This window comes from Myotis daubentonii, chromosome 15 (genome assembly GCF_963259705.1).
Source record: "Myotis daubentonii chromosome 15, mMyoDau2.1, whole genome shotgun sequence".
NCBI classification, from domain to species: Eukaryota; Metazoa; Chordata; class Mammalia; order Chiroptera; family Vespertilionidae; genus Myotis; species Myotis daubentonii.
Genome location: NC_081854.1, coordinates 33,119,331 through 33,259,822, shown reverse-complemented (window position 1 = coordinate 33,259,822; position 140,492 = coordinate 33,119,331). Strand labels below are relative to the sequence as shown.

At 51.6% G+C, this 140,492-nt stretch overlaps 3 protein-coding genes across 11 annotated transcripts; 2 read left to right on the top strand and 1 right to left on the bottom strand.

The window, feature by feature from the left end:
- Positions 1 to 11,088: 11,088 nt before the first annotated feature.
- Positions 11,089 to 33,926, top strand: WFDC1 (WAP four-disulfide core domain 1). 5 transcript variants are annotated; one of them, XM_059667198.1, is made up of 7 exons: positions 11,099 to 11,374; positions 20,609 to 20,792; positions 24,434 to 24,517; positions 25,501 to 25,638; positions 29,853 to 29,891; positions 31,074 to 31,144; positions 33,507 to 33,926. In XM_059667198.1, the coding sequence occupies exons 1-6, from the start codon at positions 11,123 to 11,125 to the stop codon at positions 31,130 to 31,132; spliced, it is 756 nt and encodes a 251-aa protein (XP_059523181.1). In that variant the 5' UTR covers positions 11,099 to 11,122; the 3' UTR covers positions 31,133 to 31,144; positions 33,507 to 33,926. The 5 variants fall into 5 exon arrangements, with proteins under 5 accessions (XP_059523182.1, XP_059523178.1, XP_059523177.1 ...); XM_059667197.1 differs by having other exon boundaries at positions 11,101 to 11,374; positions 29,850 to 29,891; XM_059667195.1 differs by lacking the exons at positions 29,853 to 29,891; positions 31,074 to 31,144; positions 33,507 to 33,926 and adding an exon at positions 29,590 to 29,804 and having other exon boundaries at positions 11,093 to 11,374.
- A 21,616-nt stretch (positions 33,927 to 55,542) lies between these two features.
- ATP2C2 (ATPase secretory pathway Ca2+ transporting 2) lies at positions 55,543 to 110,803 on the top strand. Of its 3 annotated transcripts, XM_059667191.1 has the most exons (27): positions 55,544 to 55,776; positions 70,540 to 70,650; positions 72,730 to 72,846; positions 75,608 to 75,697; positions 77,306 to 77,341; positions 77,444 to 77,505; positions 80,489 to 80,597; positions 85,886 to 86,035; positions 86,124 to 86,192; positions 86,536 to 86,611; positions 90,168 to 90,234; positions 94,388 to 94,512; positions 94,659 to 94,756; positions 95,600 to 95,701; positions 95,840 to 95,929; positions 98,497 to 98,598; positions 101,237 to 101,393; positions 102,494 to 102,664; positions 103,418 to 103,515; positions 103,610 to 103,660; positions 104,527 to 104,693; positions 105,806 to 105,874; positions 105,967 to 106,083; positions 107,399 to 107,546; positions 108,740 to 108,838; positions 108,976 to 109,117; positions 110,433 to 110,803. In XM_059667191.1, exons 1-27 carry the CDS (start codon positions 55,678 to 55,680, stop codon positions 110,549 to 110,551), a joined length of 2,841 nt encoding a protein of 946 aa, XP_059523174.1. In that variant the 5' UTR covers positions 55,544 to 55,677; the 3' UTR covers positions 110,552 to 110,803. The 3 variants fall into 3 exon arrangements, 2 of the variants coding, with proteins under 2 accessions (XP_059523174.1, XP_059523175.1); XR_009448860.1 differs by lacking the exon at positions 110,433 to 110,803 and having other exon boundaries at positions 55,543 to 55,776; positions 108,621 to 108,838; positions 108,976 to 109,113; XM_059667192.1 differs by lacking the exon at positions 75,608 to 75,697.
- A 10,086-nt stretch (positions 110,804 to 120,889) lies between these two features.
- Positions 120,890 to 140,032, bottom strand: MEAK7 (MTOR associated protein, eak-7 homolog). Of its 3 annotated transcripts, none has more exons than XM_059667186.1 (8): positions 139,883 to 140,032; positions 132,571 to 132,745; positions 130,602 to 130,832; positions 130,131 to 130,275; positions 129,223 to 129,648; positions 124,551 to 124,669; positions 122,899 to 123,150; positions 120,890 to 122,413 (listed from the first exon to the last, which is right to left on the bottom strand). In XM_059667186.1, the coding sequence occupies exons 2-8, from the start codon at positions 132,718 to 132,720 to the stop codon at positions 122,300 to 122,302; spliced, it is 1,437 nt and encodes a 478-aa protein (XP_059523169.1). In that variant the 5' UTR covers positions 132,721 to 132,745; positions 139,883 to 140,032; the 3' UTR covers positions 120,890 to 122,299. The 3 variants fall into 3 exon arrangements, with proteins under 3 accessions (XP_059523169.1, XP_059523171.1, XP_059523170.1); XM_059667188.1 differs by having other exon boundaries at positions 122,899 to 123,078; positions 139,883 to 140,031; XM_059667187.1 differs by having other exon boundaries at positions 139,850 to 139,968.
- Positions 140,033 to 140,492: the final 460 nt, after the last annotated feature.

Below are 140,492 nucleotides of genomic sequence, written 5' to 3'. Positions count from 1 at the left end.
TTAGAGGAGGGAAAGAGGAGGAAGGGAAGGGAGAACATGTAGAAGTTACGTTGCTCATGTGTGTGTTGGGGGGTTGAGGTAGGGGGTTGGGGAGAAGGTTGAGTTGTTTTGCAATGACTACCTGTCTGGTCCTGGGCCTGTCTGCCCCTAGATCACCTCCTCTCCCATTCTGCAAGACATTACCAAGAGACTGACTCCCACAGACAGCACATTCCCAGCTCTTGGTGACCCCGGATCCTGAACCTGAAAAACAGCAGCCTCTCTCTGTGTCCCCACCACCTTGGGGCTGGGGCAGCTGCTTCTTGCTATTATGAACCTCTGGGTCATCTCATGGTCCCTTGCCTGGTTTCGCAGCCTTTCTGTAGCCTGTATCAACACTCCCCTGCTTGAATCCCCTCTGTTTTAAACATCCATCATTGTTTCCACGGTCCCTTCCGATACAAATCCTGTGCCTTTGTAATAAGAAACATAAATAAATGTTAGAGGAGTGTTTGGGGGCTGATGCCTGAGGGATAGATGAAGAGGAGAGTAGGCCAGGGGCCTGGGCGGCGGGCTGTCGCCCTCCTGACCCGCCCACCAGGGCTGTGGCGCTGCGTGCCCAGCAGACAGAGATCCCTCTCTGCCGTTGTGTGCCCGCACCCTGTGATTTACGGCGGGACAGCTTGTGTTTGCCAAGTGGCGGGTTTCTGTGCACCGCGCACTGCACAGTCAGGCCAAGGACTCTTTCTCTCCCTCTTTTCTCAACTCTTGCCAAGGGAACGTGTTCTTGGAGGACCTGCCGGGAAGGGCAGCCGGGAGCTCAGAGTGCCCTGCTGTCCCCGTGGACCACTCTCGCGCAGTGGCTGCTGGCTTTGCTGTCCGCCAGGAAGGAAGAGGGAAGGGCTCCAGTGGGATTATCCTTCGGGTTGGCAAGGCTTTCCCCACTTTCAGTGGAACCCAGGCAGGCTCCCGTCTCTCTGGCCCTGGGGGGCTGCCTGCTCTTAGGCGATGACGGATGTTTGCAGAGAATGGTGGCTCAGCTCAGCTGAGGCAATTCCCCTGCCAGGCAGCACCATCATACCCTACCCCCCGCCCCCCCCCCCCCCCTCCCACGCGCCGGGAAGCAGGCCGGCCAAGTGCCGCCGCAGACCTGGGTTCACATCCCGGTCCGGCCAATTGGGATCAGGCCAGTGTCTTCACCTCTCGGCCTCGGTTTGCTCTTCTGTTAGTGGAGTCATTGCAGTAGCTGCCTCAAAGGCTGGTCTGAGGGTTCAGGAGAGACCTCTGTAAAATGCCTGTGCAGAGTGTGGGTCTGGCGGGCGCTCCGGAAATGTGAGTCTCCCCACCAGCTTTCCCCTTTGGCCTCTGGTTTCATAGACGTTCGCCTGCCAGGCTGGACGGACTTGTGGTGTGCAGGCAGGATGTGGTTGGAGGTCAGTAACAAAACGCTCCAGCCTGTGACTTAACCCGAAGGGAGATGCGCTGTCCTTTGTATCAAGAAGCCCGGAGATCGCATGGCTCTCACTCAGCAATGTCACAAGGACTCGGGTTTTATTTTCCACGCTGCCATTTCACTGGTGGCCTCACTCCCCCGCTGACTCTCTTCATGGTGGCGAATGGCTGCTGCCGACCCTGGCACCCCATCCTCATGCTCAGAGGAACCATCACTTCCCAGCCTGTCTCTCAGGAGCGAGGACCCCTTTCCCAGAAGCACCTCACCTGACCTCCCCTCACACTTCACTGGTTCAGATCAGGTGACAGACCCATTTTTGAACCAATCGCCAGTGAGGAGGGGGCGGGATACATGATTAGCTTGTCAATCACTGGGTGGCTAGAGCTGTGGGGGAATCAGCCACCCTCATCACTCTGATGGCTCTTTGAAATCCTGCTCCCACCACCCTTTGCTCCAGTCCTCCTCTCTCCTCTGGATGCAGCCAGAGCCTTCTTTCTCCCCCTCCAGACTCGAGTCCAGCAGGGATTGGGGGCAGTCAGTGGCCCTGCCCAGAAAGTTCTGCCCTCCCCCCCTCCCCCTGCCTTGATGGGCTGCTTCTCATCTCTGAGATTAGTTGTCACCCACTGGTCACACTCTCCCTAAAACGGGTTCTCTTCCAACATGAATAAAAAAAGAAAAGAAAAGAAAATGAAAGAAGGGGAAGAACTCAGACACACGTGAAATGCCAGGATGGGCAAACCCATAGAGACAAAAAGTAGAGGCGAGGTGTTGGGGGCACAAGGGGAGAAGGGAATGGAGAGGGATTGACAGTGAGTATGGGGTTTCCCTTGGGGATGATGAAAATGTTCTGGAACTAGACAGAGGTGGTGCCCGCCAGCACTGTGAATGTAGTAAATGCCACTGAACTGGACATTTTCAAATGGTTAATTTTATGTGAATTTTAGCTCAATAAAAACAAAGTAGAAAAAAATTAAAGGTGAGGAGAAACAGACTTGAATTTTGACCGCCATGACTCCTGCTTAGCTGCTTCTTTTGGCAGATTGCTGGGCCCTCAGACCTCTCCGTCATTCCTCCCTGCCTCTGAGGTCCAGACGGTGCCTCGCAGTCAACCTCACAGGGGTCAATGTCAGGCAATCGAGGGAGATGCTGACGAGGGCTCCACAAAGCCTCACAGGGAAGACCACCCAAGACGTCATTTGCCTAGAATGTCATTTAAAAACACACAAACAGCCCGGCTGACATGACTCAGTGGTTGAGCGTCGACCGATGAACCAGGAGGTCACGGTTGGATTCCCAGTCAGGGTACATGCCCGGGTTGCGGGCTCGATCCCCAGTGGGGAATGTGCAGGAGGCAGCTGATCAATGATTCTCTCTCATCATTGATGTTTCTCTTTCTCCCTCTTCCTTCCTCTCTGAAATCAATAAAAATATATTTTAAAAACAAGTAAATAAATAAAAATAAAAAGCACACATACAAAAACAAACCTCTGACTCCAGAAAAGTTGGGTGTGAGAACATCCCCCTCCGCTGATGTCTGCCTGGGAGGTGAGCTGGGGGTTTCACAATCTTTCCCCAGAGGGATGTCTTCACGTCGCAGGGGAGTAAGCATTTCCCACACTCCTCGTCGCGTGTTTTCCTGGAACACCGGGATCACAGAAGGCCCTGTGATGGGGGGTGGGGGTGACGGGGGTCCTGGGCCTGGCACAGGTTCCATACACAGTGGGACCTGGACAACGTGGGAGAGAGATCCCCTCTGTCACAAAGGGGATGGTTGGGGGCTGGGGGCGGGGCAGGGGTAGACAGACCAAAAGAAAAAAAGAAAGGTAAATTGTGCTAAATGCTGTCACCGAAGTCTGAGAACATGATTATGTTTTTGAGGTTCATCTGTGCTGTGGCGTGAAGTACTTTTCATTCCCTTTTATAGCTAATTCTATGACACGGCTCTAAGAACCTGCTGCTTCATTTTTCCACATCCTCGCAATTAAAATGGTTAATTTTATGTTCTGTTTCTTCATTTTCTTTCTTTTTAAAAATTCTAGCCATATGAGCATGTGGAAGGTGCGCTCTCACTGTGGTTTTAATCTGCATTTCCCTAACAACCATGATGTGGCGCGTCGTCTCACATTATTGGCTTCTGTATGTCGTCCTGGGAGAAATGCCTACTCAAGCCCTTTGCTCATTTTTAAAATGGGTTCTTTGTCTTTCTGCTATTGAGGTGCAGGAATTCTCTATATTCTCTGCTCTTTACTTTTCATGCCTCTGTGTCAGTGGTCCTCAACCTTCTGGCCCTTCAAATACAGGTCCTCATGTTGGGACCCAACCATAAAATTATTTTCGTTGCTACTTCAGAACTGTCATGTTGCTACTGTTATGAATCGTCATGTGAATATCTGATATGCAGGATGGTCTTAGGCGACCCCTGTGAAAGGGTCGTTTGACCGCCAAAGGGGTCGTGACCCACAGGTTGCGAACCGCTGCTCTGTGTTGATATAATGCAAACTGAAAATGCGGCAAGAAACTTTGAGCTGCTCTGTACCCAAGTCCCCCTGCGGTTACATTTGCCCCATCTGCGTATCGCCTGCTCTGTTTGAACGACAGTGTCTCCAATGACAACACGTGCAGCGCTGGGTTGTTCGGGTGATGTTGGCGACACTGAGGATAAGTCACACTTGCCCAGTGCGAGCGCAGTAACCCCGCGAGCAAGGGGCTGCTGTGGCCTCCGCTTTGCCGAGGGGCAGCAGGGGCCGTGGGAAGACAGCGTAAGGGGGAATGGACCTGGGACTCCCGAGCCCCTGACCTCGGGTTCACGCTTCCTGGCGGAGTTTATTACAGTCTGGTGTGTTTTTTGTGACGTTAAACTTTCAGAAAAGGGCATGGGACAGATATGGACAGTTTAACAATAACTGTCAGCCAACATCCCGACTCCTCCCTGTTTTACTGTGGGAGCCCAGCTTCCTGACCTCAGTGCAGGACTCTCAAGGGCAGGGGGCGGTTTTGCCCCCTCACGAGCGGACATTTGGAAATGTCTGGCATTTTTGGTCATCACACTGGTGAGGTAGGAGTGTGGGATAATACTTCAGGCATCTATTGGGTACCAGGGGTCCTCAAACTACGGCCCGCGGGCCACATGCAAATACAAATATTGTATTTGTTCCCGTTTTGTTTTTTTACTTCAAAATAAGATATGTGCAGTGTGCATAGTAATTTGTCCATAGTTTTTTTTTTAAAACTATAGTCCGGCCCTCCAACGGTCTGAGGGACAGTGAACTGGCCCCCTGTTTAAAAAGTTTGAGGACCCCTGGTAGACACTACGGATGTTGCTAAACAATACCGTTCACAGGGCAGCCCCATGACAGAGGGTGATCCAGCCCCAGATATCCAGGGGCCAGAGGGAAGACTTGGGTACAGCGTGCTGGCAGAAAGGAGGCCGGGGGGGGGGGGGTTCCCCAGCGCCTAGGATGCTGTCTAGCACAGGTGTGGCCGTGGGATGACAACACCGCAGGGGCAGGTGCTGCTGCAGGTGCTCCCATGGGTTCACCCAGGTCAGGGGACTTGGAGCCCAGCAGCGGGTGACTCGGGGATCACTGGCTGGCATTAGGAAGGTCTAGCAGAGTCATCTGGGCAGGAGCTGTGGTGGGGGTGCGGGAGCAGCCAGTTAGCCACACAACAAACGTCCCTGAGCTCCTGCTATGGTCCAGGTGCCTGGTGGGCGAGAAAGAAAAAACAGAATCAACAGACACATCCTGCCCTTAGAATGCTTCCCTTCATCGGGAGAGTCAGGCACTGTAAGAAAGGAGTGTCGCTCCCACCGTAGGTTGCAGGTTGCGTGTGTCCTATAAGCGGAGTCCCTGGGGCCACGAAGGCCTGACCTCAGGGCACGGAGTTGGTCTGGAGGACAGGGAACACTCCTGGGAGGGAGAGGCTGCTATGCAAAGTGCTGAGGTCCCAGAAAACCTCAGTGTATTGTTCTTGGATTCCCAAAGAAATAACCCACAGGACTGGCCGTGAACGCCATGGGTTTTTAGGATTTACACGCGCACCGGTGGGGGCCAACCGGTGAAGTTGAATCGCTAAGTCCCATCCGGCCTGCGGACGGCCGCACCAAGGCGGCTGGCTGGTGCCATTGTTGCGCTGCCACCCAGACGTTCCAAACACAAGGTTTTATAGAGAACAGAAAACAGATAGACAGGGCGTGCAGGGGGAGGGGGACGTGAGGAAGCTCTGTGAGGCCAAAATGCTGGTTTCTTGACTGAGGAGCTGGCCAGCCTCCCAAGGCCTCACGGTCCGCTTGGTGATGGCTGTCAGTATATTTCCCACAGGGTGGGAGGCGGGGTGGGAGCGTGGGAAGGGGCCCATGTTCTCATTTACCACACAGGGGCTGACTGTTCTGCTGAGAGTTAAGATGTGAGGAAGCCTTAACAGGTTCACTCAGAAAACAGGGAAGAGTGTCTGGGAGAGGGAACAGCATATGCAAAGGCCCCATGGAGGAGGGTGCATGGTGAGTATGTACACGGGCAGGCGGGTCCAGCATGCTGCCCCAGGGAGAGCGAGAGGGAGCTGGAGGGACCTGAGGCCAGGAGAGGGGCTGTGGGGGAAGGGGTCAGGAGAGAGGCCAAATTTGTCAGAGCTCGTTAGAATCAGCTGGGGAACTTTGGCACCAACCACAGGGTAACGTCATTGATCTGACTTCTGATTCATTTCATCTGAGCCTCGGTCCTGGCACAGGTGTTGCTCACAGTCCTGCAGGCAGTGCTAACAGTGCAGCCCAGTTGACTAGTGCTGGGCTGACCTGCAAGGTCTGTAGGTTGCACATTTTCACCTTTGTCTCAACAGGCCCAAGTAAGGTTATCAGCTTCGGAGGTGGAACAGGGAGGATTTCACAATCAGATTTGCTGTGGGAGGAAAAACAAAAATGAGTGGCCTAGTTGCAAGCCCTACTTTGGAGGTGGGTCCGAATCCTGGAGAGAAAAAAACAAGAGAAGCCCATTCAAGTCCTGGCCCAGCTGCTGTCTGCTGACAGGGTGGGGCCTCAGCTGGGAGAAGAGCCACGTAACCTTCAAACCTGACCTTTCCACCCTGGAGGTCAGTCACTTGGTCAGAGCTGAGACGTCAGTTTCCCAGGCATTTGGCCTGGGCTGGTCAGGGCAGGAGCAGGCCTGCAGTCTCACTGGGCTTGTAACTGGGAATCAGAGAGAGAAGCTGGGAGTCCCCTGGCTGGGAGGACATCAACTATGAATTAAGGGAGAGCCGGACACTGTGTGGAGGGAGGTCAGTGATTGGATGACGGGGTGAACTGAGGTCAGAGTCTGGCTTTCCAAGAACAAGGCGACCCGGAGACATCTGTTTTCATTCACCGCCTGGAGCAGAGCTGGGCTGCGGTTCTGAAGGCTGATTGTGCAACGCGAGGGCCTTTCCCACCAGCCTTTCCTGCTCCTCCAGAGGACACAGGGAGGAGGGAACTGCAGAGAACGGCACCTCCCGTGTGCCCAGAAGGCTCATCTGTCCATTTAGTCAATACCTCCCGCCCAGCTTCTTGGCTCAGAGAGTGCAAAGGCTTGCCTAAAGTCACACAGCAGTGCTGGACCCAGAGCTGTCTTCTCCCACAGGCACAGCAGGCACAGTGCCCAAGACTTTTAGGGGCTCCGGAAAGTGTTTTTATTTCTCTTAAAATAAGAAGAAAAAACATAATTCAGCTTGTTTTATCACCAGAAAGGAGGCTTGGCCCTTAGCGGGTCTGCCTAGGGCCTGTGGTGGTGTGTGGGTTCTTCATGCAGGAACAATTTTCACAATGCAAGTCCAGGTTATTTGAGAGTCCGATTATTAGAGCGTAACAAGGAAGTGGACAGTGGAACAAGGAAGGGCTTAGGATAGAACAGTGGTCGGCAAACGGCGGCTCGCGAGCCACATGCGGCTCTTTGGCCCCTTGAGTGTGGCTCTTCCACAAAATACCAACTTCTGCGCATGGGCCACGAAGTTTCAATCACACTGTACGTGCGCGCCCGCACGTGGTATTTTGTGGAAGAGCCACACTCAAGGGGCCAAAGAGCCGCATGTGGCTCGCGAGCCGCCGTTTGCCGACCACTGGGAAGCAACAGGAGAGAGCCTGGGCAGGGCTGCTTGGGCTCACTGAGAAATAAAAGTACAGTAACAGAAGTGAGCCAAGGAGGAGGAAAGTCAGAGAAAAGTGGGCCTTGGAGACAGGGTCAGGGCTGAGCCTGCTGCCCAGCGCTCCCCTGGTTGCCAGTCTTGTGGGGCCCTCGGAGTTTAGGAGATGCATGCCTGTGGGGGCAGAGAGGGGGCGGGAACGGCTCAGGCTGCTCCCTGGAGGGAGATGGAGCACAGGTCCTTTGTTGCCTTTTGGTGAGGGGTTTTAAAGGCTGGGAACTTGGGGGAAATTTCAATAGAATATTCCTCAGGTGTCCCGGGCGTGTCCTTTCAGGGTCCTGGGCTCCACTGACTGTCAGTGCCAGGCAGGAGGTCCTGCTAGTAAGTTGCCATTTGGTTTTGCTGCTTTTCTGAGCCTGGAGCTGAAATACAACTGAGGCCTCGATGACATGTCTGGGAGGAAAGTCAGGAGGTCCAAGTCTCTCGAGCAGCGATATGCTGGAGGGGGCGGGGGAGGCCACCCCGCGGGGCAGGGCACCGGGGCTTCCCGCCCTGCAGACCCTCTGTCTGTGGCTGTAAATTGTTCAGCCGTCTGTCTCAGTTTCCTCATTCCACTTGCCGACGAATTTTCCTGGCTTCTTACTATTCTGCCTCAGTCTTACTTTTTAAAAAAATTGATTTCAGAGAGGAAGGGAGAGGGAGAGAGAGAAGCATCAATGATGAGAAAGAATTGTTGATTGGCTGCCTCCTGCACGCCCCCTGTTAGGGATCGAGCCCACAACCGGGGCATGTGCCCTGACCAGGAATCGAACCGTGACCTCCTGGTTCAGCAGTAGACGCTCAACCACTGAACCACACTGGCCAGGCTTAATTTTGTCTTTTTATCGATGAACTATAATCGATCCTTTAAAAATATTGTGTAATATTTTGTAATGGAGGAAGGAGTCCAGGCCGGAGGGCCTGTAAAAAGAAGTGGCTCAGTTTGGATGGCGGTGCTACCGAGCCACTTGAGTAAGACCCATACCTAGGGTTAGTGGGCCTGCCTCCCTCACACTCCCCCACAGTGGGGTGTTCCACCCTGGTCTGTTGGCCCTCCTGACTAGGTCCACTCCCCCTTCTATGTCCTTGTTGGAACTCAGCTGCCCTGTGGACTCATGGTGTGATGACTTTGAGCACAGGTTCTGAAAACGGAGGTCTGGGTTTGAATCCCAGCTCTGCCAATTATCAGCTATGCAGTTGGGCAGGTGTTCATCGCTCTGACCCTCAGTTTCCCTGTCTGTGAAATAGGGTAATAAGAGTATCTACCTAACAGAGTTGTGATAGGTTAGATAAGTGAATATTTTTAAAGCACTCAAAACTGTGCCTGGCACCGAAAAACTGCCATCTAAATATTTATTAAACATGTTTGAAGCCCCATCAGTGCAGAGGCTGGGCCTGCTTTTGCTCTCTGGTATCTCCAGGCCTTGCACATAGTAGGCATTCAAATGTTGGAATGAACGAATAAATGAGTGTACTCTGGTCCTCCTTCTTTTGTCTGTATGTTTCTTTCTGCTGGAAGTCATTCACACCTTAGTGTGAAGTATGAATCGATGCCACCCTGCCCCTTTCCTAGAGCACCATGGGAGAAAATGATTCGCCTTCCTGGGGAAGGAGCATAAAACCTTAGCGACCAGGTGGGGAGTTTTATCAGGAGTGGAGGGCCAGGCTTTATTCTCAGGACCTGTAACTGAGCCATGTCCTCTGCTCCATGGAGTGAAGCCCTAAGCATTGTGCCCTTTACGTTTTTCAAGGAGACGTTTCCTCCCCTTTCAGAGGGCGAGACCCTTGGGCAGGCAGCAGCTGTCAGACCCCAGCAGGCAGGCCTCACCAGCAGGCCCCCAGGGCGGAGGAGATGAAAGGCCTCGCCAGCCCCAGGCTTTCCCAGAGGAAACCTCGCCCACAGGTCTGCAGGAAGCCACATTCACGGGAGGACAGCTTGGGATCAAGCCCAGGTCACCAGAGCTCAGATAAAAGGGACCTCTGCTCCTGGGAACATGTGGTTCTGAGGCCTGGCAGGAACCTGGGAGGAGCTGCTGGCCCTGAAGCTTGGCCCTGAAATCGTGCTGGGCCCCAGGCCGGGGCTGCCCATTTGGCCCCTGCTGGGAACCCAGGCTGGCTGGCTGACCCGATCCCACTGGTCCCTGATCAGAGGAAAGTGGCTGCGTTCCCCGGTAAATTGGTAAATTTGTTCAGGGGCGTCCTGGGGTGTTCATGTCTCCTCTCAGAGCTTTCTCATTTTCCACATCAAACCTGTAGTGCTGCCGTGTTCCTGGAGAAGTCACCCTTGCTGTCCTCAGAACTTGGAAGGCTCATTTTTATAAGTTAATGTTTGCAAGAAATTAACTGATGGGTCACTGCTTGGCACCTGGGTCCGTGTGGTCCAACTACTGCTGCAGAACTGACATCTCAATTGAAGAACATTTATTGGGCACCTACTGTATTCCACGCCCTGTGCCATGCCATGCACCGAGGAAAGCCAGTGCATCTAGTCAGTGATTACTGAGTGCTGATGCGGGCCAGGCCCTGTGGAAGGCGCAGGGGTGCAGGCGATAAGGCACAGATACTTGACCTTGTAGAGCCAACCCCCCACTCCGGGGTGCATGAGCTTCCTACTGCCCGTCACACATGACCACACACTAGTGCCCAGTGAAAGAACTGAGAGGCAGCGGCCGAAGAGGATGTCCCAGCATCGCAGACAGAAGCTGAGCGGGACCTGGCCCAGGTGCATCTAAGTCTGGAGCTTGGGTCCCTTCCACTTCCCCGGGTGGTGTGTCGTGGTGGTCAGACGGGGCTGGGGGTGAGCCCCAGCTCTGCTATCTGCCTGACCTCGGGCAAGTATTAGACAGCTGCCTCCCATCTGTGACTTGGGAATCAAAACAGTACCTGTCTTGGGGTTGCTGTGAACAGGGGACGGAATATAAGGCTTGTGAAATATTGATCCCTGTATAGAACACATACGCGCTGACATGACGGCGCACTGGGGATGTATGTGGAACGCTTCACACGCAGTTTCACTGAATTCTCCCAAGAAACACACGGTCACTGCTCACATGCCCACATCGGAGAGGAGGACCCCCAGGTTCAAGGGCATGAGTCATCAGCCAGCCCCGATTCTGCAATGTCTTCCAAAGAAGCTTCTCTGGGCAGACAGAGTTTGTCAGCCCAGCTCAACGTTTGGATGAGGTAGCAGCTGGAATCCCCACCCATCCTACTGGGCTGCTTTCTCTGTGTGCCCGCCCCCACCCGCCCCAGCCCTCTCTCCTCTGAGCCAGCATACCACCTCTGGGAGAGACCGCCCCAGACGTCAAGGAAGTGCTCATATTCCAGAGTGACAGCACCACTCCCAGCCACGTCTCCAAGCCAGTCAGTGGGGGGAGGGGGGGGAGTGTGCCTCCTCCTGCTGCTGGCTAGCTGACCACTGCCATCTGAACTGCCTGGTTGGAGTCTCTGGGGCCAGATGTTATAGGGCAAGCTAAAAATAACCAGGCGGCGGGCCACCCCTGGGGGGTGGGGCTGGGGGTGGAGGCATGTGCTGGGCGTGGACAAATGATCGGAGGGGGAGCTAAGAGAGTCTGGCAGACCATGCACACTCCTGCTCCCCATTTAACGGGCCCACCTGGCAAGGGGGCCCTCTTCTCTGAACATCTGGAAAGAAACCCCTCCACCAGCTGCAGGATGGGCAGCAGCAGAAGGAAGGTCATCTGGGCCCTGTGCTCGTTGCTGCTGCTCCTTGAAGCCAGCTCTGCCAAGAACGTTTGGAAACGGGCATTGCATGCGAGGCTGGCTGAGAAACCCCACGTAAGTGCCTGGATGGGGAGACCGGGAGGAGATGGGCCCTCCCCAGACGCTGTTGGTTCTGTCAGCGCTCCCCCAAACACAGGCAGGGCAGGTGTCTTTCTTCATCAAAGTCGGGCGGTGGGCAGATGGAACTCACGTCTTCAAAAGGCTCCTTGCCTGGCAGCAAAGACGCAAAGAGAACATCAAAAGTGCGCAAGGGGCCTGTGATGTGCTTTTGCCTAATGAGTATACTTTCTCCTGACAAGCAGCCCCGGGGTCCAAGGACTTAAAGCTGTCTCTCAGCCAGCAATAACCAAAGTTGTATGCAATGTACGCATGCGTTCATGCAGGTATTTACTCATTCAGTAAACGTTTACTGGAAACTGCTCTGGGCCAGGCACTGTGGGGGGTCCAGTGGGTACAAGACGGCAATACCAGCTCCCACCCGTCAGGGCAGCATAGGCAAGTGGGGGAGGCAGTCAGGTGACAGGTGATGGCAGAACAAAGGGATGGCATGGCATAACAAGTGACAAGAAGCATGTGCCCTGGAGCCAGGTGTCTGGGTTTGAACTCGGGCTCTGCTGTGCACCAGCTGTGTGACGTCAGGCAGATTGTTTGGCCTCTCTGAGCACCAATGATCTCATCGGCTCATTTAAAAAAGACAGAATGATATGTTTCTTTCAACAAACCTGTTTGCTCACCACTGTTTACCAGGCACTGTCCTTGGCTGTGGGGATCCAGACATCAGATCCCTGTCTTCAGGAATCCATGTTAGAGTAGAAGAGGCACAAATGAGTGAGAAATAAAAGGAAAACATAGTGAGTTTGGTGACAAGTGCTGAGGGGAAATAGAAAGCAGGAAGGAGAGAGGGTGGGATGGGGAGGAAGGTGCATTTTTAGATCCTCCCCACCCCGAAGCACAGAAGCATAGAAGCGTCAAGGAGATAACACCAGCACCCAGCATATGTGTGAGCATCAAATGACTCAATATGCATAAAGTGCTTACGGAGCACATAGCAAGTGGTCAGTGCATGTGGGTGACATTTAATTAAATAATGGTGAAATCAGTTGATGCTTGCCTCCCCAGGTGGGATATAGGTTCCTTAGGGTACAGTCTAATTCTCTCTCATTTAGTATAGTTCCTGATGCCTTGCCAGGTGGCTGTCATTAAGTTGGTGCCCAATACATTCTTGTGGGAAATTATGGGCAAATACAACGGAAGCACAGGAGAACTTATGCAGCTCTGCCTCAGGAGAGTCAGGGAGAATTTTCCAGGGTTGAGGGCATTCAATCTGGGGCTTTGAAGGATGAATAGGAGTTTGCCAGGTAGAGACATGGGAGAAAGGCTGTTTAATGAACCTAGGTACTATGGGGTGTACTAAACTATATTGAGGCTGATCTCAGCCTCCAGGGCTTACATTCTATAGGCCATGCAGGAGGTCACTGGGAGTGGAAAAAAAGTAGTAGTGGCTGAAATGATGGTAGGTGTTTGGAAGAAGAAAAGCTCATGTGAGATGGTATAGTCACAGAAGGCTTCCTGGAGGAGGTGAGACCCTGGCCAGATCTTGAAGAGTTATTAAGAATTTGGAGAGCTTGGCTGGTGTGGCTCAGCGGTTGAGCATCGACCTATGAACCAGAAGGTCATGATTCGATTCCTGGTCAGGGCACGTGCCCAAGTTGCAAGCTCAATTCCCAATGTGGAGCATGCAGGAGGCAGCCAATCAATGATTCTCTCTCATCATTGATGTTTCTATCTCTCCCTTTCTCCCTTCCTCTCTGAAATCAATAAAAATATATATTTTTTAAAAAAGAATTTGGAGAAAGGAAAAACAAAAAAGTTGAGAAAGGCCATTCCTGGAAGAAGAGTCAATGTGGGCTGAGGGTTGGGGGCAGAACTGGTGTCTCAGAGCCCTGAGGGGGGTCCTTCCTATAGGAGAGGGCTGTGTGTGGAAGGAGGGAGAGGGACCCTCTCGGGTCTTACTGATCCGCGCTTTTTGCTGGCCTAAAGGATGATTGCATCGTCCTAGGTATTAGCACTTGGTACCACGGAAAGATTTCTGATGCTTCACCTGGTCTTATCTCCACCTAGTTGTGGGGTGTCCAAGGAGCAGACATCTCACGGGGAGGAATGGCAGGTCTGGGGGTGTTGAGGATGATGTACTCAGGGGATGGGGTAGTCTCTTTAAAAACACAGGCCTGGCCCTGGCCAGCTGGTTCAGTTGGCTGGAGCATCATCCTGTACACCAAAAGGTTGCGGGTTCGATTCAGGGCACCTAGGCTGCGGGTTTGATCCCTGGTTGGGGTGTATACGAGAGGCAACCAATTGATGTTTCTCTCTTACATCGATTCCCCGCCCCCCTTTCTATCTCTCTAAAAATCAGTTTTAAAAAACCCCACACAGGCCTGGGTGGGCCTCAGAAACTGAGTCGGTTGCTTCTAGTCATCATTTGTCAGGAGCAAGCACTGAAGTGTGCCCCTCGCTGGGCTGGAAGGCTCCCTGGTGAGCACCAGCACCAGCACCAGCACCAGCACCAGCACCCTCCCCGGCGCCCAGTGCTGAGGCAGGAGAGGTTCGCACAAGAACTGCCTCAGAGCAAGCCCCTGGGGAACGACAGCCTGTTGGCTTGTGGCTCAGAGGATAGGGAGGCTGGAAAGGGTCCTGGCCCAGGAATTCAGCTCAGCAGAGTCTCTAACAGGCTGTGCAGCCTTGGGCTACTCACTGCCCCTCTCTGAGCCTCAGGCCGTTGCCCGGGAAATGAAGGCAGAGGACCAAATGGCTTCCAGGCCCCTTTTCATTCTGATTCTAACTCCCAAGCAAATGTTCAGTAAGGAAGTTAAAGGTCCTAGGAAGCAGACCCCACACACTCAGAGACAGGACTTTCCCATGTGGCCCCGCTGCTCCCACCCCAAGCTCAGTCAGACCTTCAGCCCTGAGGGCAAGTCAAGGTGGGGCGAGGCCAGGGTCCAGCAGCACGCTGAAGCCAGGTTGGACCCACTTGGAGAGTTAAACAGGGCCCTTACTAAAGAGTAAATCATGTGATTTAAATTGTAAAAAGGAAGGAAGCCCTCATTAGAAATGGATCACTCCCTACGTATTCCACCACCTCTCACTACTCCCTCTGCTCTCAAGATTGCTTATGTCGATGGTATCCGTATGGGGGAAACAGTAGATATTGAGGAACTATTGCTTCTCCGCATTCCGCACCCTCCGTAGGTGGCTAGAAGCCTGCCTCGCTGGGAGTCTCAGCCCACGGACACCAGCAAAGGCTGCACTTGAGAGCTGGCTGTTGACGCTGACCAACTGTTGGCCGTCTGCCCCCTGCCGCAGGCGCCCTCTCTCACCTTCTCAAAGCCTGTCCCTTGGCAGAGTGGGCAACGGGCCCAAGGAGTTTCCTGAACACTGTGTACGTTACGGCCCGGGGCTCAGTGCCAGAAGGGACGGCGTGCCTTCTATTCCCACAGGACCCCTAGGGAGGCCTGTGAGGAGGAGGCTTCTCCCCCCTGGGCCTCAGTTTCCTCCCCGGCGGCACTGGAGCGCCTGCTGTGCGGTCCAAGGAGAAGACGACGGAGAGCCTTGAGCTCCGTGCCTGGCAAAGAGCCACCCTCTCCACGTCTGCACTATTCAAAATAAAACAAAACACAACGCAGAACCAAATGTTTATGAGGCAAGATAAGACAGAGTGGAATGTTTGTAAGTAGCCTAGTGGCCTTTTCCGGGAGCTCAGGGTCAGTCGTGGGGAGCTGGTGTTTGGGGCTTCTTTCCTGGCATTTAATGAACCTCATAAGAACAGTTCTTTCCTGACCATTTCCTGTGCGTCAGGCCAAGCGCTGGCCATGCATTAACTTGCAGGATTCTCTCAATGCATCTACGAGGTGGGGCCCGTTGCCACTGCCATGTCAGCCCGCGGACCGGCTGGCCCGGTGATCCCAGCATGTGGCTGTGCTGTGGGTCTGTTTTGTCCCTAAGCTCCCATCCAGGGCAGCGGCAAGTAGCTGTGCAGTCTGCACCCTGCCCAGTGGAGGGGATCGTGAGGGGCTGCAGCAGCCAGGAGCAAGGGAGACCCCTTTGTCATGCATCCTGCTCCCGGGGAGCCCTTTGCGCTTGTCCATCCGGAGCTGCAAAGCGGTTTAGGGTGGGTGGTCACGTCCTAGGCGGGCGTCTTCCCTGAACTGGGGCTGTCTATTGCCTTTTTGCATCCATGATAACAGCCTTTGGTGACGAGCACAAAAGCCCTGCAGGACCTGGCAGCCCGTGCGCATCCCTCAGGCTTCCCGAGCTGGTCCTTCTCTCCCTTGTGGCTCGGTTTAGTTTTCATGCGCCGCTTTGGCAGATGACCAAGAAAAGCAGTCAGTTCGCTTCATCGGTGGTGTTTTGCTTGGTGTTTGACACTTGTCCTGGAGCCGAGGCACATGAAGGCAAGAACAGCATCATCGGGTTCAGCTCAGCTCTCCCTGTTCCCAGCCCCGTGCCTGGCACGTCGTTGGCCTGGGAACTATGACGTTACCATGAAAGGAATCAATAAATTACATGAAATCCTTCCAGAACAGGATAGAAGGGATGGAAAGTTCTAAAAGACATCCAGGTGCATGCACAGCAGGGCTCAGCGGGCACCAAAGGGATTGGTCGAGTGTGCAGCCTTGCTCGCAGCTGCATGAGCTGGGCTGGTCCCCGGTGTGAGGCCCTAGTTTTGGGGCACCTCTCCCAGGAAGTCCCTGTCGCCGTGCACCAGACCCTGCTCTCAGAGCCCAGTGCTGAGGTCCCAGGGCATCCGGAAATGGCATTCGCCAGTGCACACGGAACCCTATGTCCTCTGTTCTAGGGAGAGACATATTTTTAGATCTTTGACGTCCAAATTCCTAAGGAAGAGTGAATAATGCTTAGAGGAACATTGGCCTTCTTCCTGTACCACACAAACGAGTCCTGGGGTGCACTTTTATTGGCCCGGACCGTTAAGTTGCCGGAACATTCCAAAGAAAGGGAAAGCTCTTGCGAATGGAGTGGATGGGGTGGGGACTCGGGTAAGCTGGGAGGGGTCTGGAGATTGGATTCTTTCTCCTTAAATGGAAATGGCTTCAAATTTTTTCCTGATTACAAAAATGATGTTTATTGTAAAGAAATACAGACAGACTGTCCTAAATAAGTAAAAATAACTTAAACTCTCCCTCTGACATAAGCTCTGTTGACATTTTAGGGTGTGTTGGCCTAGACTTTAATGACGCCGTGATACTCCACACACACACTTTTTTTCTTAATAGGATTTTACTCGTATTGTGTTTTAGAGATTTTCATTAGGATAAGATTCACATAACCATTTTAAAATGAATAATTCACTGGCATTGAGGACAGTCACTACCTCTGTCTAGTTCCAAGACATTTCCATCACCCCAAAAGGAGATCCCAGGCCCGTTAAGCAGTCACTCCCCACTCTCCTGGCAACCACCCATCTGCTTTCTGTCTCTCTGCATTTGTCTGTCTGAGACATTTCGTATAAAGGGAATCATGTGGTGCATGGAATTGTGTCTGGCTTATTCGTGCTGTTTTGTACCTTGTGTTTGTCATTGAACATAGATGGTGCGTGTGTTAATATGGTAGATCTGGGTCCCCTTTTCCAAGGCTTCTACGGTGTTCCGAGGTCCAGACGTGCCATTATCTATTTATCCAGCCTCCTTTGGCTGTGTATCCGGGAATCAGACTTAGACTAGCAGAACTGGGCTTCCCACCAACGCAGCCAGAACTGACATTTCCCGAACCTGCTTGCCTAATAGCAGCAGAATGGCTTCGCACATCTACAGAGGCCTCCAAGCCCCTCTCCCCAGGGAGGGGAAAGTGGCCACCAGGCCACTGACCTTACGAGAGTCATTCATATCCGAGGAAGGCAGCACTGGAAGCGCCCGCTGGAAATGTGTGCCGCAGCTGCTGGATAATAGACCTGCTGTGCAGCCCCTTAGCGGGAACGGAAATAACAGATCAAGATCCCAGGTTCCTCTGGGGTTTTCATGAAGGATGTTGTCAGCTATTTGACCGGAGGGGTTTGACCTGCCATTATTTTATTCAGACTCAGTGGCAGTGGAGGGGTGGGCGGGCTGGGGCTGCAGAGAGTGTAGGTACCTGGGACACAGGTGGGAACAAAACGAAGTCCTGTGTAAGGGGAGAAAAACAAGAAACTGATGCGTCTGTCAAACACAGTGCTCCCATGGTGACCAGGGGTTTGGAGCTGCTTAAAGGCCAGGGCCAGGCGGGCATCTTGGGTGAGAGGCCCGGCCCAGGCAAAGCCCCAGCTGTGGCCTGGGCTTATCGTGTGCCAGGGGCCTCACGGAGGCCAGGCCACTGGACAGGAATGAGCAAGGGCAGAGTGGTGGGAGGGAGGACAGAGACGTGGAAGGGTTGGGGGCAGCTCAGGTCTGATCTTTATCCCAAGGACTTTGGCCTTTAGCCCTTTGACACCCGCCCTCCCCTGTGGGCTGGGAAGCCATTGAAGGGTGATCTATTTATTTCTTTGATAAAAGTCCATTCTTTCTCAGAACTCCAGGGGACATCCTTTGTTTAGGACCATCTTTGAGTATCACCTTGCAGAACATGAAATATTTTCCCAAGCATTTCATCCTTTAATCTGGGCCCTTGGGGAAATCAGTCCTTTATCGCCCACCGCCATCTGTTGTCTCCAAGGCACCATCTAAATAACTCGGGGAGATTTGACTTCTAAGGCGCTTATCTCTTTTGTTCTCTCCAAATTCCGTGAAACGTTTGAACTTTCCTCTGAGAGCAGCGGCACATCTAAAATTGATCTCTCCACACCCCTTCTGTTGGGGGTGCCATTAGGGGAGTACTTGCCTGGCAGGTGTCGAAAGTGGGTGAAAAGTATTTCATTTCTTATTTCCAATTTCCGTTAAGTTTCGTAAACGAGGCTTGATATAAAAACAGGCTACGTGGAAAAACCCACCGGCTCCTCCAGACCAGGCATGGGCACTCCCGTCACCCTCGGAAGGAGGCCGGGGCAGTTGTCACATTTGATTAGGATTTAAAAGGCGGGAACCCAACATGAGTCCAATGTCGTTAATTCTGAAGAAAATGAATCAAGAGCGAATGGTGCAGGATTATGCCTGCTGCTTGCAGCTTGGGAATTATTCGCAATGACACTGGGAATCCGGGGGCCTGGGCTGAGCAGGGCACAGGGAAAAGGCTGAACCAGGAGACAGCAGTTCCATGCTCCCATCTTCCCTTTGTTTTGGGGAAGAACCACCAATCTCCTGAAGCCTTCCATTCCTTACCTGCACATGTTGGCTTTGTGCTCTTTTTTACTTTTCACAAAGTTGATAACCTATATTAGGAAGAAAAGATGAATTCTCTGGGTGAAGCTGGGGTGGGGACCAGAGACCCACCCTGTCCAGGCTCTTTGGAGAGTGGAAGGAGGTGGAGGGGGGCGGGGGTGGGGGTGGGGGTGGCGGTGAGGGGTCCTGGGAAGAAGTTTGAAAAACACTAGACCTTGTAATTACACCCATTCCAAAATGAGCCTGCTGGGGACCTATTCTCGGTGGCCTGACGCCCTCTACAGGACATTAGGAGTAGCGCATGGAGTTTGCCGCCACCGCAATAGCTGGGTGGGAAGGATGTTTCCGTATCCTTGACCTTCTGTCTTTGTAGTTGAGATCAGAAGGCATATGCCATTTTGTGTCTTGTCTGCTCTCTCCTTTTCTTTTTCACTAACATATCATAAGTGTTTTTCCTGTCATTAAAAATTCTTCGTATGCACTTCTAAATGTTTAATTGTCTTCTTTAAATTGAAAAATATAACGGGCATGGCAAAACTCTTTTGCACTAGCTATATACATAATAAAATAGCGAGCAATGAGGAGAAATCTCTCCTGGCTTCAGAACCTAATTCTTTTCTCCAAAGGCAATCCTTGCTAACAGTTTCTTGTGTATTCTTGTATATCCTTCCAAAAAAATATTCCAGGCCTATCTATATATATAAAAGGCTAATATGCAAAGTGTCCCCTCAGGAGTTCAACCGGGAGACCGGGAGTTTGATTGCTCTCTATGATGTGTGCTGACCACCAGGGGGCGGCACGGAACCAAGGAAGGCCTTGGCCAGCAGCCAGAAGGCACCGATCGACCCTGATCACCGGCCAGGCCTAGGGACCCTACCTGTGCACAAATTTTGTGCAACAGGCCTCTAGTACAAATATATACATATTGCATGTGTGCATATGTATATTTGAAAACAGTTAGGGTGCATAGCAAACAAACTGTTCTTTACCTTAATTTCTTCACGAACCGTAATGTCTTGTTGATCGTTCATAAGCAGGTTAGACGTAGGTTTTGACGGCTACATACTACTCCAGTCTGCAGACAGGCATTATTGACTTGGACAGCACAGGGGGTGGGATTTTGAAATATGTGTGCAGGGGAACGAGTGGATTTATAAATAGGAATTGAGATGACAGGAGCAGTTTTGGATAGGCCAGTGGGCAGGGCAAGCCAGCATGTTTCTTCTCAATGAACCTGTTCTATATCTAACTGTGTGTGTGTGTGTGTGTGTGTGTGTGTGTGTGTAGGGATGTATAAGATCTGCCCTCCACACACCCCACTTTCAAATCCAGAAGCAGGACAGTGTTCCTGGTATGGATGGGGTCAGAGAGGCCCAGGGTGAATTGCCTGGTGTGACAAACTCCCCCAACCTCCCCTCTAGCATGCTTCTTTTATTAGTCACGTGCCTGCATGTCCTATATGTTGGGTACTGTGTCTCATTGACTTACTGAAACATAATACCAAAAGGCCAAAGAATCGTGCGGCCAACTCCACAAATCACCACCAAGTGAACCAGCAAGAAGCAAGGGCCAGCCTCCAGGGACCCCCGTGCTCTCCCAGTTACCAACCACAAAGTGGCCACTGTCCTAACTTCCGGAAGGACGTTGGTAAGGTCGTTCGGCTGTCCGGTCTAATTAGCATATTACGCTTCTATTGTTATAGATGTATAAAGTGTATGTGATGTATATGTGTATATATATTAGGATCGATGCCTAACATACAAACTGCTCACATTCGTTTATCCTTTCTGCTGCTGATGGGCTTGCCCTCCTCTCCGTTGGGGGCAATTACAAAGAGAAACATCTGTTAATCCTCAGAGCAAACCGCCCAGGCTGCTTCTGCTGTGTTTACAAGAAGACTCAGAAACTCAGAGAGGCCCAGCGACTTGCCCACTGCGCACAGTTCCAAGCAGCCCTGGGCACCATTGACACTGCCCTCTCCCCGCAGGCCGCGGAAGCGGACAGCCCCCGGCAGCCCCGCGCGGACCGCTGCCCGCCGCCCCCGCGCTCGCTGCCCCCTGGAGCCTGCGAGGCGGAGCCCTGCCAAGCCGACTCCCAGTGCCGGCAGCGCCAGCGCTGCTGCTACAACGGCTGCGCCTACGCCTGCCTGGAGGCCATGCCGCCCCCTCCCGGTAGGCGCTCCGGGGCTGGGGAAATGGGGAGGCGGCGGGTGGGCAAGGGAGGGGGCGGGGGACCCAGGTGAACTGCCCCGCCACACCCTGCGCAGAGGTCTGGGCTGGGAGGGACGCAGGGGGGCGGGCCCATCTGTGAAACGGGAAGATTGCGGCTCAGGGAGCCAGCTCCAAGCTGCCCTCGGGGAGCTCCAGCCCAGGAAACGCGCGCTCCAGGGGAAATGACCCCTCCTGAGGATGGGGGAGATTTCTCATTAGGGCCTCATGTGCCCATAGGTGGCTAGGGGGCCTCCAGTTCTCCACGGACCCTCCAGGTCCTTTCACTCACGATGCCTGGCCCTGGGGGCATTTGAGACGGAGATCTGGGACTTCAGCCGTCCACGTGGGGTGTGCCCACAGAGGCAGGGGATGCAGACTCCCGGGTTCAAATTCACGGGTTAGCTGGGGGCCTCCTTAGACCCTCCCCGCCCCCGCCCACCCCCCACCCCCAAACACACATAGAACGAGACTGAAATGAGAAAGGGCAGCTTATGGCACAAGCCTGATCGATCATTCGGAAGCGCTCGGGCCCCAGCAGGGCTAGGAGCAGGTCAGCCATAACATGTGTAATCTTAAGGAGAATCCCGTTGGGAGAAACAGTTCCCAGAGATTCATCATTGAAAGGAAGGAGTTTCAGATTCCTTCTGGAGAGAAGGTTTAGGACAGGATGGGAGGGAGCCCGTGGGGAACACTGAGGGGGGGGGGGGTGAGGGATGGACAGCTACCTCCCTCTGGATGGAGAAAAAGGGTCCCTAATTGGTTATGGAGGCAGTAAAGTCTCCACTCTCAGTTCTGCTTGGACTGCACCTGAGGGTGCCATGGGCTTTAATAACTGAAAGTGGCTCAGAGTTAGCCCCAACCTCTCCTCCCAAGGCCAAGGCAAGAGCGACCACGGCTTTTTTTTTTTTTTTTTTTTCCTTTGGAGTGAGATCACAGCCCTTAAAGATGCTCATAATTACAGACTCCGGAGCGTCTGAGCACTGCCTCTTGTTCAGAGACTGGGCAGGCACTCAGGACCAGGAGGCTCCTACAAGGCCCTTTATAAGAAAGACGACATGGCGCCCCCTCCTGGTAGGAGAAGCACATAAGGTGCTTCCCTCCAGGTGTGCAAGTGAAAAAAGGTGCCCCTTCCCTTGGATGGCGACAGGGCACAGGGATTCCAGCCTCACTGCCGCCCAGGCCAGCTGCTGCTAGCAGTGCACCAGCCGTACAGCTGTCCCTCACATTCCTGGCGGCCTTCACATCCATCATCTCGTTGTATGCTCACACAGTCCCAGGAGGTGCAGAGACTGTTGTCAGCCCTATTTCACAGCCGAAGACACTGAAGCTCAGAGCAGCCGAGCCACCTGCAGAGGTCATACAGCGGACAGAGCTAGAGTTTCAGCCCGTCTTCTGTGAGGTGCCCACTGCCTTAGGCCCCGAGGGCAGGGTTGTGGGGCCCCTGCTTCAGTACCTGGGCCCATATACAGGGCCCCTCACTGCCTGAAACATCCCAACCCCAGACACCCACACGGCTCACTCCCTCCTCTCCTTCAGATCCTTGTCCAGAGGTGGCCACTTTCTCGGGGAAGATTCCCCTCTCTGCATGGCAATCCCTCCTCCAGCCTCCCCTTACCCTCTTTACCCGCTTCAGTTTTCTTTATAGTCCACCCCGAATATTGTGTTTTGTTTGTGTGTTCATTGCCTGTTTCCCCCACTTGAAGATCAGCCCCACAAGGAGAATTTGGTCTATTTTATTCACTGTTATATCCCTACCATCTGGGCCTCGAAAAGTTATTCAATGAATCAATGATTCATAAAATAATAAAATGACTAGTTTTCACTGGCCAGCAGAAAGAGACATTAGTTAGTCATAATAACAGTGGGAATGCTATTTAACACAAGGTTTCTCACCCTTGGCACTCCTGGGGGGTTAGATAATTCTACTCGAAGTTGTGTTGGGGGGCTGACCTGGGCATTGTAGGATATTGAGCAGCATTCCTGGCCTCTATCCATTAGAGGCCAGTACTACCCCCACTCCACATTGTGACAACCAAAAATATCTCCAGACTTTGCTAAACGTTCCGTGGAGAACAAAATTGCTTCGAACTGAGAACCATGATCTAACAGGAGCAGATGACTTGCAGTGCACCAGGCCCTATTCTAAGCAGCTTACACACTTCCTTGCATTCCCCGGGGGTGGGAGAGACTATTTTCAAAAGCGAATCTTGAGATAAGGGCTGGGGTACAGGGAGTTTATGTAGCAGGTGACCCCAGGAAGTTCCCGTGAAGGAGCAGAGAGGTGAGCCTGTGGGCCTCCAGGCCTTTAGGAGTCTGCAAATGGAGGGCAGGCCTTAACCAAGTTTAGTTTTCCAAAAAGTATAGCAAAATGTGTACACTTCCCTGCTGCTCAGAAACCTTTGACCAATGCAGAGGAGCATACAAATAGTAAGTATTGATATATTTCCTATTGGTAAAAGATGGCATCGAAAACATTTTCTAGTGTGTGGTGGGAAGCAGGAGGGAAAAACCAGAGGATTAGAAATAGTGGCTGTGGAACGCCGTCATGCCACCCCTCTAGTTTGGAAATTGCAAATTATTGGTTTGTTCCCCCTGCTGTTTCCATTTCCACGCTGTGAGGTGATCCAGCATTTTTACCAATACCCATCTATGTACTTTCAAAGGCGCTAGACAGCACATGAACCTCTTTAATTTTGTCATATTTCTGACCCAGAGTAAAGCAGAGGTCAAAAGCAAGTGTAATCTCAGACCAATTTCATTTGATCTCCAAAGTGTTTTAAAATTTTTTAATTACTAGTTGCCAAACATTTAAAACCCGGAAGATTTATATTAGTTAGATTTACAGCTTAAAACAAAAATCAGCTCCGGAAACACTGGGAATGGCTGGCCGAAGCTGACCAACAGCTGACCCACTGAGGCAGAAACACTCTCAGGTTTGCCATATCTGTTTGTCTGACCGAGCCTGATTTTCTCCTTTGTATCATCTATCTGCCTCCGGGAGGTATTTGGGCTTTCAACCCCTGCTTTAGATTTTTGAAGGCCTTCCAGTCTACTAAGTGGGTCACTCTTCTGGTTAAAAATGTACCGGTACAAGCTGTGCTGCTGTAACAAAAAGACCCATAAACTCAGGGCCCAACCTATGAGGCGTTTACTTCTCCCTCAGTTAATAGGCCAGAGGTAGACAGATGGTTCATGGCAGCCAGGTGGCTCTGATCCAGTCATCCAAGGACCCAGGTTCCCTCCATCTTTTTGCTCCACAAGATCAAAGTGGCTCCCAGCCTGTGGGGAGAGGGAGAGGGAGACAAAGGGGAGAAAACAGGCGTTGATGCAAGAGCAAGACCAGAAATTACTAGAACATCATCACTTCTGCTCACATTCCATTGGCCAGAACTCAGTCACACGGCCACACCTAGTTGCAAGAGAGGCTGGGAAATGTAGTCTCCAGCTTGGCCACACAGTAGCCAGCCAAAACTCAAAGTTCTATCATTCAAAGGAAAGGGCAAGTGTATGCTGGAGAACCACCATTGTTTCTCCCCCAGAGGCGGGGGCATTTCTCAGCTGCCTGAGGAGGGCCTCAGTTTAACCATGTATTACTTTGTTAGTTGTAGATTGGCTGGTAGAGCCGAAACCTCGATGGCTTGGTGGCAACGGCTGGCTCCTGGATGGCCCTGAGGAGGTGTTACAAGGTACCGACAGGATCAAGCCCAGACCTGACGTCATAGCCAGGATCCCCCTTCTCAAATCACCAGAATACTGATAACAGAGGCTGCCTGCCCCCAAATACTCAGACCTCTTGGAGCCTCCCCGACCCCAACACAGAGGGGGCGGGTGGGGCTTGGCCAGGCTCTCACATCCCCAGGACAGTATAGAGTTTGACTCTCCCTGGGAATGGGACCTCCTTCCTGGTGGAGAATTGAGAGGGAGGGTGCTTGGGGCAGGTTTACAGATCCCTAAAACCCCAATAAGGGGCTTGCTGCCTCCTGATGATGGGTGGAGAGCAGTTTCCAAAAAGAACCACGTGCAGGCCCAGGGCCTAGAGAACTGTAGGGTTCAAGGGTGTACCTTCATGGATGTCATGTGCGTGTGATTCTGCACACTTCTGTGTGTGTCACTGTGTCCATGAGAGTACACAGCTGTGAAAGAAACTGGGTGTGTATGTCTGAATATTTGTGTGTCTGTGTTCATGTAAATGTGTGTAACTATACATGTGAATGTGTGTGTGTGCAGGATTTGTGTGCATGTGAACATGTGTGTGGGTGGCTGTATGTGTAGTGTATATATGTGTGTTGGGACTTGTGGGGGTGGTGAAAATGTGTGTGTGATGTGTGAGTGTGTGTGTATGTTTCAGGATTTTTGTGTGTGAATATGTGTGTACACATGTGACTATAAGCATGAGCATATGTTTTTCAGAGTGTGTGAGTGAACATATGTTTGCACAGCACTATGCATCTGAGGGCATGGTTGGGATCACGTGACTTTGAACTGCTCCCTGTGTGTGTATGTGTGCATGTGTTCATATGTTCATATGACACTGTGAGTGAGACCCAAGGCTCAGCCTGGAACCTGGGGGCACAGTTGAGAGGTGGCCCCTCTGGATAACATGTTCACTGTGCTCACTGCCTCCGTGGAGGGGCCGCCCCTGAGACCCTGGCATGTGTCCTTCCCACAGCAGAGACCTGCAGCACCACAGAGGACGGGGCGGAGCCACTCCTCTGTCCCTCGGGCTACGAGTGTCACATCCTGAGCCCGGGTGACATGGCCAAGGGCATCCCCAACCGCGGGCAGTGCATCAAGCAGGGCCCAGCAGGTGAGTGTGGGTGCCCAAGCCCCGCCCCCACCTCACCCTCCTATAACCCCCACTTGTTGGAGCCTGGCTAAGGGCTCTTTCTGTCCTACCACTCTGTTCCTCCTTTCAAATCTTCCATCCTTTGCCCCGAGCCAGCCCTGCCGCCTCCTCGCTGGGTGACCTTGGGGTCAAGTGCTTCAGTCTCTGAGCCTCGGGCTCCTTGTCTGTAAAATGGGGCCACTTCATGCTATCATGAGGGTTCATTTAAGTCCTACATAAAAGCCTCAGTAAACGTCGGATATTTTATATCCGCCTGTGTGTCTATGTTTTGAATGATCTGAGAACCCTTAATTTCTGCTAGGACCATTCAATGTGGCTTAATTAGTCTGTTTTGGGGGAGGAAGGCAGTAAATAAAGTGGTGAGGAGTATGAATAGCATCACTTTAGTTTGCATAATTTTCCCAAGAGTGGAAGGACTGGATGGTGGTACCTAAAACCCACGGGGGCCTCACGCAAGACGTAAGGTTGAGAGGTTTGGTGTGGATTTGCAAGAAATGTGTGGCAAGCGAAGAATCTGGAACTTCAGGGAGATGTAGGGCAGCTTATCAAAGGAGAGCTCATTGGAGCTTCAAGTCCACGTACTCCAGGCCCACGTCCCCGCTTCTGCCCTCTGAGTCAAGATCAAGGATAACTACAATGACCCTACTGGCCAAAAAAACACATCAGAGTGCATGGTCAGCCAAAGCTTTCCCCCCTGCCATTTGAGAAATTTATTTCTCTCAAGTGTTTCAAGAAAGACATACACATTCAATCAATTGCACATTTAGCATCATTATAATTGCAAATAAGAAAATTATGAGACATTAGAACTGTTCTGAGAATCCTGATCACTGGAATTCTGAGCTTTGAAACAAATTGAACCGATGAGGCATAATTGTGATTTCTCCAACATTCCACTTGCTTTTTGGGTTACTGGCAGGTTCTGCAGCTAGACAGCCTGGGATTCCAGTGGCCACCGGCCCCTCACTGCTGTGTGTCCCAAATAGTAGAACCTTCCCAGGCCCCATTTTCCCTATCTGTAAAATGGGCTTTAAGAGTTAAGCGGCCATGCCTCTTGCTTCAAAGCACAGAACAGCATCTGTAGGCGCCAAAATCAAACCTTAGGAAGATGAGGCATGTGGCCCACCAAACGCAAAACCCCGAGAGCAGGCCAGCTGCAGGAACACGCTGGAGTACGAGAGAAGCAGCCTTTGTCAAGAGGAGCTGCGGGGTGGGTCAGGAGTCCTTTGGACTGTAATGTCATTTTTCATAACTGGAAAGGCCTGGAACTACTCCCCCTCTATCATCCCCTGATCTTGCTCATTCAGTTACATGAAAGCCACTTCAAGGCCACAGATAAGCAGAGAGACCGATGAAATGATGCCTGCTGTTGATGGAGTGCCTCAGAGACACTGCCTTTACGCTTTATCGCAAGCCTGCAGGAGGAGTATAACCAGAAGGCAGGGTCAGGTATGCTTAGAGTGCCGGCTCAGAGCCACTGAAATGGGTTCGAACCCTACAGCTTTCTTCCCTGGTGACCTTGGGCAGGAACCTAACATTTCCTAGCCTCAGTTTTTCCATCTGTGAAAGGAGCTAGTGATGGTCATGACGGTAATTGCTTCATGGGGTAGTGACAGGCTAGAACGAGAGAGCACCTGAAAGGCCCTTAGAGCAGCGCCTGACACATAGTAGGTCTTCAAGGAACGTATGCCGCTATCGCTCCGTCTTACGGAAAAGGGAGGACAAGTTCAAGACCTTGCCCAGACAGTGCATACAGCTAACAAGGAGCAGAGAGGGACTGTGGAGCCTGTTCACCTGCTCCAAAGCCCGTGGTGTGTGTGTGCGTGTGTGTGTGTGTGCGTGCGTGTGTGTGTGTGTGTGTGTGTGTGTGTCCTCCCCTCCACAGGAAGATCTGAGCCTTGCAGGTAGGAATGCAAATGAAATTTCTACCGTTGGCCCCAGGGGATTGTCACTTAACCAGAATTCTTGGGAGTTTGAAACCACCCTGAATTCCAACAACTTTCCTTGGAGCAAAGGTCTCAGAGGGGAGAGGGGCGCTGTTGAAGCAGACGGATCAAGGAAGAAGCCTTTTATTTTATTTTTTTAAAACTACATATTTTAGACTAACAGAAAGTGAGAAAAATAGTACCGTGGACCCCCTGACAGTGGCTGGCCGACTGTGCCAGGAGCAGGCATGACCAGCCAGAACTCATCCCAAGGAGAGGGAGGAGCAGGAATGTTTCAGAGCGCCTCGGGCCTGGAAAAGGTCCTAGGCCCTGGCTGATTGCAGATAAGCTCTGCACCCCAGCATGCGGGTTGCCCCCCTTGGCCCCTGTTGCCTGTACAATAGCTGTCAGTGCTGGTCCCAAACACCCAGATGGTGACCATAGCACAAAAGGAAACAAAATGTCCAGCTAGGCATAAGGTGATTTTTTAATTGAGATAAAATCTATATATATATATAAAGAGCCAGGGGCAGTCTCATCCGAAACAACTGAATGGACGACCAAACAAGCTGAGTGGGGTGACAAGGCCAGCAAGGGGGTTAGTGAGGGATGACCAAACAACTGAGCACCAGGCTGCGTGAGGCCACCAGGCCTGCAGGGGGGTTAGTGAGGGATGACCAAATGACTGAGCAGCAGGCTGCATAGGGCGACCAGGCTGGCAGGGAGGATAGTGAGGGATGACCAAACAACTGAGCACTAGGCTGTGTGGTGCGACCAGGCCAGCAGGGGGGCATTTGGGGGTGACTAGGCCTGCAGGGGGCCAGTGAGGGGCGACCAGGCTGGCATGGGGGCAGTTGGGGGCAACCAGGCCAGCGGACGGGGGCCAGTAAGGGGTGACCATGCTGGCAGGGGCGGCAGTTAGGGGCAACCAGGCTGGTGGGGGGCAGTTTGGGGTGACCAGGTTGGCAGGGGGGGGGGGCAGTTGGAGGTGACCAGGCAGGCAGGCAGGTGAGCAGTTAGGAGCCAGTAGTCCTGGATTGTGAGAGGGATGTCTGACTGCCAGTTTAGGCCCAGGCCTAAACCAGCAGTTGGATATTTCCTGAGGGGTCCCGGATTGGAGAGAGTGCAGGCTGGGCTGAGGGTCCCCCCCGCCCCCCCCCCCCCCCCGCACAAATTTCATGCACTGGGCCTCTAGTTAGCATATAACATGGTATGAATTTCAGGTGCATAAATGTGATCTGTTAGTGTTGCAGCTGTCAGACATGGCTGAGCTGCTGCAGGGGAGACGTGAGCTGCCCAATATTGGCATTGGCATGTGAAATATTGTATTCTGACCAGGTGTCCACTCTCCCCCAAATGTTTTCCTGCTGTGGGGACTGAGGGAAGAGGTGGGGTTAATGGCACTCAACAGGGAGAAGCCATTTGAGACATAGGAACTTGCCAAAAGTTGACAACTTTTTAACACACAAAAATGGCAATTTCCTATGGTTCCTCCTAATATTTGCATATATGTGTTGTAAATGAAATTATTTCTTTTTATCCTCACAACAACTGAAGAGGTAGTGATTTTATGCCCTTTTCCAGGTGAGAAAACTGAGGCTCAGAGAGGATTGGTGAAGCAGTTAAGTGAAGATTCATTCTCGAGTTACTTTGTCATTTGCAGCAATGCCATTTGAAACTCTTTTGAAAGGACTAAAACAATACCATTTACTCCCCATGTGAACATATTTTGTAAGGACACTTGCTAAACAATATGCTGAAATTTTGCTTCCAGATCATCATTGGGATCAGGACCCCTTTATACTGAAAACATAATGAGGATTCCCCAGAGCACTTCTCTGTGTGACTGTGATATTTCCCATATTAGAAACTAAAGCTGGGACACTAAAAACATTTATGTATTAATTCATTAAAATAACAATGATAAATTCATTATGTAGTAAACAGAAGTAACATTTTTTTAAAAAATTAACATTTTTTTCAACAGAAAAAAACACCAGTGAGAGGAATGGTATGGTTCTACATTTTTACAGTTCTGTATATGAAGTAAGAAGGCTGGATTCTCACATCTGCTTCTGCATTGGATCAGCTGCAATACCAAAGCCATGTAGCCTCTGGCTAAGTCTACTGCGCACTCTCGATAGAATGAGAATGAACAACACAAGCAATTCTTTAGAATTCACATGAAAGTAGTTTGGGCCGGATAAAATTCCTGAAAGGCGTTTAATCCTCTCACTTGTTTTCCAGAAGAGCCACTCAGAAGACAGACAGTTCACAAAAAATATCCAGGTAAGAGAAGAAACCATTTTTGCTTTACAGAGTCCTAAAAAGGACAATGATCATTCTTGGGTGGAGAAGAAAAATAAAGGCCCAGGGACTCTCAGGAGAACTATAGTCTGAAGCTGCTGAGAAGGGAAGTGGCCATACCCTCCCCAGGTGCTCTTATGCCATCAGATGACACTCTGGGGTTGAGGGGGTGGGATGCCAAGATATGTCTGTTCTGAAAGTCTCTCCAACCTGGGCAGTCCTCCAGGTGGCATCGGACATGGACAGGAGCCATTTCAGGCTGCAGGCTGGAGGGTGGAGAAGCCGCTAGACTGGTGACTGAGAGGGACTGGGGCAGCAGCTCAGGGATGTCTCATAGAAGACAAAATAGAAGCTAGGATTGGCAAACAACTTAAAAGACCTGTTGTCTGATGGGGGAGGGGGCGCGGAGGAGGTATGAGTTGAGAGGCATTCATAGCAAATGTGGTTTCATGGTAAACATCAAACATCAGAACCTGGGATTGGAGAGACCTTCATTCACAGAATTGGACAATGTGGCTGACACCATCATTCCATTCAATTATCCCTTGCTCCATCCATCCAATAATTCAATCATCTATCCATTCATCATCCATTTAATAATTTATTCAATCATGCATCCATCTATCTTTATCCATCCACCCATCTTTTCATCCAATAATTGATTTAATCATTCCACGCATCTATCATATCATGATTAAGCATTTATCAAGCATTCTCTGCTTATTCATTCTTTATTCTATTCTTCATTTTGTGCTGGAAGTTGGGTTACATCTGTGAACATGACAGGCCAGCCAGTCCCTGCCATCATGCAGCTAATGTCAAACAGGAAAGTCAAACAATAAGCCAAGTGGGTTTTTAGTAACAACAGGTGTGAAAATCTTGAGGTTGGAAGCAACTAAGCCATCAGTGCAGCTGGAGTGCCTAAGTGAGGGGGAGAGTGGCAGCAGATGAGGCCAGAATTGCGGGCGGGGCCAGGACACACAGGTGGTGGGGCCTGGCGAGGGAAGGGGAGAGACTGTGGGGGGGGGGGGCCTGTGTACCTCGTTTGTGGGAAAAGGGGAGACAGGGCCAGGCGGATGTATTTGGACTTCACTTAGCAGTGAGTGGTGAGCCTTTGAGCGGGAATCGACATGCCTGTTCCGACAGAGCCCTGTTCTTTTGCAGAGGGTGACACCAAGAACGTGGCGGAACATGGGAAAGGACAGCAGAGGCATGTTCAATAAAGCAGTGGCGGGGTGAGTGGGAGTCGATGGCAGGAAGGGGGTGGGGGGTTGTGTATCCGAGGTGGCTTCCACCACAGAGTGGACTGGTGGGAGGGTGAGAGTGGGGCTTCACCTGCGGGTAGAATTGTAAACCCCCTTATAATTTCAAAGCGAACAGATGAGAACTTTTCGTGTTGTTAGAGTGGGCGTTTCTATACCCTCTAGTGCAGTGGTTCTCAACCTGTGGGTCGCGACCCCTTTGGGGGTCGAACGACCCTTTCACAGGGGTCGCCTAAGACCATCGGAAAACATATATATAATTACATATTGTTTTTGTGATTAATCACTATGCTTTAATTATGTTCAATTGGTAACAATGAAAATACATCCTGCATATCAGATATTTACATGACAATTCATAACAGTAGCAAAATGACAGTTGTGAAGTAGCAACGAAAATAATTTTATGGTTGGGGATCACCAAAACATGAGGAACTGTATTAAAGGGTCGCGGCATCAGGAAGGTTGAGAACCACTGCTCTAGACCTACATCCAAAGACTCAACTAGGTTGTAACTTGCCTTTCCATCCCCTTTCCAGTCCTTTGCCTTAATGCATCCATGAACAGGCAGACAAATCCTCCATTGTCCCATGACATCTGTCCCTCCCTCTGTCACACGATTCTTTCGAGGGCCAGCTCTCTGATAGGCAGGTACCAGGCACTCAGGTGCTCAACAGTCACGCACGGCACCTGCAGTGGGCTGGGAGCTGTGGGGGTGACGCAGTGAAGAGAGCAGAGTTCCTGCTGTCATGGGGTGTACATCTCCTACGTCCTTTAGTAGGAGACTAAACGAGTCAACAAGCAAGTCAGCAGGAAAGTGACAGGCTGCAATGAGTAGTGTGAAGGAAGCGGACAGGCGACGTGGTGCAGAATAGCCGAGCCTGGGCTGGGAGCTGCTTCAGACGGGGTCAGGGGTTACGGAAAGCTGGGGGTGGAGCTGACATCTGAGCCAACATGAGGAGGTGCTGCCATAGGAAGACCTGGAGAAGGGGCACCCAGGCAAACAGACCCGGAAGAAGAAACGTCCTGATGTAGGAAAGACCTTGGCTTAGAGCAGCGATTTACAACCTTTTTCACCTCAGGGCACACATCCACTCATCACTAAAATTCCGCGGCACACCAAAAATAGATTATGTTTTTGCCGATCTGACAAAGAAAAACACACACCAGGTGTAATTTTGATTCATTCACACCTGATGGTTATTGTTGTGTTGGCTGTAATCATTTAAAAATATATATACGTTTTATTGATTTTTAGAGAGAAAGGAAAGGAGAGGGAGAGATAGAAGCATTGATGAAAGGGAATCATTGATCGGCTGCCTCCTGCACAGCCCCCACTGGGGATCGAGCCCACAACCCGGGCATGTGCCCTGATCAGGAATCGAACTGGCGACCTCTTGGTTCATAGGTCAGTGCTCAACCGCTGAGCCACACCGGCTGGGCTGTAGTCATTTTTCATTTGACAATCTAAGGGAAAAGTGGTCAGGGCCTGGGCCTAAACAGTTAGGTATTGTATGTTTTAAAAATTCTTCTGGCCCCCAGAGCGCCACAGCACAGTGGTTAGAAATCCCTGGCTTAGAGGAGCCACAGGGAAGCACAGGTGGGAACAGAATGGTGCTGGGGAGGCCGGCCCCGGAGGAGGTTATGGTTAGGCACAGGCTCTGCTCTCAGGCACAGGTGAACAAGGGTGATGGGATCCCAGCAGCTGGAGGGGTCTTAGCGGGTAAAACCTAAATACCCTCCATCCCCTGTGAAAGCTCAATGTCGACACATGGCCAACCAAAGCCCTTGGAAGCCGGCGGTTCCCCAGGATGTCCTTGAACGGCATCAGGTTTCAGATTCCAGAACGTTCAGGTGTGAGACCTCCTGGGACATCTCGAGCCAGTGGGGACTGACACAGCAGGTCTATTACCTGCTGATGACAGGAACAGTCCTTGCAGCGGGTCTGACCCACCGCGGACTGTGAGCCTTAAACGTGCACGTGCCAGGGGTCCGGGGGGAAGAACAGACCGTGAGAGGCAGCTTGGATGGCTTTTAGGAGCCAACAGACGTGGCTTTACGTTCTTGCTCTGCTACCACATGACCTAGGCAATGACTCCAACTCTCCAGCCTCAGTTTCCTCATCTATAAAATGGGAATGATGGGAGGGAGGTGTTAGGAACTAAGTAAGGTGGTACCTGCAGGGACATCACAGTGAGTTAAGAATTTAGTCTCAGTAGAGACTGGCGCCCTCCTGGTGTCCGGTGGGGAAGGAGGAAGAGGATGACACAGATTTGTGACCCACGTATTGCCGAAGCAATGGCTCATATTCCTTTCTTCTTTGCTTCCCTTTCAGCTAATTTGAAAGAACATTCCTCACTTCCTGCTAAGCTTTGGACACAGTGGTATAAGAATGCTTTGACCCTCAGAGGTCATGCCCAGCTCAGCAGAGCACAGCCCCAGAGATACCAAGAGACAGGACACCCAGCTCTCATCCCCAGTGCCCTCCCTGGCTTGGTGACGGTGGGAGCCTCTGACCAGCGCCGGGTCCTGTTCTGTCATCTTGGAAATACAGCTCCACAGATGCTACCGGGGAAGCAGGCACTGCCTTGTGAGCACGTGCGAAGCTCCTTCTAAGTCAGAGTTCCGTGTCGTGTAATTTACAGCCTTAGCCCAGGCCTGACTCTGGTGGGCACGCACCCAGCCCCCCCAGAGTCTCAGAATATAGCCCCGTTCTCCAAGTACATTTGCTCATCATAAAATGAAGGTGAACTTACCTATTCATGCCTGATTCATAGCTTACCCACCGGATGGTCTTAAATCGGACCAGGGCTGAAGCCACTGGTTCTGGGGGTGAGGGGGAGGGTGGGTGTTGCTGGGGAGTCAGCTCAGCCCTGCTTTCCGGCCACAAGTGGGCTGTTTTAGTTAAGATCCCTCTGAATTGGATCCTGGGAGGAGGATTTGGTGAAAGTGACATATTATGGAAGTTTCTGGGCAAAACAGGCGGCAGGTGGAGAAGTGGGAAAGGAGGAAAGAAGGTCAGATGAAGTGAGGTGTCAAGGTGCTGCAGAGGGTAACTCTGGTGCCAACCCCGGGGGTCCTAGCGGCAGCCTGAGCCCCACCAGGCCAGCTCCGGGGCAGGAACCCGTGTGGTCACGCAGAGGCCCTGCGCTTGGTATAACGAATTCTTAGCGATTGTTGAGCCAGAGGCCTACATGTTCATTCTGCAAGCGAGCCGTGGAATCTGCCCCTGGGGAAAGGGGTGCCGAGTATGTATCAGGCTCCCAGCACCTCCATGATGGGGAAGGGCTGTCAATTCCAGGGGCAGCCCCCCTCCTGTGCACACAGGGGCCCACAGGGGCATGGGCAGAGCCCGGAGGGCATCTGTTACACAATTCAAATCTCGACGGTGTCTGCACAAAAAAATGGACACATATGCTCATAGCTTTGTGGGGGAACTGATTCAATTCAGCCCAAAACCTGCTTCAAAAACAGATTGTGGAGATTGGTATTAATGAATTGTTTGGCAGGCTTCAACTTTTTAATTCCAAATGTGGAGGCAACACCTGAGTACCCATATTTTAAAAACAAGCCACTGTCCTGTCCCCTGTCCCCCTGCACGTCCCCACCCATGCACACAATACACATTATCTGAGAAAACAGTCCCAGTCCCACTTAAAGTGGAGATTGATGGCCTTGTGTGTCATTTCTGAGCATCAGTGCATTTAAAGAATTCTTACTGTTTTCGCGTGTGGAACATGAGGGAGAAACAGCCGAGTGACTCGTGTCAATGGTGCATGAAGTGGGCATCCGTCACACGGCCTGGGGAGGCCTGGACCTTCACGTTGATGGAAAAGAAGGACAACTTTGCCCAAGAGTGTCCAGTCAGGAGACATTTCAGAGAACGAGGTTATGTCTGTTCGCTCCGGGCACAAGCCTCAGAGTGGAACGTATTTACACACTTCCTGGGGGTAAGCCAGGGGCCACCACTCAGGTGACCCATGAAATGCCCAGTCTCCCACATGACCTGAGGGGGGATCTCAGTGGTCTGGAAGGGACCTGGGGCGGGGGTGGCTGTAGCTCCTGGCAGAGAGAGGGGTCTACAGGAGCAGGGCTCACCAGGGCTGAGGACCGTGGGGCTAAGGGACTGTCCGGTCAGGGCTGGCCACACACGGTGGAAGCAAACAATTACAGCCAGCAGAGACCTGAGTGTCAGAAATCTGAAAGGACTCGCCCCAAGTCACACAGCCAGTAAGGGCCGGGGCCTGGAATCCGGGCCTGTCCTACCCACAGCTCAGACTCCGGAGGCCCAGCTGCTCTGCTAGTTCTGGCCTATCGAGCGCATCCCTCCAGCCCCCGAGGCCCAGAGGGGGGCTGCTCGTGTGCGGTCCCACACAGGGCGCTGGGGACAGGGCTGAGCTCATCCCCACTTAGGGGCTGCCCGTCAGATGGGGCGGAGCGAGCACAGACGGGTCAGTCTGGGTTCCAGTCCTGAGCCAGCTGCTTACCTTCTCTGACCCTCGGTTTCCTCCTCTGTGAAATAGGTGTGTTAAGAGTGGCTGCCTTTCAGAGTTGCTGGGGAGGATTGTGTGAGATGATGGATGGGTGGTAAGTGCTCGATGGGCATGGTGGTCATTCCTTATTATTATTATCTTGGCGCAAATTACAGGAAGAAAAAACACTTTTTGGGGGAGCCATTAATTGTCAAAGTCAGATGATGTCTCATACTCGGATCATCCACCTGTATTCTTTTCTTTTTAAAAACTGATTTTAAAAAACATTTCATTTGAAACAATGGAACATTGATGAGACAGGCGAGGAAACGAACAGGGAGTCCATCCCCCAAGGTGACACCTTGCGCAACCACAGGACAGTATCACACCCGGAAGCTGGCACCGGTCCCGTCCCAGCGCGTGCTCGCTTTCCTCGGTCCCGCAGAGGGAGCTGAGGGGTGAAGCGATTCTCCGAGGCCACCAGCGTGGAGCTGGCAGAGCAGGCCACTGGCACGCCAGGGCCCCATCTCCCATTGTCTCATGAACTGCAGGAGGCGGGTCCCACTGCTCCCAATCCCCAGTCTGGAGTTGTCTTTCTTGCCACACGAGACCTCCCATATTGAAGAGACAGAAGAAGCCGCGGCCACCACCTCTGAGGCCGTCTGAGGACTGTGTCCCAGCCGTAGTGGGCGGGGGCCCAGCCTTTGAGAGGGCGCAGTCCCCCCTAACAGGGCCCAGGAGCAGGGACACCAGGAAGAGGGGAAATAGTGGACAGGCCCCTGGGCTGCTTTGGCCCTGCCTCGGAGACAAAGGGCTTCTCTGAGGCCACTGAAAAGTGACTGGCCCCCCAGGCACTTGGCTAAAGGCAGGGCCTGCCTGGGGCCTCCCCCACGGAAGCAGCTTTTCTATAGGAAGGAGCAATGACACAGCCTCTCTGTTCCTTGGGTAAAGGGACAATTACAGTCTTTCCTGGGGCCATTTTCATCTGAGCTGCCAGGATGAACTAACTGCCTGATCCCAAGTCTTTTTCTAGAACATTCCCACACAGGTCAGCAAGGTAGTCTAAAGGGAAAGGGCGAAGATGAAAGTGCAGGATAAATCCTATCTTTTAACCCCAGGGAAGGTCCCTTGCTTCCACCCGGGAGGAGGTGAATAGGCCCTGGGTGGGAGGTGCCCAGCCCCCAAACAGACTCCTCCCTGCAGGCATCTGTCTGCCTGAAGTTCCACCCTCCTGTGTCAGCTGGGCTGAGTGTTGAGGCTGCTGGACTGTGGCCTCCTTTCCCCTGGAAGCACTGCTGTCGTCTAAGCCACTGGAGACAAAGATACCTGCTTTCCAGAGGAGACACACGGTGTGTGGGCCATCACAGGCACCCTGGGAAGTGCTAGGGTAAAGCCATTCGTGGGCCCTGGGCACCTAGTCAGGGTGAGAAGTCAGGGAGGGCTTCTCAGGGGAGGCGCTGTCTGAGCTAAATTTCTGAGCGTGAGTTTCCCAGTGGCTGCCATACAAATGACCATAACCTGGGTGGTTTAAAACAACAGGAACGAACTTACTCTCCCACAGCTCTGGAGGCCAGAGGTCCGAAATCAAGGTGTCACCAGGGTTAGCTCCTTCCGAGGGCTCTGGGGGAGAATCTGTCCATGCCTCTGTCCCAGCTCCCGGGTGGCCACCAGCAACCCATGGCATTGCTTGGTTTGTAGATGCATCACTCCAATTTCCACCACCATCTTCCCACGGCCTTTCCCTCTGTGTCTGTGTTCCAAATTCCCCTCTCCTTGCTTCTTTAGGGATACTTATAGTTGGATTTAGGGCCCATCCTAAATCCAGGATGATCTCACCTCAAGTTCCTTAACTGAGACACAGCTGCAAAGACCCAACTTCCAAATAAGGTCACACTCACAGGTTCTGGGCTCTGAGATTTAGGATGTGGACATACCCTTTGGGAGACACAAATCAATCCACAACAGGGAGCCAGTTAGCTAAGTTAGATGGTGTGAGAAGAGGAAGGGCATCCCAGGCAGAGGGCACAGTATGTGCAAAGGCACAGACCAGAGAAGTTCAAGGAACTACATGCAAATAGTTGAGCATGGCTGGACAAAGGGGCCACTCTGGGAGTAGGGACATAAAGGGTGGAAAGTTAAGCAGGTGCCAGCCAACTCACATCTTGAGTTTGAACTTGACCCTAAAACCAATATGGAAACACTGAAGAGTTTACTTGGGTTGTTATCTGGTCCTCCCCACATCCCCGAGAGCCCAGTATTGTGATCCAGATCAAGACTCTCAGGCTCAGAGAGGTAACTCTTTGCCCAAGAGCAGACCATTAGGAAAATGGCAGAGGCAGGATGTGAACCACGGCCACTTCTAACTTCTTAGTGGACAGATGAATGCAGCAGGGTTTTGTGTGCCTGAGGAAGATAGGAAATGGTATCTCTAGGAAGGAGGGAGGGGACATTCTTGGAATCTTGCTGAGACCATGTGCCAGCTCACTGCCCCATCTGAGTATGGCTCCCTAATGCTGGGCCTGGGAGTCCCAGGTGGTGCTCTGAGAACCACCTCCAAAGTTGATTGGTCCAGAAACAGGCACCTGCCTCAAGCTAGGCCAATCAGAATCCCCGCTCCCCCAGGAATGTGCTAGAAACTAACGTGATAGGGGACTAGGACACCCTTCAAATCCTGCTCCGACTCTTATTTCAAACGTGTGGTTTCAGGCAGTTTCTTGAAACCTCAGTGCTTCGGTTTCCTTCTCTGGAACTTGGAATGATGAAAACAGCTACCGTAGCCACCGTGGGGCGACGTGAAATCCTGGTGGTGAAGCCTTGTGCCTAAGCTGCAAGGGCGGGGAGCGTTCGGCCGGAGGGCCGTATAAGGCCGAAAAATCATTTGGTCTGGGGTGAGTTAATTAAACGTTTGACCAAATATAGCAGGCTAATTTTTAAACTGGTAATTTTGTATGGCCTGTGAATGATGTTATAAACATCCAAATGGTCCCTGGCAGGAAAACGGCCCCCCCCCCTCCCCCAACTAAGACCTGGCACACAGGAAGTGCTGGGCAGACATTAGCAGGCTCTGCTGGCTGAATGAACAGAAGTGATGGACTCAAACTGTGTGGAGGCTACTTCCTGCTGTGTATATGAAGAAGGAGGAGGAGGAGGGAAAGGAGGAGGAGGAGCGGAGGAGAAAGAGTGAGAGGAAGAGAGAAAGAGAGAGGGGGGAAGAGAGAGAGAGAGAGAGAGAGAGAGAGAGAGAGAGAGAGAGAGAGAGAGAGAAGCCATTGGGGCTCTTGACAGCCTTCCAGGACTTCTAATTGATAAGAGACTTGGCTGACCTCCTTATACTGAAGTTCAAGGAAACAACTTCACGGTCCCCAGTCGCCAGCGCCCCTGACTTCGGCTTAGGCAAACATAAACGAGTTTCTGTTAGCTGTAATCAAAACCAAGCAAAAAAAACCTTGATCGGGACAGTTTGGCAACCACCTTTGAACTGGATGCCAGGGTTCCTGGCCCAGACTTGATTACCAGGTAAACAGATGCCCAACAGGCCCAAGCCACAGTGCTTGGCGTCCAGCGGAGCTCCTCAGCCGCCATCCTGCCCATGACTGCCCGCAGGCCTCACGCTCAGGGCACACACATGACCTATCTGCTCCACATTCCTCACCAACCCTCCTGCTGCCAGACAGGCAGGCTCCTGGCTTGTTCCACTCTCAACCCAGGAACCCGTTGAGCAGGTGCCTTGAGATGAGTGAGTCGCCTGCCCATTAGGCGCTGCCCTGGCCAGGCCTGGGCTGGAGAATGCGGAGAGCGGAATAAATGGCAGCAATGACAAGTTCATGAGTTACGTGCCAGGGTGGGTGCTACAGGTCTAACACCACTGCCCCCTCAACAATGGAAAGATGCCATCATCTGCTCAATAGCAGAAAGAACTGAGGCTCAAATAGTGCAACTTCTGGCTCATGCTCATGTAGTTACGAGGTGAGGGAGCCAGAGCTTTCTTATCTGCACAAAATAAACAAGGTTGATTATTAACACTTGCACATATAAACTAGGTATAGGAAGTGGTATAACCTTTTTGGACTCAATAGCCAGCGACCATTGTTTCATTTATACCCTCATATTTTAAAGTAAGTCCCAGACATGACATACATCACCTGTGATTGCTTCAGAATGCATCTCTGCCAGAGGAGGATTAATATTTTTTTAACGCGATGGTAAGTTATCGCAGGACCACCTGGATGAGAAGAATCACGTTGGAACCGCCACACTGTGTCCTGGGAGGGCGCCAAGAGCCAAGTCCTATTCTTCCAGGGTGGACAGTGGTTCCCAAAGTGGGGTCCCCGGGCCACCGGCATCAGTATCAGCACCACTGTTAACACTTATTAGAAATGCCGGTTCCCTGGCCCACCCCAGCTCTACTGAATCAGAAACTCTGAGGTTGGGCCCAGCGATCTGTGTTTTAACACCCCTCACCCCCAGGGATTCTGCTGCTCGCTCAAGCTCAGGGCTTACTGTCCTAGAGAAAGACAGCCGGCCTAGGAGTGGTTCCACTCCCTACGTGAAGTCGATTTATTTATGCAGGTTCTGGCTCCTTCCCCAAAGGACGCGGAGGACTGGTCTTAAGTGGTACAGACATTAGCAGGCTCTCCTGGCTAGAAGCGCCTAGTCTGGAGCCCCACGGTCAGTGGGTGGGAACTGGCTCCTTCTCTCATGTCCTAGGTGACCCTGAACCAAAGGCGCCTCACCCATGACATGTGCAGCTGATAGCACCTGCCTCCGACGCTGGCCTTAAGGTGGAAACTGGTTAAGGTATACAAAGCGCTTAGAATGCTTCCTGGTACATATCAGGTGTTAGGAAAGAACCAGCTCTTCTTACCAAAGCAGGGATGGCAGGGCCAAGCTAGTGGCTTAATCCGCAGGACTCTGAGAGTGAGCTCCAGGACGTCACCAGGGGCCTGATTCTGAGGGGTGGGCCTCCTGAGGGAGAGAGGGAAGGAGGTTTGGGGGCTGCTGGGAAGAGCAGGGAGCCCCCCACCCAGACCAGGTGGGGAGGCTGCAAGGCAGTGACCTGGCAAGAGATGGTGAGGGAGGAGGTTGTGGTAGCCCAGGGCTCCCCAAGTCCCAGAAAGGGGACAAGGGGGCCTCTGAGCTGCCAGAGCTGTGGTGCCTCAGGGAGCCTCAAGAAAGTTTTTGCCCAGCCGGCGTGGCTCAGTGGTTGAGCGTTGACCTATGAACCAGGAGGTCACAGTTCAATTCCCGGTCAGGGCACCTGCCCGGGTTGCAGGCGCGATCCCCAGTGTGGGGCATGCAGGAGGCAGCCGATCAATTATTCTCACTCATCGTGGATGTTTCTATCTCTCTCTCTCCCTCTCCCTTCCTCTCTGAAGTCAATAAAAACATATTAAAAATAAAAAAAGGAAGTCCTTGTTCCCTGGGGCCCACAGGGAGAGCAGGGGGTGGAGGAGCTGGACACTGGAAGGCCAGGAGGCTGGGGCTGGGCTCTGAGCTAACATCGATGAGACTTGCCCCAGGTTTGCTTGTCGCCAAGGCTGGGGAAACAGGAGCACTCTAACAGGGAGATGGAAATCTTGTTTCATTTACCTCCGAGCATGTGAGAGAAGCTCATAGGATTTACACCTTTGAAAGGACAGAGATGCCAATCAAATAGCAGATCAGGAGCAAGCTTTGAAGTGGATGACCAGCCATCCACGTGTAGACATTGTGGAGGTTTGTGGTGTGAACTCACCATGAATTTCATTTAAAAAAACCACTCATATTAGCTAGTGCTACCCCCTATAAAGGCCTAGACCAGTGGTTCTCAACCTTCTGGCCCTTTAAATACAGGTTCTCATGTTGTGACCCAACCATAAAATTATTTTTGTTTCTATTTCATAACTGTGATGTTGCTACTGTTATGAATCGTAATGTAAATATCTGATAGGCAGGATGGTCTTAGGCGACCCCTGTGAAAGGGTCGTTCGACCGCCAAAGGGGTCGCGACCCACAGGTTGAGAGCCGCTGGCCTAGACAAAGAGGATACTTTTGGAGCTTAATACACAGGTGTGGTCTTAAAATGCCATTTCCCCTTTTTAAAAATTTAAAAGCAGGGTTTCTCGGAGAAATAGCTGATTCTGATACCGTTGTAATTAACTAGTTATTAATAACAGGAAAGAAGCAAAGGGAAGGCCAGACATTATAGGCATGTTCCCTGCAAATCAGGGGGGAGAGGGGGAGGGAGCCACATAGGAAAGACAGACGCCTGCCCAGTAAAGCTGGGGTGACATAGGGAAGACACTTGCCTGTCAATCACACCCAGGGACAGAGATGGTTGGCCAGAATGGGCGTGGCCACTGCAAGGGCGCAAAACTCCCAAAACAGAGAAGTTCACTCTCTTGCTCTTGTGTTCTTGGGACTCTTGGGACTGTTGGGCGGGGCATGCTCCTTGGTTCTCTTGCACTCACCCCTATGGCCCACGGCCAAGCAGACCCCTTACACGATGGACTGATAGACTCAACGAGCCAGGTGCTGGCTGGACCCTGCTCCAACATGGCACGGAAGCTCTGGGCACTGACTCTGCTTTTCGCTCTCCTGAAACCCCAGCTACATTCTCCTCTGAGTGGACAAAGGCAGATGAGACTTTGGAAACCCAGGGGTGTAATTCCATGGAAATAAAGCTTTCGACTACATCTCGTCCTTCCTTGGGGGTCTCCCGTGAGGCACGCTCCCCTCCGTTCACAATTCCAGGACGGGACCTGTACCAGATGAGGCCGGAATATTTTATTTTCCTTAATGGCCAGGGCGCTGCCTAAGGAAGACTCCTAGTATGTTGTCCAAAGGGCTCAGAGCAGCTGGAGGAGACTCCACTGGCCAAAGACGTGACAGCAGAGCGTCGGTAAGGATGGCGTTGTGAGAAATTGAAACCCATGTATGTTTAAATTCATGAGTTCACAAAAATGGTTTTAAAGCAGTGGGTCTCTTTCAGAGGATGGTAAGGAAGCAGTTTTCTTGAAAACTGGTAAAGGGAAGGATCGAGCAGCGATTCCGCCTTTCCTGGACCAACTGGTAACAAATTGTAGATGAGGAAAAGCCATCTCTGTATTCCAACTAATAAGTGAAAAGGAAATGATAGAATTAGAAATGGCAATTTGCCATCCCTAGTGAATCAGTGGCTCTGGACACTGAGTGGCCACGGGCATTATCATCACAAAGAGAGACCAGCAGACATTAGCAGCCTCTGACAGAAGGACACAGGGTTGCGGGGTGGAAATGGGCCTGAGCCCCACCCAGCCTCGGGGCCCAGGAGAAACATGCAGAAGTGCACTTGGCACCTGAATCAGCAAAATCCAGGCCGCAGGGAACGCTGCAGGTAAGGGGGGCGGGGTTTCTCAACAGATAAACTGTAAGGGAGGAAATAGATGGGTGGTGTGGTCAGCAGAAGAATGGCCCCCAAACTATCCATGTCCCAATCCCCGGAATCTGTGACTGTGTGCCCTGACATGGCAAAAGGGACTTGGTAGATATGACTGAGGTAAGGACGTTGAGGTGGGAGATGATCCTGGATTATCCTGGTGAGTCCAATGTCATCACAAGGCCCTTATAGGAGGGAGACAGGTGGGCTGGAGGCAGGTGGGTTTTGAAGATGGAGGAAGTGTCCTGACCCCAGGAAAGCGGGCGGCTTCTAAGAGCTGGAAAAGAGAGGGGAATGGGTTCTCCCTGGAGCCTCCGAAGGATGCAGCCCTGCGGACACCTTGGCTTGAGTCCAGTAAGACTGTTTCAGACATCTGGCCCCCAGAATTGTAAGAGAATCATGTGGGTTTTTTAATTTTTTGAAAAAAAGTATTGATTTTAGAGAGAGAGGGGGAGGAAGAGAGGCATCAATTTATTTATGAATTCATTGGTTGATTCTTACATGTGTCCTGACCGGGGATCGAACCTGAAACCTGGGTGTATGGGGACGAAGCTCCAACCAACTGAGCTGCCCGGCCGGGGCCACTCTAAAGCGAGCAAGTTTATGGTCATCTGTTACAGCGGCCCTAGGGAAATAATACAGATGGGAAACCTCTAGTCTAGAGGACTTTAAGGACACATCAAGTTAACAAGGCAGGCAAGGCAGGACTGGAGCGGCCCGTGAGCTAGCGATGAGCATAGGATCATAAACCTCAGGAGAAGGGGCGCATTGGAGGGAGGGGGAGGGGGGTGCCAGGGGAAGGTGGCCGTTCCATCTTCGTTCCAGCTGGTGGTTTCAAGGGGTTCACACCTGATAACGGTTCACTAAGCTGTACTTTGTTTTGTGTGGTTCTCTGAGGCTGATTTATTTTGCATTTAGCAAGGTGAGAGTAATAACAATTGCAAGGACAGTTCGTGGTGTAGAACAGGGCCTCATTCCTGGCAGCTGTAGAAGATGGAACATTTTCCTCCTGATCTTGCTGAGGTGTGTTTCGCCAGCAGCACAGGAAATGGCACAGGGAGGACAGAAAGACAGGTCTGCAGAGCTCCTAACGTATGCAAAGGAGCGGGCAGAGCAGACTTACCAACAACCGGAATATGGATGTGAAAGTGCAACATCAACCTCAGTGTGATAAACGCTTGGTGTCCCGGCCTCTGACCTCAGCCTTCTCTCCTGCAAAAAGCTGCTTCCTGAGACCACCTGGCCCCCTGCCGGAGCATCTTTCTGGAGGCAGGAGCCTGCCCAGCCCAGACAGGGTGGGCCAAGTGGAAGCGCTGCAGAGCTGACGCCTGGAGAGGGATGGAGGCTGGTGGGTCAACATTCCAGCTGCCTCTCTCCTCAGCAAGACTGAGCTCTGGGTGTTCATCCTGGTAACAGGCCCCATGCCCCTTTATGGGTTCCCTCCCTTCCTGGCTTCATTCCCCTGCCCCCCACCCGCTGCCAGTTTCCTGTAGTCACCCATGAAAACCACTTGCATTCAGATCTTTTCAGAGTTTGCTTCTGGGGGACCCCTAAGCAAGACACTAAGAAAATGTGTAATGAGGCGGGAGGCAATGGTTCGTCTAAACATGGGTTGGAGAGAGTACCTGTGCTAGTTTACCTGCAGCTCCTACCACTCCCCTCACCCACCCCCCAGCTCCTCACATAATCTCTGGCACATAAAAGGCACTTGATAATGGTGTTGTATGGATAGGTGGGTGGCCGGGGACCATGTCCCACCTCCCCTGAGGGAAGCTGAGAAGGACAGATCTTCTCCCTCCCTCCCCTGGCTTAGTCTTGGCAAACCTGATGTCCTGCTGAGGCAGGACAGTAAGAAGCTAGGGAAATTCCTTGACAAGTGGGATGGGGAAACTGAGGCAGATCGCTGAACGAACTGGCCAAGTAATTTAGCTTCACCTCATTTAATCTCGTGTCAGTCCATCCTTAACAGCCTGGAGGTGGCCATTCTTCTTCTGTTCTCGCTTATGAGAAGAGAGGCTCCGACAGCGGGGCGGTTTGTGGAGGACGCCCGGAGGTCAGTGGTAGAGTGAGATGTCCCAGAGTGGATTCCCGCCCAGAGTCTATGCCAGTCCTGTCTACTGAAATCCTTCCCAGTGTCCCCAGGTCCTCTTCGCTGCCTGGCTTGGCCCAAAGACCCATGGAAGCCGGTGAAGCTCCAGGCTCCGACGAACAGTGCTCAGGTCTGGGGCTCAAAGACCACCAAAGACCACCTCCCCCGCCTCAGCAGGTCTCAGCAATGACAGTCCCCATAGGCAGCACAGCTGCCAGTCCATCTGCAGGCTTTGTAGGGTTTCCAAAAGGGCGCCCATCCTCTGCCATGAGCACCTGCAGGTATGTGATTGGTGCCCCCAGACCCCTGCCCAAGCCCACCTAGCAGCCCTGTGGGCTCCATCCAGGGCTCCATCAGGGCAAGGTCATCCTCAGGTAACCTTCGTGACCACCTGCCAGCTGTGTGTAAGTGTTCCCCTTACAGAGAGATAAGAGAGGCCCAGGCTGCGGGGGTGCGATACGTGGTTCAAGGTCCCAAAGAAGTGGAGCCTGGGTGCCTGGGCCACATGAGGGCGTGATGCCTGGGCCACCTCTGGGTGTTTCCTCCAGAGCCCAGGCGACAGCACACATCCTCCTTTCAGCCCAGCCAAGGGCCTCAGATGTTATGCAACTGCTCCTCTCCTAGTGCGCCTCCGCCCGTCTCCCCGCCGCTCTCTCTGTTCTGTTTAGATCCCGATGTGTATCATTCCCTGCAGACTGACATGTGCTTTGTTGCGCCCCCGCCGGGTCCTGCAGGCAGAAACATTGCGACACTCGCCACGTGTTTGCTCCTTCTCCACTGGACCTAGAGTTCTTGCAGGGCAGGGACCACGTCCAAGTCCTTTCCCTCTCACATCTAGCGTGGTGTAGGCACATAGTAGGTCCCCGACACTGGATGATTGAAGTGGTGAATGACCAAATGGATGGGGTTGAGTCGGCCTTCCTAAAGAGGCCGAGAGCTTCTGCACGGGGCCTGAGAATCCCCTTGGCCCATGGGCTCTGAGCCTGGCAGCTGGTGGTCACAACAGGACGGTGAGTGAATGAATGCGTCCCTCTGGGGAGGCAGTGCAGCCTGGTGGGTAGGGGTGCAGGTTCTGGAATCTGACTCCAGGGACACAACTTCTGGCTCTCCCTCTTCTCTTAGCTGTGTGGCTGTGGTCCAGTTACTCAACCACTCTCTGCCTCCAATTCTGTCCTGGGCCGGGTTCCCCAGAAGCAGACCCTGAGATAAGACTCAAGGGCAAGGATGTCTTTCGTTAAGGACGTCCTTCCAGCAGCAACTAGAAGGAAGCGAAGGGAATAGGAGAGGCAAGGGTATGGTTTCGGGTCAGGTGCCAGCTCGGCCTGGCCAGCAGGGAGCTCTGGAGGGTGAGCTTGACCTGCGTTGTCCCTCCTGGGGGCCAGAAGCTGGGCTTCTGCCTTGGGCTTGCCAGTCATGGTCAAGGGAAGTCCTGGGGATGAGAACATGTCCAGGCACTTTGGTCTTGGGCACTGCCAGATCTGGCCTCCAGAGACCCACAGGTGTTGGATTTTAGAAGGGGGAGACCCCCCCCCCACAAGAAGAGGTCCCAGGGGACCCGGGCGGAGGACCACATACATTCCCGCTTCAGTGAAACGGGGGCACTGACCGTGAACATGGCACGTGGCTGAAGTGAGGGCAGAAATCTAGTTATGTAAGGAAGGTAGCGCTCGCCGCCAAGTCAGCAGTATTGTGTGCTAGTATTGTTATCACCTGTGGCAAGCAACCTCTCTCCTCTCTGCCGGCTCTCAATAAATATTTGTTGAATGAATAGACCAGCTTTCCTACTGGTTTAACTGGGTTCGCGGTTCCCACCCAAGCTGGTTATCAGATGTCTCTTTGTTTCCAGGCTACACAGTACAAATGGCAGGAGACCCGCAGCCAGGAGGAAGCTATTACAGCGGCAGCATCTAGTCCTGCCCCCCCCCTCCCCCGCCAGGCCCCCATCTTCCCAGAGGAGCCTGATGTACTTTAAGATGGCCGTTGCCCTGGGCGTGCCTCCCTTCAGTTTCACTGTGGCCAAGACACTCAGTTGCCTCTAGCTATGGCTCTCTTATTCGTTTATCAATTTGCCTGCTATGTGCCAGGCACTCTTCTAGGTGTTGGGGATAAACCAGGAAAGGGGGGTGGGGCGGGGGCAGTCCAGTAGGGGGCTCTGACGGTATCCATAAACACATGGGTGAAGTCAGTGAATAAAAGCTAAGGAGAAAAATTAATCAGGGTAGGGGAATGTAAGGTGGCAGAGAAACACTGTTTCTTTTACTTTTTAAGCTTTTTACTTTGAATAGTTAATAGATTCACAGAAAGCAGCACAGAAGGTACAGAGAGGCCCTGTGCAGCCTTTGCTCAGGTTCCCCCATGGTTCCGTCTTGCGTTTCTCGGTGCCTTATCAAAGCCGGGGGGACTGATGGGCACAGTGCGGGTGTGGTTTCTGGCATGTGGGTGCTTGTAGAGATTCATGCAAGCACCACCTCCACCAAGATACAGAACTGCCCCATCACCCATAGATAGCTCTCCTCACTGCCTTCACAGCACAGCCGCCCTCCTCCCCACACCACCCCTAACCTCTGCCGAGCGAGAGTCTGCTCTCCGGCTCTATACTGTTGTCACGTCAAGAACGTCAGACAGTGGAATCATACAACGTGTGACCTTTTCAGATTTGCTTGTGTTCTTCATCAGATTCTCAAAGTCCCCGCACAGGTGTACACTCTCTCTCCTCCCCTCCCTTTCTTACTCCCCAAAACTTTAGGGTGTGCTTTCAAAAAGGGACATTCCCTTACATAACTAGAGTCCCATGATCAAAACCAGAGAATTCATAGTAATACACGGTGGGACAAAAGTAGGTTTATAGTTGGGAGTCTGCAAAACAGTTTATTCTTGTACTAGAGGCCCGGTGCACAAAATTCATGCACAGGTAGGTCCCTAGGCCTGGCTGGCAATCAGGACCGATAGGGGCCTTTCTTCCTTCCCCCAGCTGTCGGCCAGGACCTTCCTTCATTCTGCACCGCCCCCTGGTGGTCAGTGCACGTCATAGCGAGCAGTCAAACTCCCGATTGGTCGAACTCCCAAGGGGACAATTTGCATATTAGCCTTTTATTATATAGGAGGATTATTGATTAGTTATTGTATTATTTTCCATACAAACAACTGTAAACCAACTTTTGCCCACCCCTGTATAATACTATTATCTACAGACCTTACCCAAACTCACCAGTTGTCCCACTAATGTTCTTTAGGGCAAAAGATAAAGATATTTTTTCTGGGCCCAGGATCACAGGTTGCATTTCATTGGTATGACTCTTTAGTCTCTTTTAATCTGGAACATTCCTTGATTTCCCTAATGATGACATTTTTGAAGCGCACAGCCTGTTTAGTTCTCAGAAGCCCCCAGGGTGGATGTGCTGCTTCCTGGTGATGAGATCTGTAAGCCCTTTGCCAGGAACACCCAGCAGTGACACTGTTCTTGGCCCATCTCTCTGAGCCACACGGGCTCATTCGCCGCTTCACTGGTCACGGAAGGGCCTCCTTGGTTAATGTGGGGCCTGCCACGCTTCTCCACTGGGAAGCGACCGTGTTCCCTTTGTAATTAATAAGTTCGTGGGACACACGACTAGGTTCATAAACTTTCATCTGCTTTATAAAAAGAAATTTAACAGACTTTTTTGTTGAAGCAAAACTTGCCTACAGAAAAGTACACCCAGTACAAGTTCCACTCGGTGAACTAGTACAGAGTGTGCGCCCAGCAGGGCGGCACACGGCTGTGCTTTAATCCGTGGGAGGGGAGGGCTTCCCTGGGAAGGGACACTGATGTCCAGGCCTGGAGGGATGGGGGTTGGCCCTGCCCCTTGCTGGGGGGAGAACAGTCTGGTGGAGCGGCCGGGGGCTGGACCGAGCTCAGTTGTTTGACAAACAGCCAAGAGACTGGTGGGGTGGGGCTGGGGCGGGAGGAGTGGAGTTGACAGATGGGGCCAGATAACAGGGGACCGTGTGGGCCAGTATGAGGAGTCTCGCTTTATGAAACGGGCTCCCAGTTCCCAGGGTGCAATCCTAGGAAACAAAAGTAGCAGAGGGGGGAAGTGAGACAGGTGAAATAAAGGGTGTGTTCTCCCAGTGATCACCTCTGTGGGCGACTGGGTCCTGATCCTTTGGGAGGGTGCTGGGACACAGTGTAGACAGTGCCTCGGGCTATTAACTCCATGTCTGGCCCCTGGCGCCAAAATAAAACCCTTCAAGCAAAAAGCCACAGGAGGCACCCTTCCCTTCGAGGTGAGTGTGGACGGATGGGATGTGTCCAGTGGGTCTGCTGTGGGGAGCACAGAGGGCTATGAGCTTGCTCATGCTCCATGGAGGATTGACGGCAGGGGGAGCCAGGAGGGTGGGGGAGACCCCCACCTCTGTCTTCCTCGGCTTGAAGGGATTCCAAGCCCCTTCAGAAGACCTCAGCCCCAGAGAGAGGAGTCTGGAAATGGCTTCACCAAACCCGGGAACAGAAAGTCACGCCCCATCCATCAGCTCCCTCCCCAGAACTAACCCGCCCCTTCAGGCACAAGCCAACCTGGGAGCCTTTGGGCTCCAGCGGCTTTCAGAGAGGGTAACTAGGAACTTTAATGTTTATTATATTAAAAAGCCAGCAGAAATCGTACATTCAGCTTCCTGGTTCACTGAAGTAGTAACTCATTCATTCTCCATTCAACAAATCTGTATTCAGTGCCTCCTTTTAAAGTATATCTCTGCTGAGATAAAATTTACTATGTTTGACCATTTTTGAAGAGTGCAACTCAGAGGGTTTTACTATATTCACGAGGTCCTGCCACCATCCCCTCTAATTCCAGAACATTGTCATTACCTCCCCCCTCTCCCCCACCCCCCAAAAAATCCATACCTCCAAGTTCCTCCCTTCCCCGGGCCCTGGCAACCACTAAGCTGCTTTCTGTCTTTATGGATGTGTCTAGTCTGGACATTTCATATGCATGGAATCATACAAGATGTGGCCTTTTGTATCTAGTGTCTTTACTTAGCATGATGCTTCCATGTTGCAGCACGATCAGCACTTCAGTTTTATTCCACCACGTGGATGGGCCACGCCCTGTTTATTCACTGCTGATAGCCATCTGAGCTGTTTGTCTCCAGCACCTTTGTTTAAACTTGTGAATGTAATTAAGGGCTAAGACTTTGTGGAAACCACAGGGATGGTGGGGATCCCTTTGCAGGACATCTCACTCGGTCCAAGGATCAGGAGGGGCCTCTCAGGAGAAGGGACAATTCAGATAAAACCTGACGAGCGAGCAGGACTTATGAGGGAAAAGAGTTTGGGTGAGGGGACCCTATGGAGGAATGCAGGCAGAGGGGACAGCTCAAGCAAAGGGGGAGGGGAGAGCGTTTGCATGGAGGGGGGGCCTTTGGGAAGAGAAGGGGTTTGGCATGGCTGGAGTGGGCATCTGGGGAGGGAGCCGGGGCCAGGGCTTGGGGGCTCTGGCTTGTTCGGGTCTGGACTTTCTTCATAGCACTGTTCACTCTACTAGTGTCCTGGGGCTGGGGCAGCAGTGACCACACTGGTTGGCTTAAATCTATTCTCTCCCAGTTCTGGAGGCCAAAAGTCTGAAATTAAGGTGTCGGCAGGGCCACCCTCCCTCTGAAGACTCTAGGGGAGGATCCTTCCTTACCTCTCCCAGGTCCTGGTGGCCTCAGGGGTCCTTGGCTTGTGGCCTCATCACTCCAATTTCTGCCTCCATCTTCACATGGCCTTCTCCCTATGTGGGTGTGTCTCCTCTTCCGACTCTTATAAGGACACCAGTCATTGCACATAGGGCCCAACCAGTTAATCTAAGATGATCATCTCAAGATCCTTAATGTAATTATATCTTCAAAGATTGTCCTTCCAAATAAAGTTGCATTCCAGTTTCTGAGGATGAGAACGTGAGCATGTGCTTTTGGGGGGCCATTGCTCAAACCACTACATTCACTGCCCGGCATTGCACTACACATTGACTTGTTTGCAGCCTGTGGCAGCCACTAGGAAATAAGACACAAGAGTGCAGAATAAAGTCTGTTGTGTTCAGGGGTCTGTCTCCAATGCCACAGGGCAGGTGCTTAAGAATATTTGCTGAGTGAACGCAAGGGGCTTACCTCCTTAAACTGCAAATTTTTATCTATGAAATCATTATATTATTCCCTGTGTGCCAATTAAAAACAAACAGAGCCCGGCTGGTGTAGCTCAGTGGTTGAGTGTCAACTTATGAACCAGGAGGTCATAGTTTAATTCCTGGTCAGGGCACATTCCTGGGTTAAGGAGTCTGATCCCCAGTGTGGGGCATGCAGAAGGCAGTCAATCAATGATTCTCTCTCATCATTGATGTTTCTATCTCTCTCTCCCTTCCCCTCTGAAATCAATAAAAAATATATTAAAAAATAAAAAAACAAACAGAATTGAGGGTTTATGTAAAAAGACATAACTTCATACTAAGTCCTAAAATTAAAAACATATATGCATGCAAAATATGCCCTTTGGATTATTCCCCTTCTTAAAAGGATGCCTTCAAATGCCAACCTTATAATTTGTGAGGTTTATTATAAATTTCAGGTGTGTCGGGATTGCATCAGGGCTTCCCAACAGGTGTACTTTGGGAGATGATTTATGGGAAGGGAAATGACACCATTTTCCTGTAGAGAGTGAATGGGAGCTGGAGAGCATGACCTCATTGCTCAAGGTGCCCAGAGCAGATAATCAAGAAAGACTGCTTTTGGCTGAGTCCTGCCCTTGACTCATCGCTGGCCAAGACATCAGGATCCCTCTGAGCTGCAAACCTCAGGAAGTTTCCCAGAAAACTCTCTTGTTTGAGTTGATTCATTCAGCATAGACTCTACAGTTCTGCAGTTTGAAGACAGGAAAAAAACTCTTGGAGGAAAAATATCTTGAAGTCAGTGGTGATGACCACAGGACTTAAAGTGACAGAGTTCAAAAGGGATGTTGAAAACAAATATAAATAGCAGGTGTAATTCCGGGGGGAAAGTGGAGAACACGCAACAAAAAGACTAACAAATAATAATAATTTGGGGTAGTGACATCAAATTACTAAAAATAGAAAAAGAAACACAAGTTAGAAAAAGAAGAAAATCACAAACAAAATTCCTTTAAATCTGTAAGAGGAAATCAAAAGAGATGCTATAAATATTTGCCTCCATTTCTGAAATGCTTTCAGATAGTTCCTGGTAAAAATTTTCAATGGAATGCTTATCCTGAAATCAAAGTAAAAGATGACAGTAAATTGCATCATATGCCTTAAAAAGCATAGGAATAAAATGTAAGTGAGGATGATAGAAGTCAATTTAATGATACAACTATAGCAAGGTAGACACAATACATATCTCTTTCATAAGCAAATGATCTCAAATTAAAAACAAATTTCAGTAATCTGCTGTTTATGAGAGATATGGTCAATAAACATTTTTGTCTACCATGCCAGACACCGAGTGGACACACAGTGAGGAAGAGTCCCTGCTCTCACAGAGCTTACAGTCTGGTGAAAAATGAAATGAGACAGCCAAAAAAAGATCAAGTATAGATCACACAAATTTAAGCCACAGGGAAGAAACAGTGGCAATTTTAACTCTATGAAGTAGAATTGAAGGAATATATTTTAATGGGTTGCAGGTGATATTAAACAGTTACCAGAGTGATAACAAACAGGTAAATCATATGCACTAACTAACAAAGAAGCACAATAAAAGAAGCAAAAATTCAGGCAGACAAAAGAAAAAATGGACAGGAAAGCAATTAGGCTGGGAAGTGTTAAACTCTTCATTATCTTCCTGTGTCAGATCGAATAGTCCAAAAACAAAAAAAGGACATACAATATAACTAAAAAGTAAGAATGAATAGCTACAGAACTAACTTATACAAGAGTGCAGCTTACCAATACGCTTACGAAGAATATACCAACTTTTCTCGTGCCATTGAATACTTATAAAATAGTGCATACAAACCAGACACAAAGTCTCAATAAATTAAGAAAATTTAGTAGACATGTGTGCAGGCTACCTTTTCTGATCACAATGCAATAAGAACAAAAAATGTAAATAAACTTAAGCCTAAGGGTACCCATTCAGCTGCTTCCAGTCACATAGCGAATCTCTTTACATGTTTTCTCTGTGGTCTACTCCAGCGGTCGCCAACCTTTCCGACCTCACGGACCACCAGTGGTCTGTGGACCACCGGTTGGCGACCGCTGGTCTATTCCGTATTTTTCTCCATTCCAACAGGTCCAGGTGTCTCACAATATCCACTACCCGGAGTTTTCCTCCTGAAAACCCTGGGCATTATCCAACTTGATCCATGAATTCCCGCCTGACATCTCTGAGTGGGAGCAGAGGCCATGGTGATGGGATCCAAGAGGCCGGGCTTTCAGGAGAAAAGCGTTTGACCAACATGGCACTCCCTGGAGGTGTGGCACCACCTGAAGAAAGGATACCTGATAGCTCTCTTGGGGAAGCATGACGTTCTATGCCAACAAGACATTTTTCTTCCCTGGATCCAACACTATCTTGGTATAATCGAATTCAGTTGGAAAGAACCTGAAGAATAACTAAGCCACGTTCCCATGAATCTTTTATATTAATAATGGAATTTCCCGAGGACCTACTAATGTCAGACCCAAATAGCTACTCTACCTATGCGAACGCTGGCTCAGACCCGTAAACACAGGGCTGTGGAGGAGGTTCCGATATCCCCCCTCGGCTCCTGCAGACCCACTCCTCACTCTCCTCCCTTTTTCTTTGGGTTTTTTGGTCCAGGAGGCTGCATCCCTGGCTTCCTTTCAGAGTCATTTCCCTCTACTACGTTCTCAGCTCCACACAGATACCTCCTCCAAGTAACTGCTTTCTCCTCTTTCCTTCCAGGCCGTGGATGGTAGCAGTTTTTCACGGCTGCTAACCTTGGGAAATTGCAGAATCCCTCTGGATTCTCTACGCCCTGCCCACACCTTTGTTAATATCCTGTTTATCAAACTCTCCCCAGAACACTCAGTTTGAGGGTGCCATCTGTTTCTCTTGGGATCGTGACCAGGTAGGTAGTATCATCCCCATTTTGTGGATGAGTAAACTGAGGTGGAGAGAGGTGAAGAAACTTGCTTAAGGTCACACACCTTAAAGGAACAGGCCTCGGATTCAAATCTGGATGGACTCACACCAGAGTTTGCTTTTTCCATTATCCTTGGGCCTATGTTGAAATTGGTGGAGCCAGACAGTACAGTCCTGGCAGGCTCTTTTATTTCTGTAAAGGGGGATGAGTCAGGATAAACACGAAGGGCCACCAGAACTTCCCAGCTGGTTGAATGGGCTGAGGTGGCCACTCCTTGCAGTTGAGGTAGGTGGCAAATATTTGCTCAAAAGGGGCAGCCCAATGTAATGGACAAATACACATGCCATGTCCTACATTCCTTAAGTAATCCCACTCTATACAACAGAAAACTGAGGCCCAGAAGAATGGCACAGCCTTCCCCAAAGCCACCTCCCTAAGTGGTGGGTCTTGTTATGGATTCTGTCCCATAGGAAGCCAAAGCCCTTACACTTTTTAATACACCCCTTTGGAGGCTGGGCACCGCCTACCCTACACATTCACTCACATACTTTGGGAGGCATTTGAGCCCAGCAGCTTCCCTGGTGATGAGGAGACCACTAGCATACCCTGTGCCAAGCCCTGCCCTTGTCCTGAGCCCTCCCTATGCAACACTGTCCAGGAAATCCTCTCCATTTTACTATGAAGGAGGCACTGTCATGGTGACCATTTTACAGATCAGTAAACTAAGGCTCTGAAATTTTAAGAAAACTGCCTGAGATCCCTCCATCGGCAAGTGCAGAAACCCATTCTGCAGATGAGACTAAAGGCTCAGAGATCCCCCAAGATCACACAGAGCACAGAGGCTGTGGGGGCCTCAAGGCCCTCCGTCGAGGTGAGGTCTTGGCCTTTTTCCACTCCAGACCAGGGAGCCTCTGCTCAGAGAGACCCCGAGGCTGGTCCAGGGGTCACAGCAGCGGTAGGAGTCTCACTGGGCTCCTGTCCACGTGCTCTCGGCACCTTGGGGTTAATCACTGCCTCTAGGCGAGTCACCTGCGCTTGTTAAAGTCCGGCTGCGGGCGCTCCAGACCCAAGGACTCGGGGTCAGAGAACCCGTATTTTAAACAAGCGTTTGCTCGCCCTCTGGCTCCCCGTCCCCCGCTCCAGGTGGCTCTCATCTCTGGCAAGTTTGGGAAGCAGCCCGGGTGCTGAGGCGCAGCTGCAGCTCCGGGCCTCGCCGGCCACTTCGCTCCTGAAAGTCCCGGGAGCTCGCGGGGCGGGGTCGGGCCAGGTGCGCCCCGCGCCGCCCGGTGCGCAGCTCCGCCCCGGGGCGGGGCCTCACCTGCGGCCGCAGGTAGGCGGCTCCCTGGTAACCGGGCCCTGGCCCCGGAGGCTTGGGCGCGCGCAGCCAGCCGCGGCCTCACCAGGGATCCAGACACGCTCACGGGGGCCGCCGGCGGCGGGACAGGAGGCTGGGCGAGGGGCCTCCGGCCGCTCACCATGGTCAAGACACGCTGCTCCAAGTTCCTGCAGAAACTCGGCTTCTCCGGCGCGGGCCATCAGTACGAGCGGCTGGAGAGGGGCGAGTTGGAAACCTTGGTGAGTTTGGACGACGGGGCGCGGAGCGTGGGACCTGACCCTCCACCCTCCGCACCCCACGCCCCGAGCCCGTCCGCGTGGTGCGCTCCTCCAGCCCGCCCTCCACCGCCCGGTTCTGGAGAAAAGCGTCTTCAGAGCCACGCCAGCTCGCGTTTCTGCTCCGGCCCAGCGCTCTTGCCTCAACCCCATTTGCCGGATGCGAAACTGAGCACGAGGCAGTTAAAGACGTCCCTCCAAGGGCTAGAAAACGACCTCGCTAGGAACTTAACCCAGGTTTCTCCGACCCCCGACTCCGGAGAAATGAAATTCCCGGGTCTCCACAGCTAGGCTGCTATATGGATTTTCAAAAGCTACTTGAATTGGGGGGCGGGGGGAGGAGTGATGTAAAACCAGCAGCAACAGAAAACTGCGCGCATGTTTTAGCAATCATAGAAATAATGGTGAAAGTCAAGGTAACAGTAGCCAGGCCTCCCAGCTTCGCTTCCCATGTCTCCAGTGCCCTTTTAAAAAACCACTCAGCTTTGTATATTGACTTCGCAACCTTCAGGTGACTCTTTAGAATAAACCAACAGGATTCGCAGGGAGGGGAGTGCTTACTAGCTGACACACCTGTCCCCAAAAAGCCCTGCCACTTGGAGGAGCCAGAGGTGACAGTGGTGACCGGTGACTTTACTACTTTCTCCTTAGCTTGTCATCAGAACTCACAGCAGGATACCAGAGCAGAGGGCCCCGGATATCCAAGCTTAACCAGTCATTGAAAAGTAAAATCCTGAAATAGTCCCCGGGGGGCGCTCACCTGCCTTTCGACTGGTGAAGGGAAACTTCAAAGTTTACTTTTTGAACAGATCAGCTGGAAATAACTTGATTTAAAATATTTAATTTCCTCCCAAAGAATGACAATAGTCAAACAGTTTGGTTGTAGGATTCCTAAATATTGGTGCATTTTCAAGTGGCATTTTATAAATGGACTAGAGGCCCAGTGCTCAAATTCATGCATGGGTGGGGTCGGCTGCCCCCATCAGGGTGATCAGACTGCTGGTGGGGTGGGGAAGAGAAGGGGGTGCAGGCAGTTGGCTGGCCAGCCCGCTCCCAATTAGGGGGGGGGCGGGCTGGGGCGTGATCAGGGGCAGGTGACTGCAGGCGGTTTGCTGCCAGGCCACCCGCCCTGGAACTCCCGGTTGAACTCCCAGTTCAGGGGACAATTTGCATATTAGGATATTAGCAGGTGAATTCTGGCACTAGGGTGGTGGACCACAGGGCTGTGTAACTAGCAGTTCTCAAATTTATTTTTCTGAAGCACTGTGTGTTAAACATGGATTGGGTAAAGAGTTCCATTATTTTGCCAAAATCCATTTCTCTCCTGAGATGCCATGCGATGTGTTTTGTTAAAGAAGTTTGAAGTTAGTTTGCTAACATGGTTGCCCTTTCTATGTTGTTTTTCTTTCCACTGTTTGGTTTTTGCATTGCGCTTGGTATTTTTCAAACACTCCTGCTGTGTATGTACTTTGTTATGATCAGATTTTATGAGCTGTCCAGGTGCCCCGGGTATCATCCAGGTGTGCCAGGCATGGGGATGAAATAGCATGAGTAGAGCTGCTGGGGTGAGCTCGATCTCTGCACCGAAGTGGACTTCATTCCCCCCCAAATTTTTAAAGGGGCCTCAAGAGGGTGGGACAGGGCTTCAGCCTGTCTGTAGGTGTGGAGAGCAGTGGCTCCCCCCTGGGCTGTGGACCTGTGCTCTTCGCTGCACCCTGAAGGGGGTGTGGGATGATTGTCAGTGTAGCGTGACCCAGGCAGCCAGCATCAAAGGCAGGCGGAGAAACACAGTGTAAAGGCAAATGGGGAGTGTGATGAGGGAGGGAGGCCAGCCCACCCCAGGGAGGCGACCTGCTTACTGCCAGCTCAGCTCAGAGCCCAAACACCTCATTTGCTCTCACTTTTATGCCCTCCAATTGGAACTCTTTTTCCTCTCAAGAAATTTGAAAAAAGAAGCAGAGTTTGCTACAGTGATTGTTTCCACAATAGTCCTCACTCTTTTATGAGCACATGTTGTACGCAGCGCGCTGGGCAGTCTCAACCTCCCAACCACTTTGCCCCGTCACCCAGTTATAATAGTGGTTACTGTTGAGAACTTGCTGCGTTTCCTCCTGGGTCTCTTCAGTTCAAGAGAAGTGTTATTGTAACCATGAGAGATGGGGATGTCAAGGCTCACAGCGGGGCCAGGCACTAACAGTACTTCTCTATAAAACAGAGTTCATGGGGGAGGCTGACAGCCAACAGAGAAACCAAGAGATGTTTAACATGCAGAGGTCCCAGATGTGATGGAGAATAAAGAACAGAGTGACTGGGTGGGGGACAGGTGGTTGAGACGGGACTAGTATGGAGCCAGAGTTAGAAGCATCAGAGGCAGGAACTAAGCACAGTTCTCATGGCTCCTAGGACATCTCACTCTGGCTGTATTTCCATTGTAATGAAAAGAAAAGTGTAAGAGAAACCCCCTTTATTACTGGGAAGAAAGCTTCTCTCTGCTGACCTGATGGTTGGGTAAGGAGAATGCTGGACCAGAAATACCTGCTTCCAGGATGACTTGGTGAAAGTTGTCTTGGACCCTCAGGGCTCCCACCTTTTAACTGAGACTGCCTGGCTCCACCTGCACCGCCTTCCTGGTTGGTGAGCGGATTCATCCTCCTGGAACTCTGCAGGGGGAAGGCTGGGTTCCAGCAGACTCGTGTAATGGCAGGGGGGAGGATCGGCTCCCATGCTTACTCCCGTGGTTGCTTGTGGGTCTCTGAGCCTGGCTAGATACTCCTCTCCCCAGGGCTGCCTCAAGGATGCTTCCCCAAGGATGAATGGCCTAGCCTCCTCTCAAGGGGGCAGGATTACTAGGGTGTGAATTCGGGGAGGCTGGGGTGATTGGGGGGTGTCGTAGAGGCTGCCGTGGTAGAAAGAAAGCTACCCAACCATCAGGACAGCAGAGAGAAGCTTTCTTCTCAGTGGTAGGAAGAAATCGTTTCTTAAACGAGATCATTCACATAAAAACCGTGTGCATGGTGTGATCCAGAGTTAGCGAGTTTTGATAGTGTTTTTATTAGTCTTAAGTTCTATTTATTTAGACTCTTTTAAGTTGGATTTTGATAATGCTCAGGCTGGGAATGTCTACTTACATGTACAAAATGGCATTTAAGTGTCTCAAAACTGTGTTTGCTGGTTTAGTTTGGGACCAGCAGCCTGTGAACGCCCACTTGGAAGGCTGTCAGTGGGTAACTGTAGAACTGGCTGGGTCACTGGGAGAGGAGGTGAGCGGCGGGCATTGTGGAAAGAATATTTCTTCACTTGGGCTCGATGACCATCTTGCTGCTCATCGACTGTGGCAGGCAGCTGTGTACAAAGACTGAATTCACACCAAGCCCCACTGGCAATGGAACGGCACCTCTCAGTGGTGCGACATTTGAGGGTTAACTCATGGGTGCCTCATGCACCTGCTGCACGATGATGCCACTGGTTTTCTCTCTGAGCCACAGAGAAACTCTCACCCCTTCAGCATGTCATGATTATTGTCCCCCATGCAATTGTGACTGTTCCCCCCAATACCAGCATATTGACATTTGAGTGACAGTTTTGCCTTCATTGAATTATGCTCCTATTAGATTTTTTAAATCTATTTTTTATGAACCAGGAACTATATATATATATTTTTTTTTCTCCCTTTCTTTTTCCTTCCTAAATGTGTCATGGTTATTTTCATAAACCGCAAGGAAAACTTGCACAATGTGAAATTCTCCTTCACTCCCCGTACTTCGCTCCCACTTTCCTCCTTGGTGTGTTTTGAGGTTGTGGGTACTGTTTGCATCTAATCAGTCTACAGTAATCAGATGGCTGTTTGCTTGGGCGGTCCTGGCCTCTTTCCTTGCAGTTCCTGAAAGGCTGTGGTAGCAGCACTAGAGCCTGTGATCCCAGCTACCTAGATGCGCATTCTGGTTCTGCCCCTTTCCAGCAGTGAGACCTTGAGCACATTCCTCAGTCTGCCATGCCTTGGTTTTCCTTCTGTAAGTGAGGTCATGACTGCACACACGGCAGAGATCTGCTGTGGAGTGGAATGGTCACGGGAAGCTTTTAGGGCAGCACCTGACCACAGTATTTATTATTCACACCCAACTCTATGCTTTTTTTTTTTTTTTAATTCTCACCCAAGGATATTTTCACCATTGATATTTAGAGAGAGTGAAAGGGAGAGAGGAGGGAGGGAGGGAGACACAGAGAGAGAGAGAGTGAGAGAAACATTGATGTGAGAGAGACACATTGACTGATTGCCTTCTGCATACATCCTGACCAGGTCCGGGGATCAAACTTGCAACCGAAGAACATGCCCTTGACCAGGCCGATGCTCTAACCACTTAGCTAACCTATTTTTTTTTTAAACCTATGTTTTTAAAAATATACATAGGGTAATTCTGTGCACCTGCACCCTCCCCATTTCTGCAGTATATACTAGTATAGTTCAGGAGCAGTTTCTTGCTGTGTAGGCGTTTTTATTTAACCCATGGATGGGCATTCAGATGGTTTCCTGTTTTAATTATTAGAACAATGTTCCAATGGACATCTGTGGAGGCTCCACATTATTTTGAATCCTTACAAACGTCTGCGCAGAAATCTGAGGCTTCGAGGGTGCAGTGGCCTGTCCAGGCTTGGAACCCAGGGCTACCTGGATTCTGTGCTAGAGTTTTCTCTCTCCTGGCCTGGTTTCTCTCTATAAGTTGCTGTTTTCCCCACTGTCATTAATAAGTATTTTATGGAGAGCCATGTTGAGGTTGTCGGTAGCCTGTTTCTCAGACCTTCAGTTTTAGCATCCATTGATGATCTTTGTTCGAATCAATTACTCTTACAGTGTCTGCGAATTCCTCCCTCCTTGGTTACTTGGCATTTTGGTATGAGGAAGAGCTTCCCCTTTACGTATTTGGTCATTTATTTCCTCATTCAGGTATCATTGTCAGGTCATGGATTCCTATTTTATTAAGGGTGTAAAATTTTGTTAGCATCCCTCATTTTGATGTTCAGATTGTCCCAGATTTGGCCAATGGGAGTCTCTCCATGGTGACATCTTGAATCTTGGACATTTTTCTTTCATTCTTTGAGCACATTCCTACTTTCTGGCACAGTAAGAAATTCCAGCCTCATTTGGTACCTTCCCTGCCCCAGCCCTAGGTCAGCCAATTCTCCTAGGATTCTCGGCTCTTTTTACTGGAAGAGTGGCGTGGAGAACCAGATCTGGGGCGAGGTGTGCGCATGCTGGTGGGTGTCACTGCTTCTAGGCCCTCTCAGAGGAGGGTGTGTGTGTGTGTGTGTGTGTGTGTGTGTGTGTGTGTGTGAAACCATAGATTTCAATCAATCAATTCCGCAGGGTCAGTGCCAGCTCTCTGTATGTGTAACTCCCTTCACCAACAGTGAGAAGGGCAGCTCCCATTATCCTCAGCATATTTACTTATTGCACAACCTCCCTGTATATAAGAAGTCTCCTCACCTTGCCAACCAATTGTTGGCTCGGGGTCGAACTGGCCACCACCTTGCTTGGCCACCTCCTCACTTGGGCCTTGACTGCACTGACTGCCTGTAAACAAGATATATATTCTGGATGTCACATTTCATCCTATTGTAGCTCTTTGCTGCTGGGGCCACACCACCATTACACACACACACACACACACACACACACACACACACACACACAGTACCTAGATATAATTTCAAGGACTGGGAAACACCTCCGAACCCATCTTGACTGGAGCTGAAGAAGCCCTGCCTCAGCAATCCTCCTTATGGATCACCTTATTCCCATTTGACAGAGGAGAAAACTGAGGCTCATAGTGTTGCAGAAGACCGGAGAAAACCAAGCAATGCTTAGAGAACTGGAGTTACACTTTATGATTATGGTTATGATTATGATTATGATTATTAAGTGCAGGCCCAGAGAAAAATGCCTTTCAAATGCTGGGCAAACAACATGGAGGAAGCTTTCCCTATTTATACTTTTTTCCAGTTCTTTGTCTCCCAAATAAGGGTTTTTCCTGTCCCTTTTGCAAGTTCTTAAAGAGCCCTGTGTGCTAGGGCTTTGAGACCTCAACCAAAGGCCTGGCCTGGCGCCAGCACTGATAACTCCATCGGGGGATGGTTTATGGCCTCTCTGGAATGGGCGTAGTCTTATTTTCCTTATCATTTAAGCTAGCAAGCATTTACAGAAGCCAAAATAGCAGGTTAAAATTTCAAACTGCAGTTTTTATAGAAGATGGATGCTTCAATAGAAGTTCCGGGACTTGCTGAGGGTCACACAGCTGGTAGCCGGGGGAACTAGAATTAAAGCCGAGATTAGTGAGATGTGGGCCTAGTGCTGCTCCCTCCCCCTGGCTTGCTACATTTAGGGGCTCCCCCTGACATTGAAAGGTGTTGGGCAGGTCCTCTTGAGTCCATTTGTGATGCTCTTGCCCAAGGATCCCGCCTCCTGTTTCCTGTGCTCCACAGAGAGCCGGCCTCCTCGTGGCTCCTCTGTGCACCACTTTGCCCACACTGTGGGGCCCTTCTTCCCCCACCTTCCTGAGTTAATCTGCTCACCTGCTCTGTCTTTCCTTTTCTGAGCATCCCTGTACTAGGAAGCCCCCTCCTGCACGGGCTCTGCCCCCACGCTTGGTCAGGACTGGGTTTTCCCTCTTTGAATCATCAATTCTGACTGTGGTGCAGGATTCAGAAAGGTACCAAAGGGTGTCCAGCAGGAGCCTCTCACTGCCTCTGTCTTCCAGCCTGGTGTGAGGTGTGCCTTATAAACAAGCAAGTACGCACTCTCCTTTTTGTGTTACATCGGCTAATGTGGTACAGTATTGTACATCTTTTTCTTCCCAATCTATTGCTACTGGTACCACTCCTGGGAAAACTGGTTGGCAGTGTCTACTATAACCCAAGGGGTGGATACCTGTGGCCCAGCGGTTCCACTTCTGGGGATGTGCCCAGGAGAAATGAGGGCTTATATCTGCTCAAAGACTGTTTGTAGCAGTGTCGTGTATGATAGGCCAGACTAGACTAAGTGCCCAATCACATGCAAATCTATAATAATAAAAGCGTAATATGCTAATTAGACCTGACATCCGTCCAGACAACCTTCCAGATGAAGCTGAGGCTGTGAGGGAAGCCCTGGTCCCAGGTGCCTGCCAGTGGCCAGAGGGAAGTCGGTGCCGGCAGCCGGGGGGAAGGAAGGCCTACTCTTGCACGAATTGCGTGCATCGGGCCTCTGGTAGTAAAATAAATTATGGCACATCCATGCCGTGGGATACCTGAAATACTACACAGCAACGAAAGAGAATGAATCCCAGCTGTGCAACCACGTTCATGGAACAACACAGATGAATGTCAGTAAATGACATTGATTGAGAGTAGCCAGACATAAGAGTACCTGATGTGATGTTATGTGTGTGGGGTCCCAAAACAGGCAGAACACATCCATGTTGATAGAAGTCCAAACGTTGGTCAGCTTTCGCAGGGTGAAAAGGGCACGGGGGAAACTTCTGGGAGCTGGAGAGGTGCCAGGCTGCATCCTGGTGGGGTTACTCAGGTGCACACATGCAGAACGGCACCCAGGTACACACCTCAGATTGGCTGTTTTGTCCTGTCATCCTCATGGCCTGTTAGCTGTAACCTGTTAGTTGGACATGCCTGTATTGTCTAGCTCCTTCCCTTGACGGTCCAACTTCTAGAAAGACTTGGAGGCACCTGCTTGGACTCCCACGGCTCTCCAGGGCCCAGGCACTTCCCACCTGGTGTTTGGCCTGCGAGCCATGGGCTTTTTTGCCCTCCAACGTGGTGGCCTCTTAAGAACAGGACCCTATGGGGTTGGTCTTTAAATGCATCTCCAGCCAGGTATCCTCAGCGTAGCTCTGGCTGCATATTAGAATCACCTGGGCTTTTAGGAATCCTGAAAAGCAGGCCCCACTCTGTTGACCTAGCCATCAGGCTAGGCCGTGACAGGTATATTTTTACAAGATCCCAGAGGTTCCCCAACTTTGGAGTCACTGCTGTTATAACCCCCACTTTCAGGAGGGGAAACTAAGGCAGCCAATGGGTGGATTTGGACAAATACGTTGAAGAAATAAGTGCTTGCATCAGTCATTGAACAGGGAAGCAATCCTTGGGGTCTAAGCCAGTCAGTGCTTGAAATGAAGTGACTCTGAGCCCGGAGGAAGGGCAGAGAGAGCTCAGTTCTGGCACAGGAGGCTGGCCCGCCCCCAGGTGCCACGTGCTCGCTCTCTCAGCCAGCTCGTCTCTCAGCAATGTCCTGTTTGCCCTGTGCGGTTCCCTCCGGAAGCCTCCGCTCGGTTAAATATTGGCGCTGAGCTGTCAGCTTGGGGAAAACACTCTAAGACATCCTCGTTCCGGACTATTTCCTCGGGGCTCAGGGAGGCCCCACTCACCATCGCCTGCCCTGGGATGCCAGCGTGGGTCTGTTTGCTGTGGGCAAACAATACTTTGGGGGTCACAAAGCAGGCACAAAAGGTCACGTACTGTGTGATTCCATTTGTACGAAATATGCAGAGTAGGTCGGTCCATAGAGACAGGCAGCAGATGGGTGGTTGCCAGGAGCTGGGGGCCGGGGGTGGGGAGGGGGGAGAGGATGGGGAGTGACTGATAATGGGATGCGGTCTCCTTTTGGGGTGATGGAAATGTCTCAGAACTAGATAGAGGTGGTGGTTGGACAACATTGGGAATGTGCTAATGTCACTGAACTCTCTAAAATGGTTAATTTTATGCTATGTGGCTCTCACCTTAATAAAAAAGAACTTTTAAAAAAAAGGAGACACAAAGGAGAGGGGGGGGCTCCCCCTGACGCAGGTTTGACAGGAAGCGAGAGTCAGGGGTGCCCCACAGGGCGCCTGGCCTCCATCAAGACGTGCCACTCTCGTTACCAATGGAACATGTCATGACACAAGCTGGACAGACGCCTACAAAGTGTGTGCCCTAAGGGAGCGAGAAGGCCACACGTGAGCACCCTGTGCAGAAGTCACCCCCATGCGGGCAGGGGCCCGAGGCCACGTGCTCAGTCCCAGGCCCAAGGACTCTGCTCCCTGGGAACGAGGTGGAGTGAGCCTTCGCGGGTGGTGTTTCGGGTCCGGACCACATCCTAGCAGCCTCGGACCCCATCCTAGCAGCCTCGGGCCACATCCTAGCAGCCTCGGGCCACAGGAGGGACCTGGGAGACCCCTCAAATGGGTTGAGAAGGGGATGGGAAGTGAACAATTGGAGACAGCGAGTGTGGACGACTTTGTTACCGAGCTTGATTGTGGCAAATGAGAGAAGGAAGTGTGGACGTCTCCATTGTGAGCCCAGGCACGAGGCTCTGGTTCAGGTGGAAAACCTGAAAGAATATTGAAATGCTTCTGGGGAGAGAGTGGGGACAGAGGAGATGAAAGGCAGAGGGGGTGGCAGGGGAGGGCGAGGGGGTGGCAGGGCGGGGCGGAGGTCTGAGACCTCCAGGGGTTCAAGATAGTATAGGGAGTTCCTATCTGTGACCTATAAGGGCTTCATCTTTATTTTATTGAGGTGAAATTCACATAATGTAAAATTAACCATTTTAAAGTGAACAATTCAGTGGCATCTAGGACATTCACAGCACGGTGAGACCACTACTTCTAGTGGAACCCCGAAAGAGGGTTCCAGAACATTTGTGTCACCCCTAAAGGAAACCTCACCCCATTAGCAATCACTCCCACCCCCTCCCCTGGGGTCAGGACTTCACAATGTGTTTTTGTTTTTTTAAAAATATATTTTATTGATTTTTTACAGAGAGGAAGGGAGAGAGATAGAGAGTTAGAAACATCGATGAGAGAGAAACATCGATTAGCTGCCTCTTGCACATCTCCTACTGGGGATGTGCCTGCAGCCCAGGTACATGCCCTTGACCGGAATCGAACCTGGGACCTTCCAGTCTGCAGGCAGATGCTCTATCCACTGAGCCAAACCGGTTTCAGCCACAATATGTTTTTTTGAGGGGAAACAATTCAACCCATAGCATAGCAGGTATCAGCACCCCAGTCCTTTTCGTGGCTGAATAATGTTCCGCTGTGTGGCTGGAGCACATGGTGTTTGCCCACCACTCATGGTTGGGCACTAGCTGTGTGGATGGTGCTGCTGGGATCACCCATGAACATGCATTTATGTGAGTCCCTGCTTTCAGTTCTTGTGGTCACATACCTGGGAGTGTGTAGATGGCTTTTACTTTGGAGGCCAGGGGCCCTCCCACTTGGTTTCAGACTCTGCCCGCATGGTAGGCAGGTGTTTCCTCAGCCAGACCTCCCCTCCAGGCTGCCTGTCCCTGTCCCTTCCCCCCTAACCCCACAGGCCTCTTCCAGCCACTTGGCTGGCTCCCAGAGCTTGGGCAGCCCTGCCCTGCCCACCAATTCCTGAGAAAGGGTGTGTACTCCTGCTAGCCTTTTTGTTAGTCCTCACCCAAGTATAATTTTCCCATTGATTTTTAGAGAGAATGGAAGGGAGGGCTGGAGGGGGAGAGAGGAAGGAAGGAAGGGAGGGAGGGAGCAGAGAGAGAGAGAAACTTGGATGCCAGAGTTGGTTGCCTCCCCCATGCACTCCTTGGGGCGGGACATCAAACCTGCAACCCAGGTACATACCCTTGACCAGAAATCAAACCTGAGCCCCTTGGTTTGCAGGCCAATGCTCCAATCATTGAGCAGCACCGGCTAGGGTGACTCCTGCTAACCTTGACCCACAAAGGCAGGGGAGTTGTTTTGTTGATTTTCTGGATATTTTTTATTATGGTAAAATATATATAACATTTACTATCTTAACCATTTAGAAATATAGCTATTTTTAAAATATTGATTTCAGAGAGGAAAAGAGAGGGAGAGAGAAATAGAACATCAATGATGAGAAAGCATCATTGATTAGTCTCCTCCTGCACGCCCCACACTGGGGATCGAGCCCACAACCCAGGTATGTGCCCCGGCCAGGAATTGAACCCTGACCTCCTGGTTCCTAGGTCAACACTCAACCACACCGAGCCATGCCGGCTGGGCTTAACCATTTTTAAATGTACAGTTCAGCAGCATTAAGTACATTCACATTGTTGCGCAACTATCACCACTGTTGGCATCCAGAACGTTTTCATTGTCCCGACTGAAACTCTGTCCCCATTAAATATTCACTGCCCTACCCCTCCCCAGCCCCTGGCAGCCACCATTCTCCTTCCTGTCTCTATGAATTGGTTTCATCCCTACCAGGCCGGTCAGTGACAGAGCAGGATTTGAACCTGGCCTGTGCCATTCCAACCTCTGTGTTCCTTTTGTTGCACTCTGCTCCTTCCTGTTCTTGAGTTTCCTAAACGTAGCTGAGCCACCCAAGCATGTCACCATCACCGTGTTCCCAGCCAAGTGCTGAGGCCTGGTCCCCACAGGGGGTCCTGGGCTGGCATTTACTAGGAGCTCCCAGTGGGTCTGGGCTGCATTAAGCCATCAGTACTCATGCACTTGCTTGATTCTGCGAAAGCATGACCAGGAAGACATCATTGACTCCATTTGGCAGATGAGGAAATGACAGTTGGGTAAACTGAGGCTTGTGGCTGAGAGCCTGTATTCGTTCCACATGGCCAGCAGAAATAACTGCATGCACATTTCCAGGGGTGTCCTGAGCTCTGATTGACAAATGCTTGGGGAGCAGCCTGGGGTACCAGACATTGGTTCCGCCTTCTGGAGTGGCTGCAATGTGAGCGGATAAAGGCGTTTAATGACGACCACTCGCTGGTGACTGTCGGTGGCATCACAAAGAAGTCAGGATCTGAGGGTAGAGCAGGTTGACTGATCTGATCTGGGAAGATGTCAAGACAGAATAATCCATCTATTTCCAAGCAGTGTCTCACCCTCAGTACTGCTGACCTTTTTGTTCCAGATCATTGTGGGGGAGGGAGGGGTCCTGTGCTTTGGGGGGTGCTTGGAAGCATGTGTGCCTCTACCCACCAGACGCAGCAGCACCCTCGCCCCCCAGTTATGATAACCAGACGTACCTCCAGATGTTGCCCAAGTCTCCTGGGGGCAAACCGCCCCTGGCTGAGAATCCTGCCTTAGAGTCTGGTGTGGCGGCCACGGAATGTGCATGGGACTCCTTAGGGCCACTAGCAAGGCCCCTTCCTGGGGGGCACAGGGCTCCTCCATGGACAGCATGTGTCTCATGGGCCATGGAAGCAGGCTGTGAGCTGGTGCGCTGCTGCCCAAACGTACCAGGCTTGTGGGCGAACATGGGGGGTGGGCATGTGGGGCCTGCTGAAGCCCACTGAAGGCTGCTGGGTTTTCCTCCTCAGAGCAGCTGGAATCTCCCCACGTGTTTCAGGCATGGTGTGTGTGTATGAGAGAGGAGGGCAGAGAGGTGGGGGGAGGGAGAGAGAGGCCTGGATTTACATTTCCAGGGTCACGCGGGATGCTGAACAAGAAGTGGATCGGGTATGGTCATGTCACAAAGAAATGGCAAGACCGAGCCCAGCCGGGGGAGCAGGTCCTTTAGGGGAGCACGCCTCTGTCTGTGGTGTGAGTGAGAATGGAACCCTTTACCTGGTACTTGGAACCAGCTCCTGAGGACAAAAGCAGCATTCTGTGTCATGTTGTGAGGCACAGTTTTCTTAGCGAGTCTCGTACAGAGACCGTGACGGTGGCCTAAGGAAAGCTCACGCCGGGCGAGGAGCCTGCTGAGTGGCCGGTGCCATCCCTGCATGCTTCCTGGCCCCTGCCTAAGCGGGCAGCACCCCGGGGACAGAGGTGGTTAGTAGAACATTTCTAAGCGAGCCAGGCATGTGGGAGCTGTCGGGGGGCCGGCGAGAAGGAAGAGAGGAATTTGCGACCTCTGCTCTGGCTGCAGGAAGAGGGAAGAGGTGAACCCTTCCTCCTGCCCGGGCCCAACAACCTGGTGGAAAAGGAACAGATGGTTATCGTGTCCTGGGCATAGGAATTCTCAGAATAATTCTGCAAAAGCACTGCATGTTTTCTGGATTCTGAGGTGTTTTCTGTGTTATGTCCTCCCATGCCCTCCAGGTGCTCCCTATGCTTCTTCCCAGGCCGGTCAGACACCCAGAGCTCAGTGGGCTCCCCCTTTCTTGGGCTAGTTCAGAGGCTGCGAGACCCCTGTCTCCATCAGGGACACTCCACAACATGCTGCAAGCTGATGGAGAATCCCAGGAGTTCAAGGTTCAGGGCTCTAACCATGTAAACTGTTGCCCTGCTCTGTCAGCCTTGTGCGTTCCGATTCTATTAAATAAGGTTGCTTTAAAAACAGATGTGTCAGTATTAGCCAACAACCGGAAACAACCCGAATGTCCAACAACAGCAGAACAGATAAATACATCGTGGTGTACAGTGGTCCCCCTAATCTGCTGGGCATATGTTCCAAGACCCCCAGTGGATGCCTGAAACCTCAGATAAGTACTGAGCCCTACATATACTATGGGGTTTTGTTCTGTACATATATACCATTTCACTTAAAGAAAGCGCTTTATGACTCTTTTTTAAAAAATATATTTTTACTGATTTCAGAGTGGAAGGGAGATGGAGAGAGAAATAGAGACATCAATGATGAGAGAATCACTGATCGGCTGCCTCCTGCACGCCCCACACTGGGGATCGAGCCCACAACCTGGGCATATGTCCCGACCGGGAATTGAACCGTGACCTCCTAGTTCATAGGTTGATGCTCAACCGCTGAGCCACGCCGGCCTGACTTTTTATTTTTATTTTAATTTTTATTGCATACCTGAGTTGCCAGCATCACGACTCCTGTGCATTGGGGCCATTCCCAAGTAAATAAAGGTTGCTTGAAGACAGCCCTGCCGTACAGTGACAGTGCATCAGATAACCAAGACAGCTGTGACTGAGAGTGAGGAGCGTACACAGCGTGGGTACACGGACAAAGGGATGATTCACACCTCAGGCAGGAGGGAGTAGGTGGGGGCAGGATTTCATCACACTACTCGGAACAGAGAGCAGTTTGAAGCTTGTACATTTTTTATTTCTGGACTCCCTTGGTTAGTGTTTTCGGACCACAGTTGGCTGTGGGTAACTGAAACCATGGATGAGGAGGGGGGCTGCTATGGTTATTCAGTGGAATGTTATACAGCCATGAGACTTAGCAAACCATTGCTGCATGCGACGGCCTTGGTGACTCTCACTAACAACACTGAATAGAAGGGAACCGGATGGGAGAGAGTATGTGTTACACGTAACCATTTATATCAGCTTCAAACCCCAGGAACACTAATCTACGTTGGCGAGACCATGACGGCCATTCCCCTCCAGGGGGTCAGGTCGCCTGCAGGAGCTCCTGGGGCCGGCTTGTCCGTTTCGTGGTTAGGAGGCTGGTTATACGGCTCAGTCTGTGACACTTTGATCTGTGCAGTGAAGATGCGCCCACTTTCTAATTGTATGTCATACTTTAAAAGGATGCATCCGGCCCTAGCGGGTTTGACTCCATGGGTAGAGCATCGGCCTGCGGACCAAAAGGTCCGAGGTTCGATTCCGGTCAAGGGCACGTACCTCGGTTGCAGAGCGCATGCAGGAGGCAACCACTCAATCTGTTTCTCTCACATCGATGTTTCTCCCTGTCTTTCTCTCTCTCTTCCACTCTCTCTAAAAGTCCATGGAAAATATCCTCGGGTGAGGATTAACAAAAACACAAACAAAAGATGCATAAGCACAAAACCTCAACTTGCTTAACAGCAATCTGCTTTGTTCACAGGTTGATGAACAATGTGAGCTGAAAGCCATCGAGAAGGAGAAGACGGTGGCAGCCCTGCCACCCAAGGAGGCGAGCAAATGCCGCAGAGAGGATTTGGCCGAAGCACTTTACGTAAGAATTGGATTTGCACTTGATGCCAGTTGTGGGAAAGGGTTTCAGATGAAGCAGAAAGGAACACAGTGTCCTGAAAGCTGCTTTAGAATTCTGTGCTGACACTTTTGTTATCATTGTTTAAAGAATGCTGTTGCCCTGGCCGGGTGGCTCAGCTGCTTGGAGCGTCATCTCGTGCACCGCAGGGTTTCGGGTTCAGTTCCTGGTCGGCACATACCTAGGTTTCTGGTTCGATTCCCAGTTAGTGCACATGTGGGAGAAACCCATCGATGTTTCTCTCTTACATCTATGTTTCTCTTTCCCTCCCTCCCTCTCCTTCTCCCTCCCTCCCTCTAAGTTGAACTGTTCTGATTTCCTGTGAGGCCCTTACCAGAGGACTGGCACCCCCCTCTCCCAGATGCTCAATTACTTGTTTCTCTGGATCAGACATAGAGAAGTCATAACACACACAGCTATACAGTAGCGCAGCCAGTGGTGAATCCACGTGTTTTGACATCAAAGTTCAAATTCTTTTAAAACAATATTTATTAATTTCAGAGAGGAAGGGAGGGATAGAAACATCAATGATAAGAGAGAATCTGCAGGCCCTCTACTGGGAATCGAGCCCACAACCCGGGCATATGCCCTTGACCAGAATCGAACCCAGGACCCTTCAGTCCACAGGCCGATGCTCTATCTGCTGAGCCAAATCGGCTGGGGCCAAAGCTCAAATTCTTAACCCCCTCCTCTTCTCACCCTTCATCTTTCATCATCTATGATGTTGTCAATTCCTGAAACCAAATTCTTGCATTCTGGGCAGTGCAAAATGAAAAGGAAAGGAGAGGAGAGGAGAGGAGAGGGGAGGGAACACCCCACTCTATAAAACTCTTCCCTGAGGCTGAAGGACGTTGCTTGCTTCACGGGTTTAATTTTCTTTACCTAGAAAACTGAGCAAACATAACGTTGTGTTTGAGTGTTCACTCATGGCCCACTTGGTAAAAACAACAACAAAAACACATTACTAATAAAGGACACTGGCCACAATTTCAGGGAAGTTGGATGATCATGCTTTATGCCAGGCTTTCCTGGAGAAGAATTCAAAAATCTGTTTAAATTCAAGTCCTGCTGGTTAGTATTTGGAGAGAGGGAGGAAATATGTTTTCCTTGCCTAGACTTTTTACACCACCTAGAAAGTGAGCTTGATTTTCTTTACTGAAAGGAATCCAGAAATCAATTCAGCGTTCCCTGCCACCTCTACCACCTGGGAGAACTGTCTTGTCAACTTTTTAAAAACAGGGGTAGCTTTGCTTCAACCAGACAGTGCCATTTCCTTACGCAATTACCAACTCAAATGAACTATTTTAATGTTAGTTTGTGTAAAGAGCTTGAAGCTGTGCCTGGCACAATGCGTGCACGGTACAGTAATTTTAGTTAGTATTGTGTCTAGGGACAGGCCTTCTTTCTGTCATTTTACTTTATTTTTAACGGTGGTGAGAGCACAACATAAACCTTCCCCTCATAAGAATTTGCAAGTGTCCAGCTCAGTGGTGATGAGCACATTCACATTGCTGTGCAACCAATCTCCACAGCTCATTCATGCACACTCTGCACCCACTGGACAGCCTCCCCGTTTCTGCTGCTTCCGCCTTTTGGCTATTGACAACAATGCTGCTATGAACACACGTCACAAATCTCTCTTCAGGATCCTCTTCCAACTCTTTTGGTATATCCACGCCCAGAAGTGAAATTGCTGGATCGTGTGGTATTCTATTTTGATATTTTGAGGAAGCTCCATATTGTTTTGTTACAGTGGCTGTACCATTTTCCAAGGACTTTTTTTCCCCCCAAAAGAAAATGTGTGTCTGCATTTCCCTGTGACAGATTTAGGCCGAGAGTTGTTGTTTTCCGCTGTAATTGTAGGGCAGGAGTGACATCTGATTGAAAAAGAATCGGGCTGTGGGTTTCCCTCTCTCTCTGGCCTTATGTGCTTACAGTCTTTGGTGGTGCAAGTGGCTGGGTGCAGAGTGGGGACTCTGTGCCTTGGGCTCCTCGGCACTTACTGGCCCACCGGTGAGCGTGGGCTTGACCGTCTCCCTCCAGGTGGACTTACAGAACGGGCTGTCAGAGTTCGCGGTGACCCAGCGCAGGCTGGTCCACGGCTGGAACGAGTTTGTCGCTGACAACACTGAACCCGTGTGGAAGAAATATCTCGATCAGGTAGGACCGTAGGTGTCATTCCCTGCATGTCTAATGGGGAGGGCGGGCAGTTTTTCTTTTTTAAAAAAATATTTTAAAATAGTTTTTTTTATTGATTTTAGAGAAAGAGGAAGGGGGAGGGATGGAGAGAAAGAAACATTGATGAGAGAGACATCTATTAGCTGCCTCCTGCATGCCTCCCACTGGGGATTGAGCCCGAAACCCGGTCATGTGCTGGTTCATAGGTCGATGCTCAACCACTGAGCCATACTGGCTGGACAATCTTTCTTTAAATATTCAGTGAGGGTGTCCTTGGATCAGTCCTAGGGCGTGGGGCATCTGTACGACAAAAATAAAGAAAGCTCTCCTGCACTCAGGCTGCTCTCAGCCAGCAGGAGGGACAGCCACGAGGCTTCACTAACTCCCTAGGCAGCCATGATCAGGAACAGCAGTTGCTACATTCACAGAGGGTTTTCCACCTGCCGGGCACCATGCTAGCTGAGTAAGTAAACATTAACTTACTTTATCTTCCTCCTAATCTCCATTTTGAGACGAGGAGGGTGAATACAAAGAAATGGAGATATCTCCAGACTGCGTAAGGGTGCCAGATTTAGCAAATAGAGACAGAATGTCCTGTTAAATTTGAATTTTAGACAGAGGAACAAAAAACAATATTTTAGTATAAGTAGATCCCAAATGGTGCATGGGACCTACATCTACAAAAAAAAAAAAAAGGTTTTTTTTTTGTTTATCTGAAATTCCGATCTTACTGGGCGCCCTATTGTGTATCTGGCAACTGGAGCCTAAAGTCAGTCAGCAGCAAGTGCGATGCTGGGCTGTGAGCCAGGCACCTAGCTGCAGGGCCCCCACCCCCGTTGGTGCAGGCAGGGTGCTGAATGGAGGGCGCACAAATCAAATGCCTGGAAACCACTGGGAAGAGGAAAGAAAAACTGGAAATGGACATGGCTGCAAGTTCCAGTTTAGAAGTTAAGACCCCCATCGCCCACCCGGTACCAGCTCAGAAAGCCCCAGTTAGCAGGCAGATTTTCCCAGATACCTAAAGGCATTCAGGCTGCCTTGGTTTCTTCTCCCTGGCCTTTTGCACCCCTTCTCCCAGCCCTGACACCTGCCTCTCCTAACCCCAACCCCCGCCCCAACCCCATCCAGGCTTCAGCTGTTGTTCTATTGGCTCAGCATTTAAAGCTTTCTTGATTGGTTGGTTCAGGGACCAATCAGAGCACTCTTTGCAGCATCCTCACACTCTCCTCCAGTCCCCACCCTGCTCATTGGTTGGTTCTCAGGGCACTGGGATGCCATTCACTGATGCATGTTGGCAGCAAAATGGTCTTCTGCACGCAGGTGGCTCTGGCTGCCCAGAAGCTTCTGGAACTCCGGTGTTGGAAGGAGGTAGTGGAGGTTCCTGGAAGTTGGGGTTCAGGGAAGGAGGCGGACACACTGGCTGTGGGGCACATTTTCCTCCTACAGTCGGGCCTCCTCAGTTCTGCCCTGCCTGCCCCTTCCACTAGGATACCCCACCCCACCCCCCGTAGTTCCCCAGCCATCCTCCTTTCTGTCTCTGCTCTGTCAACCTCATACCAAAGGTTCTCCTCCAGCCTCCAGCCAGGGCCTTTCCAGAAATAAAATCTCTTCACTTTCTAAGAGTGGGAATGTTTATTCATCTCAACCTTGTCTGTCCCTGGTCCATCGGTGGGAATCCTGGAAGGCAGTTCCTTTTGCACCCCTTCTCCCATCCCTGACACCTGCCTCTCCTAACCCCAATCCCCACCTGAGGCCCTGTTCCAGCCCCACCCCCTTGCTGAGTACAGAAAGCCCATCTGCACTCACTGAGTAACTCTTTACACTCGCTGAGCACCTGCCGTGTGCCAGACGTTGTGCATCTCCTGTCCGTCTCCTCCAGTAACGGGGAACTCACCGCTTCACAAGGCAGCCCTGCTGCTCCAACTCAGGAGACTCGCCGTTAGGAATTCCACCTGAGCACCACCCAAGATATGCCGCCCTGGAAGCATGAGGTGAAGGTGTACTAGAGTCAGGCTCTCAGGGCTCCAATCCCGCTTTCCAGCCTTGTGACTTTAAGCAAGTTCTTGGCCTTCCTTGAGCCTCAATTTTCCCCATCTCGAAAATGGGACTAATAAACACTGTTCCGAGTTTTCCATAAGAAGAAGCTTAGCACGTACTGAGTTGCTCAATAAAGGTTGTCCTGTATCTATAAGTTGGCCCTGATTGGGGCGTAGCAGTTAAGCGCACAGGTTAAGGAGTCAGTCTGACCTAAATGGATCTTGGGGAAATTCAGTTTCTCTCAGAGCCTCTGGTTGCTCCCTTATCAAGCAGGAGTCATAACAGGTACGTGTGCCCAGTAAATGGTGGTGGTTTTTATTGTTGCTGCTTGTCCAGTGTATCACCAGCTCCCCTCACAGGGAGGTTCCAACAAGCCCCTCGCTGCCTCTCCCTGACCGCGTGGGCTTAGAAGGGGCTCCAGGAGCCAGGCAGAGTCTGATCATCCGCGGCCAGGGCAGCACTGGTGGCGTGTGGGCCGTGCTTCCCGTTGGCTCTCCCGCCTGTTTGCTGTGTGACCCCCGGAAGCCGATGTCAATGAAAGTGCAGTGGGGGCATTACAGGAGGGGGACCGTTGGATGGCGGGGGTCTCTCTCCCCCAGCCCTGGGTCACTGTAGCTGTTGGCTTGGAAGCCTGGCTCTGGGTGAGGACCCGGGTCGCACGCTGCTGCCCAGTGAGAAGCCCACCCGCCCTGCTTTCATCTTTCAGTTTAAGAACCCGCTGATCCTGCTGCTGCTGGCCTCGGCCTTGGTGAGCATCCTCACGAAGAACTATGAGGACGCCATCAGTATCACCGCGGTGAGTGCACGGCGCCCGGGCAGCACCAGCCCCAGACCCGCTCGCTGCCCAGGGGCTTGCCAGGGTTTGCTTACTTACTGTGCAAGGAAAACAGAGTTCGGCGGTAGAGAAAAAAAGAGAATGCGGCAGAAAGAAAGAGAAGCAAATCCCTCTCCTTCTCTGCCCCGTGGGGGTGTCGGGCTTTATGTGGCCATCGCTCTGTTGGTGGGTGCCCGGGTGCTTCTGTTCTTGGCGTTTGGAACACGGTGGCAAGGAGTTCCTCTCCCATGGCCCGGATGGAATTGCTCCATCCTGGCTGCGTGTGCAGCCGTAGCCAGTCTGGCTCAGTGGAAAGAGCATCGGCCTGAGGACTGAAGGGTCCTGGGTTTGATTCCGGTCAAGGGCACATGCCCAGCTTGTGGGCTCGATCCCCAGTAAGGAGTGTGCAGGAGGCAGCCAATCAATGATTCTCTCTCATCGTTGATGTTTCTATCTCTCCCTCCCTCTCCCTCCCTCTTTGAAGTCAATAAATAAATATATATATTCAAATATATATATATTTGAAGTCAATAAATATATTTTTTAAAATATATATTTAAAAAGAGTAATTGTTTGTAATCTGTTACCTAGAGAGAACCACTGAGCGCCTTAAAACATTTTTTTTTTAAATTTAGGTGAAAAGTCACATAATAAAAAAATCAACCATCTTAAAGTGAACAATGCAGTACATGTAGTACATGCACAATGTTGTATGACCACCATCTCTATCTAGTTCTAAAACATTTTCATTGCCCTCAAAGGGAACCCCATGCCCATTATAGTCGCCCCCATCCCCCTTCCTCAGCCCCTGGCAACCACCAGTCTGCTTTCTGTCTCTGTGGAGTCCCCAGTCCTGGATATTTTATGCGAATGTAACCACGCAATATGTGACCTCATGTCTGGCTCCTGCCGAACCCCTTTTGATGGACGTCATGCCGGCTTTCTCTGTCTGTCAAGCACTCCCAAAATACAAACACGGACTCATCCCACACCATGAAATCATTTGCTGCTTCGGTTTAAAAGGCTGGGGTTAGAGCAGCCGTGGGCAAACTACGGCCCGCGGGCCGGATCCGGCCGTTTGAAATGAATAAAACTAAAAACAAAAAAAAGACCGTACCCTTTTATGTAATGATGTTTACTTTGAATTTATATTAGTTCACACAAACACTCCATCCATGCTTTTGTTCCGGCCCTCCGGTCCAGTTTAAGAACCCATTGTGGCCCTCGAGTCAAAAAGTTTGCCCACCCCTGGGTTAGAGCCACACCTTCTGATGTGGAATGGTGTTTACAGGATGCTGTTGAGTGAAAAGGCAGTTTGTAAAAGAATATGTCTACACTATGGGACCCTGTGTGATAAGTGTGTCTATGCAGAAAAATCTAAAGGGGTACCCCACAACGTGAACCTCTCATGGTAGGACTTGGGGTGATTTTGCTGCTCTTTTCTGGCTTATCTCTTTTCTAAGGTTCTGCACAGTACACTTATTTTGCAAACAAAAAAGAAATATATTTTGAAAGACAATGACCTCCCCTCACTCCCTGGACTCATGCGCTGTGCAGCCGGTGTTAACGCCCCTCCCGTTTGCTCCTTAGGCCGTGCTGATCGTGGTCACTGTCGCCTTCATCCAGGTGTGTATTTATTCCCCGAGGCCCCGTTGGGGTGACCGGGCGTGGCGGGAGCTCTGTGGAATCCCCACCTTTGAAAAGCATGTTTGATGTGCTTCCTGCCAGGAGTACAGGTCGGAGAAATCTCTGGAAGAGCTGACCAAGCTGGTACCTCCCGAGTGTAACTGGTAAGTCAGAGACCCCTGGGACTTTTTGGTTCATCAGGGGAGCCAGTGGGCTGGTGAGTTTGGCACACTTTGTATCCCTTGTAGGGTGACATGGGGAACCATGTTGTGCTGGGGTTCTGGGCCGGTCATCCTGCCAGTGGGTTACCTGAGTCCTTGGGCTTGTCATTCAACTTCTCTGGCCTTCCAGTCTGTCATTAGCATCCAGTCAGGGTGCCTGGCCTGGGGGCCACCGATGGAAATGGCCTCAGGAAGAGGGTGCCCCTGAAACCCGTCGTACACTGTGCAAAACTGCGTTTTCCCAAAAGAGAGCGCTCAGAGGTTTCATTGGATTCTCAAAGGGCGGACTCAAGAGGCTGAGATGCGGGGCTTTCACACGCCGAGGCATCAGGACATGGGTTGAAGGGTGGGACGACATGGGAATGAATTCCAGGGAGTTGGTTAGCAGCCCACCAGCCTCTCTCCTGTCCAGGCATTTCCACGTTGCTGCTTGTGATCGCGCAGCCCTTACCAACGATATTTAAAAAGGAAAAGACAAAAATATCTGGCAATACCTCGTGGGCATTTCTGCTTAGCACAGTGTTGTGCAGTAGAACTTTCTGGAATGTTCTGTAATCTGTGCTGTCTAGTACATGTCCAGTTAAATATGGTTACTGAGGATTTACAATGTGTCAGAGGCAGGTATTACATGACCTGAGGTATTTTGGAAGGACTTCAGCATACAGTACCTATTTTCTGAAGGATTATTCTGGGGAAAGAACCTTAGCATATATTGAGTGTATATGGCACCATTGAGCCACAGGGCTGGTGGATAGCAAGATCTTGTGAAATAGAGTTCCACCTCTCAAGGAATCAGGAGTGAGTGTGTGTGTGTGTGTGTGTGTGTGTGTGTGTGTGTGTGTGTAACATAGGCAGAGAATAATGAATAACGAAATAGAGACAAAAAGGATATGTGGAGGCACGAGGGAGGATGAGTCAATGCAGGAAGGGTCACTGGGGACAGTAAAGATGTCTGGGCTTAATGAGGGGATGGATAAGGCTGTCGGAAATCCAGGTGTGTGATGTGTGGCCTCGTCCCGTGAGCAAAGGGAAGCGTAAATGATTGATGTGGTTTGATGTGATATTAAGTTTAAATATCAAGTCTTGACCTTTTAGGTGAATAGATACATGATTGATGTCCTCAGAAGTTTTGCTCCTAAAAGACATTTTATTCTCAGGAGCAGCGGTGGCAGGCAGCCTGGCAGAGTTGAAAGAGCATCGCAGATATGCAGCCTCACTCTCTGGGTCTCCAAGGCCTGTTTTACAAATTAGGAGAGACACCTGCCATGCAGACCCTTCCTGCATTACCTCCACCCTTTGTGCAGCCATTAAATATTTATTGAGCATCTACTGCGTGCTGGGAAAAATAGTGCTGGGTTATAGCGGTGAACATGATTAGGTGTGTTAGAGCCAACAAGACCCCTCAACACCCAAAGCCCCACAAAAACCAAAACAAACAAACAGAAATCCCTACAGAGGTACAGTGGTGGCTGGTGGAGGAGTGGGGACAACTTCAAGTAGCTGGAGGCCAGGCCCCCCGACCCGACATTTGAGGCCCGAGAAAGATAAGGAGCCAGCCCCGGGAAGAGCTGAGAGAACAGCCGCGTGTATCTGATAGGTGCTCTTGGCTACAAGGAACAGAAAACTCAACTGCACAAAACACATGAGAAACTGTGTTGTCTCATAGCAAGGGGCCTGGGGGGGCGGGCAGTGGGGTTAATTAATTGAAGATATTGGCACCAAGGACCTGGTCCTTTTAATATCTTTACTCTGCCATCCTCAGCTTGTTGACTGTTCTCTGGCTGGTTCCCCTCATGGTCCTAGAGGCTGCAACAGCTCCAGCATCACAGCCAGACACGAAGGATCAAACAGGAGACGAGGGTGTGTGTGTGTGTGTGTGTGTGTGTGTGTGTGTGTGTGTGTGTGTGTGTGTGAGTGAACAGGTGCATGAGCCCCATCAGAATGTCCACTCATGTCTCAAAGGCCAGTCTTACAAAACATGCCTGTGCCTAAGCCAATCGTGGGCAGGGGGTGGGATCACTCCGCTGATCTCAGCCAGTCAGGACTCATCCCTGGGGCACACAGTTGTGGGGGGAAGGGTAGACACCGGAACAAGGTTGAATTCTGTTATCAAGGAGGAGGGGAATGCCTGCTCCAGCATTCAAGGTCACCAATGACCTTGAGACTAGAAAGAGCTGGGTGTGTTCAGGGGCTGGCCGGTGTGAGGAGGAGACGAGTCTGGATCGAGAGGGCCTTAGCAGGGCTTTGGGGTTTGATGGCAAGGTCATCAGAGAGCCACTGGAGGGTTTGATTTTTGTGCTCAAAGAGCTCTCTGCTGTGTGCGGGATGAGTTGAGGAAGCCAGAGGGGAGGCAGGAGTCCATCTGGGAGGCCACTGGAGGAGGGCGGTGTGTGGTGGGATTGCAGTTGCAACCTGTGCACAGAAGCACGTCCATTGTCTAGAGGTGGATGGCCCTGAGCAATGGCCCTGGCCCTGTGGGAGGGTGGGCCTGGGCCACTCGGACACTGCAGATGCTCCTCCGGGCTCTGACAAGGCTCTGCCATCCCTGAGTTCTCAAGACGGGCTCTGCACACCCGGGTGATGTCTCCTCTGAGGACGCAAGCTACTGCTTCCATTGAGGAAGCTTTAGCACCGCTGACCTAGAGCTGCAGGCGCTGGAGGCCATGTGGCCCAGCCTCGTGTCCAGGCAGGTAAACAGGGGAAGCTCCACACTTCAGACAAGGACCAGGGTCTCCCAGAAGCCACACACGCTCCCCAAACATCTCCTAGGATTCATGAGTTAAAAAAAAAAAACAGCAACACTGCAAAGGTTTGTCCATGCCTGAAAGGGAAAGTGTGCTTCCATCATCTTTGCTCACATTTATCAAAGTGCATAAAACTGGGATGTTAACATGCGTGCTTCGGCTTTTTACTGTTTCAAATGCAGCATAAGAGAAGGAAAGCTCCAGCACCTGCTGGCGCGAGACCTGGTTCCCGGGGACATCGTGTCTCTCTCCATCGGAGACCGGATCCCTGCAGACATCCGTCTCACTGAGGTGAGGGTCCCAGGCCCTGGTCGGTGGGATGTGCAGACGCTTAGCTTCTCGGAGGCGGGCATTCTCCCTCACACACACCCGTGCGCACACACGTGCACGCACACACGCGCACACATGCACCACACAAGCCAGGGAGTTAGCAAACAAGCTAATTTTAAGCACAAAGCTCCTCAAATTGTATTTCATAAAACAAGTACTCTCGTTTTAGCTGTAAGCCTAACACGTTGTGGTGGCGTGACTCTAGTTCATACAGACTGCAGCAGCAAATTGAACCAGGGTGGGGTTGAGGAATGAGGCAAGAGTTCCTTCTAGAAACAGCCGCACTGATGTCAGAAAGAGTGATAGCAACTGCTGAGGAACGAGAAGGGAACCAGACCGATGCAGAGATAGAAAGTAGCACAAGCTTTTTACAGTTGCTCCGTTTGGGGACATGGGGTGTAGGCAAGCTATTTCCCTAACCTCTGTGGGTGCCAGGGTGCCACAGCTTCACAGAACAATACCCGAGGCTCCGAGAGCAAAGGTTAAATCCAGTTCAGAGGGTCTGTTGATGGGAGTAATCTATTTTATGACTCTTTCCAATAAAGCCTAAGAATTGTTCAAAGCGTTTAGTGATAGAGGATTAAGCACAGGTTATCTGCCCGACTTATTTATTTTCTCAGGAATTGGAGGGTTAATAGCATGCTGTTAAAAGGTGGTGTGAAGGGCGGGGGACGGAGATAGGTGAGGAGGCCAGGAGCCAACTCCTGGGCCCTGCGTTTACAACGTTTACAACGTGCTGGCCAGGCTTTGAAGTCGAGGCAGGGCCAGAGGGCCACTCAGCCTTCTCTGCCTCTCTGCCCTGACTTTCAGATCTCCGGGCAGGGCAGGGACCAGGCGGGTGTGTGTGTGTGTGTGTGTGTGTGTGTGTGTGGTGGTGGTGGTGCCGGTGGTGGTGGTGGTGGTGGTGGTGGTGGTGGTGGTGTGTGTGTGTGTGTGTGTGTGTGTGTGGTGTGTGTGGTGTGTGGTGTGGTGGTGTGTGTGTGTGTGTGTGTGTGTGTGTGTGTGGTGTGTGTGTGTGTGGTGGTGGTGCCAGTGGTGGTGGTGGTGGTGTGTGTGTGTGTGTGTGTGTAGGCATTCTCTCTCAACCTCATGCTGGTGCCCCTTCCTACACCAGAATGGATTCCTCGCCCTCCACTCCTCCCTGTGCTGGCATTCAGCATGCAGGTCTGGGGCACTGGGATCCCATTAGAGAAACCATTGTCCCCCGGAAAGCCTGGGAAGCCAGTCTGACATTGTCCACTTCCCTACCAAGAGGGGGCACTGCCTCCCAACTTGGGGATTCCAAGGGAACAGGGTTGGTCCTGATACTGGGCATCTCCACCACAGGTGCTATGGAGAGGCAGTGCTCCTAAGTGGTTAGTGTGCAGAGGCTGAGTGTTAGCCTGAGTTTGAACCTGATGCCCATCATTCACAAGCTGTGTGACCTGCAGCAAGTTACTTAACCTCTCTGAGCCTCAGTTTCCTTATCTGTAAAATGAGGGCGGTGATAATGCTCCAAAAGGTGCTTGTAAGGATCAAGTGACTTCATAGATGCAAAGTGCTCAGAATGGTGTCTGGCGCCGGTGAGTGATGGGCACGTGTTGGATGTCAGGGGGCCCTGGGTTTCAAAACCCCACCCAGCACCTGCCAGCATGTGACTCTGAGGGAGGGACTGGCCTCTCTGAGCCTCAGTTTTCTCATCTATCAAAGGGGACAATGTTCATTCCCACCTTGCAGGGTTATCAGGAAGAAGAAACAAGCTAACACCTGCAGCCTACTTGGCACAATGCCTGATGTGGGTTAGCAATCACCGAGAATTAGCTGCTGGTTTTGTTGTTTATCATTGCCTGTCTCCACAATAGTTCTTTAAAAGTTTTTTAAAACCCCAAATAACATCTTTACAATTTTACTGGATTCTCCCTGCCCTGTTTCTATAAATCAAATTGTCCCTGGTTATTGACACCGTAAGGGTTTAACCCAGCTGCCACCTGTGAACACTCTACAGATTTCCTTGTTGGTATGTTGCAACCCCGTTGGACAACATACCAACAGAGTTGCAACACAGTTAATAGTTCTATCAGCTCGTAAGCTCTGAGATCCAGGAGAGTTTATATACATTTTGAAGCCACTTAGGGCCAGGAAACAGCAGGTTCAAGAAAGTTCTTCAGCCCGGCCAGTGTGGCTCAGTAGTTGAGTGTTGACCCATGAACCAGGAGGTGACTGTTCGATTCCTCCTGAGGGCACATGCCTGGGTTGCAGCCTCAATCCTCATCATTGGTGTTTCTATCTCTCACTCCCTCTCCCTTCCTCTCTCTAAAAATCAATGAGAGAGAAACATCAATCGGCTGCCTCCTGCAAGCCCCCTCCCGGAGATCGAGCCTGAAACCCAGGCATGTGCCCTGACCAGGAATCAAACCGGTGACCTCTTGGTGCATAGGACCATGCTCAACCAACTGAGCCACATTGGCTGGGCAGCATCCAAATTTCTTAATCAATGCCAAATGCAATTGGGTCCCAACCACACTTTTCACAAATGCTCTGCTCTAGTCAAACTAGTCCCCATACGTGTCCCCACGTGGACCAAACTTCCCGCCTTTGCCCTCTCATCTTGGTAGAGCCCTATCTTCCATTCAGTGCTCCCTGAGGGCAGGGGCAGCTCTCCTCCCTGCTGTGGCTTCAGCACCGGGACAGCGTCCCCCTCTGCCCACTCCCAAGAACCTGTACCCCAAAGGGTGGACTGGTGCCAATGCTCCTGGCTCCTGTCCTTTCAGTGCTGAAGCGTGCTGGGAGAAGTCTTTTCTTTGTCTCCCCCATCTCAGTTGCTTTGATCAAGTGTGTGATTACCATGTTCTCCCACCATCAATTGCCCAAATTTCCTTGTTTTCCCTCCCTGGAGAGCCTGCCCGATTCACTCACCAAAAGCCTGCTCATCCTGCAAGGTCTGATCCAATCCCAGAACCCCCGGGAAGCCCTTCTCTCCCAGCTCATCCCCCCCACATCCCACACCAGCCCCTCCACCCTCCACTTCCCACCCCAACCTTCAGCTGCAGATTAGATTGATTAGATCAGTGGTTGGCAAACTCATAAGTCCACAGAGCCAAATATCAACAGTACAACGATTGAAATTTCTTTTGAGAGCCAAACTTTTTAAACTTACACTATATAAACTTTAAACTTAAACATTGTTATTAACTTAATTAGGGTACTCCTAGGGCTTAGGAAGAGCCACACTCAAGGGGCCAAAGAGCCGCATGTGGCTCTCGAGCCGCCGTTTGCCGACCACGGGATTAGAACATCAGATGGTTCCAGTTACATCTCTCACAGCCGGTGGCGGGGTTCCCTTCCCAGTGTTGACTTGTTTTTATTACAGTGTTACTTAAATGTGAACAAGTATATAAGTTTGACGTACAAATTCCATGTGCTTCAAACTTATATACAACTGTGAACCTAAGCCAAGTTTTCAAATCAAGTACAACTTATCCAAATTATTGTCAGTTCCCACTAGACAGTGTTTGGGAATGAGATCTCTGAGTGCCACTGGGATGTGGTGCCAGTGTCTGCTGCCCAGGCCTCTGGGTTAGCAGCCCGTGGTGCTGGTTGGCTCAGTTCTCCCATTTTTTCTTTCATTGTGGGCCAGGAGCTGCCCCATGAGATTCTTTGGCTTTCCCTTGATGCCCTGGGGATTGAAAGACACAGATGCAAACTCTAGATCAGTTGGTGGCTGTGTTTGACTTGAAATCAGGGGACAAAAATCAGAACATGCCCTGAGATGAAGATAAATATATATATTGGCTCCAAAGGGCCATTTATTTCTCTCTCACATCACGGAGTGTCCGGAAGTGGAGTGTCCGTGGAATGAAGGACCTGGGCTCCCCAGTCTCCACTCTGCCTTCCCTGGAGTGGCCATCCCCTTGATGCATGTAAGGTGGCTTCTGGAACTCCAGGATAGCGACACTAGGCAGGGAATGAGGAAGGTAAGAAGGGCAAAAGGGGCCCATCAGCTCCGCCACCTTCAAAGATCTTCCCCAGTACTATGGTGACTTCTTAGGTCTTGTTGTCTCATTCTGGAGACACTGAGCTAGCTGCAAGGGAGGCTGGGAAGTAGGATTGTGTGGTGGAGCACATCACCGCTTCCAACACCCTGGGAGCTCTGTTACAGAGGACCGGGAGATGGGCATTTCATAGCCAGTGGTAGCCCCTGCCTTCTTGGGGACTGGGATCCCATGGCATTGGGAGTATTTTTAAAAGATTGTTATTGAATTTTAAAATTTTGAAATCGGAGGACTCTCCGGCTCCTATTTGAGAATTGGTGACCTAACGGTTCTCTTGTGAGTTTGCAGGAAGATGGCTCCTCTCTCTAAGTGGGTCTTACATGCTCAGATAACAGGGTCCTGAGGGGTCAGGCCATCCTAGGCCCCTAATGTCCTCAAAAGTGCCTGTTAACAGTTCTGGCCACAGCAGACTCACCTCTTGAGCGATGCCTACTGGGTCTGTGGTCAGTTTGGAAGATGGTTGGGAGGGCAGTTTTTGGAAGCAGAGCCTTGGCTCCACCTCTGCTCTGCCGCTGAGTAGCTGTCTAACCTTGAGCACATTATCACTGTGCCTCAGTTTCCCCATAGGAAAAACGGAGGAAATGATAGCATCTTTCATGGTGGGTGTGAGGATTAGAGATAAGCTGTGTGACATGCTCAGTGCAGGGCTTGGTACACAGTAGATGTTAAAGAAATGCTGGCACCTTCCAGAGAGAGAGAGAGAGAGAGAGAGAGAGAGAGAGAGAGAGAGAGAGAGAGAGAGAGAGATATGAGTGTGTCAGTGTCCATGTTTCTGGTGTTGATATGACCTTGGGCTGTCACTGAATAACCTGACTCAGTGATGCTCAAACCTCACCGATTTCATGGCCTCCTTCAAGGGGGGGGTGGGGGGTGGCGGGGGGACAGCATGTGGAATGTTAGGTGAAAGGCATGGGTGCTTTGAAAGGTATATTCTAAATTAGCCATCGTCTATGTGTTGTTTAGATGTTATGTTAAAACTTAAAATAATGTAAAAGAAGATACAAGACTTTCCAGTTTTTTGAGAGGAGCCACACGTTCAAAGCTTTCTTTTTCTTGAGGCCTCTCGGGTCACGTTCTGGTTGTTGTCCCCTGATTTCGAGGAATTCTATGTTGTCTGTTGGCGATGGACACGGAGGTGTTAGACATCGTCCTGTGCCGTGAAAACCAGTGCACAGGGCGAGCGGGCAGGTTCCACAGCCTTTCCCTTTGCTCCCCCAGGTCACAGACCTCCTGGTAGACGAGTCCAGTTTCACGGGAGAAGCGGAGCCATGCAGCAAGACGGACACCCCGTTGACCGGCGAGGGGGACCTCACCGCCCTGAGAAACATCGTCTTCATGGGGACCCTGGTTCAGTACGGGAAGGGGCAGGTGAGCCCTGAGGCGCGCTGGGGGCCATGGCTTCTGTCACCAGCAGGCTTCCAGCCTCAGACCTTACACTTCTCTCTCCTGAACCCAGGGAGTCGTGATCGGAACAGGGGAGAGGTCTCAGTTCGGAGAAGTGTTTAAGATGATGCGGGCTGAAGAGGTAAGGGTGCATGGGGGCTTTGGTTTTCTTGCGAGCTGGGGTTTGAGATCTTCTTGGCTAGTGATGCCAGTCCTGCCGGCCTGTTAGGAATGAGGATCGTGTGGTTAATGTGAGTATAATTTTTAAAAATTGATTTTTATTTTAAGACATGTGTTAGGATTTTTGTCAAGATATAACTTACAGACAGTCAGGTGCACAGACATTACATGTAGAGGTCAGTGAGTTTTTACATATGTGTACCCCTGTGGAATTGTCACTCAGCTCAGGATAGAAACGAGCCAGGCAGAAACCGTGGGATACTGCTGGGATGTCATCTAAGAAACCCTCTGTTCCCATCCTGCAGACACCTAAAACTCCTCTACAAAGAAGCATGGACAAGCTGGGGAAACAACTGACACTTTTCTCGTTCTTCATAATTGGTGAGTGAAGCTTTTGCACTCGGTCCTGGGGACTGGGGAGGGCGCCCCAAATAGCCCAGCTGTTGCTCAAATAGCTTACTGCCCACCTGGGTGAAGATGGGGGTTTGGGGTCAGAGACTCTGACAATGACAGGCTTCTGTATTAGTCAGACGAGGTAACAAGCAGCCCCTGCCTTGTAGTGACTTAACATGGCCGAAGTTTATTTCCTGCCCATATCATAGTCCACGGGCATGTTCTTGGTCTAGTGCAGCTGTCACCAACTGGTGGTCCACGGACCACTGCTGGTCCGTGAGGTCCGAAAGGTTGGCCACCACTGGTTTAAGGAAACCTTTGGAGCAGCGGTCGCCAAACAGTGGTCTGCAAGACCACTGGTGGTCCGTGAGGTCTGAAAGGGTGGCGACCGCTTGGCTTTTCTGGACAGCTCACCTTCAAATGCCAGCTCAGGGGCCCAGGCCCCCACTGTATCTTTGCTCTCCCTTCCTCTGGGTCCTTGGAGCTGGTCATAATTCTGTTTAGCCAGAGAGCACAGAGGCTTGTGTGGGAAAACTTTAAGGCATGGACCAGGAAGTGAAGTCATCACTTTTGTTCATGTTCAGTTGGTCAGATGGAGTCGCACAGCCTGCCTAGCTGCAAGGGAGACTGGAAGATGTGGTTTAGGGGAGGGCCCCAGGCAAATAGGGCAGAGATGCCTGAACAAATATGAAATGTGAATGTAGCCGTTAATCTGGTGTGGAAGGGTTGGGAAGACTCCAAGGAGGAGGTGACATTAAACCAGGTCTTGCAGGATGAGTAGGAGTTTGCCAGGTGACAAAAGAGGAGATTGGGCATTCCAGGCATGGGAAAAAATAAGTTCAGAAGTACGGAAGGTATCCCCAGTCCTTTACCACCTGTAGGAGGTGGTGAACTTAGCAAAGTGGTTAAGAGGATGCGCCCTGGCTGTCTCCTTCCCTCCCTGGCCACCCCTCCCCAACATTTCAGTCTAGTCTTCTTTCCAAATTCACGCTTTGGTTTAACGGCTCAGAGTTTTCTGACTCACTGGTTTACTGTTTTTAAGTAGCTCTATGCCCTCTTCCCTCCTCTCTGCCCTCCTTTGTCCTGGAGCTGTGATGAAAAATGGGTTTTAATCTGCCAGGTCTGATGAAAGCCAGTGGGGCTGTGCTGTGAGGGGACTGTGGGACTGTGGTGGCCAAGAGGACTGGGAGGATGAGTGACACAAGGGAAAGTGGCTGTGAGCGCCACTTATTGGCCATCCTTGGGGTTGCATGCTGCCCAGGCTTCAGGGCAGACTAGAATGCCCAGAGGCATTTCACATGCCAAAGCAGGGATTGGAATCTGTGGCTCTTGGGCCAAACTGGATTCGCCACCTAGTGTTGTAATGGCCCACAAGCAATGAATACCTTTTACATTTTTAAGTGATTGAAAAAATCAAAAGAAGAATAATCCTATACAATAAAGAGCTAATATGCTAATTAGACCAAACAGCAGAAAGACCTTCCGGACGACCCTAGGGACGAAGCTGGGGCTGTGAGGAGCTGCGAGGGCCAAGCCCCTTACAGAATTTCGTGCATTGGGTCTCTGGTATTCATAACATGAGAAGTATATGAAATTCAAGTTTCAGTTCAAATTCAGATTTCGGTGTTTATACATAACATTTAATTAGAACATAGCCACACCCATTCACCTGCTATCTACAGTGGCCAAGCTGAGTTGCAGCAGAGACGATGTGGCCCATGAAGCCGAAACTATTTACCCTCTGGCTGGTTCCAAAAGAAGTTTTCTGACACGTGCTCTGGGCGATTGCAGTGACCTGCAGGACATAGTGCTGTAGTGGGCGCTGCTCCTTCTACCCCAGTAGCCTCGAGAACAAATAGCAAGTAGATGTGCTTTAAGTTGTCAAATAGGTAGTATTCACAGGACTTTCCCCAAGATGAAGTTGTTTATAAAAAATAAAAAATTCCAAGTCAGGGGTCCTACAAGGCCATTGCCTTACATTAAGCCACTATTCCTCAAGTTAAATTAAAGCTTAGTTAAATTGGCACGTGTGTGACCAGCCCACACTACCACTCAGACCTTTTACTTCATAATAAATATTTCAAGAATTGTTCTAGATGAGCTGGAGTTTTGAAACTGGGTTCCATGGATCGCTAAGGACCCAAGTGGGAGATGCAGGGCAGCAGTGGTGCCCTGATACATGTTTAACAACTTTCCAGGGCAGAGTAGCGTTTGCCAATTTCTGTGGTGTCAATACACTCCGCATGGCCAGTTTCAAGCGGCCAATCTGAAGTTATTGAACATGACTTGTCAGATGTGCACATAGGCTTGTGTGAGCCCCTGTCAGCAAGCTGCAGCCTTCTGCAGGGAGGCCTGATGGGGCGAGGGTGGGCGGGTTCTGATCCTAATGGATAGGGCTCCAGACTCACTGCCCCACCCCTATTTCTAACAGCTTCTGCCCTCCAACCTTTTGCATCAGGATTTATTTGGATTCCTGCTAAGATTTCATTTGACTACTGAGTTCTGTAGCTAATTATAGTATGAATGAAACAGCAACCACATAACAAATCAGAACTTGTGATCACAAACACACACACACACACACACACACACACACACACACACACACACACTAGTACCACCACCACCACCACCACCATCACACAGCTCATAACTTGCCCTGCTCCCTGTTCCTGCGAAACAGAGCTGATGATCTTCAGCAAATCCCCCAGTGTCAACAGGAAGGCCACTCACCTTCCCACTCACCTTCCCAGCACTTCCCATACAGCTGCAGCAACAGTTAATGACTGGGCATTCGCTGTGGGCCAGGGGCTGAGCTAAGCACTTCAGATGTGTTGTCATCTCTTAAATCCTGAAACAACTCCTTGAGGAAGGCATGGTCATTATCCCCACTTTATAGATGAGTAAACTGAAGCCACCCCAGAGGCCCCAGGACTTTTCCCCATTGCCAGACCTCTTGTGAACGTTCACGGGTCCCAGCATGGCTCATGCCACCTCTCGCCCTCAAGAGTCCACCCCTGACAGTCTCCATGTATCCTGAGCCTAACACAGGGCCTGGTGGTTAGTAAATATTGGGTAAATGATTGATGAAGGAGAACATGGAAAAGGGAATGTATTTAATCATGAACATGGCAAGATAAAAACACTCAGGAAACTGTGGCCCATCTGCCCACCACGGAAGAGGCATCGCCTGCCACCTCAGCCACCTCAGGGAGTCCTGGAGCCTCACAGCACATGGGGGTTGTTGGAATAATCTGTAGCTGTCTACAACCGCCCAGAGCAATCCAGTTGTTTCTTTCTTGACTTGAACTGGCTGGATCTTTTCCAGAGCAAGGAAAACACTCTTCTTTGTAGATACAAGGGTTTCTTAAAGAGGAAAAAGTGGTTACAAGTCCTTGAGGTTATTAATCACTGCCCTGTGTCTCTTCTCCTGTAAACACTTGAAATGCTGTCATGCCTTTAGGTGTTGGAGTGTGTGTGTGTGTGTGTGTGTGTGTGTGTGTGTGTACACACATGTTTTGTCTTGTTTTGGTCTCTTCTCCAGGCGTCATCATTCTCACTGGCTGGCTGCAAGGGAAGCACCTTCTCAGCATGTTCACGATTGGGGTCAGGTAAGGGCTCCGAGCCCTCCCTCCCTCGTCAGTGCAGCAAGACAAGGCAGGAAGATTGGGACGCGGGAACAGTGTGGGGAAGATGCGCCCTCCTCACCCCAAGCGCAGCCCCCAAGAATACATTATCTGGCAGGTGGGGGTGCCCAGGGAAAGCTTGCGAAACAAATGAAAGCGTATGATTTGGACCCCCTGTTCCCATTACTTTTTTGCCCGTGGGTTTGGATCTTTCTGGCTAGCGGTGTGGACTCCAGAGCCTGCCTGCCTGCCTAGGGTTACATTCTGGCTTTACCACTGCTAGCTGTGTGACCTTAGGCAGACTTTTACACTCTTTGTGCCTCAGTTTTCTCCTCTGTAAAATGGGAGTGATGCGATAGCCCCTCCTGCGGTCATGGCGAGGATGAGATGAGAGCCCGTGAAGGTTCCTGCAACAATCCTAGCGCACAGTGTGTGTTTGCTCCTAGTATCCCTTTGAAGTACCGTCTAGGTCTTTCTTTTATGGAGGAATCTACAGGAGATGATAAAGGTCATGTCACTGAGGCCACACAGCTGATGGCAGGGCTGGGAACCAGGGCCCTTGGCTTTAAGCCCGAGGAAGCTGCCTTCCCTCCACATGGTGACTCTAACAAGCAACAGTCACACCCCCGGGCCCGGTGGACGATGCAGAGATGAGCGGGAGCAGGCTCAGTGGCTGACGTTGCCCCAGCTTTCCCCCGGCTGCTCGCCACGGCCAGGGAGGCAGAGTGCCAGGGACGGTCTCTAACTGGATATGTCCCAGCAGAAGGGCAGCTGGGGAGCCTTCTGGGGCACACAAAAGCCAACACGTTTCTGGGCTCATGTTAAGCCCCGTGGCTTCCGGAGTGTGGCCCCCCTGCTGTTGGTGTCTGCAAACTGCTTTAGGTGATTCATGGGAGATTCTTTTAATGTCTGTGAGCAAACATAGACACTTAGGACACCAAACCCATGGTGTAAACAAGCTTAGATGCCCATCAGCTAATGAACGGATAAAGATCATCCCTGGAATATTATTCACCCACAAAAAGGAAAAAAGCACCGACGCCCGCCACGTGGGTGGCCCTAGAAAACACGATGCTAGTGAAGGAAACCAGACACAGAGGCCACATACTGTGTAACGTCGTTATGTGAAATGTCCGAATTAGGCAACGCCATAGAGGCGGGAGCCAGACGCGTGGCCCCCAGGCCGGGCCGAGGAGTGACTGCTAACAGTTGCAGGGATTCTCTCGGGGGTGCCAAGAATGTTCTGAACTTGATTTGGGTGGTGGTTGCACGACTCTGACTCTACTGGAAACCACTGAGCTACATACTTTAAAAGGGTGAATTTTAGGGCATGTGAATTGTATCTCAAAAAAGACAACAAAGGAGAGCATGGAGCAGACCATTAGGAATGCGGTTATTCATCGGGTCCCCGAGCCTCTCTGGTTCACATATAACAAGTCAAGTGTTGGCAGACACCTGTGTGCAGCTGTCGTTATAGTAAGTTGCAGTAACGCACCTCGCAGTGACCGGAGGCCATAGGTGCTGCCCCCCAGGGCTGAGCGGTGGGCAGGAGAGCCTTGCTGTAGGGCTGGGTGGCTCTGGTACATGCTCAAGATTATCTGTGTGTGAATGAAGGGACACGGTTACCTGACCATTAGCGACAGGATGGGTGCTGATGCTCCCAGTTCGGGAAGCACTCGGAGCAGCGAGGCAGTGACAAGGAGCTGCCCCAGGCAGGGTCCGGCACGAAGCAGGGGAAGAAGTCAGCCCCTGGAGGGAGTGCTCAGGTGACTACGCCGTCAGAGGCGGGTGATGGCAGAGGGACTGGGACGCCTGAGCTCCCAGATGCCATGGTGCCAAAGACCTCCCCGAAATAATGAAGCTTTCCATTCCCATCTTATAGACCATGGGAAGTCCTGTGAGCCAAAGACAGTTAACTCTTTCCAGGAAAATAACAAAAAAGCCTTCCATGTCCATCCCACCCTATCTCCTCAAGGTCACTCCTGATTTCCTGTCTTAACATTCCCTTTCCTCTCATTCATTTTACTGCATCGGGGGTAACTTACTGTTAAGAGAAAACTGTTCATTTCACTTGTGACTCTGAAAGGAGTTTTTTAGCAGAATTGAAGTCACGCGGAACCACCACGTTAGAATGTAGAAATGGCAGGATAGCCAGTGAGAAAGAGACTCTTCAAAATACATAAATGGGAGGCATTCTTTTAAACACTTTATCCTGTTCCCTCTGCCTCGAGAGACACTCAAGATGACCCATGGTATACTTGCTTTTCCATCCTTATCTTTATCAGTTTGTGGACTCGTTTTTTGTTATTATGAAAGCTTCCTGGTACAAAACCACCCTCCCCACGCCACACCGGGGAAAGTCCCCCTCATAACCCTCGCAGGTGTTTGCTCAGTTAGCCTTGGCAGCCTGTGCCATAAAACCAAGCAGGCCCGCTGCCATCCCCATGGAAACCAGGCACAGTCCCTCGACCAACGTCAGTCATCTTGGTTTCTATAGCTGAATGCTCCACTGTCTCCGGGTAAAAGGCCACCTTCATTACCGTATTTCTTCAATTCTAAGATGCACATCCTTTTTCACACCTTAACTTCTCTGAAGTCAGACTTGCGATAAAGCACCGTGTTGCTGATGAATTGGCGGTATTTTTTCTTAGTTTACCCAAGATAATGGTGTTTTCCACAAGCAGCCTTGTCTTAAAACTGGGTGAAACACGTTAGCTGTGTGTGACTTTGTGAATGGGCCTCCTCAGCTGGGCTTTCTGATGATTAACCAGCCACGCAGAACGCTCGCTATGTGCTAGGCCAGTGCGGGTCGAGGCTCCTGCCACATACTCACTTGTGAGTTCGTTCATTCAGCAAATATTTACTGAAGGCCTGCAGGGTTCTGCTGGAGGTTCCCATGCAGGGGGTGGCCCTGGTGGGTGCGGTGTGGTGACGCTTACTGCACAGATCTGCACAAAAGGACCCTCTTACGCGCTCATCTCCAGCCTCCCCCATCGGCCTGAGGCCAGCTGGTCATTATCGGCCCTCTGCCCTCGGTCAGGCCAGCCCAGGAATGTGGGATGGGGGAGCAGTCAGCCCCGATGCTCTGGAGCCAAATTGAGGCAGAAAGATCCCCTTCTTAACAGCCTACCACATGCTGACATCCTGCCCACAGGAAGGGGATCCATGTTCGAAATCCCGGTTCAGATTCCCAAATACTAGAAGCTCATTGGTTCAGCTTGGAACACACGGTCTCCTCTAATCCAGTCAGCTATGGCTGTGGGAGAGTGAGGTCACACAATAAGGAGTTGAAGGGGTAGGGATGATAAAGAAGTGAGTAGATACCCCAAACAGATCTGCTAAAGGCATAGCTGTGTCACTTTGCCTCCTCAATTTTAATTTTCTGTCTGGCTTCCCTACCAGAAGTGTCTAAACCAGCCATGGGCAAACTACGGCCCGTGGGCAGGATCCGGCCCGTTTGAAATGAATAAAACTAAAAAAAAAAAAAAAAAAAAGACTGTACCCTTTTATGTAATGATGTTTACTTTGAATTTATATTAGTTCACACAAGCACTCCATCCATGCTTTTGTTCCGGCCCTCCGGTCCAGTTTAAGAACCCATTGTGGCCCTCGAGTCAAAAAGTTTGCTCACCCCTGGTCTAAACCATTAGAGCAATGAAAAGTGAAATTTAAGGGAAGACCCACTGAAGCAAAAAATTCTACTTCCTACTAATTGCCTGATTCTGGAAATTCCTTTCCCAGGGCCCAGAAACTTTTCTCTTTAATAAATGAGAACAATTTAGATGCAGAAACACTTAAAGAGGCAAAACAGCTGGCAGACTAATTCACACTAAAATGTGGGTGTCTGATAGATAAGATCCCTCCCCAAAAGCAGGACTTTGTGTGTGTGTATGTGTGTGTGTGTGTGTGTGTGTGTGTGTGTGTGTGTATGTATGGGGCGGGGGAGGATTGGGGCTCAGCGCAATGGATGTTGAAGAAGGAGGCAGGTGCACCATGGAATGGGGAACAGAGGCTAGAACGGGAACTTTGGGGACACTAGAGACGAGCTTCACAAGGGGAAAGTGTTGCCAATCCCAGTGGGCACTCATATCGTTCTTAAGTCCATGTTAAAAGTGACCCATTTGGCCTTTCGATCCAGCCTGGCTGTGGCTGCCATTCCAGAGGGCCTGCCCATCGTTGTCATGGTTACGCTGGTCCTGGGCGTGCTGCGGATGGCCAAGAAGCAGGTCATTGTGAAGAAGTTGCCGATCGTGGAGACTTTAGGTGAGGGAGCCCAGCTAATTGAATCCTTAAAAATTGGGTTGAATGGATGTTTTGGTGCCATTCATTCAGCGTGGGTATTTCATAGGCCTGAGAGTTGGTGGCGACGAACTGCTTTTTTCTATAACCTCTGCTGTTTCTCCTGGCAGGTTGCTGCAATGTTATCTGTTCTGATAAGACGGGGACCCTGACCGCCAACGAAATGACTGTCAGCCAGCTTGTAACGTCGGATGGGCTCCATGCCGAGGTGAGTGCTGTGTGAATTACAAGGTTCAAGACAAGGGTGTGCCCTGCCAGACCCTTTCCTTCCTGGAGAAAGCGCAGGGAGACTTCTAGAAAACACGGAGAAAACAAATAGGGCAAAGTCCTTGTTACCAACAGCTGCAAGGAACACGGCTGATTGAAGATAGCCATCGTCATTTTTATTATCTTTAAAAATAAGCACAGTATAAAATCTAAAAGCTAGAAGACTCTTACCCATAACCTCCCGGGGTAAACGCATCACGATTAGTCCATTTGGGCTTTGAGCCTCCCCTGTGTCAGCACAGTCCTAGGCTCCTGGAATGTGCAATTTGTATCTTGCTTTTTTCACAAAATCTTCCACACCAAGGCGTCAGCCGTGACAGCCCTGGGCCAGGGCCTACTTTTGCAAATAAAGTTTCTTGGCATGCTGCCACCCCTTTCATAGTTAGTCAGTGTCTCCTTTCACGCCAAACAGCAAAGCTGAGTCGTCGCAACGGAGATGTGAATGGGCCACAAAGGCTAAACTAGTTGCTATCTGGCGCTAGAAGGAAAGGTTTGCCTAGCTCTTTCTACAACATAAGCACTCTCCGGTGCTGTTACTTGGTTTTCTTACCCAGATTTTTCCTGGCTGCAGAGCAAAATTATTGCCGTTTACCGACTCGTGGCTGTTAGTGAGCGGTTCCGCTAACATGCAGTCCTGCAGGGAGCATCTGTCTCCATGCTTGAAGCCGTGGGTGTGGCCAGGATTTTGTCCTTGGAATGAATCCCCAGAAAAGATACCATGGCTCAACCAGGGGAGTGTATTTCTGACTCTTGATGACATCCTTTCTGTCCCTTTGCCCTGCAGGTCAGCGGAGTTGGGTATAATGGCCAAGGGACAGTCTGTCTTTTACCGTCAAAGGAAGTCGTTAAGGAGTTTTCCAACGTCTCCGTGGGGAAATTGGTGGAGGTAGGTGTCAGCAGCACCGTGAGAGAAATACGCATTTAAAATGGGGCTGGTGGGGATTCTCTCCAGCCCGAGTGGGCCCAGGACCCAGAGGGGCCGGCTCTGAATATTAACTAAAGATCCAGAAATGCCCCCTTGCAGGCAGGCTGTGTCGCCAACAATGCTGTCATCAGGAAGAACACCGTGATGGGACAGCCCACGGAAGGTGCCTTGATCGCCCTGGCAATGAAGGTGGGGAATGTTTTATTTCCTTTTCACACATTCACTTGGTCCCAGGGCTCAGCGGTTAGCCCCTGAGCTCTGAGACTGGGCAGAAGTGCCCTCCAGGCTGCCCAGTGCCCGTGCAGAGCGGCTGCTCCCGAGTGTTGAAGGGATAGGTGGTGGGTTGATGGGTGTGCCTCTCTGCTTTGTGCTCAGGGGACAAATGACAGAAGAGGTCTGATCAGACCCCTCTGTCGAGGTAGGAGCCCACTCATGGGTGCCTGTCCTGTGGAGTGGACCCTCCCACTCCTTCCCAGCAACTCTGCTCCTGACTCACGGCCACCTCAGATGTTCTCTTCAAGTTCACTGCCATTTCCACCTCTGTAGACGCCTCTGCTCACCCAGGCACCCTGAGCTGTCACTCATCGCACTGTCCTGTGTCCGTCTGTCCACCTGTTCCTCCCCAGCACGAGGCCAGGGCACCCACATTTCTGCCTCTCCCCCATGTTGCAGGAGCCAGTGCAGGGTGGGAATGAGGGGGAGAAGGATTACCCTTTCAGTACGTCCGTGTAAAGGTAAACAAGGCGCTTTAAGACATTCCTTTCACTCACGGAAGAAAATGCTCTCCAGAATGTCAGTAATTCAAATGGAACTTATTGCCCTTTTAACACAGTGAGGGCGGCTCCACTCAACAACTCCCGCTGCTCTGCAGGGAAGGGAGGCTGGCCTGGCGATCCAGCTAACTGGCTGCTCCCAGTGCTCCCTGTGCTCCTCTCCCCCTGCTCCTCTCCCTGTGCTCCTAGTGCTCCCTGTGCTCCTCTCCCCGTGCTCCCCATGCTCCTCTCCCCGTGCTCCCATTGCTCCCCATGCTCCTCTCCCCGTGCTCCTCTCCCTGTGCTCCCCGTGCTACTCTCCCAGTGCTCCCCATGCTCCTCTCCCCGTGCTCCTCTCCCTGTGCTCCCCATGCTCCTCTCCCTGTGCTCCTAGTGCTCCCTGTGCTCCTCTCCCTGTGCTCCCTGTGCTCCTCTCCAAGTGCTCCCTGTGCTCCTCTCCCTGTGTTCCTCTCCCTGTGCTCCTCTCCCTGTGCTCTCCGTGCTCTTCTCTGTGCTCCCAGTGCTCCCTGTGCTCCTCTCCCTGTGCTCCTCTCCCTGTGCTCCCAGTCCTCCCCCTGCTCCCAGTGCTTCCCCTGCTCCTCTCCCTGTGCTCCCCCTGCTCCTCTCCCTGTGCTCCTCTCCCTGTGCTCCCAGTCCTCCCCCTGCTCCCAGTGCTTCCCCTGCTCCTCTCCCTGTGCTCCTAGTGCTCCCCCTGCTCCTCTCCCTGTGCTCCTCTCCCTGTGCTCCCCGTGCTACTCTCCCTGTGCTCCTAGTGCTCCCCCTGCTCCTCTCCCTGTGCTCCTCTCCCTGTGCTCCCCGTGCTACTCTCCCTGTGCTCCTAGTGCTCCCCCTGCACCTCTCCCTGTGCACCTCTCCCTGTGCTCCTCTCCCTGTGCTCCCCGTGCTACTCTCCCTGTGCTCCTAGTGCTCCCCCTGCACCTCTCCCTGTGCTCCTCTCCCTGTGCTCCCCGTGCTACTCTCCCTGTGCTCCTAGTGCTCCCCCTGCACCTCTCCCTGTGCTCCTCTCCCTGTGCTCCCCGTGCTACTCTCCCTGTGCTCCTCTCCATGTGCTCCCCGTGCTACTCTCCCTGTGCTCCCAGTGATCCCTGGTGCTCCTTGGTTTGCAGACGCATCCCTCTAGTCTTCACATGGTGTCCTCCCTGTATGTCCATCTTCACGTGGCGCTGTCCTCCTCTTACCAGGAACCAGTCATATTGGATTAGGCCTGCCCTAAAGACCTCGTCTTACCGTGGTTACATCACCAAAGATCCTATTTCCAAATAAGATCCCATTCACAGGTACTGGGGATTAGCACTTCACCGTGTCTTGGGGACGGACACAGTGCAACCCATAATACCTTCCTTCAGGAGCCTTTTTAGACATTTGTCCCTAGTCACTTCTTCCATGGAATTTTAACACCACAGATATGTTGTATGTCTGTTGGTGTACTGCATGCATGTCTGCGCGTTAAGTACTTAGAAAGTGGATATTTTGCCCTCCTAGGGACCGCTTTTCACCCTTGTGAGGCAACGGGATGCGCAGGTTAGGACTGGTGGTCAGCTGGGGAAACTGAGGCTCAAAGCTGTCAACTAAGTGGCCTGCAAACCATCAAAGAGCCAGCAAATGTCAGGTCTGGCAGGGACCCCAGGCTGTGACGACAGGCCACCCTCTAACCCAGGGGACCGTTCTGGGGAAACGGCTCCGTCCTCAAGTCTGACGTTTCTTCTGACAAGAACCCCACAGGCTCCCGTTTCTGAGCAAGTTTCAGCTGGAGCTATTTCAGGGACACGTGGTTCTGCCCCTGGGACGAGAGAAAGAGGCTTTTTTTTTTTTTCCTGGTTGGGACATTTGAAAGCAAATCGCCTTTCTCCGTGAGCTAAACGCTTGGATTTCTCATCTGCCCGAGATGGTTTCATTAGGGAGTCACTTACTAGTAAATGGACTGAGCTTTGCATAGAAATTGCTTTAGAATGCCTCGCTGAAAACTTGGTTTTATTATCCTAGATGGACTTAAGCGATGTTAAAGATTCCTACGTGAGGAAACAAGAGATCCCGTTCAGTTCAGAGCAGAAGTGGATGGCAGTAAAGTGCAGCCCCAAGAATGACGTGAGTTTGCTTCTCGGCCCCTTTCCCCCACCCCCCCCACCCCCCAAATCAAGCAAATGCAGACATCAGGGAGAGAGGTTAGAGTTTCCATTGCTTCTGTGAGGTTCCAAATACATGACAGTACAGTTGATAGCAATCAAATCTTTGACTATCTTGGGTCTTCTGAGATTTTTAACTGAGTCACTGGTCTTCCACGTGGGGTTCCTGTACCAGCCCATCATTGCACCAACTGGGAAGTTGTTAGAAATGCAGGTTCTCACCCTGGCCCGTTTGCTCAGTGGTTAGGGTGTTGGCCCTCAGACTGAAGGGTCATGGGTTCGGTTCCGGTCAAGGGTATATACCTCGGTTGCAGGCTCAATCCCCGGCCCCTATGGGGCACGTGTGGGAGGCAACCAATCGATGTGTCTCTCTCACATCGATGTTTCTCTCTCTCTCTCTCTCTCTCTCTCTCTCTCTCTCTCTCTCTCTCTCTCTCTCGCTGTTTCCCCTCCCCCTCTCCCTCTCCCTCTCCTCTCCCTTCTACTCTCTCTCTAAAAAAAATCAATGGAAAAATATTCTCGGGTGAGGATTAACAAAACCAAACAAAAAGAAATGCAGAGTCTCGGGTTCCACCTGAACTCCTGAAACCCAGGGGTAGGGCCAGTAATCTGTGTTTGCTGGGGATTTGGATGCACGCTCAAGGCGAGAGCCGCTGGCCTGTAATATAGTTGCTGAGTAATTACTACTAGAGCGACCTTAGGCTTCTGATAAATTGACCCCATGGCTAACTTGGGTCCTTCCTTCGCATCTCATGCTAAGTTTTTTACACACGTGAGCTTATTTAACTGTCACAGTGAAGGACCAGTTCTTCATTTCTGAAGGGGGTCCCCCACAAATGATGTGAACAGTGAGCTCATGTATACACACATGCATAGACACACACGTGTGCATGTTATAAGTGATTAAAGGACTATATACCAGACTATTTGTGGCTATTCCTGGGTGGGGATTCAGCTGACTGTTGTTTTATTTTTCTTTTTAAATTTTCTGTAGCTTTACATATTTTTTACAATAAAAATAATCTTTATTTTTAAATGTTAAATTATATATATATATTTATATTAATGAGAGGCCCAGTGCAGGGATTCATGCACATTGAAAGGAAATTAATTAGAAGGTAGCTGGCAGGGCAGGACTGGGCAAGATGGGCCAGACATGCCCTGGAGCCAACCTCCCATGGTCGCTCCCCGGCCAGCCGCACCTGGGGTGTCTGCAGAGTGAGCAGGATCCCTCCAGCAGGTGGGGTCCCTCAGCCTAGCCTGCAGGGACCGGGCGAAACCAGCTCTCCGACATCCCCTGAGGGGTCCCAGATTGTGAGAGGGCGGTTCTCAGGTGACGCACCTCAGAATCAGGCTCCCTCCTCTCTGGTTCCAGGTGTGTCACTCGAGAACTGCTGCTGCCAAGTCACTCCTGTGTTGAGTGTCTGCCCTCTGGTGGTCATTGCGCATTGTAGCTACCAGAGGGATGGTCACTTAGGCTTTTATATATATAGATTTATTGATTTCAGAGAGCAAGGGAGAGGGAGAGAGAGATAGAAACATCAATGATGAGAAAGAATTATTGATTGACTACCTCCTGCACACCCCCTACTGGGGATCGAGCCCACAGCCCGGGCATATGCCCTTGACTGAAATCAAACCTGGACCCTTCAGTCCGCAGGCCGATGCTCTATCCACTGAGCAAAACCAGCTAGCACAAAAAAAAATCTTTTTTTAAAAACTGCTTTTTATTGCCTTCTGCCTTTTCCTCCAACCATCCCCCCCCCTCCCCCGTTCTTTCTGGAATCTATGCCCATGCTGAGATTTCTCATCTCGTTCAGGCCAGCGGGCAGCTCCACCAGCTCATTCCAGGTCTTGGGTGGGCATGTCAGTTCTGGGTGTTTGAAAGGGGTGATGGATTTGTTAAAAAATGTCTTAATGCCTTCAAATCATGCCCCTGAAGGTGATTGTAATATAGTCTCATGAAAAAAGTATGGGCCCTGGCTGGTGGCTCAGTTGGTTGGAGTATCATCCAGGGCACCAAAAAGTTGCAGGTTTGATCCCCAGTTGGGGCACCTACAGGAGGCAGGCGATGGATGTTTCTCTCTCACATCCATGTGTCTCTTTCTCTTTCCCTCCCTCCCTCTCCCTCTGCCCCGCGCTCTAAAATCAATAAACAGGTTCTTGGGTGAGGATTTAAAATATATGGAAATGTGACTTTAAAAGTAGAAGCTCTTTATAATTTGCCCCCCTTCTCTGCCTACCCATCTCCCACCTGAGGTACCTCCCCTTAACAGTCTTGTTCTGAAATAGACATTTAGCAAAATCAGTCACATACCTAACACATAACACTGGCTGAGATATGAACATTAAAGGAACATGCTGAGTGACATTAACATGGGGACTTAATGCAGGGCGGGGCGGAGGGGGTCAGAGATCAGCCCGTGCCTTTCCTGGGCTGTGCGGTATTCCGTGGCGTGGGTTTCCTGAAACTTACCTCATCCCTCCTACACTGGAGAAGCTGACAGCCCCTGTAAGTCACCTGCCGTGCACCTCTGTGGGTGAGGTGACATCACCCGGAAGCACCGGTGACAGATTTTTTCCCTTTTGTCCTTTCCAAGGGGCAGGAAGACATCTACTTCATGAAGGGGGCCTTCGAAGAGGTGGTTCGCTACTGTACCATGTACAACAACGGGGGCATCCCCCTGCCGCTGACGCCCCAGCAGAGGTCCCTGTGCCAGCAGGCAGAGAAGAGGATGGGGTCGCTCGGCCTGCGGGGTCAGTGCCTGTGGCCAGTCTGGGCTTGGCGTTTGCATGTCACGCTGACTTTTCAGGCGCCTTGATGCAGGGTCCTCAGTCTGTGAGCTGGTGGTCAGAGTGGCAGCAGGCAGTTGCCACTGAGAGTCAAGCAAGTGTGGAATGGATAGGGAGCCCCCCCACCAAAGACACCCATTCATGCAGGTGCAGCTCAGGATGAGGAGAGGCGGCCCCTGCCCCCGAGTTTCCTAAGGTGAATGGGGTGCCCCGGAAACAGCGATTGTCCTGCTGGGTCTCGCTCAGCGCTTACTGTCAGGAAAGCCTAGAGCTCTTGTCAGTCAAGGCAGACGCTTCACTCCCTGGCCATCCCGTGTTCTGCACCAGGGCCGGGGCCTCCCCTGCGGGCTGGGTGTTGAAAACCCGTGTCCTGTCGCGTCATTTATCGGCCTGTCGGAGAAAGTATCGGAAAACACCGTGGGACACGTGTATCCCTCGGGGGATGGGCAGGGGGCTCGCCACACTGGTTTCCCCCTTAGGAGCACATTGCTAGCAGACAGTGCGAGGGGAGGGATCGCGGCCTCGGGAGAGGGGGGAGCAGCACCTGCGTCGGGCACAGGGCAGCTGTCCTAGGGAGGCGCAGCCCGAGGCTTTGGACCACAGCCCCTCGGTTATCAGTCAGGGGCACCCCCTGGAGCACTCGCCCGGGAGCTGGGCCTGGCTTCTGCGCCACTGAAACCCGAGTCCTCTCCCCCTGTTCCCCGCCCGCACATTTCCCCTAAGCTTTGCTGCTGGGCAGACCAGGAGAACCCATAGAATTGCAGGCCGTCTCCCAGACCTCCTCGCGGCACTCTTGTTTGGGGGTGCGGTTACAGAACCTCTGTCCAGAGCTTGTTTGGGGCCAGGGAAGGGGTCTCTAGCATCTCTGTTTGGGGTGAGGCGCGCTGCCCTGTGCAGGCCTGTGACCACCGCACAGACCTCTGCCTCCCCTTGCGGAGCCCGCGAACTCGGTGCCCAAGCCCCTCACCGCCAGGAGGAGCTGCGACATAGTGGGCCAGGGCTGACTGCGGCTAAAACCGGTCCCCCCGGCCCGGTGACACCTCCGTGGTCTGCTCTCTCCGCAGTGCTGGCCTTGGCCTCTGGGCCCGAGCTGGGGCAGCTGACCTTCCTGGGCCTGGTGGGCATCATCGACCCTCCGCGGGCGGGCGTGAGGGAGGCCGTGCGGGTCCTCTCCGAGTCCGGCGTGTCCGTGAAAATGATCACGGGGGATGCCCTGGAGACGGCCTTGGCGATAGGTAAGCGGGCGGCGGGGGAGGAAGCAGGACCTGCCATCCTTCACGGTGGGGTCCCGCCATTGGTTACTCCTCCCCGGGCCCGGGCGGAGAGCCCGCCTGCTCGGCACTGAGAAGATTCGAGCTTTCAGTGTGCACGTCCCAGCATCCCACCTTCAAAGGCTGTCGTCTCTGAAATGTTGGCAGGGTCTCCAAAAGGGGCAAAGCCCTCACGTATAATGAAAGCCTACTATGTGCCAGGGTTTTCATCCATGATCTTCACCTTCACAGGCAGCATCGATCCCACCCAGTGCATAGTTTCTGTCTGGCTTCTGTCCTCAGCTGTGAACCTTTGGCAAATCACTGACCCACTCTGACCCTCAGGCTCTTCATCAGCAGAGGGCTAGCTAGCCACCCCGCTCCCCTACTCTTCTTCTTATTGCTAGGAGGGTTGCCACACCTCCGTTTTCTTGCCCCTCCGTCTCAAGGCAGCCTGGCACCGTGGAGCCAGACGGAACCCTGCCAGGTTCCAGTTACCACCCGCCAGCTCTGTGACCCTGGGATAAGATGGCCTTTGTTGTGGGCTAATTCTGTGGGTAGACTTAGATCATGTCACATAGCAGGTGCTCAGCTAATGGTAGCCATCGTGGGTTTTATCCTTGCTCTTCTGTGTCCAAGGCAGGGAGTGATGTCAGGTAGGTGGAGTGAGGGGTGAGGCCAGGGACCAGGCTGCAGGCCCCGAGCAGGCCCTGAGCGCGGATTCCCCCCACCACGCAGGACAGAACATCGGCCTGTGCAACGGGAAGCTGAGTGCCATGTCCGGGGAGGAGGTGGAAAGTATGGAGCCGAGCAAGCTGGCTGACCACGTGGGGAAGGTAGGGTCCCCCCGGGGGCTCGCTGGGAGGGGGAGGGGGCTGTGTTTCCAGCTTCCCATTCACGGACTCTGCCCTTTCACGCCTCTATATTCAGGTGTCTGTCTTCTTCAGGACCAGCCCGAAGCACAAACTCAAAATCATAAAGGTAAGCTGTGCGGAGGCAGGTCCTGCCTCACTTGTCCTTTGGGGCACAGCCCAGGGCAGCCACTGTGGCTCTGCTCGCCAGGATGGCGCAAGGCCTGAGCTGGCGGGATCCTGGCCGTCCTCAAGCCTGGCTTCCTCCCTTGGGTCCAGGGCAGCTGCGTCAGCGGTTGCCTTTTTCCAGCCTCTGGGGAGGGAAGAACTGATGGGGAACCCTTTACCTCCTGCACCAAAATCAGGGAGTGGGAGTTGGGTGAGGCAAAGGGAAATATAAAAAGAGGCTAGCAGCCTTGGTTAGTCGAGTGGTCTCTGGCTTCTTATTAACTCCAGCCCTGGGAAGGAGGGGCTGTTGCTCCCATTGTGCAGATGGAGAAACTGAGATTGAGAAGTTCAAGGCTTGCCCGCTTCCTAGGGTCAGCCAGAGGTGACTCCATGCTTGGAACACCCTGGCACATAGTAGGCTTGCAGATGGAGCTGGGATTCAGACTCAGGCCAGCTGGTGTCGGTGCCCTTCAGGGGGATCTCTGCTGTCAGCCACAGTGCGAGAGACAGAGCGTCAGGAGGGAAGGAAGGATCTAGAACAGGGGTGGGCAAACTTTTTGACTCGAGGGCCACAGTGGGTTCTTAAACTGGACCGGAGGGCCGGAACAAAAGCATGGAGGGAGTGTTTGTGTGAACTAATACATGTTAACACTGCTGCTGGTGAAGGAGCGGAGGGGAGAGCAAGAGAACCCTCCGCTCTTTCGGCTCCGCGGGCCGGATAGAACAGCCGAACGGGCCGGATTCGGCCCGCGGGCCGGAGTTTGCCCACGGCTGATCTAGAAGGAAGGGCCTCAGGCTGCATGCCTCCACTCGCCTCCTCTTCCAAAGGCTTTGCAGGAGTCGGGGGCGATTGTGGCCATGACGGGGGATGGGGTGAACGACGCGGTGGCCCTGAAGGCTGCGGACATTGGAATCGCCATGGGGCAGACGGGGACAGATGTCAGCAAAGAGGCTGCCAACATGATCCTGGTGGACGATGACTTCTCAGCCATCATGTAAGCTGCTCTTTGGGTGGTGTTTTAGTGGCAAAAATGAGTGGGTTAACCAGCAGCCCCCTGGGATCCGCTGTGCTATAGATATAAGGTGTCCTCAGGCCCAAACACCCCTTAAAGTGGGGTCATGGGGGCCACCTGGGGTGACGCAGGCGGCACCTGGGGAATGTCGCAGACAGTGCAGCGGATGGGAAAGCCTGGGGCGGATGGGGGAGCTGCAGCACATGTGCCAGGAAATCCTGGGTCACCCTCAGTGCCAACAGCAAGAGGCGGGAATACGACGTGGCCATTAGAAAACTCATTTTGGAGAACATTTTAATGACAGAGACATGCTCACACTGTGGTGTTAAATGAATGGCATCAGAGAGAAATGAGTACGTTCAGGTTGAGTCTATTGTGTGTTTGCATTGATACATGCATTTCATGAACTGAAAAGAGATTGGACAGAAATGCCCAGATCGTTAACACCGATGGGGATCGGAAAAAACTATTCTTAAACCTGATGTCAAATATTGGAGTTTGATGTGATTGCCGACTTGACAAAAGGAATCACCTTAGGAATTCGTAAAACAGTTCCTCTTGGTGAGAAAACTTAGTTAATATATAGCTCTGCAGCTTTCGTTGCTTTGCAAATTTTTTAGTAACAAAAGGGAGGGATTGGGCAGTTTTCTACTACATTCGTGACCCAGGACTTTCCCATGCAAAGAGCTCCTCTAACACACAGAGGGTGACGAACCCAGCTCTCTCTTCCTGCTGTGCCCCGGACCTAACTATTGGATCTAGTTGGTTTCGCTGTGCCCCTTGTCAGGGTGAGTCAGAGGTGCAGTAGGCCCTTTGGGAGTCCAGGCTGAGGGCTGAGGTCCCCGGGGTCACATGACAGAGTAGCTTAGTCTTCAGACAGGAGGGAGATCGTGGCTCAGGAACCTGTCCCCAGCCGCTGAGGGTACCCGTTGGGACATCATTCTCTACCAGTGTGTCTCCCGGAATGCCAGCCAGGGGACACGGGAAGGGGGTTCCAAGCACTGGCTGACACCATCCCTTCATTTAGCAGCCGACAGTGCTGCTGAACCTTGCCAGGCCCTCCTCGTGAATCAGTGCTTCCTCCCCTCTTGCAGGAGTGCCGTGGAGGAAGGCAAGGGGATTTTCCATAACATCAAAAACTTCGTCCGATTTCAGCTGAGCACGTAAGTCGAGGCCGGCCCTGCCCAGAGCCGAGGGCTGCGTCGGCGCGGCCAGCGCTGTTGACCGTGCCCTGTTCTGCCGCTTGTGCCCACAGGAGCATCGCGGCCTTGAGCCTCATCGCTCTGTCCACCATGTGCAGCCTGCCCAACCCCCTCAACGCCATGCAGATCCTGTGGATCAACATCATCATGGACGGGCCGCCAGCACAGAGGTGAGGCGCTGGGCTGGCCGGGACCGCCACACCCTTCTGCCAGCCTCCACGGACTGTACCCTTGCTCTGTGCAGGGGCTGGGGGGGGAGGGGCAAACACGGTCACTGGCCATAGGAAACCCCGGAAAACTTAAGTGTGGTACACTGGCCACAGGGGGAAGTGCCTGGGCAGGAAGGGCAGGGCTGATGGACATTCTGCCTGGAATGCTGTCCCTGGGCTAGCTGCATGGCCCAGTCCCTTTCCTTCAGGTCACCACCTCGAGAAGTCCTCCCTGATTACAGCATCCTCCTCTCTTAGCCACCTTACCCTGCTTTATTTTTCCCTGGACAGGAAAATGTACTTCCTTGCTCACCTGATTATATAGAATCCATGTCCCCAGCAGAATGTCAGCTTCATGGAGGCAAGTTTTTTTGGTCCCTGCAGTATCCCCAGCTCCTGCAATGGTGCTTGGCATAGCGCAGGAGCTGGGTAAATTAGTGGCTGACTGAACGAGAAAGGAGAGTTAGGCTAGCGAATGGTGCAGGAGGAAGAACGAGCTTTGGAATCGGGATGACCAAAGCAAACAAGGCGCTTCCCTGTGCTTGAGCACATAGTGGGTGTTGTTTCAGATGTAGCTGATTTCCTGTTACTATGATTAATATTATCATCACCAGTGACAGCTGCTGAGGAAAGAGGGTTGTACTTTATCCTCACCTCACATCCCCAAAGTAGAGGCTCCCCCTTCTACACACTCTTCCTGAGCACAGGGCTGGGACCTCAGCCATATCTGCACACAGTGGGGCCTCACCCAGCCTGTTCCCTCCTCGGTGCCCCCACAACACCTACCACTGTTTTGGAATGGGCTGAGGCAGGTGTCCCTTAGTCGATGGGGAGTTCTGTGGTGGGCAGGGCCTGCATCCTGTGTCTCTGGCCAGCTGGGATGGGGCCAGGCCCAGCTCTGGGTGGATCCCCTTGTGGTAGAAATTGAGCAGAAAAATGACTACGTGTGGGTCCAAGATCAAGGTGTGTGTGCATGCGGGTGAGGGGGTTATAGATGGAGCTGGGCAAGCTGCCCTGAGTCCAGGCTCTGGGGGTCTCCCCAGATGGAGCTAAGGGACTGGGTGGTTAGGGGGAAGGGGTCGGAAGATGGGAAGGGCAGGCTCCCAGCGAGGACATGGAGGGCTCCATGAGACTGGGAACACCCCTGGCTCACACAGGACAACGTGGAGGCCTTTGCCACCTCCCCATCCTGGCTGAGCCTTTCATGGTGGCTTGAGCACATCTCTGCTTCAGGTTCCTCTTTCAGTGGTTTGTTCCAACGTTTTGTCCCGGGCAGCTTGGGCGTAGAGCCGGTGGACAAAGACACCCTGCGGCAGCCGCCAAGGAAGGTCAAAGACATGATCCTCAGCAGAGCCCTCATCCTGAAGATCCTCCTGTCGGCCTCTGTCATCATCAGCGGGACCCTCTTCATCTTCTGGAAAGAGGTGCGGACAGTGCTCACGGCGCCCCTCGGTGCCTGGCGGCTACTGCGGGGCTGGGCGTGTGGGAAGCCGGTGGACAGTCCCTGCTGTGGGGCTGGAGGATGGGGGACTAGGAGCTGACTTTGCAGAGGTGGGAAGAGGCAGGAGGGATGTGAGGCCTCAGGGGCAGAGAAAGAATGCAGACTTTTTTTCTAAGTGGGACACATGCCTCTCCTCTCTGTTGTCACCAGGAAACAGTCTGAAATCTGTTTATTCGCTGAGGTCACTGTTGCAGGGTCTCGTCATGGCCTGCAGGTTCAGGAGGCCCTCCCCAGGCATCCAGTGAGCTAGACGGAGCTAGGCAGGTGGCCCACACAGACCCTTAACTCCCGTCACCCGTGTGCGGGAGGCGGGATGGGACACTGGGCCGCCACCGCTGTGTCCTGAGCCTGGTGGAGGGAGGGACGCAAACCTTCCTGTTGGAACACAGTTGTTCTCAGCAGGGGCCGCCGCTGTGGCATCAGCACCCAGGACCTTGGGGGGGGGGAATGCAGATTCTCAGGCCCCCGGGTTGCCCGTTTGGACAGCGTCCCCCCAGGGGAGGCGGGTGAACCTCTGGTCCCGTGGAGGGTCTCAGGCAGGAGTGGTGACGGGCGCCTGCGCCAGAGAGGGTTCGTGGCCACCTGAGTCAGGCAGAGGGAAGCTCCGGAGCGCGGCCAGCTCCTCTCACCCTGGACCCCCCCACCCTGTCAGGCGGGGGACCTGAGACGGGTCCCAGCGGCGCCAGAGGAGGGAGGGGCCTGTGGCTTTGTTCGCTCAGCCTCCCAGGCCGGGTTCCCCTTGGGGTCGGGGGCCTTCTGCCTTGCTTGTGGGAAGCGACCTCCTGCGAAGTGGATGTACCTGTGGCAGTGTCACCTGCTGGAGGAAGGGACATTCCATTTACTTACGAGAGGTCCCCCCCAGCATGCAATTCCGGAGCGAGGGCTCACGGCCCCTCCCAGGTGCTGCAGCGGGCCAGGCCCTGGGGTGGCTCGGAGACACGCTTCTGGGCCGCACGAGTGGACCCAGGACTGAAGGGACGTTTCGATCCGTGTCTAGTCCAGCTCACATGCAGTGGCCTGGACCCCAAGGCGATTGCAGGTGCTCTGGCCGGGCTCGCGATGGACGCCGAGTTCAGGGCGGGGCTGCATCACCTCCCCCGTGCCCTTGTGTTCCAGATCCCTGAGGACAAGGCCAGCACCCCGCGCACCACGACCATGACCTTCACCTGTTTTGTGTTCTTTGACCTCTTCAATGCCCTGACTTGTCGCTCTCAGGTGAGACCTGCCGCCTCCCGGCTTCCTCCCTGGGGAACTGAACCGTGTCCTCTGCGAGACGGGTCCCTGCCCGGTTCCCTCGGGGGCTCTGGGCTCGGGCATCCCTGTCTGAGACGGGGCGTGTGCCTTCCCCGCAGACCAAGCTGATATTCGAGATCGGCTTCCTCGGGAACCACATGTTCCTGTACTCGGTGCTCGGGTCCGTCCTAGGGCAGCTGGCCGTGATTTACGTGCCCCCCCTGCAGAAGGTCTTCCAGACGGAGAACCTGGGGGCGTTCGGTGAGTAGGAGGGGACCTGAGGACGGGATCACCAGAGACCATGGCCACCACATACTCGTAACTGGGAAGCGGGGTCCCCAAAGGGCCAGACAGGTATCTGCCCTGGGTAGGAGGGCCACTGCTGGGGACAGGGACAACCCAGGGAACTGCAGCGAGCAGGTGCCTCTGGCAGGACCGCCCAGGGCAGAAGGGGACTGGCATCTCGTCCCCTCCCTGTGCAAGGAGGCTCAGAGCACAGACAGCAGGTGCAGGGACAGTCTGGGCTCAGCTGTGACATGCTGTGTGCCCCAGCGGAGGGGTGACCCGGACACCCACTTACCTGAAGACAGGGAGTGGCCACCAGTAGGGACAGCACTGCTGAAAGGGACGCGACTTCATGACCCGCTCTCTGCAGAGGTGCACACATTCCCTGTGCGGAGCCCCAGGGCTCCCCCATCCTCGCTAGGCCTCCCCAGACCCTCATTCTCTCGGGAAGCTGCCGGGGGGTGGCCTGGCCTCCTCTGCCTGCAGCTGTGATGACTGAGCAGAAGTGGGAGGAGGGCTGGGTCCTGAAGGGGAGGAAGTCCCTAGAGAGAGAGACCGTGACCACAGGGACTTGGAGGGAGCAGAGCAAATACCATCCCTTCCCACCGCCACCCTTTCTTCTCGCCCAGGATTTCCACTGGCCAGCCCACCCCAGGGCAGGCGGTGAGGCAGCCCCAGGCAGAGCACGGGGCCTGAGGCAAGGCTGGGGAAATCAGCTTTATTCCCCAAATCTAAGAAGCAGTGTCCTCCTGGGTCTGCTGTGAACGCCCTGTGGGCACAGACAAAAGACGCTGCCCGCCCCAAAAAATGTTCGTGGATGTTTCCATCCACTGGGAATGAAGCCAGGTCACCAGCTCTGAAGGCAACACCGTGACTGGGCACCATTTGTCCCAGATGGTTGACAACAGGGAGCAGGGATGGTTCTGAGCAATAACATACAGTGGGGTCGGGTGTCTTTAAGAATTAACCCACAGAACAAGCCAGGGTGGGCTGGGCCAGAAGCGATGGTTAAGGGGCAGCTGCCCTGGGTGACCTGCCCACTGCCCCGCCCCTCTGCCCCTTGCCCTGAACCCCCTAGAAAGGCTACTGGCCCTTGTGGAGCTGCTCAGGGACATGGAAGGGCTAGTCCCCGGCTCCTGGCCCCCTTGCCTGTCTCTCTAATTAGAACGAGGTGTAGGGAGCAGCTCCGCAGTGAGGGGTCCTGAGAGCTGCATGGGAGGCCACCTCCGTGCTGGGCACTGCCCAACTCTGGGGGCAGAGCTGACCCTTTTCTCTCCTCACCTTTTCACAGACTTGTTGCTCTTAACCGGGCTGGCCTCATCCGTGTTCATCTTGTCAGAGCTCCTCAAACTCTGTGAGAGAGTCTGCTCCGCGGCCAGGAAAGCCCAGGTCCACCAGGAAGACGTGTAGTGGAGCCCGACCATGTAGAAGCCCCAGATAAGCTATATTTTTATGTGACTGCGCCCCTCCCCCGGGCCCTCTTCAGAGAAGGGGCGCTTCTAGGACACGCAGCGTGCGGATCGCTCACCCAGTTCTCCCGGGAGGCCAGCGGGAAGCTCGGCCCAGGCGCATCCACACGGGCCCCTCGGGCTCTGGGACGGACTGTGAGGAAGCTGCACAGAAACACCTCGCTATTTATTAAATCACGATGATTTTTATAAACCACGTCTGCCTGTGTCCTTGTGCGAGACCTCAATGCGTGCAGCCCCGGCGTGAAGAATGCACGGGTGCCTGCGGGGGGTGGAGTGGGGGGGGCAGGGGCTGGGACGAGGTGGGGGTGGGCTGGGACAGGACAGGATGGCCTCCCAGGGCCATCTCCTCCTCCAGCAGACGGGGCTTTGGGTGTTTGTTACGCGCTAGGCCAGGAGCTTGGTTATTACTTTGATGGACTGAATTAGTGTTTTTCCTACAAGGGGCCAGGCTGTGCGCATCACCACGTATGTGTGAGCAGCAGTCTCAGCCTGAGTGGCCGACATGAAGGCCCAGCTTTTAAAATGAACGGTAAGCAGCCCTTCCCTTCAGAACCAGGAGTGGAACATTGCCCGCCTGGCTGACAGCGAGCCTTATCACCCGCTGCCCCAGAGACGTTTAACACGTGACTGTCCTTCCCGTTGAAAGGTGGCAGAGCGGAGCGGTCTCTGCCCCATGCCTCTGTCTGCAGCGGGCAAAACCGCCACGGAGAACCAGAAATGAAATGAGGCCGCAGCTCTTTCCCCCAGGTGCTTGCCAGGGCTTTCTAGAGAAACTGAACCAGTAGGATGGAGAGGGAGAGATTTGTTTTAAGGCAGCGGTCGTCAACCAGTGGTCCGCAGACCACTGTGAGGTCCAAAAGGTTGGCGACCGCTGTTTTAAGGAACTGGCTCACCTGATCGTCGGGGCTGGCAAGTGAGACATCTTTAGGGCGGCCTGGCAGGCGGGAGAGACTCAGGAAAGCGTTGATATCGCAGCTCAAGCCTGAGGCAGCATTCCTTCCTTTTTGGGGAATCTGAGTCTTTTAAGCCTTCAACTGATGGGATGAGGCCCAACCACATTATGAAGGGAATCTGATTCATTCAAAGGCTACTGACTTAAAGTGAATCCCATCTAAACATCTCACAGAAGTATCTAGACTGGTGTTTGACCAAACAGCTGGGCACCATGGCCTAGCTCAGGGGTCCTCAAACTTTTTAAACAGGGGGCCAGTTCACGGTCCCTCAGACCGTTGGAGGGCTGGACTATAGTTTAAAAAAAAAACAAAACTATGAACAAATTCCTATGCACACTGCACATATCTTATCTTGAAGTAAAAAAACAAAACAGGAACAAATACAATATTTGTTTTTGCATGTGGCCCGCAGGCCGTAGTTTGAGGACCCCTGGCCTAGCTCAAGGTGACACGTGAAAGTAACCATCACACCAGCCACAGCAGCTGTCAGACAGACTGCCCGGGATGGTGACACCTGGGCCAGTACAGGGTAGAGGTCAGAGTGAACCCCTGCAGACCCCAGAGTCCAGATCCCTCCAAAGTAATATTCACAGCCTGGGGGCGTGTGGGTTCCCCGTGGTCCTCTGCCCAGACCCCAAGAGACACCAGAAGTCAATGATGAGAGAGACACATGTACCATCCCTGCAAAAAAAAAAAAAAAGATTGAGGGGACTAGCTGCAGAAACCTTTGGGCAGAGGTGATATCTGCCCGGCAACGACTAAGCAGTAAAGGCTGAATTCCTTCTCACATACAGCCTCCTATGGGGCTTCGCTAAGGCCAGGACACTTCCTGCTGCCCCTCTCCCTTTGCAGGATCCTTCAGCAGAGTGACCCAAGAAATATGCCTCCCCTTTAAAAACAATTAAAAGAAAAACCCAAGTTGATTGATACTTGCAATAACAAAAATTACTCTTAAGCCTTATTAATACCATACAAAAATACCCAAGGTAGAGTATAAATGGAAAAGAAACCAATAAAGCTTTTGGAAGAAAACAGAGATGGGTAAAATTTTACTAAATAAAACACAATGCAAGCCATAAAGTATGATGGATAAATCAAACTACACTCAAATGGAACCTTTTCATCAAGGATACAGTAGACTGGAACACCATTAAGCAACTTAGCTTGATTTACATCTATAAAGCACTCCACCCATCAAGTGCAGAGGGCATTCACCAAAATAAAAATAGTAAAGAACAGAAATCAGTGTAGTTGAAGACAAATACAGGAAAAAAAGTCAAAAGTGAATCCTTTGAAAATATCAATAAATGTGTTAGTCTGGCTAAAGGCTTATCAAAAAGAAGAAGATAGAAATGACCAGTATTAGCAATGAAAGATGGTATCCTATATAATAAAGTGGTAATATGCAAATTGATCATCACTCCATCACACCATCACAAGATGGCTGCACCCACAGTAGAGGCAGGGTTCCTGTAACAAGCCACAACAAGCGATCAACAGGGACCTGAGGCTGCATGGTGCCGGGGTGGGGACCTAGGACTGCACCCCTCGCCCAGTGGGACTTGATGGGGGACCTCAGGCCATGCTCCCGGCCCAGTGGGGCTTGATGGGGGCCCTGAGACTGCGCCCCCCCACCCAGCGGAGCTTAACAGGGGACCTGAGGCTGCTCTGCCTGCCCGGTGCTGGGCCAGGGGACCTGAGGTTGCACCCCCAGCCCAGCAGGGCTTGATGGAGGTGGGGCCAGCCGAGCCTGGATCTCGCCCAATGGGGGTGGGGCCAGCCGGGTCTGGATCTCACATGATTTCGAGGTGCACGTGGGTGGGCAAGGGCTTGACTTTGGGTCCCGCGGCATGCCCTAGACTCTGACAGGAAGAAGATTTTCATATACATTTTACTAATTTTCTTTTATCTCTGACACTTCTATTATAGAGAAAAGGCAAATAGCAATATTAAAATATTTCCTCTAATTAATTCCCTTTTATTGTGCATGAATTTCATGCACCGGGCCACTAATATCATTATAAACTCCTTAAGGTATTCCAACAATAAGGGTCTAAGAACAACTTTATGCACATAAATTCAATAAGTTAGAGGAAATCAAAAAATTCCTTGAAAAACACAAACTACCAGAACTCACTGAAGATGAAATAGATAATCTGAGTAGTCCTATAAGTAGTAAAAACACTGAAGTTGTGTCTAAAACTCTTCCCCAAAAAAGAAATCTGGTTTCACTGGTGGCTTTTACTAAACATTTAAAGACATAACAATTCTACACAATGTCTTCCAAAAAATAAAATAGGAGGGAACACTTAACTCAATTTATGAGGCCAGCACTCCCTGATACCAAAACCAGATAAAAACAGTTCTACAGACCAACATATCTCATGAACACGACCTCAAGAATCCTCAATGAAATATTAGCAAATTGGATCCAGCCATATGTAAAGAGTACAAGATCATGACCAAGTAGGGTCAATCCAAGAATGGAAGGCTAGTTCGCTATTCAAAAATCAATGTAATCCACCATATTCATGGTCTAAGGGAGGAAAACCACAAGGTCCTATCAACTGAAGCAGAGAAAGCATTTGATAAAATTTTAACCCCATTCATGATTAAAAACTCAGCAAAGTAGGCATAGAAGGAACTTCCTTAACCTGATAAAGACCATCTACAAAAAAACAAAAGAAGGGAGGGAGGGAGGGAGGGAGGGAGGGAGGGAGGGAGGAAGGAAGGAAGGAAGGAAGGAAGGAAGGAAGGAAGGAAGGAAGGAAGGAAGGAAGGAAGGAAAAGAAAACACCTATAGCCAACATCATACTTAATGCTGAAAGACTGAATGCTTCCCCCATGAGATTAGGAACAAAGGTGTCCAGCCTCACCACTCCTACTCAACATAGGACTGAAATTCCTAGCTCCTGCAACATGGCAAGAAGAGGAAGTTAAAAGGCATGGAAAAGGGATTGGGAAGAAAAGAACACTGATCCTATTTACAGATGACATTGCAGAAAATCCCAAGGAGTCTAAAACAAAACCCTTTTTAGTGTGAACAAGTGAGCCTAGTAAAGCCATCAGATACAAAACAACAAAAAAGTCACTAGTATTTTCTGTACACTAGCAATGAACAATCGAAAATTAAAATTTAGCCCTATCCAGTTTGGCTCAGTGGATAGAGCATTGGCCTGCAGACTGAAGTGTCCCAGGTTTGATTCTGGTTGAGGGCACATGCCAGGTTGCGGGCTCGATCCCCAGTAGGGGGTGTGCAGGAGGCAGCCGATCAATGATTCTCTCATCATTGATGTTTCTATCTTTCCCTTTCATTCTGAAATCAATAAAAATATATTTTAAAAAAATTTAAAATATAACACCATTTATAATTTTTAAAAATGAAATAGGTATAAATAAAATATGTATAGAATCTGTATGATGAAAACCACAAAATAAAGAAAACCTTCTTTAAAAATGAAGAGACATACTGTGTTCATGGATTGAAAGATTCTATATAGTAAAGATGACAGTTCTCCCTAAATTGATCCATAGACTTAACACAATTCCTATTAAAATCTCAGCAGTCTTTTTTGGAAACACTCATATTCTAAAATTCATATGAAAAGACAAAAAAACAACAACACTAAAATAGCTAAAACAATTTTGAAAAAGAGGAAGAAAGTTGGAAGAAACATGTTTCCTGATTTTAAGATTTACTATAATAGCTACAGTAATTAAGACACTGTAATATTGGCAAAGTGATAAACACATAGATCAATGGAACATAACAGAGTCCAGAAATAGCCCCACGCAGGTAAAACCAATTGATTTCTAACAAAATCCAAAAGGAATACAATGGAGAAAAGATAATGTCAACAAATAGTATTGAAACTGGGCATTCCTTGGCTTAAAACTCATACCTTCTACAAAAATTAAATCAAAATGAGCTATAGACCAAAACAGTAAAAAACATAAGAGAAAATCTTTGGGATCTAGGGTTAAGCAAAGAATTCTTAGACATGACACCAAAAGTACCATTCATGAAAAAAAAATGATAAATTGAATTTCACCAAAATGAAAAAGTTTTACTCATGAAAGTTACTATTAAGCAAATAACACAGACTAGAAGAAAAATATGTTCAAATCACATATCTAACAACAGACGAGATCCAGAGTATTTTTAAAAACTCAAACTTTTAACACTTAAAAATTTTTGGAAAATTTACAAAAGTCTTAACTGAGTCTTCACCAAAGAGGACACACAGATGGTAAGTACATGAAAAGATGTTCAACATCATGAGCCAGTAGGAAAATGCAACCTTGACACACAATGAGATACACTATACACCTATTACAATGGCTAAACTAAAAAATACAATTCTAAGTGGTGACAAGGATACAGAACAGCTAGAATCTTAAATATTGCTGGTGAGGATGTAAATGCTACAGCCACTCTAGAGAACAGTTTGGCAAAGTCCTGTAAAGTTAAATGTAAACTTTCTACAATGACTCAGCAATCTTACTCCTAGGTACTGATCCTAGAAAAGAGTTCTGTTCATACAAAAATCTGTACATGACTGTCAATGGCAGCTTTATCTGTAAGAGCCAACTCTTAGAAACAATCCAAATGTCCTTAAATGGGTGAATGAATAAAAAAAAAAATGTGACCTATCCATACAATGAAGTATTACCCAACAAAGAGAAGGAACATAAACATCACAATTTAGATGTCCCTCATAGATATTATGCTGAGTGACAGCAGGCTTAAAAGGTTACATACTGTGGTTCCATGTACATAACATTCTCAAGGTGACATTTATCGTGATGGGGAATGGATTAGAGGTTGCCAGTGATTAAGATTAGGAGGGGTGCGCACTGGCCAGTGTTGCTCAGCAGTTAGAGCATTGGCTGGTGCACCAGAGAGTCTCAGGTTCGATTCCCGGTCAAGGGCATGAACCTCGGTTGCAGGTTCATTCCCCATCACTGGTTGAGGCAACCAATCCATGTGTCTCTCACACATCAATGTTTCTCTGTCTCTCCCCCTCCTTCCTTCCCTTCCAGTATCTCTTAAGAAGAAAAAAAAATTATAGCCCTAGCTGGTTTGGCTCAATGGATAGTGGACTGAAGGGTCCCAGGTTCAATTTCAGTCAAGGGCACATGCCCTGGGGGAGACGTGCAGGAGGCAGCCAATCGGTGATTCTCATCACTGATGTTTATATCTCTCTTCTCCCTTCCCCTCTCTGAAATCAATATTTTAAAAAATTATGTTTCTATAATTTCTATATTCTATAATTATAGAATATTTCATATTCTTGGGTGAGGATTAACCCCCCAAAAATAAAAAAGATTAGGAGAATAGGGGAAATTTGAAGGAGTTTGGTGAGGGGAGTGATTGTAGTGGTAGTTAGACAAATCTAGACATGTACTAAAATTCTATAGAAATTGTGTTTATGCAATACTGCCAAATAAAGCAGAACTCAAAGAAAGAGTAATAGCTCTATATATTCACTTACTTTCATTCTTCTTATTTAATAATTTAACAGTCAACTCTAAAAAACTGACAAAAATAAACATTAAGAAGGAAGAAATAATATGAAAGCAAAATTGAGTTTTTAAATTGGTAGAACAAGCTAAGAAAAACGAAAGGAAAACAAGAGACAAAACCCAAAAAAAGATTTCAAATATTTTAGTCAATTCTATATAAATTAATTTGAAGATTTAAATAAAATGGAAATATAAAAATTATCAAAATTGATCCGGGTAGAGATTTAAAACAACCCAGTGATAAAAGAAATGGATAAGCTCATCAAGAGTTAACCCTGTCCTCCCTCACCCGCCAAATCAAAATGGACCAGATGAATTTTACCCAAACTTTAAGAAACTCCTTTCACTTGCATTTTCCAGAACCTCGAAAAGGGAAAGGTTCTAAATTATTTTTGTATAGCCAGCACAACTTTAAAACTAAAGCATGGTTTACATAAAATCTGACCAAAACAAAACAAAACATTACAGACCAACTCATTTATACACATTGTTACAAAAGTACCAAACACGGGCCAGCTGAATTAACACATTGGAAAAGTGAGTTAAAATACAAAGATAGCTCAAGATTCCAAACCCTATCCTTTATTAATAACTCTGAAAAGAAAACCATGGCCCTAGCCGGTTTGGCTCAGTGGGTAGGGCGTCGGCCTGCGGACTGAAGGGTCCCAGGTTCGATTCCGGTCAAGGGCATGTGCCTTAGTTGCGGGCACATACCCAGTGGGGATTGTGCAGGAGGCAGCTGATCGATGTTTCTCTCTCATCTATGTTTCTAACTCTCTATCCCTCTCCCTTCCTCTCTGTAAAAATTCAATAAAATGTATTTTCTTAAAAAAAGAAAGAAAACCATGGATGCTAAAAAAAAAAAAAAAAAAAAAAACTGAAAAAAATCAATATTTCTTGATATAAACTCTTTAATATAAATACAAATAATTACTTCCTTTATATAAAATATCTCAAAAAAGCCAGCATCATGCTTAATGATAGAAGACTAGATGTATTTCCATTAAAATCAGAAATGAGAAGGATGTATCATTACATTTAAAGTTCTCAAAACATTTCCTGATACACTTAATCAAGAGAAAGGAATAAAAGGTCTAGATTACAGAAGAGTGGGGAAATTATCCTTATTTCCAGGTATGCAATCAAAATGCCTGCAATCACACATTGTATACCTTAAACCTTCACAATCTTCTGTGTAAATTATATCTCAGTAAAGCTGGGGGACAAAAATAGAAGTCTTATGCCCTAGCCCCGTGGTTGGCAAACTGCGGCTCTCGAGCCACATGCGGCTCTTTGGCCCCTTGAGTGTGACTCTTCCTAAGCCTTAGGAGTACCCGAATTAAGTTAATAACAATGTACCTACCTATATAGTTTAAGTTTAAAAAATTTGGCTCTCAAAAGAAATTCCAATCGTTGTACTGTTGATATTTGGCTCTGTTGACTAATGGCTCGGTGGACAGAGTGTTGACCTGCAGACTGAAGGGTCCCAGGTTCGATTCTGGTCAAGAGCACTTACCTCAGTTGCAGGCTCCTCCCTGGCCCGGGCCCCTGGTTGGGGCACACCCAGGAGGCAACCAATTGATGTGTTTCTCTCACATCGATGTTTCTCTGTGTCTTTCCCTCTCTCTTCCCCTCTCTCTAAAGATCAATGAACATATCCTCGGGTGAGGATAAAAAAACAACAGTGAACAGCAGTGCTCCTCAATGGGAGGCCCCAGAAACAGAAGCATCAGCGTCACCTGGGAATCTTGTTAGAAATATAAATTCTTTGGTTCCCTCCTTCCCAGACCTACTGAGTCAAACGCCAGGGGTGGAGCTCCACCATCTGAGTTTGAAGGAGCCCTCGATGATTCTGCTGCAGGCTCTAGACTGAGAACCACTGGACAAAAGCACGGTCACTGGGTGCAAGCTATGTGGGAAAATTAAGAACTTTTCTATGTTCAAATAATCATCTTAGAAAAAATAAATCCCCTTGCAGTGCCAGCAAGGACAACAAAACTTTATATAGCAAACTTAGATATTCCTGTTCTTGGAGAGCAAGAATCATACATTTTTAGCCAAGTGTCATTCCGCCTACAGCAATCTATATTTAATGCTATCTCGAAAGTGCTATCTCAGATTTAATGCTATCTCAGATTTTTTAGAAATAAAGTGCTCCCAAGGGTGGTGGAAAATAAGTAGGCAAGCATATGGAGGAAAACTCCAAAAAAAAAACCCAACAGTAGTCATAGAGGAATAGCTCTTACATCTTTTTATCATAAAACTCCAGTAATTAAAATATGAGACGAAAATCTAAGTTCATTCATAAATTCAGTTAAGGAGAAAGTAGCATTTTAAGTCACTAGGAAAGAGGCACACCATTTAATAAAAAAAGGCACTGGAATTTACTTGGGGTAAGATAGAAGTCTATTTTAAAATACATTTTGAATGGTTCAAAGATGTAGACATGAAAATAGAAAGCACAAAAGTAGTAGAAAATAGGGGTTTTTTTTAAATCTAAAAGTGGAGAAAAACTTCAAATCTCAGAAGCCTTACTAGGAAGTGCTGGCAAATATGATGGCACAAAATGCAAAAATTATGTAAAGAAAAATAAAGTTGAACAAACTGGAAAAAATATTTGCCATACACATCAAATGCTAATTTGCCTCATTCAAAAGAGCACTCTTGCAAATCAATTAGAGAAGACCCACACCCTGGAAAACCAGATCAAGGACATCATACAGATGGCTTTTAAAAATTGAGCTGCTCACTGTCACACATGAAAGAAACAGAAAATAAAGTTAGTTTTTGTGTATCAAGTAAACAACTAAATCTTAATATCATGTTGACGAAAATACAGCAAACAAGCACTCCGAAATGTTAAAGATATAAATTGAGCTTGAAAGGTTAGTTGGTTAATACCTAAATAAAAATTCATGTACCTTTTGATCCAACAATTCAGCTTCTAAGAGTTTATCCTCCAGACAGAAATCACACCAAGACACATAGGGTAGTCGCTGCAGCCACAGTGAGCTACAAACCAAACGTTCCGCAGCCGGGATGGCTGAACCCTAGAAATGACACCGCATCCGTACAATGGGACATTACACAGTCAGTGAAAACAAAGACGACAGACGGGTGAATATGGAGCCATCTCCACCCAATAAAAAGTGAGGGGCACACCAGTGTGGAAAACAGTCAAGCTGAGTGTGCAAGGAGTTGCCTTGCTTTTGCCTCTTGGGAAGGAAATGCTGGGAAGGGAGCAGAAGGGAGACTTCCCTTTCTATTTTGGCCTTTTTTTTTCTTTCTTTTTTTTACCATGTACACATGTGGTAATTTTCTAAATTAAAAAATATGATGGGAAAAATAGTAGGCATGTTGGTATCAGGAACTGCATTTTTTCACCTCTTCCTTCTAGCACCTTTTTGGGTGCTGGTCAGTCTGCACTTACAGAGACCACTGGTCCTTACAACCTGAATTGTTATTCCTGATCATAAAAGAACATTTGTTAAGACTAGTATCACCGGCTTCCTGGTCCCAGGTAGAGCATGGTACATCCGGCCAGTGGCCCGGCCACGACTGATACTGTATCAGGGTGTGCTCAGACCCGCAGGCCCACCGTGAGGGCAGCGTCCTCCAGGTAACCACGCCCCGGTCTGGGCACCCTCCCTCCCCCCTGGAAGTGTGTAGCTTGGGAAACACAACCCCCTTTGACCTGCCTGCCCTCTCATCAGAGCAAGCGCAAGGCGGGAAGCACGCAGGCAGACAAAACCTCCGCCTCCCCGCCAGCCACACACAGAGGCAGCAGGAAATGGTACTCCAGGTACGGACACCAATGGACCTTTTATTAATGAGGTATTTAATTGCATTTTATAAAAAATAAAGAGAAAAGAACATTCCACAACAAACTGAAGATTTGAGACCGAATTCTTCAGATTTATGGTGAGGATGTCTGAGGGTCCCAGGGTCCTGCAACTGCTAATCCATCTGTGAGGAAGTCACACAAGGTACCGGAGAAGCCACTATAACCTGGCTTTTTATAAGGAACATCAAGCGTGACTGCATCTGCGCGTGTCACGCCGCTGCCCCTCCGCACACCGTCCGAGCGGGTGCTGTTCTCTGGGAGGCTAATTTGCAGGGCCTTCTGCTCAGTCACGGGCACTGCTGAGTGCACAGTTTGATGAGCCCCCTGGTAGAAAGTGAAGAACCTAAAAACGCAAACAGCTCAGGTTGCTATGGCTTATAATCAGGGCAAATGCTGTTCTAAAAGGTCAAAGTTCAGAGCAAAAGACTCGAGGACACAGTGACATGTCTGAGAGGGGCACCCACAGCTCCGGGAAGGCGGGGATTTGCATAGGGTGTTCATAGTTTTTTCAGGCCTGGGAGATGGCAGCTCTGCTCGGAAGCCCAGCCCACCTAAGCTAAGCGGTCGTTAGCATTTCAGGGTCATGGGGTTTGTCTGAAGGGAGCCAGCCCACCCCCGTGGGAGCAGCACTGGGCAGGGAGGTGAGACTGACAGGTGCGTGTCAGGAGGCCCGCAACCCAGGCCAGTGCTGCCAAGGTACCACTAATTTATAAAACAGGCCACAGGGCCTCCAAATGCCCCCACATTGGATTAGTAACAGAACGTAACTTCTCTGTCACGCTCATTTCCTACCTGCTCATGGCACAGACTCATTTAAAAACAGCTGAGAAGGCAGAAGTGGACCCTCACAGACACCTACTGCAGACCCAGGCTGCTGCTATCTCCGAAATCTTCGGCCATTTCCCCCCAATAATACATAAAAAAGCATCGCGATTCCCATGCAAACGCCTCCTTTACCAGTCGAAATGGAATGTCAAGGCACTTTAACTGTGACAGCCTGTTCAGAGGCCAAGTGACCCCTGAGCAGGCCAAATCCCCTACACAGAACCCACATGCCCATCAAATGCTGATTCCAACAGAGGTCTCAAGTGTTTCGGTGTCTTTGCACTTCAGTGAGACCAAATTTACCAAGGGCAAGACTGAAGTGGCTAATTTGACACACAGGATTTCTGGGAGACACACCCCCTAATCAATGTATGGCATCGGAGGGGTGACTGTGTCCTGAGTCAGCACATCCAGGATACGAACAGGCAGCTCTAGGTTAAAGCTAAGCACCGCAGGATGGGGAGAAGGTCTGCAGGCTGAGCGCTCTGTCCAGGGGGTCACGCTCAGCTCCAGGACCACCCTCGGTCCAGGCTCCTCCTCACTCCTGGTCAGGGGCTTGCCGGAACCCTTCGCTGTGGCGGCTCCGCCCACTGATCTCCAGCAGGGCCCGGGCCTCAGGGTCCGCATCCAGAATACTCTTGCCGCTGTTGGCCTTGGGAAAGAGGGAAATGGGTGTGTTCAGTGACCAAGGATGTGCAGCCCAGAGCCAGAGGTGATGTTTCAAGCTTATCAGAGGGGCCAACAGCCTACTGTTGCCACAGGAAATGTGGTGGGGGCTCTGGCTCCCTCACTGTGGTCTCTCTGTCCTGGCATGCCATCACTGGGAGGTGACCAGGGGCAGAGGGCCCAACCATGACTCATTGCAGAACCACAGAACTAGAAGGCACCCAACCCACCTCATCTTGCAGGTGGGGGCCCCTCACACCCCAGTTCCCACCTTGGGCAGGCCTCACTTTCCCGGTGGTTCATTCTGCTAATCCCCCCCACCAAGGGACCCCGGCAGGATTCTGCTGTGCCCCCACTGGCATCCCTCTGGCCAGCAAATTCTGGAAACAAACGTGGAAGAAACTGTCTCTAGATGCTTCCATCTAGCAAAAGGAGTGAGGCTGAGGAAGTGGAGAAACGCCCCACGCTCACCAGCTTGGAATGGGAGGCGTCTCCAACCACCCACACCTCCATCTTCTCAAACCGGAAGTCCTCGTGGGCGGACAGCTGAGGGCTGTTGTACGTGGTGCACGTGGGCTTGGCCTTGCTGTGTCCTTTCCCGAAGTCGACGTCGACCCACAGCCCGAAGTAATGATGCTGCCCTCCCATGCCCTGCAAAGGCAAAGCCGTCAGCATCTCCCCAGCCTGCATGTCAGACTCCGAGCCCACATCAGCCTCGGCCACCTGGCTGAGACGCGGGATGAGAAGTGAAATATACTGACTGGTGCGATTTTCATATCCCAGCACAAGTTACTGGAACGATCACTGAGGTGTCCGGACTCCCACCCGCATGGCTTTCTCTCGGGGCTACACTGGCTGACAGAAACACAGCGTCAGGGCACAGAGAACTTCGTGGAAAACCTGCAGCAGGGACCCTCGTGCCCCACAGACCAGGGCACTGCACTGAGGGTGTAAGTCCCTCACTCCGTGTGTCACCTACACGGAGGGAAACCAGGAAGCAGGCCCGGGGTGACACAGGCCCGGGGAGTGACGTAGAGCTGTTCTGCCACCGCCCCCCCGCCCCTCCCCACAGTGCTGGCTCCAAGCTCCTGGCGATGAGGACAGAACTGCTGCTCCACCTCCCTGATCAGGTGTCTGGGTGCCGCCTCCGCCTCTGCTCGTGGCCCTGGTGGCCTGGAACTCCTTTGAGCAAGAGACCAAAGCAAGAAAGTGCAGGCGATTCTCAGTGGCTTCTCTCCCTCGGACTGATGATTGGCGATTCCTGGGGACCTACTGGGTGCTGCTCCTGAGACCAAAGCCTTTGCCCTTGTGGTCACCAAACTGCCCTTTCTGGGAGGTGTCGGGGGCCTTCAGGTGGCCCCGTGGCAGGCCTGCAGCAAGCGTGGGAAAGAGCATGGGGGTGCTCTCCATCCTGACAGGGGGACCAGCCTTCCTGGACCCTGGCTTTGCAAACCCAGGGCTGGAGTTTCCCAAAACAAGCTTTTTGTTAAGCAGAGAAAAAAAAACCTGGCGGGAGTGCTGGTAAGAGGCACATTTCTCACCCACATTTAGCTGGCCCACAGGTGCTGGGCTGCTGTGTGCACGGGCGCCTGCCCCCTCACCCACCCCAGCCCTTGGCCTTCACCCTCACTCTCCCCTTCCCGTAGCCGAGTCTCCAGGCTGGAGCACAGAGCAGACAGGAGGTGCAGTCACCCCAGTTGGAGCCCCACACACTGCTTTGTGAGTTACAGTTGGCAATTCCCCACGGCTCCAGGGAGGCCAGCCCTGGCTGTGCCCCCTCCCTCGGCTCATCCCCCAGGCACGTGGCAGGGCAGCAAGGCCAGTGACAGGTCTGACACCGACACCATGTCCAGCCACAAAGGCCATGGGCCACCCGATTACCAGGAAAACTGGCCAAATCCACCATCGCACACAAGCCACCAAAAAACCCCAGCCGAGGCTCCGTCCTTCCACCGGCTAAATTCTGTCCTCCCTTCACTCATTGCGGCCGTGGCGGCACTGAGCAGAATGAGCAGAACAGGGCACGCGGGTGAGTGAATGCACACAGCTCCCAGGGTATCAGGGCTGACTCCACCAGGATGGACACTCAGGTGGGACGTCCCCAGCCCTTCCCCAGTCCTCACCAGTCCGTTCGGGATGGTCTGCTGCCCGTGGTTCAGGTACATGTAGTGGTTGTTGTAGCCCGTGCAGGTGTACACGGCCATGCTGGGGGAGATGGAGAACAGGAAGCATCTGTTGTCCCCTGCAAGTGACCAGAGCACACATACGCAGCATCACCGATCTGAGCCGGCAGAGAGAAGCGGGGGTTGCAAACAAGCCACCGCTCGGAGGCAAAGCAGCGAGGCCATCACATGGGTCTTCACATGTGCCCTGAGCTCATGCACAGGGGCTCAGCCATCATGCAGGCCCCGCAGAAGACAGGGAAGCAGCCATGGGGACTCTGCCTGCTGCTCATCGGACGAATGCGACCAAGTCAAAAGGGGCGGGTGTCCTTTCACCTCGGAGCAAGGAGCCCGGTGGTCACTCCAGGTCCTGACTTGGTGTGGGCACAGCCTCCTCCAGTTGGCACTGGACACTGGGCTCAGCGGGGAGAGGACACCCGCAGGCGCCCCGCTGCCCCGCAGGAAGGGAAAGGTGACCGGCTACCATTGTCCATGGGCAGGGCCTGGGCATGCTGCCTCAGAGCAGGTACCAGTCAAAACTGTGGGTGTGAACACATCCTAAGTCTCAGGACCCTCCTTATCTTGATTCATTCATTCCAGAAGCACCTTCAGCATATTCCAGGGGAGAGGTGGAGGCCACCCCTGGCCCCCAGGAAGCCCAAGCTCAGGGGCAGCCAAACCAGAGATGCCCCCAGAGTTATGTGATTGGCCTGAAAGCCTGCCCCTCCACAGTGACGGTGAAGGGCACCTGGTGCCAAAACGAGCCATACAAGCCCACACAAGAGGCAGTTCATGGTACTCGGGATCAGGCAATTCATGAGACAGAAGGAAGGTCCCGGGAAGTTAATGGGGCACAAACGTGGAGGACAGACATGAAGGGGGCTTCGAGCCCAGGGGCCTCAAGGAGCAGGAAGGGCAGAGCTGGGCAGGCGATGCTCAGGCCTCAATCCAGACAGATCCACGGGGTGCGGTCAGGATGGTCAGGGAGTTTCTGGAGGCCGAGCTTCTCGAAGGACATCCTGAGATGGAGACGGCTGCGGGGAGAGCCACTCCCTGGAGGAGTCCCCCAACCCCCGCCCAGGGACAAGATGTGTGGGGAAAAGCAGGGGCCATTTCCTGTCTGAAGGGTGTGTGAGCGCTGGGGCGGGCAACAAGGGAGACGCGCCTGGAGCAGTCACAGCAGCCAGATGACAGCGGACCGGACTCTAGGCAAAGACTTGAGTCCAGGGGCTTGGGTGGGCCCAGCAGGTTGGGGCAGTTTTGCAAGCGATGAGCGACCTGGTCCCACCCTGCTGCCCCATGCAGGTCACAGCATCACTCTGCTCCGCAATCCTAGGACTGTCTTTCAACCAACATTTACTCAGCCTGACGCTGCTAGGCAAAGCGACGGGGCACAAAGCAGAGGCCCCTCGGCTGCAATGCACCCCACTCTAGTCCATCGGGGGCTGCCCTCGGCAGGGAGGCCACGTGGGGAGGATTCTTCCTGGACCGTGGCGGTAAGGACCCAGGGAGTCAGTCACACCTGCCAAAACCACACCGACGGTGAGGCTCCCACCGACTAGTAACTCTCACAGTGACGACACTTGACAACCACCCACGTGACACAACTTACAGGCCGCTTTCCCGCTGCGCCACGTCCCGCACTTCTGGGGGACTGAGGCACCCTGCCCAGGGCCAGGGCCGGACTCGAGGCTCTGTGCCCAGCCCAAAGCCACGGGCCTTTCAACTGCAAATGGACAAGGAGGCTCTCTCTGAATGTGACGGGCTCTGCAGCAAGGCTGCCCTCTGCTGGGATTCCACCCTCCTATTTCAGAACAGAACGAACTCAGTTGGAGAACTTGGTAACTGCATTTCCGCCATTCTTCAGGAAGGTTAATGCTGCTTGTTAATAAAACGTTAGACCAGTGGTTCTCAACCTTCCTAGTGCCGCGACCCTTTAATACAGTTCCTCATGTTGTGGTGACCTCCAACCATAAAATTATTTTCGTTGCTACTTCATAACTGTAATTTTGCTACTGTTATGAATCGTCATGTAAATATCTGATAAGTGGGATGTTATTTTCATTGTTACAAATTGAACATAATTAAAGCACAGTGATTAATCACAAAAACAATATGTAATTATATGTTTTCCGATGGTCTCAGGTGACCCCTGTGAAAGGGTCGGTCGACCCCTAAAGGGGTTGCAACCCACAGGTTGAGAACCGCTGCATTAGGCCCAGCAGCGCTAACCTGGCGCTAATATGAAAGGAGCTGGAAGAAGCGAACCTTTCATTTCTAATGGTTCTCAGGGTGCGTTTTTCCACGTCCTAAAGCACAGCCTCCACCCACAGGGCAGAGCACCTCGTCATTCCCCAGAGCCTGGAGATGGAGATGGGGGGGGGGTCCCACTGCCTGTGACACTGACAGGGAAGGGTGGCTGTGCAGAACGGGGCCGCTGCAGGCCTGAGACTGTGGTCCCAGAAGAGCTTCCAAGGCTGGCCCTGGGCTGACGTCTGGGAACGTGGATGTCGGGAGGGTCCCCCACGCCCAGAACTGATCGGAGTGGCTCCCTGTGCCTGAGCTGTTTGCACACACAGGGTGATTGGGGCTGACCCCCTGCTTTCCTCCTGGGAGCCTGGGATTTTGCGTCATGCCTGGCAGAGGGAGAGAACTGATCAGAGTGGCTCCCTGTGCCTGAACTGTTTACACACACAGGGTGATTGGGGCTGACCCCCTGCTTTCCTCCTGGGAGCCTGGGATTTTGCTTCATGCCTGGCAGAGGGAGCCCACATGGCCGGCCCCCAATATAACCCTGGCGCTGAGCCCCTACTGAGCTTCCCTGGTGGACAGCACTTCACACGTGCTGGCACGGCCATTGCTGGGGAGGGCAGCATGTCCTGGAGGGCTCCACTGGGAGGGGACGCTGGGAGCTGGTGCCTGGTTGCCCCAGACTTCACCCCAACCTGTTCCCTGTGCTGATCTTGTTCTGCGTCCTCTCACGGTAATAAACCATGGCCGTGAGCACAGCTCTACGCCGAGTCCGTGAGGGCTGCCAGTGGATCATGAGGTGTGGGTGGTCTTGGGGACCCCAGACAGTGGGGAAGAGCTGGGAGAGCACCTGGACTGAAGATCCAGAACATTCTAAAACCGAGAGAAAATAAAGTCCTAGAAATAACAGGATCTCGGGATAGAGGTACCCAACCTTCATCTCATGATTCCTTCCACCCCATCCCAGGCACTGGGCGGCCCGCCGCTGCTAAAACCTCTGCAGCTGGATGTGGCTCCCCAGCCGGCAGGAGCTCTGCCTAGCGGGGAAGACAGGAACAATCCCAGAGGCCTGCGGCACGACTGAGGACCACAGGGAGCACACGGCCCTCGTGTGGCTGGGAAGGCCTCCTGGAGGAGGTGGCCCTGGCGGAGTCCCGGGCCAGGAGGGGTGGAAACGGGAGAAAGCAGCATGTGCCACGTCCTGAGGTGAGAGGGAGCGCGGCCTGTTCTGGAAACCCAGGAGGTTCAGTGGGACTGAGCGCGGATCGCAAGGGGCAGGAGCGGGCCGGGAGAGGGGAGATGAAAGGCGCACCACCCCGAGGGCAGTGGGTCTGTTAGAGAAGAGCTGGGATATGGCAAATGGATTGGAGGGCGAGACTAAAAGCAGAGGGCCCGTGAGAAGGCAGCTGCCCACGCTGCTGAAAGCGAGAGGAAGACGAAGAGGCGGGAGGGACGCAGCAGAATGGAGGGAAACTGGTGACCGTCTGGTTCGGATGTGCAGTCTCCGTTCAAGAGGCCTCTCTCCTCCGTCTCCCGCATCTCAGGTCCCTGGAAGCTCCCTTCCACTAACACAGCCAGGGAGGGTGTTAACCTCGCCCCTCACGGGGAGGGACCCTGCCCAGAATTCACTTAGCCCGTGGGAGTGAGAGCGGGAATGTGCCTGCGCTCAGAGCCACGAGGAAAAGCCCTCCACGGCCACTGGCCCCGAGGAACCCTGCTGAGAACACACACTCGGCAGGCGGGCCACACACCAGGGGACACACGGCGACACCAAACCCTCGGAAGGCAGTTTCGCCCCCGAGTATGGCCAGCAGATGAGCATTTTCAAAATGGCCTTTAACGTTTATCAGAGCACTTTTCTTTGAGGAAGGGGGAGGTTCACTAGAGCCATTTAGATCTCGCTGCATTCGAGTTCCCACAAGAGCTTCCAAACTCAACAAAGTCACAAAACCAAAAACCCATGGCGGCGGCAGCAAGCAGACACACAGGGGTTCCGGGAAAGGAAGACGGTCCCATCGGAAAGAACCGGCTTCTCTCGGTCCCGCATGAGGCGTCCACAGCCCAGCCTCTCCCACGACCTGGACCTGGCACCATTTAAAAAACCTAAAATCCAAGTGAGGATACGCGGCCTGCTTACCTGACCCTGCCGTCGGAACCAAAGGAGTTCACCCATGAGTCGTCCACCCACCATAAAGCAGCAGCACGGTGCCCTCTCCTCCCAGACACAGCCGGGCAAACACGTGGAGGAGCAGCCGGAAGAACGGCTCACCCTCTTAACACCCACACCCTTTGCCGGTGCTCAGGGGTCCCCAGGCCGCAGCCGTCTGACCAGAACTCCTGACGCGCACCCGGCTACCGCTGGGTTGCGGTGGCCATGTCTTACCTTGAAACTGAGGCTTGATTTCCCAGGAGCAGGAGGCAAATCCACCAAACACGTGGCCGTCGAGGTCCTCGAGGAGCAGCAGGGAGGGCCCCTGGTGTGGGACGCGCCCACAGAGCTGGGCGAAGCTGTGGCCGTGGAGCTCGGACGAGAAGAGCAGGTGCCAGCGGTGCTGCTGCTCCCTGGGCAGGTGGGAGTTGACGTAGATGACCGACAGGAGGTCCAGGACGCTCTCAAACTCCTGCCCCTGGTCAACCTGACGCTCGGGGACCAGCGTGGACAGATCGAGGGGCCAGTGCAGGCCAAAGCCCCTGTGGATGACCACACTCAGGAACGTGGCCACCAGGTGGGCCCTGAACACCCAGTCCTCGATCACAGCGGGGTCACAGTCATAGTCCAGCTGCTCAGGCCCCAGCAGCTTCTCGCCGTCTAGGGAAGGGGAGACAGTATTAGTGGGCGATCACATGTCCTTATAGCTACTCACCTCAACCTGCAGCATAAGGATTATAGGGAAATACTATGAACAGTGATATGCCAACCAATCAATCAGACCAAGCCACACCAGCGGTTCTCAACCTGTGGGTCGCGACCCCTTTGGTGGTCGAACGACCCTTTCACAGGGGTCGCCTAAGACCATCCTGCATATCAGATATTCACATTATGATTCACAACAGTAGCAACATTACAGTTATGAAGTAGCAACGAAAATAATTTTATGGTTGGGTCACAACACGAGGAACTGTATTTAAAGGGCCCGAAGGTTGAGAACCACTGATCTACACAGTCTTCCCAAGGTGGAAGACTCACACTTTCTGATTCCAAAACTTGACTACAAGCCTACAGTATCGAGACAGATGGTACCACTCTCCGCCACCAAGGCCTCGGAGTGTGGGCACGCGCAGGGCACTTGCCTGCAAACTTCACCTCGGAGAGCAGCTGCGCAGCCAGAGCCTGCACCCTGGGCGGGGGACCAGGAGTGCTCTTCTGCGCCCAGCCTCTCAGCTCCTGCCTGTGGCTCAGCACGTGCACCAGAGAGCCGACGAGATCCTCTGTAAACTTGAAGGTTACAATTTCACCATGAATGACATTTCTACCAGGACCGGTGACCTACGTCCTATCAGCAAGGGGGGGTGTTTTATCTCTTTAATGCCAACTGCAATGGCCACAGTGGGGGAAAATCATGTAACCTGGGTACTCATTTTCCTAATGATCCCCCGTCGGTCTGGTTTTGCCAAGGCCTTTGTCCACCGGTTATGTGACCTAGGCTTCCCCAAAGGTGGGCATCTCTGATGCTTCCACCAGTGGCTTGATCCCCCCCGAGTCCCCCACTGACGGACACCGAGGCCACCTGGGGGGCTGCAATGGTCCTGGGGCCTCCCTACCTTTTGGACTTCCCGTGCTTTCACGGGACGATCTGTGGCAGAAATCATCTTCAGGATCATGAAACTCTTCTCCCTGGAGCTCCCTTTCAGCAGGTGGGACATCGACAGTGTGAACTGCTCCTGGGAGACGCTCTCGCTGGGCCCCTTCGCCGGTCTCGCCAGGTCCACCCCCCGCATGCCGTCATACAGCCTGGCGACCATCTCCGGGGGAAGCGCCTCCCCGATGTGGCTCTGTGAAGGGCAAGGAGGAGAAAGGGCTAGACGGAGTCCAAGTTAAACATGGTAACGAGGGGACCACGACCTACCACTGCCAGGCCATGATGCTTCTACCAGCATGTAGCCGTCCCAGATCCTCACACGCACCATCGCTCCCCCACCGAAGGGCCTCACATCACCAAGGACCCACATGCATAGCGTGCCCTGGCTTGTGGCTCGTCGTGGCCCTCAGGTTCTTCCACAATCTGTTCCCCTCTCTCCAAACTTCCCAGTCTCCCCATGGCTGGCCATGTCATGCCTACATCTGGCCATCGTCTGCTCTTCACTCTGCTTAGAACATCTCCTTCCTCCTACACGGACAGCTGCCATTTGCACGTCTCAATTTATTAACATATGGTGCATATGTCTATTTGTAGCTAATCTGGTCTCCTCTATCTTAGGGACTTGCAAACATAGTAGCTGGCTTTCACTTCTTATCTAAGTTCTGTGTGCTTAGCATGCATTTTACATTAATGTTTATTTCAATTTAAAACCTAGTTCTTAATTAATGTCTTGCCAATAACATTCTGTAAATACCGCTTTCCTTAGGACCAACATCAGATCAGATTTGGTCCAGAGATTTAAAATAAATGGTGAGAGAAAGCCAATCACGAACTTCCCTCCTGGTGGGATCTGCACACGGATCCTCCTGGAACCACTCACACTACTACCCCGTTTGTGACACAGCGATGCTCTGCAGTTCCTGTAAAGCTGGTCCCCACCCTGACTCTCCAAAGGAGTATACCTCCTTCCGTCAGTGTTTCTGGATGTCTACTGGAAGAGCAATCTCCAATTCCTTCCCAACGGAAACTATATAGTCACCAAGGCTTTCCGATCAACTCGAGCTGTATTTATCTCAACAAACACTGAGGAATGCTGCCACCCACTGTGCCGTCCAGTCTAGTCTGGTTCTGTCTGCTTCAGCATGGTGGGTGACCAGGCAGATGGGGGTGATTTGGGTCCAGTGGAGATACTTGTGCACACACGTGCGCACACACAGATGCACACACACACTAGTACACCACACGGCTGTGCCCCACATCACCTCCCTGGCCAGCTTGCTCATCTGTGAGGGGAGTATGCGGGGGGGATCCCCGATGCCCATCGGCGCCCGCTCTGCATGCGCTACAAGAGGAGGCTGCCAGAGCGCCTCACACAGGGCCTTCCCGCCCACGGCCCAGGCACAGGAGCCCATGTCCTCTGCCGATGTCTTCCCTCAGTCTGAGCACTCAGACAGGCAGTGAAAGCCCCCAGGGAACAAGGCAAAAAGGTGGGGAAACAGGCATTTTAACTCCTTGTCCGATGAACCTTGACTTTGAAACATCGTTGTTTTTTAGGCGAACCATAAAGTCCCTAGGACTTCACACACCTTCAAAGCCTAAGGGCAAAAAGAACATCAAACACCGAACAAATCCTAACGGCAAAAGGAACCCTTCGCAGTTACTGGACCTATGAACCCGACAGGTCCGGAGATGGGAAGCGGGGCTGGCCCCTTTGTTCAATCTCATTAGAAAGGTGAGACGAAGGCAGAGCAGAGTAGCTGCGACAGAGACCACAGGAGTCTACCACGCTGAGCATGTGTGCTACCTGACCCTGACAGGAAAGAAACTTTTTCAAGTTCAGTCTTACAAACACAGAGCCGATTTTGGCTCGGGGGCCATAGTTTGCAGACTCCCGCTCTGGACTAAGCCCCATTGATGGCTGTGACTCTTGCCTCGAGTGCCTTCAGAGAAAAGGATCTGGGCGAGGCTGCGCTGCTTTTCTCCGATGACAGGGCATCAAACAACCGGTCCACCTCCGCCTGCTCCTCAGGAAGAAACTGCGAATGCACACTCTGCCCCAGGCGGCTCCCGCTGCTCCCCATCTTGCCTTATTGCTGGCAGGATTCTCTGCAGAAGGAGAAGGGACCAAGGTAGAGAGAAAAATCAAAATGTCATAACCATAGAAAGTAAACGTTGATAATTACACCATCAAGTTAATAAATGTTGACGTAGCTGTAAAATGCGGCTAAAACGCATCAGAGCCAGGTCGTGTTGTTTCGATGTGGTGGAACTTGATAGTCAATATAATTAAGTATGAAAACCCAATCCTGATTCCTATGATCTCTGAAAAACATGCCCGTAATTGCCAGTTTAGATTTCTCTATTTGAAAACACAGTTCTCAAGTTAATGTAACTAAAAAGTAGGAAAAAAGCCCAGTATTTTAATTTAAATATTCTTTTCTTTTTAAATCTGAGTTTAAAACTTTAAAAACCTGTTGTCTGGATGATCACATGTATTCGAATACAATCAGCACCTTGAAAATATCATGGACAAAGGGAACAGGCTGTGTGACAAGTTTTCCCCTGTGAGCGTGGCTCTGCCTCTCCCTAGCTGTGCAGCCTTGGGCAAACTACTGAACCCTGTGGCTCAGTGGTTAAAGCATCGGTCTGCCCATCAAGGGTTGCAGGTTCGATTCCCAGTCAAGGGCACATACCTGGATGGCAGGTTCAGTCCCCGACCCCCCCCCCCCCCATCGGGGCGCGTGTCTCCTCACATGGGTGTTTCTCTTTCTCTCCTTCTCCCTCTCTCCCTCCCACTCTCTTTCCCATTCTTTCTAAAAATCTAAAAATCAATGGGGATTGGTGAGGATTAACAAAAATAATAATAAATAAATAATAATAATAAATCACAGCCCTACCTCAGAGATCATTGTGATAATTAAATTATCCAGCCAATGAGCTCAGGAGTTTGCACAGACTAGTACCCCAAAGCCCATGACCTTTGTTCATTATCATAGACCTCGTTACAGATCCATGGATTCAGAGAGAAAAGCTAAGTCAGTTGAAAAAAAAATCTCTTAAGGGGCAAGTGCTGTGACTTCTTTATTCTTATCCTAAACTTCATTTGGAAACTCGCTTTGGTGAAAGTGCTGGAGAGACAAGCACTCCATAAACTGCACGTGTCAACCAGCTCCCACCAGGACAGCGAGGGAGGGGCAGCGATCTCAGAGGGCACCAAGTGTGTGCAACAGGCCCCTCAGGTCCCGGCTGTTCAAAACCCCAAGGGGAAATGGAGGACAGTTGGGATCTTTTCTTTTTGTTGAGGTGAGACTCGCTTAACATAAAACTCGCCCTTTTAAAGGATACAACTCAGTGCATTTAGTACATTCCCAACGTTGTACACCACCACCTCTATATTGTTCCAAAGCGTTTCCATGGTGCCCCGAAGAAACCTTGTAACCATGACTAGTCACTCCCCATTCCTCCTGCCCCAACCCCTGGCAGCCACTAACTGCTCCCCTCTCTACGGGACCTGCCTACACTGGACTCTCCATGTAAATGGAATCATACATGTGTGTCCTTTTGTGACTGGCTTCTTCCACTCAACAGAGTGTTTTCGAGGCTCATCCTGTTACACTGTGTTCCTTTTTCATGGCTGAGTAATATTCCAGTGAGCGGAGATAGCACGTTTGGTTTATCCATCCATCTGTTGATGGACATTTAGGCTGTTTCTTCCTTTTAGATATCGTACTTGCATGTTCTTAGCAGCAATATTCACAAGTACTTGTTTGAGTCCCTGCTTCCAAGCTTTGGGGGTACAGACTTTGGAGTGGAGTTGCTGGGTCCTATGGTAATCTGATGTTTAACTTTTGAAGAACCACCAAACTGTTTTCCATTCTCCGTTCCCAGCAGCAAAGCACAATGTTCCGATTTCACTGTATCCTCTCCAACATTCTTGTTGTTTTTTCCATCATTTTTTTTTTTTTTATCACTGCCAGCCTGGCAGGGGGCGCCGCCGGCCCGAACAGGAAGGCTCCAGCAGAGGCACCAGGGAGGGACGACAGAGCACTTGCAGACGCAGGCTGCAAACGAGGCCTTAGCAACCCAGGGTAGGGCTGTCACTCACGGGCCATCTGATCTAAATACTTCCACTCCTCAAGTTTCTCAGCAGCATAAGAGCCAAGGAGGAAACCGGGGCCCTGGCTCAAGGTCCAGCCTGCCTGCGGCTTTACTATCTCTAACCACAGCTGCCCCTAGTCCCCTCCAGGGGCACAATTCAAGCAGCCATGCCAAGACTGGCCCGTCCTCTTCCCGTCAATTATTCTAAGAGCCCAAGAAACAGCCTGATCATTTAAGACTGGGTTAGGGGATGAGCCAGCAGAGAGCGGGAAAGAGTGCAAAGCAAAGGGAGAAGCAGGGCACACACATCTTTGACTCTGAGGTGAATGTCCTACATCCTGCACGCTGTTCGCTTCATGAAACAGTCTAAGGCGATCCCCAGGAGGAACCACAATGGAAAGTATGTCGCTGCCCCCTAAAGACAAGCAAGAAGCTGCATTTCCAAGGTGCTGCAGGGAGGAAGTGTGGGGGGTCTTGGTTAGAGCGTGTGAGGGGGCTTGGGAGGGCGTTGGGGCTGCCTTCTTGGAAGGTTCAGGGAAGGCAGGGTTCAGTCTGGACTGGGTGCAAATCAGTGACTGGGTGTCTTAATGTTTAACACAGACGCAGGAAGGACAGAAAGGGGCTACAGCTAGCATCAGGAAGGATGCTGCACGGCTCGAGTTTACCGGGGGGCGGGGGGGGGGGGGCGCGGATTATCTGGGGAGCATGCACCGTGATCTTATCTTTGTCTGTACAGCCTGGTTCTGCTTTTGCTCTGTTCTGTCACAGCTTGACATATATCACTGGTAAATCATGACAGTCAAAGTATTTTTAAATTCATACTCCCCTCCACACACACCCCAACCAAATAATTCAAGTCACTCAAAAATCTGTGTCAATTTATCAGGTCACCAGAAGTTTTGTCACACGACTCTCCCTGCGTCCTCTCTTGTTATTCTGCTGAAATCCTGAAAACGGTACAAAAATGTACCCTAGTGAATTCATCTCCTTCTTCGATGGATGGGGTGTTCATACCAAAGAGCACACTTTTTCCTTCCTCTAGAAAACCATACAGCTGTGACATGAGAAAGCCACGGCTCACCTAAACGCTGGAAGAGATGAAGAGCTCCCCGACACCTGGGAGGGAAGGGTTTTAGAGACGTTAACACAGCTTCACATCAAAGCTGAACTCTCCAGGCTGCGCCCACCCAGGCAGGCTCCCACGGCCAGCCTCACAGATGCATGAGGCCCACTCGGGCACCAGGTCCTTCCCGCCCCTCGTCTGGCTCGGAGGGCCCTCCCTGTCCACCTTGCACACCTCACCATTGCACTCAGCCTTCGGGTTCCGAGGCCACCCGGCATCTGTGACTTTCGTAGAACTGACCGTTGCCTTAACTGAAATGGAGACAGGCCTGCTTGCTCATCTGCTTGCCCCTCACCGCCCCACCTCCAGCACCCAGGTTCACAGCTAATTGGTTGGCTAGAACTAGAATTTGAGTCACAAGAGAGAGACTGCCCCACAGCCACCTGCCCAGCACCTAAGCCAACCTGGCGCATGAGGCACGGGGATGTGTCATTCCTTTGCTGGCCTCTCAGGCGGACCAGCCCATTCTCCCCCCTCCTTGTGGGCTCACAGGCGTAAACCCCAGGAGGCTGGCCTGGCCGAGGTCCTGAGAAGGCCCAAGCACCCCATGTTCAGCTCCTATGGGACTCGCTCCCAGGGGCCCACAGCACTCAGGGGCCCCCTGGATCAGTGCTCTCTCTCCCATTCACAACTGGATGGCTCCAGGGTGCCTCATCTCTGTACCCCACGGCCTAGGCCAAGACAACGGCAGGGACTCGGCACATACAAGGAAGCGATTTGTCCCACCCTGAAGAACAACAAAGCCCAGAAGTCCCCGGGGAGAGCTCACAGCAAGGCCAGGATCTCGAGATGACGCCCCCTCTGGCTTCTCCTTAACCTATGAAGACATCTAAGGAACCCTGAGCAAGCTCCCTCCCTGCTCAAAACCAAGGATTTGTTCTACTCAGGGACACCAGCCTCGGTAAGGGGTTTCTCACCCTCTGCCCTACTGACTGGGGCGAAAAGGCCACCAACTTTTAAAGGCCGCTCCTCTGAAGCTGGTAGTGTACCCAGGGGTTGTGCCACTAAGGGGCCAGAGGTCCCGCCTTGTGCAGGACACTTCCTGACGTCAGCAAATGCATCTATTCCTTCAATGAACAGCTCAGCTTCTCCCGGGCTGGGCTGTCAGAGAGAGCAGGTGACGGAGAGAAGCCTCAGGCAGGCCTGGGCCTGCAGGAGCTCCTGTTTAACAGGGAGGCAGACGAGCGCTGCAGGGTCGGTGGGGATCGGGGTGAGAACACAGGAGTCGAGACAGGCTCTGGCTGGGTCTTCAGGCACCCACAGGAGGCTCACCTGGGTGTGGGGTGAACCCCGAGATCGGTGAGGTGAGGCCTGGCGTGGGGAAGGCACCTGAAGGGACTACAGAGCAAGGGGACTTCTGTCTGCACCTCACTTCCAGCCCACCCCACCTCCTCCTCTGTCCCACAGGAAATAAGTCCCTCCACTGTTGTCTGAAAACAAATCAACACTTGCCCAGCGCCCAGCCAGCCTTGCCCAGCGCCCAGCCAGCCTTGCCCAGCGCCCAGCCAGCCTTGCCCAGGGCCCAGCCAGCCTTGCCCAGCGCCCAAACACTGCGAGAGAGGAAAGGCTGGGCGAGCAGCCAAGGCAGGGCAATGCCCAGGAGAGGTGCTGGCCATCAGCTTGTGGGTTGGGCACAGGGCGGCAGCGGTGCCCGTTGGAGACACGGGATAGGCCAAGGCAACACCAGTTTTTCTAGTAGGAAGGAGTGTGTGTGTCGCAGCCTCAAAGAGGAGCTCCAGGCCTATGGGAAGAGGGGCAGCTTCTAACAATATGCCCTCCCCCTGCCCCGCCATTCCTAGCCTGTGGGGCACTGGAGAAGGGACACATCTCAAAACGCCTCTTTTTAAAGAGCTCCCCCAAGGCCAGAGGAAGTAATGGCACAAAGTGTCCCCGTTCATCCATCCCAGCCTCGATCGCTGTGAACATGCCAGAAATGTCTAACCCAGTGGTTCTCAACCTTCTGGCCCTTTAAATACAGTTCCTCATGTTGTGACCCAACTGTAAAATTATTTTCGGTGCTACTTCATAACTGTAATGTTGCTACTGTTATGAATCGTCATGTAAATATCTGATATGCAGGACGGTCTTAGGCGACCCCTGTGAAAGGGTCATTTGACCGCCAAAGGGGTCGCAACCCACAGATTGAGAACCGCTGCTCTAACCAATTTTGGGAAGGACAGGAAGGCCTTCTATGCGTCCTTACTTCTCCCCAAATGCAAGTTCCTGGGCTTTCTTTCAGTCCCAGCAATGGCTTTCGCATGGGACTGCCCCAGGTGCACCTCGCCATGCGGCACCGGCCTTCTCCTGGCAAGTTGGCATACAGCCACCCTCCGCTGGCCGGCGTCTCCTGTAGGTCCCTACACCAAGTTCTCTTTCAGGAGGACGCACCGCAATGATACGCCAAGATTGCGCACCCATTAGCTCTCAGCGGGGGGTGGTTCTGTCGTCTAGGGCAGCGGTCACCAACCTTTCGGACCTCACAGAGCACCCGTGGTCCGCGGATCACCGGTTGGTGACCGCTGCTAGGGGACATTTGGCAAGTTGATTTTGGGTTGTCACAACTGCAAAAGGAGTCACTGCTGGCATCTGGCGAGTAGAAACCAGGGGTGCTGCTGCTAAATATCCTACAGTGCACAGGAGGCCCACCCCACAAAAAATTCCCTGGCCCTAAATGTCAGAAGGGCAGAGGGCGAGGAATCCTGGCTTCCAAGGACGGGGCCACAGGGCAGAGCAGGAGAGTCCACACGGAACTGCACTGAATCGTACCCAGAACACTCGCCCCAGCGCAGGGCCCCAGGCTCTGAGTGATGGTGTAACAAAGATGGGCACCTCTGAGTTCAAGTTCAACACTTGTTGGCTGTATGACCAGGGCAAGGTACTACGCCTTTTCGAACCTTAGTAAAATGGAGGAAGTGCCACCAACCCTATAATGAGGTGAAAAGGGTTAAGTGAGGTAACATAGGGCATTAATTCTGCTTTCTGGAGCCAGAGACAGAAACAGATGAGCCCACAAGGGAAGACTGAATTCTTGCCTTGAAACAAGAGAAACAGCCTGGAAGAAACAAACTCCCTCAATGCAGGGGAGGGGGCGGGAGCCCTAGTCTGCTGAATGGGCGGGCGTCCTAGGATAGCTGTCAACCCCTCAGAACCTCTCCAACTGGCTCTTTGGGGGATGCTCTCCACCCTGGCTTGTCAATCTCTAACCCTGACCTCAAGGGGCTATGGTCCTGAGAGTGGTGACCTGACCCTCAAGTACCCCCTTTTCTGGGAAGAATCCAACTGCCTCATGGGGACAGAAGCATTCCAAGCCCTGCTTATGGCCCAGAACCAGCAGCTCTTCTGCAGAAGGTCGGCTTGGACCCGAGCCAGCCTTCAGACAGCAGAGTCCCGCTGGCCGGAAGGTGCACTGTCCTGCAAAGGCCGGCTTCCTCCCCCAGAGAGCCCCACGGACTCATCTGCAGAGGTGTCAGCAGAGGGTGCTCTCTTTCCCTCTCCCCTCTGCCCTGAATCTAGTGATCAGACTCAGCTAACCTGGGGAAAGCTAGTAGGCTGTGATCAGAATGCGAGAAGGAGGCCCCCCCTTCTCCTCCACCCCCCTTCACCCCCCCACCCCACAGTCGACCTCAACCTCCTGACTCCTCCTCCCACAGCCGTTCCCCGGTGCCTCCCATGTCCATACCAGCTTCATTGCTCACCCTTCCAGACAGTGGCCTCGGCCCTAGAGATGGCGCCGGCTGGGCCGCTTTTCTCTCCAGCAAACGAAAGGCTGAAGGTGCGGAGTGACTGTGCGCTCTGACCCCAAGAAAAGACCCTCCATCCCTCAAAGCTGTTCCCCATCGCCCCTAACCTCCCCCCACCTAGCGCCCGTGGCGGGGAGGTGCAGGGCGCGCGCGATTCGGGGTAGCTTCGCTCCCAGGACCAGCGTCATTGCCCCTGATCGCTGTCCCCGCCTCCAGGTCACAGAGCCGGCGCCTCTTTTCGCCGCTCACCTCTGCCCTCCATCGTCGCGGAACTAAACTCACCTTCCCAGCTCCGAAGACTGGACTCGCCTTCCGGTCTGTCGGGCTGTTCAAGGATTTTCCCCCTGGAGCGGCCAGCCCTGTTGCCAGGCGACGGCGCTGACGGGCGTCTATCTGCCCCAATGGCAGAAGTGGAGGCTGAGGGGGCGGAGTCCTATGAAGGAGTCAGCCAATGGCGATGCATATCATGGGGAATGGGCTGGCCTTGGCGGGTAAGGGCGGGGCCACAGACTGGGCGGGGCCGGGATGTAGGTGGGACGGGCAGTGGTTTCGGGCAGGAAGTTGCAGGTGGGAGTGGAGGGAGTTATGCTCGTGCAGCTGGAGTAGGAACTGTGGAAGACAGAAGCTGCTAATTCAGGGGAGAGGCCAGGGCAGCCAACCTGGGGAGGGATCGGGTGTCTGGGCTGGAGTAGAAAACAGGAGCTGGGCTGTGGGGAAAGCAGGGGTGTGGCTGGGAAGGGGGTGTGGCTGGAAATGAGCTTGTAGATGGGAAACAGACTGCGCATGGGGTTGAAGATAACCCGAGGAGAAGAGTGGGCTAAAATGGAGACGTAGTGAAAGAAAAGAGAGGCAGGTAACCCAGCTGTGGGACCCTGTACTGCTAGGCCCCCTG

Coding starts and splice junctions, on each gene's coding strand:
- WFDC1 (XM_059667194.1), top strand. CDS start 11,123: ATGATCGGAGGGGGAGCTAAGAGAGTCTGGCAGACCATGCACACTCCT. Junction 11,375..20,608: donor GGCTGGCTGAGAAACCCCAC/GTAAGTGCCTGG, acceptor CTCTCCCCGCAG/GCCGCGGAAGCGGACAGCCC. Junction 24,518..25,500: donor CCCTGAGGAGGTGTTACAAG/GTACCGACAGGA, acceptor TCCTTCCCACAG/CAGAGACCTGCAGCACCACA.
- ATP2C2 (XM_059667191.1), top strand. CDS start 55,678: ATGGTCAAGACACGCTGCTCCAAGTTCCTGCAGAAACTCGGCTTCTCC. Junction 70,651..72,729: donor ATTTGGCCGAAGCACTTTAC/GTAAGAATTGGA, acceptor GTCTCCCTCCAG/GTGGACTTACAGAACGGGCT. Junction 77,342..77,443: donor TCACTGTCGCCTTCATCCAG/GTGTGTATTTAT, acceptor GCTTCCTGCCAG/GAGTACAGGTCGGAGAAATC.
- MEAK7 (XM_059667186.1), bottom strand. CDS start 132,720: ATGGGGAGCAGCGGGAGCCGCCTGGGGCAGAGTGTGCATTCGCAGTTT. Junction 130,833..132,570: donor TTTCTCTGAAGGCACTCGAG/GCAAGAGTCACA, acceptor TGCCCTTCACAG/AGCCACATCGGGGAGGCGCT. Junction 122,414..122,898: donor ACGCCTCCCATTCCAAGCTG/GTGAGCGTGGGG, acceptor CTCTTTCCCAAG/GCCAACAGCGGCAAGAGTAT.